Raw genomic sequence first — 104,504 nt, 5'->3', positions numbered from 1 at the left:
AGACTCCTAATGGAATCAAAATTAGCTCTGATATTCTGCAGTGGAGAGAGGAGGAAGTGCAATTAGCATATAAGGCCCTCTCCCAGGAGCCCATACCACCAAGTATTAATACTTGTCCCCAGCCTCTCTCAATTCACAGAGTTTTAAAACCCATGACCCTTGCCTAGCGAGTGCTACTTAGTTGATGGTGAGTCCCTCCATCATAACAAAAGGCCAAGTACAGTTCCAAGCACAGTTCCCATAATCAGGGTAATAACAATTTATTCTTCCTGCCCCAATAACAGAGACACTGGGGATCCCACAGCAGCCAAGGTGACCATTTGGGCAGCTATGGCCTCATTCTAGGTGGGGTGGGTGTGCCTATGCAAATGAGATCAGCCACTGAAGTTCTTTTCCACAACTTGCCACACCTCACCACTAGATGTCAGGGTGGAGCTCATCCTGACACTGCTTACAACTGTAACTATGTTATAGATACTTTTCAAAGCCTTCAGGAGGACAGTCCTTGCTTTGGGGAGATTCCACTCTAAGCTTGTAGTTGGAGCCAAAGAAGTTCTGATGAACAGAACTGTATCTTTTCAGAAATATTTTCCATTTCACCTATCTTTTTAATTTGTTGATGCTCTAAGACCCTGCTGTTATAATGGCCTGCTCTCTGAGAAGGAGGGCTTGATGTGGATCTTCCATGACTGGTGATCACAATTCTGAGCTTCACATCTAAAAAGGCACTCTTGCACCTCCCATAACACACAGTGTGTGTTTTGCCCATCTTTGGACACTGTGCTGGAAGACATGTTACTGCACAACCGTATTATGTTATGAAATTGATGCATTATTTTTAAGGCAGAATATCAGTAGCATTTACTAAACAAGGTTATTGATAAAGGGCACATATACACCAGCACTGTAGCCTTAATTCTCCTATAAAGCAGCTGTAAAGGAGGAAGTGGGTTGCTGACGACCCCAAATAGTTTATTTTTTCAGTATTAGAATGTCTCTTTAACTCTACAGCAATTTACCACAAAAAGCTCCATGACATTAGCTGAGCTATATTTAAAAACAATTTATGGTGATTATAAAGGAGTGTACTGAAGTGGGCATATCTGACATTTCAAATAGTCAAGGCCAATTTTTCTTCAAACAAATATGAAACTGTTAGATACAGTTAGATACAGTCTCTCTCTAATCTGCTCCATATAAGGGGCTGATATTTTTATTAGCTGCTGCCATACAATGCAATATAAAAGAAATGAAGTTCACAAAGACAAATCAGATTGAAAAAGAAGCCTAATGTAGCCTCTTCCATTGGATTTGCCTGAAACTCTCAGTACTTTAATTAGAACGAAAACATGTTTCTATAAATAGAGAAGTAACATTTAAAAGAATGCTATAGCTTGGAACAATATGAAGAAAACATAGCATGAAACAGTGTGTGCACGCAGCAGTTTAGCTGAACCAGGCATTTTATCAGAATAAGGAAAAATTACAGTATATTTTGCAGTCTTAATTCAGAAAGAGAGAGGCTAAGGCATTAAGAACCAATAAATAGAGTATTGAAGAATTCTGCTGTTTTTATGGGGGGGAAACAGTATCAGATGAATATGTGCCTTCTCCTAACCTCTTTCCTCTCCACTCATTGTAGCAGCATTCACTATTTTAATTCAACTTTGCCACCATAGAAATTAGAGAAGAAAGGTATATATAGAGTTATCAAACCCCCTCCACATGGCATAGTAAGATTATCTCTATCTATCCCCATATTTATATGGCTCCCATTATGTTAAAATCAGAGTATCTCCAATGTCTTTAAAAATAGGAATAACTTCTCTTCTTCCTTCTTTCATAATCTGTTGGAGAAGTAGCTTGATCAGTTTACAGGCTTCTTATTTATTTTTCTGTTGGGCTGGGTGTGAGAAAAATTTATTGAGGAAAAAATTAGCCACAATGAGTTTTACATTTCTTCTGAACAGGATATGTCCTTCATTTTTCATGATTTCCTTTCAGGTGACTTTGTGCAAGTAAAATTTCACCTGTGGGTGAAATTTCATAAAATAGGGTTTTCACATTAAAAAAAAAAGCTAAAATTCAAATTATGACAACATTAAAGTTTAAAATTTTGAAATCTTGATGCCTTTCCCCCGCCCGAGGAGTGAAAGAGCTGCTAAGCCCTCCAGTTTCAGAAAGACCAGGGCACCAGAGATGCACCCGCATAGATTCCAGTAATTGGGCTCCTTTCTGTCACAAGTAAATGTGGCAGTAAGTTATTTCCCTCTTCATTTTTCTGTCTCCATCTAATCTGCCCCACTCCCACTCCAAGCACAACAGATTAGGATGTCTTTGAGTTTAGAGCACACTAGCAAAGGAACAACTGAATGAGGAGGGTGACTGCATCAGTCACTGGAAGCAGAGCATCACCAGAACTCACAAGAGGGAGCGGGGCACCAGCTTCATTGAAGGGAAGGCACATAAAATCACAAAATCTTAGGGAAGCTTGGGTGGACAGGAATTAGAGGTAGAGAGGCTGGAGATAAGTAAAGGAAGGCAGAGAGTCTAGAAGGCTTGGGGGATGGAGACTGGAAATGTGATGGCAGAAATTAGGGGGTCAGTCATAGCACTGGAAAAATAGAATGGCTAAAACAGGCCTCAACTTCCCTTCTATTCACTTTCCTGCAGATGTAACCCTTTCAGTACTCGTGTTAATATATTGGCACCACCTTCCCATTTACTTCTTAATGATCCATGCACACTTTTTAAAATAAGGAAATATCCAATACATTCAGAACAGTCACTTATTCTGTACTTATAAAAAGCAACTGAGAATAGTTACAAAATTAAACTTGCAAAACTTTTGAAATTCTATTAATTAGTAAAAAAATAATTCTTAACTTACTGGTAAATTTACTATCAAACTCTTTTAAACTATCCAGATCTTGGTCTTTCTCTGTTTCAAAACTATAGTACCATTGTAGTTTTATGGATACAAAGGACTTCTGTAGGTTCCAATTCAGTTAATGTTATCACTTTTTGCATTATTGACTAATGTAAAGTGTTTGAGTTAGATTGTAGACTTTTCTAAGCAAGGAGCTTGTCTTTTTATTTGCTGTATAAAGTTCATTTCAAATTGTTGACAACCATTTGGATCTTTGCCTTCCCAGGCACTTTATTTGAAAAAAAAAAAAAAGCTGTTCTAATGTTACATGTCCTTTCAAAATGTTACACATTTCTCAGAATAAAACACTTGCCATAGATAAACATAACATCTTCCATAAGTTACAGAATAGTTTAAAGCCTGACATCTGTGATCCACTAACCAAGCATGAAAGTTCTGAAGTGTACACCAGTAACTTGGACAGGTAGTATGTATTTACAAAGACAATGATGTATTCCTGTTAAGTGAACTTTTATCTAGGAAATAAAAAAAACAAAAACTACTTTTTCATTTACCATACATGTAGTTAAAGACAAGTTGTAAGGGCAAAATTCTGCTTTTGGATCTGCACTGTGGCTTAATAGCAGTGTGGATCTCTATTATGTAATTTTCAACTGGACTCTTGTGCAAATCTCCCGCTGATGTCAATAAGAGTTCCATACAAGAATGGCTAGGCAGGTGGTGAGCTTAGACTACTGCTACTAATCAGAAGTATTTGTTTCCATTAACTAAAAAGACCCCAACCACTTGTTCACCTGGAAAATGTGCACACTATCCAATGCAAAAATACACTTCCCCTCACTCATTTTTCAACCGTTACCTTGTCTTTTTTACTAAGATTGTAAACATATAATAAAATATCCATGCCCAAGTAAAAAGATCTATAACATGACCTGTAAGGGGAGTTTTGCCTAGCTGATTCACAAGGGCAGCATCTTACAACACTATGTAAATGACCAACAGAATACTCAGATGTTTGTGTAAGATTTTAAGAGTTTTCTAACATGTATGGCAAAGCAAGTATGCAGCCTGACTCAGTATATATTTGTGCACACATTCCATCAGCAAACTATGCACCTGTGTCCATAACCAGAATGAGTTCTAGAACTGTAAGATTTTTGAAAATAATTGCTTGAATCGAAGTTCACTATACCAGGATTTCAATACATATAATTGACATTTTATATATAAAGCTTTTGTGCAAATACAAGACAAGGGATTTTTAACAGTGAAACTCCTAGTTAAATATAGGCCTTGCATCCTCCAGGAGATGGGTAGTATTGCCTTGAGTGTTTCCCTACTTTGCTCAGCCAGAGCAGCACGACTTTAATCTGCAGGAACTACTTTTCTCAAAAGCTGGACTCGCTGGCCAACTTCCTCGTGTGTTTAGTCTTGAATAGAGCATTGCCCTAGATTACATAATGTGTGTTTGAAAAAAATACTTTTCCTCTTCAGGTCTAGCAGAAGGCACAGAATCCATTTTTCTGGTAGATGTTTGTGCTTGTGGAACTTAAGCATTAATAGAACAGGAAATGGAAGTTTCTGGTTGATAGTCCAAGCAGTCCATAATGTAAGCTTCCTTAAAACAACTTTCTTATATTCAAGGCACTGACACATATCTTGACATGGAAGACCCAGCTCAAGAGAGGTTAACTACAGTTAGGCCACGGACAAGTTAGCTCCTCGGTAGGCCTCTCTTAAGAATAGATGGTCAGATATGCCAAGTATGTTATTTTATCATGTGACAATATTTCTGATTCTGCTTTTCAATGGGAGCTAAAAGACCAGAGATTTTACTCAGTAGTTTTCCTCCTCCAAAAATCTACATTTTAAAACTAGAAAAGAACAAAGGAATGATGTCCAACGTCTCTCTCCTTTTAAACAGGCTTTTATCTATTTCTTGACATCATTACTGAAGCACTATTATATATAGATGAAACCGTATACTTTTTTTTTTTAAAACTCAGCCATTAGTCCATGCCACAAACCTACCTAGTGGCATGCTTACATTTTTAGATCAAGTTATATCTAAGATTTTCTAAACCAGCTCCTCTTTCCAACCTCATACCATGATTTCCTGTATACCATCTCACAGAAGTATGGTTTGTTTAAAATGTATTTAAAATCCATGAACTATCCCTATTTCCTCTTGCAGCACCCTATACATAATATTTTTTCCTTTTGTTATACTTAAATATAAAACTGCAAATTAAAAGTAAAATTGAGAAGCTAAAAGCTTTATTTACAAACAAAAATACTCTTAACAGTTTTCAAAAGAACAGAATTTGTTCCTGATTTATTTTTAAAGTTGCGATACTTATAGTCACAAAGTCAATGGTGGTTCTGCATGGAGCTCCGAGGCAAATACGTGGTCCCTAACTTGCAAATTTCGATATGACACATGGGCAAGGTAGGGACTTGGAATCAGACTCTACCTTATTTTACAGCTGTAGGTGTGCAGACCCATGCACACAGCTGTGCCATATACTGTGGCTATTTAGCCTTCACATTGGACATAGAAGAGTTTCAGCTTATGTATATGTTTCAAACTCACAGGATGGCCTTCTTAGGCTACATCTACACTTATGGTGGTGTACAGAGTACACGCTGCCTAGCATGAGTATAAATAGCAGTGTAGAAGGTGAGGCACTGATTGGGCGAGGACAACACCCCATTGAAATGTGTAACTAGAAATGCTACTGATTATTGCCCTGATTCTTATTTTCAAAGCACCAATATTACAATAACTTGATCATGTATATACTGCAACACTTTGTAGTAGAGGATGCAACATTTCATAGCACATGACAGGCCACAAAGCAGCAAAAAGGGGGTGTCTACTATACGGTTCACTTTACTGAGAGATCTGCCACAAACAGCTACAGCCTCCTTACACATTTTGCATTCTGTGGACCAAATTCTGGCCCATTATGTTAATGGTTAGACACAAAATAAGAATCCTGCATACAGTTAGTAATGGGCATAGCACTTACTACTGGAAGCCGTCTCACTGACTTCAGTGGGACTGTTCATGATCGTAGTGCTATGCCAAGCAGTCAGTGTTCAGCAAGGTACTTAAGCATGTATTCAGTATTAAGCATGAGAATAGTCCCACTGACTTCAATAGAACTACTCACACGCTTTAAGTCAGTACATACTCAAATACCTTGCTGAATCAGGACATAGGTGCCTAATAGCAGCTCTTGCAAGAGAAACACAGAATTTTGAACTCAATTAGTGAATAGCAAAATACTTAGTTTTCTTTTAAAATGAATCTGTACTTTAAGGCTACTCACAATTTTTTAGAACCTCATCCTGCAGAGGGAGGTGCCCACATATATCACGGACTTCTGTGCAGCCTTTCATAGGGCTCTTAATGATTGGATTTTAAAGAGTGTATAAAGAAGCAATTCAAGTTCATCTTTTAGCATATTTTCTACTCCCTGAACTTTTTTCTTTTTGAAAAATTTTATAAAGGTAATTAAAAACAAAACATCAGCTAAATACATATTCAGGCAATTGTAAGATCTATCCAGAAAAAGTAGTGTTTTAGTATGAAGGCTAATTTTGACACTATAGATTGCTGATGTGTGGTTAATCCCTGCAGCCTTACGGAAGTTAACCTCTCAGAGCCCTTATTATGCATTGGACAAATACGAAATACAGGCCCTGAATTAACCAATAGTACATTTGTATGGCTTGGAACTAGACATATTTCTCTAGAATCAAGCCCATATACAGGCACTTTAAGAAGTTGAGTTTCCACCCTACAATAGTGACTGTGCATTATATCTAGCTTTACAATATTTTAATTTACTGAAAACAAACCAGATAGTGACTGACCCTGTGCAAGTGAATAAGGGAAGGGGAGGGGGTTCAACGACCCTCCACTACACAGAGACTCTGTACAGTGGCTGGAAAGTGCACCTGGGAGCACACTGACTGTACAGGGTTAGTAGGAACACTTATCCCAAAAGTGAAGTGAAAAGCATGTCAGCTGTGGAGGTGAACATGTGCTGCACCTTCTCCTAGGTTGGTATGCCAGGCTAGCATGTACTGAATCAAACAGTCAGCTAAAATTCCTCCTGGGGGTTCTGGGTGCAGTGGCTTACGCTGTGTCCTCAACTGTAGGCACAAGTTAGCCCAAAGCACGCATCCACTGAAGATGGCTATAAAAATCGTGTATATGATTCATGTGGATTTTAAGTGTTCCCACTGAAAGCAAATTCAGCCATCTCCCACCCAAAGGCACTTTAAATCCACATTAAGCGTGGCTCACAAAAGCTTATGCTCAAATAAATTTGATAGTCTCTAAGGTGCCACAAGTCCTCCTTTTCTTTTTGCAGATACAGACTAATACGGCTGCTACTCTGAAACCTGACATTAGAAGCCAACAGCCTCAACCTTTGAGCTTAAAAATGAAGCAGAGGGATTTTTCTGGCAGGGGAGGAGAGGTTGTTATAAGAGATTAATAAACATTTACTGTAATATAACATCTAACTTAAACAGAACTCCCCCCCCCCCCCGCCCCTGCCCTCAGGGCCATCCTTAGGATTTATGGGACCCTATGCAGTACTATTAAACTGGTGCCCCTTATGCCTGATGGCAGCCTGGGCTCGCATGTGGATTTTAGTAAGGGTGGTCTTTTGAAGGATTTATTTAAAAAACTATACGTCTGAAGATCCAAGCATTTAAAGCTAAAGATGAATACTCAGATTGTGCATCTAAAAATCTATGCAAGGATTTTTTAGAGATATGATTTTATAATCTTCAGCAACACACTAGTGAAATATTTTTAAAGCAAATTTTAAATTAAGGTTCTGTAGACTAATATGTTCTGAGTAAATATTACAGTAGTGCACAACTATTTGTCAGTAAATTCAGAAACTGGCAGATACCTGGGAGTTGGCAAATGCCTGTTAAATGGCTTCATGACCACTTGAAGAAAAGGAGTACTTGTGGCACCTTAGAGACTAACCAATTTATTTGAGCTCATGAAAGCTCATGCTCAGATAAATTGGTTAGTCTCTAAGGTGCCACAAGTACTCCTTTTCTTTTTGTGAATACAGACTAACACAGCTGCTACTCTGAAACCTGACCACTTGAATGGCTCTTTAACAGTTTCAATGTTGTGCTAGGTCTGGCAGGCTTCTTCACTTTTAAGTACTAGATCCCCTCTGGAGGAAGACTCACCAGGGTGCAGCAGTCAGCTGTGGTGGGAGCCTGCAGGAAAGGTCAGAACAGGGATAGGAAGAGGCAGAAGGGTGGACACTAAGACCCAGGGGTGCCCCAAATTTTCAGGTGCCCTACACAGCCTTGTATGCCTAAGGATGGCTCTAACCCCACCCCACCCTGACACACTTTTGTTGAAATATTTGCACTTAGCCTGAAACCCTCACTTGCTACATTTCAGCCTGGCATGAAGTTAACTCAGGAGCTTTTGAGCCAAAGTGCTAATGCACCCTTAGAATAGAAGCACACAAGTATAGAAGCACAAACAGTGTTTCTGTAAGGTGCTGCTCTGTTATATGGTGCTGTTAATGGCAGTTTGAAAAGGAGCAGTTAGTGTGTGAAATAAAGATTTTAAATTATATTAAAACTTGATTAAAACCTGCAAGCTTATCCAAATACAATTATAACTTAGAATAGCATACACTGTATATATAATATCTTATAGCAGAAACTATTGAAAAAACATTTCACAGTATAATACATATAGATGTAAAACTGAACAATAAGGCACTTAACACGTTAAAATAGTATATTTGTAAAAATACAAAACTGGCTACCTTTGAACCACTAATACACTTTCTGCAACACACTCTCATGTTATGTAGCATTAACAATTACATAGGAACATTGATTTAATTTGTGTTTATGGTTTCTTCTAGTCTTTCTTTTTGGAAGTCAGCAATACAATCATCACATGCTATACTAAAGGTTTACTCTTTATTCCCTGGATTCATTTCTAACCGTGATGGATGCTATACAGCTAACCGAAGCTGACAGACTATATAAGCAATTTGTAAGGATGTGTGGAAGTGTATATTTGCATGAAATACAAGACTAGATTATTTTGACTTTGTTCTCAATGGTTGTTAAAAAATTCTGCATCACCACTTTGCAGCATCCCATATTACTGGCATTTAAGAACATAATTTTATAACAATGAAATGGCATTAATACTGTGCTGGGAAGTTATTCTCAGATGCAATTAAACAGCAATATTGATTTGGCTATCAAATTCAGCCACTGAAAAAGGTGGCTTAAAAGCTGGTTTTACAGTGGTTTTTACAGTGCCTGGTGCAGCCATGTAAGGACTTGTCTACACTGGCAATTTACAGTGCTGTAACTTTCTCGCTCCGGGGCGGGTGAAAAAAACACCCTCCTGAGCGTAGCAAGTTTCAGTGCTCTAAAGCACTAGTGTAGACAGTGCACCAGTGCTGGGAGCTACGACCCTTGTGGAGGTGGTGGGTTTTTGGGTTTTTTTGTTTTGTTTTTTTAAGAGCACTGGGAGAGCTAAAAAAAAAAAAAAAAAAAAAAAAAAAGAGCCACACAAGCCACGTTAAAGCGCTGCCATGGCAGCACTTTAGCGTTACCAGTGTAGACTCATCCTAACTCTCAAAACATACCTCACATGACTTAGTGTTAAAGGAGTGGTTTACAATAAATAAAATATTTGCACTTTTATAGCACCTTCCATCCAATCATCTAGAAATTCTTTGCAAACACTAAGCCTCAGTAGGGTTATAAGATAGGAAAGCAGTCTCTCTCTTTTACAGATGGTGAAACTGAGACACAGAATTTTCAGCGGTATTGAGCTCTCAATTCCTAGCAAAAACAAATGGAACTGTGGTGGCTCTGATAATCAGGAAGAAAAGGTTATGGCTTCCCATATTCACACAACGAGTCAGTAGCAGAGCAGAATCAGAATCTGCAGTTTCCCAGGTCTTTCCTGAAGGGCTCATCCTTTGCAATAAATGGGAAGACTCCCCACTTCAGTGAGAGATGGATCAGATTGTTAAGCACTAGACCATGTTTCATATCCAGCATAGTAAGAAACAGATCTTGATTGGCACTGTGTGTACTTTAAACAAACAGGACAAGCCATCTGGCAATGAAAACACTAGCAATGGGTGAAACTCAAAGTTTGGAGGATTGATTCGATTTGAGATGATGATCCCACAGTATCCAAATATCTTGTCTGCAAGTCTCATGACTTTTTTTTTCCTGCCACTTCTTAGTTCTAGCTGAGTTGCTGATAATGCAAGAACACCACCACTTCATATTAGCATATGTTACTTCTGGGTCCTGGCCAAAACTAGGTAATGCAGAAACATGTACAAATGAATAAAAACAGTCAACCTAACCACATTCATTGGAATATTAAAAAAAATAAATCTGTTCTAGTGTTGGGGAATGTTTTATTTTCTCTGGACTGGCTGCCCAACGCATAATAATTACCCTAAAAATACCATTTTTACAAGTCAGTGAGTGATATTGAACACATACCATTTATAGTCACAAGAGGGCATTAAGGACACACCATGGAGATAAAATCTAAAGTGGTTGAACAAGGCCAAGTTTATTTGCTAATGTGACAGATCTGTTGCAAACCAGCAGTACACTGAGCATAACACTATCATATTACCCTTTTAAGTAATGACCATGGCTGAGATTTTTTTTAATAGGGTGCCCAATTTAGGCTTCTAAATCCAGTTAGACACATAGATGAGAGACCTGGATTTCAGAAGTGCCAAGGACCCAGCAGCTCCTGTGTCTTCAGTGATGTGGCAGATGCACACATGGAACTTCCACTGATTTCAGAAGGGCCCATCCAGGCTCTCTTCAAAGGACAGAAATTGCAGCTCAACTATGTCTCATGGCATGTCAGCAGATACAGACAGTATTTAAATCAAAGAAAAGTTTCAGGAAAAATTACATAAAATGAAAGGTATATAAAAAGGCATCAGAAACAGGGTGACCAGACAGCAAGTATGAAAAATCGGGACGGGGGTTGGGAGGTGGGGGAGTAATAGGCGCCTATTTAAGACAAAGCCCCAAATATTGGGACAGTCCCTATAAAATTGGGACATCTGGTCACCCTAATAAGGAATAAAATCCTGCACTCAACCCCGTGAAGGTTTATGAACGAATTCCAGATAAGCTTTTTTACTTTTGGATTATATCCACTTTACTCCATTTCTTCCCATCTTGAAATTTTGTAGAACTACTTTATATTCCAACATTTATTACAATTGCTGTCAATTCTTTGAGCTCATTTTCATACATACTGACTGTAGCCTATACCTGATTTGTTAGTACAGTGTGGTAATAAAGAATAGGCTAGAATTATATTGTGAAAATGTAACACCGAAATTCTACATTCTTGCATACATTTAAGCTTAAAATGTTTCTGAATGAGATGAGCACTTTTTAAAAAAATTGATACAATAAAGTTTACTACTTTCTTTGTATCAATAAGAAGAACTTTTGAGATACTCCGTCTATTGTTTAAAGGCCAAAGTATGCAAGCAACTTGAGTACCCACAATTTCGGTTGATATATATGGGAATGGAGGGAATTTGAGCACTTAGCGGGCCTAAAACAAAACTATAACTGATTTTGTTTTGTTTTGTTTTTTTAAAAAACAACCAACACTACTCACTCAATTTTAATTCTCTCCCCTCTAAACAAAATGGGACCTAAAAAAAATTGTACTGAATAAGGATATTGGTTTTGAGCAAAGCACTTGATATATTCTATAGGTCAGTCATTAGCTAAATACCCTTCTAAATATCTCAGTGGAACTTTGTTGTAATCTATTTAGGCTATCAATGGATGTGTTATTCAGTAACCTAACAGGCTGCCAAGTGAAAAGCATAGTTTCTGATCCTTCCTAGAATGCTCAGTCCACAGTTTTACAGTGCTTATCTTGAAGCAGGTTTACTAATGAAATTCACCCACATTTCCCTCCATAGACTTTGCTATTAGAAGTGGTTCAACTAAAAATAACTAACATGTCAGTTAGGAGATTAACCACAGTAGTCTGGTTTGTCTCCAAAGACATTGTGGTCCATGTAGATGAACTCAAACAAGAAATAAAACAACAACTTTGGGGATCTGCAAAGGCTGATATTGTACTAATAGGATTGGTTAGCTAATAATTGAAGGAACAGTTCTTCAAATGTATGTCCTTGGTTTCAGTTTGTGAGCCACTAAAGTTCTGCCAGGAACAAAACATTAGCCTTGTATCCATGTGCACAACATCAGACTCCCCAGTCAGTGAGGAGAATTTTTTATTTTTATTTTTATTTAAAGAGCTTGGATATCATTACTTTGCTATGTTTTACCAGGATGTCCTGTAAGAAATGCAGTTTGTTGTATTATGCTTTGATAATGCACAAAAATCTTCTGAAATGCAAGTTAAAATATTTTTCTGGAGTACAATTTTGTAGTCATTGACTCTGTGAACTGAAAAAGAAATCAGATCTGGGTACTGTATATTGCATTTTATTTGTACTAATTTTTCTAACTGGATATTTTAAAAATGAGAATGTCATTATTTAATTCTCTTTTTAGTGTTTACACTTGTCAAGACATTCTAAAAATAAGAGCGTTTTTTCACTCAAGTTACAGGTTAATTTAACTATTAGTGCAATTATTTCCTCTGCGATCAGCTTTTACTGAAGGTTTCGAAATAAAATACTTGAGTAGCTGAGGAAATGAATACAGAACAAATAAACTGTTAAACTCTGGGCTGCCCAGTATCCACTTAGGTTCCCCAAGAACAACATGAAAAGTAATGTTGACCAGGTAAGCTGCTAATCTGCAGTTCTGTTGTACACTAACAAAGTTGTGTATTCCCACATACTAAACCAACATACTTGTTTGTCCAACCAAAGTATCTACACAACTCCTGATAGAAAGGAATAGCAGTTCAGTCATATGACAGTAACATTTAATAATAAATATGGTTAGGTAACAGTGGAAGAAGTGTTGCTGTTGGAGTGTATTCACCTTGCACCTGTTTATGAGTCACTGAGATTTGTGCCAACGATTTCTAAGGAAAAAAAAAACAACCCAAAACCTCTAAATGCATAACATCAGGCTCTCAAGCACAATGCTTATAGTGTCATCAAGATATAGTAACTAAAAATTTAAAATGTTTGATTTTTACATTTCCCATTTGGGGACTGACTTTGCAATCCTGAAGCAGGTGAATGAAATCAGTGGGAGTTTTGCTTACAATAACATATTATACACAGCTTTCTTTTCATTTATCTAATATTGGTTAATGTGTGTGAATACACAAAAGTATGTATATATAGCTATGTAATGCATATAGGTATATATACATAATACATACAGACCCAGGCTAACTTGCCATTAAATGTTTAGACTTTGAAATAATTTTCTTCTTGTTACATAGATATAGGTTTTAAAAATAAAAATACTTCCATGCTTGTAGAGCTCCAATGGTGTTAGCAGGTATTATTTCTAATTTGCAGTGTCATCATATCACAACAGCTTTCCTTTTCCTTTTTTTAAGTTTTTTTTTTTTTAAATATAAAATTACCAATACAAAATGTAAAAACTGGTATATCAGAGTACATGGGTGGTAGGAGTACTTCAGGGTCATAGTAAATTCATTCCCATAGAGCATAAAATGTCAAGGCTCACTTCCGGCTTCACCAGTCATATATCATAAGTCTTACCTTCATTAGCAAGAAGAATACAGTAAACCACTTCCCACCATTGTAGACAGATATTGTAACTTTAAATTTTAGTATGCTTTTGCCCTCAAACTCCAGAACTCTAAAGATGATATTTTGTGGATGAGTGATAATTAATAAACAAAAGGTGTGGTGTGTTCTTTGGCACCTCAATCTCATAAGTAAACCAAACTACTGCTTCTTTTCTTTCTCAGGGATAAATCCTATCTGTGGTGGACTCCTAGTACTAATGAATAGAATAGCTCTGTAAAATGTGATGAATAGAAAACATATCAAGGGGTGTTATATTTTGTCTACAATTGTCTTGTACAATTGCACAAGAATTTGGTCCACTTATTCCCTTACAGTTTAGTCCTTTTAAGAACTTTGGTTATCGCATTAATGTTTTGGTAAAATAAAGAGCAGATGCTTTCTTTCCTTTCTTCATCTTTCTTTCAGGTGGATTTTTCATTGTCCTCTCCTGTCTTCTGAACCCGTGAATATTTTTTGCATGAAGACTTGAAGCAGCTGGGAGGCCAAGATATTGGCCATGAGAAGCAGCAAGGAACTGAGCCTTGAATATTCTTCTCAAAGAAATAAAATATCGGATACCACCATGCTCGAGAGAGAAAATTAGTCTGGGAAGAGACCTTCAAATTCTATATTGGGGAGAAAAAGGAGAATAGAAGAAACAATTTAACAAGTTTAGACAGTAGAACCAATCGCATTAGCTGAATCATAAAGAAGTGACAATTACAGTATATTTGAATGAAATTCTGCAAATAGTAAGTTTATTTAACCTGGAAAGGAAAACAGTTTGATGTGACTTGGGTATTCCATATGACAAATGGCACAGTGAGAACTGAACACTTCTTTCTAACGTGTCACACAATAGAAGAATAAAGAGGAGACTCAAATTGAAAAGAAATATATTTAAAGCCAACAGAAGATAAAACAACAAAAACAAACACACACACACAGAGGATATAGCCAACCTTTGTCCAATGTACTGTAGGAAATGTAACTGGAAATTTTAAAAAGGCTGGGTAATTTAAGGTCTCTAATAACGTTAGTAGCTACTATCAATCAATTAAGATATGGTGTAGTCTATCCTAGCTACCTAAAACAGTGATAAAGTATTCATGTTTCGAAAGAAGATAGGTTTTAAAAACATATGCATGCCAGAAATGACAGACTACTTCTTAACATGGGCCCCTGTTCAGGAAAGCACATAAGCACCTGCTTAACTTTATACTTGTGCTTCAATTTCTGTGGAAAAATTATATTTTTGCCCCAGATCTAATCTACTAATTTTAAGGCCATTATGACCTTTTTTGTGGAATTTGCAAGGAGAGGCCATTATTGGGTTTATAGCGGTTTACATATACATACATATTACATATACATACATACCCTTTGCACTTACCTTTTCATTAGCCATTGAGTGGTACCACCAGAAGAGCCTTGTGGTGATATAATAAGCAACAATAACATCCACAGTGTAGTGTTCATGGGCGACAAGAATGCAGATTATACCAGCGGCACTCATCAACCAGCAGATCAAATGATACCACCAAAAATGACGAGGTGAGTCTGTCAAAAGGAGAGAATTATATGTTTCTATAAATATCCAAGATTAACTTTAGCAGTTTAATTTGAATCTGTGTGATGTGTGTGGATATTTTATACATATATATTAATGGAGAGAGAGAAAAAATCTCTACTGTAGTAAAAATTCTCTTTGAACAACTAAGAAAGCTTACTGATGCAGAGGTATCATCTGCTGAAATATGGCCATTAGGGTCTGTAGATCTTCAGCTGAGGGACCTATGAAGGTTAAGAGTAATCTAAGTTTTCATTTTCAAAATGGTTTTTAGTTTATATTACCAAAGAAAGGACAAGAGTTGACCACTAAGACTCAAAAGTTTGTCACTGTAATTTTCCCTAAAAATCATGGTCTAATTCAGAGTCCTTCCACCATTTGTGGACAGAGGACCAAGACCAATTCACAGCTCAGGGTGGGTGGTGGTGTCCAAGCTCCTGTTTTGGATGTTAATTGCAAGATGCCTCCCAGCCAGCTACCTTTAACTGAAACTGCTCTTTTGCTGAACATCCAGAATGGCTTCTGGCCACAAGAGGAGTAAGCTCAGTAGGAGTAAGAGGCAATCTATTCTAATGGGTTAGACATGGAACTGGGAGCAAGGAACTCCAGGCTTCTAATTCCAGCTCTGACACTATCTGTGGTTTTAGTCAAGTCACATAACCTTTCTTCTAATTTAGTATCCTGGTCTGTGAAATGGGGCTTGTATGCCACATATCAGAGTACATTGTGATAATTAATTTGTTAATGTTTGTGAAGCAGTATGCAAGTGCTAAAGTCATCCAGAATGCCCACAACCCTCCAGCAGCTGGCAGTCTTGCAGTTTAGCTGGAAATTTTTCCTTGAAAAATGTTTTTGATGTTGTCAACTACGGACATCATGACAGGCAGCTGGGCTCCACTTCCCCTGCAGTCGGAGGCTGGTGGTGGACCCCCTAAGAGTCCCACCCCACTTTTTATGTAAAATGAGTCCATTAGGTTTGGGATACCGTAAATACTGTACCAGTGATCTTACCCAAAGAGGCTGGCCCTGTGCATAGTGTTATCTAGTTACTGTAGTCAGGACTCAGTTATGTTTTGGAGGAAGGTGGGGGGAACTGAAAGACTACATCATAGAATCCCCCCAAAAATGCTAAGGCTGAGTCCATTCCACTGATTTGTGGACCAGGATTTGGAGTCCTATCCTGTTATCTAGTTGAGGAAGCAGGCTCCAGACAGAAGTGATATTCCACACTAGTATAATCTTCCCCTGTTCTGAGAGAGAGAAAGAAGCATGGGGAAAGCCCCTGAGTAAAATGCACCGACAATACCCAAAAGATACGAGGGTAGGGAGCAGCGGGGGGGAACTACACAAAGGGTATGTCTACACTATGAAACTAGGTTGATTTTATAAAAGTCAATTTTTTGGAAGCGGTTTTATACAGTCGATTGCGTGCGTCCCCACTAAGTGCAGTAAGTCGGCAGAGTGCATCCACAGTACCCTGGTTCGCGTCGACTTTCTGAGTTAGTAGCTATCCCAGTCTCCACCGCCCACTGGAATTCTGGGTTGAGCTCCCAATGCCTGATGGGGCAAAAACATTGTCATGGGTGGTTCTGAGTACATGACATCAGTCGCCCCTCCCTCCCTCTGTGAAAGCAATGGCAGACAATCGTTTTGCAGCTTTTTTCCTGGGTTAACCGCACAGACGCCATAGCACTGCAAGCGGGAGCCCGCTCAGCTCACTGTCACCACTGCTGTTGCAGGCAAGTCTACTGTGGGGGCTGCTGTGATCCAAATAGCCAATGCAATCATTGACATTCTGTTACCAAGAGTAGTGACTCTGGGAAATGTGCAAGCCTTTTTAGATTTTAGGTGCATCATATTCCTGTCCTTTGTCACTGGTGAAGAAATCTTGCAGCCGTATAGTCCACATGTAACAGCTCTAGGGCTCTTACTCTTTTGCCTTGGCCACACAGTAGCAGCTCCTGGGTGCCTTTGCATCAATGGTGAATGGCTCAATCTGCTTCTGCTGTAACTCTGCTATCCTGATCTGGGCAACTCTGCAGCAGACGGTGCAGTAGGACTGCTAGCCGTCCTCACCAATGGTGTTTTGCTCGCTCTACCACTTCTGCTGCAATTCTGCTATCCTGATCTCCTGCGAGCTGGAGGCTTCTGCCTCAGGCTGCTCTCCCAGCTGGCTGCACAGCGTGGTTACACCTACCGCAGCCTACCCCTTGCTCCCATGGCTCATGAAGCCTGGACAGTTGTAAGGAGCAGTTCAACTATAGGCTGAGCAAGTGCAGAATGGTGGTAGAATTTGCCTTTGGACGTTTAAAAGCTCGCTGGCGCTGTTAGTCAGACCTCAGCGCAAGCAATATTCCCATTGTTATTGCTGCTTGCTGTGTGCTCCACAATATCTGAGAGAGTAAGGGGGAGACATTTATGGCGGGGTGGGAGGTTGAGGCAAATTGCCTGGTGTCCGATTTTAAGCAGCCAGACACCGATTAGAAGAGCACAGCAAGGCACGCTATGCATCACAGAGACTTTGAAAACTGGTTTCATGACTGGCCAGGCTACGGTGTGACCGTTGTGTGAGTTTGTCCTTGATGCAAACCCGCCCCCTTTGTTGATTTTAATTTCCTTTAAGCCAACCACCCTCCCCCCTTCAAAATAAAGTAACTATTGTTTTGAAACCATGCATTCTTTCTTTATTAATTAAAAAAAATTGAGAACGGACAAAGTAGCCGCGGGTGGTTTTGGGTACATGTCGTCAGTGACCATTCCCTCCCTTCCTCCTTCTATGAGAGCAACGGTAGACAATCATTTCTCACCCTTTTTCCTGGATTGCCTGCGCATACGCCACAGCACTGCAAGCGGGAGCCCGTTTTTTCCTGCCTTCTAATCTGCGATAACCTCAGGGACGGAGATGATAGGGGGAGCATAGAAACATTCTATGCTCTACGATTCTGGGGGGACTGCATGGTCACCTGTGCTGATGAGCTCGCCATGCAGGCCAAACATAAAATGAAATTCAAAAGCTCCCGGGGCTTTTCCTGTGTACCTGACTAGTGCATCTGAGTTGAAAGTGCTGTCCACAGTGGTCACAATGGAGCACTCTGGGATAGCTCCCGGAGGCCAATACTATCGAATTGTGTCCACACTACCCCAAATTCGACCCAGCGATGTTGATTTTAGCGCTAATCCCCTTGTCGGGGAGGAGTACAAAAATAGATTTTAAGAGTCCTTTAAGTTGACAAAAATGGCTTTGTCATGTGGACGAGTGCAGGGTTAAATCAACCTAACGCTGCTAAATTTGACCTAAACTCGTAGTGTAGACCAGGGCCTAGAAATAAACAAATGTCTCTCACACAAGAAACATGCCTGATCAAAGAGACCAGCAGAGCATATTTCAAGTAACCTCTAATTCAAAACAATGATATACTATATGCTCTTGCTTAGAAAACTACATTTTCCTAATTACACAGGAAATAGAAATGGGTAAATTATGCACTTCTGATGTACACAGCACTTTGACTACAAAGCAGAAGAATTCAGATGGGATACACTGCCAATCCTTAGGCAGCATTTACAAAGCTTATTATATGTACAGTCTGGTTGTTATTCTCCCCCACCCTTACCCTGCTATTTAAAGACATCTGAATTATGCTACTGTATGGAAAAAAAATCTTTAAAAAGAAGAGTTAAATATATCTTGCCTGTGGCATATATTACAGGATAAGATTTAAATGACCACTGTTAAGCTGTGATAACAAACATACATACAAAATTAATAAAACAGAAAGCAGGAAATCCTGTTGCCACCTACTCATGGAACATTAGGCTGACTGCCATCTGTTCTTCTAGCAGGTTTGATTTATTAATTACACACAATACAATGCCAGAAAATTTCGTAGTACAAAGACTTAGACTTAATGGTCACCATGCTATACCTCTTTGTTGTTTAAAGAAATAAAAGGTCTTATGTCCACATGGAAGTTCTCTGTCTCTCTTTAGACTGTCAAGTAACATTGTTTGCCTCACCAAGTAATGGGACATTCTTTTGTTACAAAAAAGAATGTTTTACGTTATCCTGTGTGCTGAAGTTAGATAAATAATTTAATGAAGTCCAATGCCTCAGTCAAAGTGCTCAGGAAATCAGCAATGAAACAGGGACAGATTCTAATTTTAGATACATGCCATGCCGTGAATTTAAAAGAAAAATGCTGCTGCACTGACATATGGCCAAACAAGCAGCCAAATTATTGAGGTCCGAGTGGTGCATGCTGCATATTACATCTTACTGTCTGGTCCTCAGTTACATAATCTTGAAACTCATACTGTGAGACTCCAGAAGCCACAGAGTTCCCTACTGCCCTCAGGAGCTGGATTTTTGACAGACCATTGCAAAATGAGGTTATAAAAAAGTATCCTCCATTGTGCAAGCCAAACTCAGCACCAAATACAGCACTGGTATAAGCGGGCATAATTCCCATTGATGCAAGGGGAGTCATTTCTCTTTCTCGCTCTCTCAAATCATTAACTAGAGGATTATTTGCTGATTACCTCAAACAGAAGTGATAAGACAGATAATCATTTTGTGCACTGAGCTGATTCAGCCCCTCTCTCAACCTTACCACACACCCCTCCCACATCAGTCTCACAAAACACACAGATGTTTTCTAAAAACTCTGAAGCTCCACACCATGTACTAGGATATTATTGTACTTGCATACTATGTACAAGCATGGCAGACTCATTCCAGAAGCCACCCACTAGGAGGGTCAAGTGCATTTTGTCAAACTGTGTATTGCAATTTTGCCATTTATTTTAGGTTGTAAAATGCAACAATGTGGTTTTAGCTTAAGTGCTCTTCTTGTAACACAGGCATCAGCAACACAACTATATTTAAATACTGTAACTTACATTCCTTGATAAACAGGTAGGTGAGTGTTAGCACTACTGTGTGACCGCTAAACAGGAAGTCTCCACATAGGATGTGTGATCCAGTTATGGACAGACCACCACCAGAAATCAATCGTAGGATCCTCTGCACCTTAGCCTGAGAATCTCCATTCAACTGCAAAATGAGAAAAAATTCAAGATGATGAAGAATATATGTTTGGACAAGAAGTTTAAGTTAACTTGTGCTTAAAAAATAATAATGAAAAGCTCTATTTCCTAAACATCTGAATCTTCTTTGTCTATTGTCTATGTATTTCTCAAAGATAATAGCATATTTACCAGAAAAATTTCATAAAAATAACCGCAAAGCTTTCTGTATGCATTATATATTGATCAGGATGAGGTACAGTATATTTCAAAAGGATGGACACATTAAGAATTGTGTAAGTTCATAGTACATATTTGTCACTTGTGGCACGTACCCCAGAACTCTCTTTCAATAATGGTGTGACAGATATGACAGTATCCTGGGCCAGCCTTATGGAGTTAAGTTAAACCTTATTGAATGTTTAGGAGGAACAAAGAGATAATATGAACTTCAAAAGACTATGTTAAACAATATAGCAGACGCGGCAAAGAGTCCTGTGGCACCTTATAGACTAACAGACGTATTGGAGCATGAACTTTCGTGGGTGAATAACCACTTTGTCGGATGCAGATCCAGACTAACACGGCTACCCCTCTGAATATAGCAGACATGATAGATCTTTTGGGACAATGTGCGTGAAGTAGAGTTTTGAGGATGGGGTGGGCAAACTTTTTGGCCTGAGGGACGCATCGGGTTTCTGAAATTGTATGGAGGGCCACTTAAGGGAGGCTGTGCCTCCACAAACAGCCAGGCATGGCATGGTCCCCTATCTCACCCCACCTGCTTCTCACCCCCTGAGAGCCCCCGCCGGGACCCCTGCCCCATCCACCCCCCGCTCTGTCGCCCCAGACCCCCCACCCTATTCAACCCCCCCCGCTCTGTCTCCCCTGACTGCCCCTGGACCCCCTGCCCCTCACTGCTCCCCGCTGCCCCATCCAACCCCCTCTCTCCTTCCTGATGCCCCCCCGCCACATCCAACCACCCCTTCTCCCTGTCCCCAGACCGCCCCTGGAACTCCTGCCTGCTCCCTGCCGCCCCATCCAACCCCCCTTCTCCTTCCAGACTGCCCCCCCCCGGGACCTCTGTCCCCATTCAATCACCCTGTTCCCTGCCCTCTGACTGCCCCGCTACCTATCCACACCCCCGCCCCCGATCACCACCTCCGAACTCCCCTGCCTGCTATCTAATCCCCCAGCTCCCTGCCTCCTTACTGCGCTGCCTGAAGCGCTGGTGGCTGGCGGCGCAGCTGCACCAGGACAGGCAGCTGTGCCACGCAGCACAGAGCGCCCCAGGTCAGGCTCACTGCTCTGCTGCCCCAGGAGCTCCCTGCTCTGCTGCCCAGAGCATTGCGCCAGCAGTGGAGCGAGCTGAGGCTGTGGAGGAGGAGGGGGCTAGCCTCCCAGGCTAGGAGCTCAGGAGCTGGGCAAGACGGTCCCGTGGGCCGGATGTGGCCCGCGAGCTGTAGTTTGCCCACATCTGTTCTGGGAACTACCTATGAACTCAGCCTTTGAAGCTTCATCCTGAGCAGGAGACTTTGTCTGCTGTTCACCTGTTGCTCTGAGGACAGTTCAAAGACCCAGTTTGGATTCTCCAGGGAGCAACAAAGAAAGGACTTTTGAATAACTAGCCTGAGTTTAAGCTGGCTCAGGGCTTTCTTCCTGATCCAGCAAACAAGACAGGAACTCTGGTCCATGGAGGGCCCAAATCCTTAGGGAAGGGCTTGGACTACTCAGGCCTCATAAGACTGGGTACTAGTTCTGAGCTGAAGCGGTTATGAACTTGCGACCATAAAAGAGAACCCTTTGGGAGGTTTGAAGGACTGACCTGCCAGAGTCCATGTTGGAGGCAGCTGGAGTGATCTCTGGTAAGCTTATTAGCATGTGTGTAGGTTCTTTTATTATTTTAATAGGTTTTCTCTGTAATGCTTTTACCATAAGAATAAAATGCTTTCATAGGAAGTGTTATGTGGTAACTTACAACTGTTGGCAATTACTCTGTTAGTAGTCTCTGAAGAGAAAGCAGGAGAAGCCTGCTTAGGCAGCTTATCTTTTGCTGGGGATATCACAGTATAGTCAAGGGACTGTGCAGCCTGGAAATGCCCTGGTCAGGACAGAGAGAGACTCAGGTCTCTACCCAAGAGATGCAATGGCTAGGGGTCTGGAAGCATGAGAGCAGGGGCTCTTGCTGGACCACTATGGGGAAACACAAGTACAGTTGCCCTGAACTGTGAGAAATGGTTCTAATAGAACCAATATAAAAATTGTGTGAGGTGTTACATGCAAGTCACTCACTCTTTGTCCAGAGCCAAGTAAAACGTTCACAAATCAAGACTGAAAACTACATGAAATTTGCCTAATTTGGGGCTTAGTTAAATGGTCAGAAGTCAGCCTAGGTTTGTTGACATGTTTGTAGACTTTTCAAATACACTTGGGCTGATTTAAAATTTCTTACTGATACTGTGCAAACGCTCAGTCAGTTTCATATCAGTTTTCACTAAGTTAACTTGTTGGGGGTTTGGGGGAGGGGGAGACAAGTTCATCCCTGGTTTAACTCCAAGTAAGATAAAGCAATTACATCAAGAATGAATATGCCCCCATCTCTAGAGTAGTCCTGAAATATTAATTCATTGAACCGAGTTGCTAGGGAGAAATTCTGTTCCTCCAAAGCTGTCCCCTGAGTGGCTCCAATGTTTGTTCTGTGATACCTGGTAGGTAAAGTCTGTTTTTAATTCCCATATATCCCATTTTAATTGCAGCATTGAGGGATGGGATGAATATTGAAAGCAAAAATCAGAAATATGCAATTTAAAATACAAAGTCTACTGTAGGTGCTGCAACGTGCCAATGTTAGGACTAGAAAAACTTCCAAAAAGCAATAATTCAACAGTCCTTAACATGTCAGTAAAGAAATCTTTTTAAGGTGGCTATGGAATCTTAGTTTGGCGACCTGGAGTAATCATAACAGAAACCTAAGCCAGTTCTTCACCATCACCACACACATACACACAATTGGTCTAACATTTAGAGCACTCTATCATTTAGTTCTGCAGTACCATTGGCAAACACAATCAAATTTCCACAAGTATTTGCTCACATTTTTTTTTGGAGAATTTGCTTTTCCTATGTTTACATACCTTTTGCCATGAGTGTCAGCTGCCCAAACTGGATTTAAAAGCCCCAGACAGCCCTGGCCAAAACAGCATCATTGGCAAACGTGCTTACAGCAGGCCACCATTGCCTCTCAAAAATCTGACTGCAATGCAAGGTTTCACTAGCTTGTCCTCCAAGTAGCTGGTTTGTATGTCAGCTGACAAACTACAGTAAGGTATATTTATTATGTACGTCTCAGCTGAAAAAAAAAATCTCTGAAGATATGAATCTAGATGGCTTTTAAAAAAAATAAAAAAAAATAAATAAAAATAAATATGTCTAGTCTGGCATAATCCTAACGTATCTAGATGTACATAAAACCTAGAACAAAATGGGCAAACAATCAATCTGCTGTAGTACTACTCCCTTGTACTCTCTACTCCTAAAAGATGCTCAGTGTTCACAAAATCCTGCCTTACTAACAGCAATATACCAAAATAAAATGAAAAACCTAGCAATCACCAAAATAATCACCTGCCAGGAGCCACACTTATCTCTGAAGAGTATCATATAGTATGTGGAGAAAACATTAACTTTATTAAAATAAATGAATGTACCAAGATGTCTTTTTCAGATACTGTATTTGATGTAATACTTTGGCCAATACCAAGATTTCTTACCTTTGGAGCACACTGAAAATGCATTCCAGGCACAGGTAGGGTGGTAACATACATGGTAATACAGCGATACAGGTACAAAGTTCCAATTATAAAAAAGAACCTGCGTCCCACTATTGATCTGAAAACAAGGAGGGAGGGAGAGAAAAGAAAGTAAGCATAAACTGAAAGGCAGGATATATTTACTTGTCACGAGGAGAGAGGGTCGTACGGTGCCTCCAGCGTAGCTGTAGCCTCATTAAATGGTTAATATCCTAAATTTTAAAAAGTTATTAGAGCTTTTAAATTGTGATCTAACCAATATGAAAACAAAGTTTCAATGGTACTACTTCCATGTGAGATTTGAGAGAGAGAGATACACAATATTTGATGTCTGGACACATCTTGCTGGGTCACGTCACAGACGGAGAGATAGGGTCACAGACCGAAATTGAAACATGAATGTGCTGCAGTTAAGAGAGATAAAGAAATTGCTGCAAATGTAATGGTTTTATTTCATTTAACCACTAGATGGTAAGTAAAAATTCAGGCCTATTTAATAGCACTAGTGTTCTCCTAGTGTTTTTATTTTGCTTGTAATTATTTTGTAATTTCCTTTTCATTTTCAGTCCCATGTCAAATAAAGTTGGTTTTCCTTTAAAGTATCTGTAGAGATTGTTTCTTGAGGAAACAGGAGATGATCTGGAGGGAAAGATGGGCTGATGTTCTCAGAGATGTGACTAGCTTGAGCATCCAGTCTAATGTTAGTGAACTGTCTAGTGCCTTGTCAGAAATTAAAAAAAAAAGTTTAATTGAAAATGTTTCAATAAGCTCTACTTAGGGCAGACTAAGGTCTCACAGCACTTTCTGTCAAAAAGAGTGCAGTTTAGTCAAAACTGAACTGTTTTGGGGAATGGTATCACTTTAATGAAAATTTCATCTGTAAGGTCTCAGTTCCACAATGGAATTTCTAGCCAGAGATTTAATCTCAGAATAGACAATCGCCTGGTGGTTAAATTGCTCTGTGGGGATGAGAGAGACTGAGGTTCAGGTCCTGCTCTGAAAAGGTCTTGTTTTTATTCTGCATCAGAATAAAAACAAATTTTGAAACCTCAAATTTTTCATGAAATGTAATTGTGGTTTTCAAGCCAACTCTACTCCAATGTATGGGTGCAGAGTCTAGCTGCAAATTTCCTTTAAACATTAAACCTGAACTCATTTTGGGAAATCACTGTAACTCCTCATGGAGAAAAGTGCTACTCAACATGAATAAGGGTGGTAGAAGCAAATTCTGTTACTAAGTAGAAGCAGAGATAAATATAGCTACTTACTTGTATCTGAGAAATAACCACTGGATTAGCCATAATCCAACTAGTATCATTCCATTTATTTCTGATACAGAAAAAGCCCATTTCACGCGATCAATATAATCAAAAAATTTATCTGGCAATGGAGGACTGAGCTCCTTGGGAGGTACCCTCTCATGAACAACGGTGATCATGACAGTCGTTAGAATTAAATTGAAGAGAGCATACACAAAGGCAATGCCTGTTTTCCACCATTCCAAAGGAAATTTGTTCCTAGATTCAGCAGGCATAGAAATCTGAATATAGTCCGGATATTTCTTTGTGCCTTTTCGCAAACCATTAGGTAAACCCTTAGGTTTGCCATTGCCATTTTCGCTCTCTTCGCTGACAGATAGGGTAGGTCGAACGTAACCATTTGAGGTGTCATTGTTTTGACTTTCTATGTGCTCTTCAAGCTTTGCAGTCTCAATGGTATCCATTATCCCAAGACCTTGAGCCAAACCAGGGAATTACCAATTTCTGGCTGCTTTTTAAAATTCTTTACTCCTCTAAGTCCACCTTATATGTTTCCAATTGATTTTTGTTCTCTAATACAATTTTCAGAAGTTGTCCATTCTGCTTTCTCTTTTCAGTTGTTCTGCAACAGATCTTTGACACAAATCTCAGTTTCTTTCCCCAAAAGCTCTTACTGTATCATCTGTAAAACAACAAAATCATATTCAGAAACTGTACAGTTGGCAACATCATACACAAATGAAATACCAAAATAGCTTAGGGAAATCTGCATTCTAAATATCACCACAGTTTGCTTCACGTGGAAGTTGTGGAAACACAGCAGACAAGTATTAGGCAGTATTTAAAAATGCTCACTAGTTTAATCCAAGTAGATGGTGTTTAATTTAAAAGTTAAGTGGAATAACTTTGTTTTGATCTTGACTCAATCAGTTTAGTGGGTGGTATCAACCTTGGCCTTAAAAAAAAAAAAAGGCCAGTATTAAAAGGCTTCAACAGCAGCTGACATTATAGTGTTGATTTTCTGAATTGTCAATAGCGGAATTACAATGAGTCAAGATTTTCTCAGGCATTGATCATATTAAATCTAAAACACTCTGAACAGAATTCCATACTGGCTTACACCCCACAGCAACCCTACTAAATTCAACACAACTGCAAGGAGATTACACGAGGAATTAGTCAGTTATGCCCACAAAATTGAAAAGTGGCCTATTTAGCCCTGGGGATGGGCCAGAAACTCAGAGCAAAACATCCACTATTTGGGCATGATCCTGCAAGGTGCTGACCATACAGCACGAATCTAGCAAACACATAAAGCCAAGTGTAAGTTTAAGCATGTCAGTAGTCTCATTTACAGTTTGATTTTGCATTTAAAATCATAGGTATAGTTTGATTTCTATATTTGGGGGGGAAGGCAGCTCCAGTGAGGACAACTGGGCCACATGTTGCGGGGGAGCGGCAAATTCTGCACTTGCCCAAGGCTTGCAGTTTGTAGAGGACACCCCCCCACAATCCCATCTGCTGCCCCCCAAATATGCCCATGCTTAAAATGGGAATTCAACCTGTGTTTTTTATATGAAAAAATACAGTGTAGCTACACCAATTTTTCAGCAGCAAATCTGTTAATTCGCTTCTGACGTGTTCACATTTTGAGAATTTCCTCAGCAGAGCAGAAGCAGGCATTGACTCTGTATTGAGGAAATACCAAAGGAGTTCAATATTTATGCCTATGTTTATGCAAGCTTTTTGATAGTATGATTGTAACGTAAGTATAGGAAGCATATTTTGGTACTATTGTAAAAATGTTTCAGGCTGCATTTAAAAAAATACTTCAGTAAAACTCCTACCTTTTATATCTTCATTACACAAGTATGGGCTTTTATAAGGAACTTTTACAAAAGAAAAAAAGAAATGCTACTCACATCTATAGAACAGAAACGGCTAGTCTATCTCCAGGACAGTAGTGCTCAAACAGCTGAAAATTTCCTATGGATTTGAAAATCCTATGCTACTGTACACTCGTATCATAGCTATGGCACATAAATTTGTATGACTCTTAATTTGGCTCAGATGAAGCTATGAATAATAGTCCACCTATCTGAAAAATGTTTACCGTCAACTAACAGTGTGAGTATGTCATAATGCTCACCCTTTCTGGCTTCTTTATGGGCAGAGGCACAGCACTCATCACCTCATGTTCCATCATACTGAGATAGTAGCCACAGCTTGGATGGGTAGCATACTTTTCGTATTATATCATGATGGAAGTAAAGTTGCCAGTTTGTCCCACTGCTATAATAATATCACCTGCCTCTTCTATAGCACTTTACATCAGTAGATCACATATGCCAGAGTTCTGTCAGAGTTTGATATAAAGAAAAACTACTTAAAAATAACTTCAGTGGAATTATTGAGCTTTTGAAATATGATGAAAGACTTCAAGAAGTCCAACACATTCAAGGACTGAAGAGTTCCCAACACCTCATATAAGGATTAAAGCCTCTTAACCTGGGAGAAACCTATGCTGCCATATCCCCAAAGCTACCCTCCCCCCAAAGTCATACCCATTTAATTATACTGTCACATCTTAACTCCCCACCAAAAACAAACATCTCTGACAGATTGTCTCCCTCCAATAAATCCATTTAACCAATTAATTCTGGCTACCACTGCTACCCCAGTCGACTCAATTAATGATTCCCCACATCAAACCAACAACAGATGCTGGTTCCCACCACACTGCAGAGCTCCTCTGCAACTACTGCCCATACTGCTCTTTTGGATGCACAGAAGGGCCTTGGCTTTCCATCCAGTTGGGTCCTCTGCTCCTTCTCATTCCCTCTTAAAGGAACAGTTCTTAGAGGCAACACTGCTCCTTTCATTCTCCCTCCCTTAGAAAGACCCACCTAGTCCTAATTTCCTCTAGTCAAGTTGCTGAGTGTATGGACGGAACAACTGGGCATATTCATTGCCTATCTACGGGCCTCATCTCTGAGTTAATGAATGCCTCCTCAGAGATACTTGGCATATGGACTCTCGAGATTGGGCTCTAGATAATTTTCATGATACAATCTTGTAGTATTTGTAGCAAGGCCCAAAATCATTTTGCACAATTTCATTACAAACCTAAAACCTGGGATAGGTGTGTTTATGTAGTCTGAGGAACAGTGTTTGTAAGTTAGCAAAATAAAAGTGTGCTTTACTTATGTCAAAACAACATTTCTATTTTTCTTCCTGCTTCACTGACAGAATGGTGGTTAAAAAGAAGTCCTACCATGAATCTCCAGTCTAAAAATTTTATAAATACAGCAAATTTTATGGACAAGCAAAGCATCTGTTTTTTAAAAATGAACCAATTAAATTTTCCTTCTTTTGAAAACAGGCTCACAGGGGAATATTTAACATAGGCAGTTTTAAGTCCCATCTTCCACCCACCACTTTCTCTTGTCAGAGCTGGGTCTGAGAAGTGGGCAGGGCCTCCAAAACACACAGCGGACTGAGATCCGTGAGAACAAACACAAAATACATCATGAAAATCTACTCTACTTGATGCTCCCATCTAGGCCTCTCACAGTAACTGCAGGACATCTAGCAAACTTGGCATGCTGCCATTGCCTGGCTTTCCCCCCCAGTATTCCTCTGGCAATGTCTGAAAGCCACAGAGGAGGATTTAATGAGGGCAGCAGTAACTTCTGAGGCTTTATTTTGAATTGTAAGTTCTGTTGCTGTAAGAAGCTTCACAGAGCAGCTGCTCATCTGACTTCTCTCAGCTATGCCTCCTACAGCAGATGAGAATGCATCTGCATAGCAGCTGCAAAAGGGAGAGGATGAGCTATGCAGTAGTGTTATAAGAACATTCCTCTTCTCACCCCAAGTACTTCTCTGTGGGACTTGGACTGTTCTGCCCCTCTTCATGTCATAATAATGGAGGCGAGTCTATGGCCTTAAATTTAGAAGGCAAATGAACACGCATACAAATGCTTCTGATTTAACTTACATTAAAAATAACAGACTAAGGAAAAAGGAGAAAGATCTAAAATTATGTCAGTATAATAACTGGGTGAAGTTTAATCAAGAAAAAAAAATTACACTCTGTACTATTAGATTATTCTCTTAAGTTTGAAGACTGCTTACTTTCTCATAAATTTAATTGAATTACTAGCAATGAACAATATTATAGGTGGGGCTGATAGTAAGTTTTCCCTCCACTTCTCATAATAAGACCCTGTTTTCAGTTGCTTATAACTAAGGCTAAGATTTTGTCACAGTTATTTTTAGTTAAAAAAAGTCACAGATGGGCACTGTGAATTTTTGTTTATTCCTAGTGACCTATGACCTGTCCGTGGCTTTACTCAGAATAACTGGGGCCAGGGCTAAGTAAGCGAGGGCATGGAGTCCCATGGGGAGGAGGGGACTGACAGGCAGAGACAGCTCTGGGAAGCTACAAAGGGGGCACATGGCTCCCACTGCAGCCACCGGGCAGGGAAATGCGGCCCCACCGTAGTCCCCATTCTGGAGCTGGCCACAGCTATGGGACAGGGGTGCACAGCCTGGCTGCAGCCCCGGCCTCAGCTGCTGACAGCTGAAGTGGAAGAAGTCACTGAGGTCCAGTAAAGTCACGGAATCCGTGACTGCGGTGACTAAATCATAACCTTACTTATAACTTTGCAAAACTAACCGTTTGGGCCACAACTGCATCTGCCTCAGGCTGTTCTGGGTTTTTTTGGGGGGAGAAAGGACTTTTCAGCCAAAACGAGTTAAGTCGTTTCCAAGAATGAGGCAAAGGGCAAAATATATTTTTCCATGTTAAAAAATTCTTGAGACTTTTTCTTTGAAATGCTTTAGCTCCCATATGCTTTGAAGGAGGGACTTGAAGTTTGGCAGAGGGTGGACTTGGTGTCCAGTGATACGCTTTTTGCCTTCACCATGAAAATCCGCCCAAGAATTGGCCAACCAATAAGGTTTTTAAAAAAGACTCACCTATGTACAGGAGAGACCTCTTTTATTTTAACAGCTAAAATCTCCAGATAATCCCTCCTCAAGAAGCATGCTCCAGCCCCTCACAGTTTCTATGTGTGACTTAACTGTGCATGGGGAATCAGAAAGACTTTCCTTGTAATTACTGCTCCCAGCTGCTCTGGGTCGGACACTGGAACCGAAAACAGGAAGCCTGTCTCTTTTATGACCCTCCTGCTGGCATGCAGCAGCCAGGGAGGAAGAAGCCATCCAATTTGAATACAGAAGAGATAAAAGTTGAATTAAGGGTGAGGGGAGGGAAAGGAGCAGTTTGGCACAAGAGGTTTGGGGAGACTTGGAGTAGGTGAGGAGGGGAGACTGGAGAAATAGAAAAAGCCAGTGAGGGAAATGGGAGGTGGGGGAGGGAGAAGTAAAAAAACCCTGGAATAACACATTGAACAACGGAGGAGAAGAGAAAATATTAAATAGCAGGTCCTTAAGTGAGCACCATTTTTCCTGTGCTCTGAAGGAGACAGGGGTCCTGTAGAAAAAAGATAATTTATGATCATGAAATTAAGGTCTATACCATAATGCATAAACACAAGGGGGCTAAATTAACACTGCACAGGCAAGCTTAATTCTTGCCTTTTCTAAGGCTATGTCTACATTACCACGGTAAGTCGACCTATGCTACACAACTAACTCGATGTACCTTAGGTCGAGTTACCGCAGGGTCTACACCGCGGGGGGTGGGTGTCGATGGGAAAAACTCTCCTGTTGACTTGTCTTACTCTTCTGGTTGGGGGTAGAGTACACGGGTCAACTGGAGAGTGATCTGCTGTTGATTTGGCGGGTCTTCCCTACACCTGTTAAATCGACCACTGGTGGATTGATCTCAGAGCGTCGATCCCGGATGTAGCATAGATGTAGCCTAAGGTTTGAATGCTTGACTTTGCAACCCTAATAATGCTTTTTTAATGAATTAATTTTTTTAATTCATATGTATAATGATATTCAGGTTAGGGCAGTAATAGGCTCTTTGTGGTAGTCCATAGCTCCCTACTAGCACCAAACATTAGCAAACTTCTTGTGTATGTTCTCTAAAAATTCACAAGAACACTCTATATATAACGTATTTGCACAGGTCCTTCCTGAACAAACTATCACCATAACACAGAAACTAGTCATACAGCATTACTCAGTGTTTTTTTGTTTGTTTTTTTAAAAAAAAAAACCACGCAAGGGACACTTCCACCTTTTAACTTTTGATCCAGTTAAGACCCAATCCTGAACACATAGTAGTCATCAATAGAGTCTTAGCATTGAAATCAGTGTGAGCAGGATCAAGCCTTTATTGTTTTAAGGCTTTCTTACTAATGCCATTGCATATTTCAGGAGTATTATTAATAATCTGATTTGATGTGTTTTAAAAATCAAAACCTAGTTTTCAAGAAAGATTTTATTGTTCCACGTTTTGTACACTCCCAGTATCATGTGAGAAATTCTAAGTTCCAGTAGAAAATGTCAAACGTGTCATCATATAGTAGATTCATTTATGCCATTCCTATGTACTAGTCTGACTCACAGGACACCTTTGTTGGCGGTAGTTTAGGTAGAACACACAGTGTTAAATTTCCTATGGCAAGTATCCACAGATTAGCAATGGAAAGCAAATTGTTTAACAAACTAATGTTAACACTGCTCCTCCAAGAATAAATCCAAGGAAGAACCAGTCTCTAAACAAAATGCAACAACAGAAAACAGACATTGTATGACAGCCTGGATGTTTGCTATTAGCTGCCACTTACAGCAGATGAATCCAGAAACAGGTTATATTTAATATATATTAATTATTCTCTATTAAAAACTATAGGTCAGATTGTACTTTCCCCCACCCCTGATGCAGATACCAAGAGAAGAGAAGTATGCAGTTATTACACCACCAGACCAGAGTGTTATTTTAAACTAAAGAATTTTATTAAAACTTGTCAGAATCCAACACGTCACAGCTTATATGAGTCCTATTACTGGAGAGCTTTCCAGGAACACCCAACTCTTTTGTCCACATCTTGCTCCCCAGACTTTTCCCCCCTTGAATCTTGTTAGCACAGTTCCAAACGTTAAAAGGGACAGGGCACTGGAAGATATAGCCTTGGCTGACATTCCACTAAGTTCTTACATCAAAAGAGTTACACTTAAATTACAAAATGTATGTTAGTGTGGGTGCTACACTCAAAGCATTATTGCTTCTCAGTGGGGTCTCTGTAAGAGCCAGACAACTCAAGGAAGCAGTGAGACTACATATTACCCAGAGGTGCACAGTGTCCCTACAAAGGCAGAGGCATGGACTTGCTCCATCCCCCAAGCTGCTGAGTGAGCCTGCAGATTGCAGAGCAAGAACAATATGGAGGTAGAGTAGGTTGGAATGTGATGCACTCTATAAAAGGCTACAGCAACAGATGTCCTCCTACCATGCACCAAAGAGCTAAGGGAGGAATTCCTTACTATGGACTATGCCTAAATGGTGTGACTGAACCATTGATAGGGCACAATACTGTACTAACAGGAAAATGCATTAGATGGTCTGTAACAGGATGGCTTGTTCTTCAGTAACTGCTGGAGGGCCTGGAGTTAGCCAACCCAGATTATTAAAGTGGCAGAGACTGCACAGAGAGTGTGGAAAGGCTTCTGCAGGGAAGACCTTGAGACCAGGGAGATTCAAATCCTAGCTAGGAGGACTGTGAATAACCTAAGCCAAGCCAGGAGAATTTGGAAGTCAGAGTCTGAAGACTGAGGTCCAGTCATGTAAAGAACTGAGAACAGGTGAACCAAGACCCTGCTCCAGGCAGGAAGGTTGTGGACTCCCTACCTAGGGGAGAGAGAGACACTGAATGGGGCCTGGAGGGCCAGTGTGTGTAAAGATTAAATAAATTGGACCCCAGAAGGGGAGAGAGTTTTAATTACGTTTTGGATGGTGATGTGGAGTTACTGAGCAGCCAAGAGGGGAAATTGAGGTAGGGGCTATAGCATGACCTCTAGCCATGAGGCAGTGATCAGTTGGAGGACAACCCTGTTACATGGCCCTATAATAGAGCTGGTGAAGAATTTTTCAACAAAATGGCGTTATCTCAAAAAATTACGATGTGTCAAAATGAAATTTTTCTCAGAAAAGATTTCTCAGGTGCAGGATGGAATTTCTGGTGATGGCCACAGAACAAGACCCACTCCAGAAGAGCTACTAGCTCACTGAGTAAGGTACTCACCTGCAACGTGGGAGATGCAGGTTCAAGTCTGAATCAGGCAGAACAGGGACTAGAACCTGGGTCCACACATCCAAAGTGAGTGCCCTACCCCCTAGTTTATTGGTTATTCTCTTTGTTTTTGGTTCCCTCCTCAAAAAAGTGCCAAAAGGCCTCAGGTTCATCCCAGAGCAGAACACGAAAATTTTCAAATCTTAAAAATTTTCACAGGGTGGGAAAATAATTTCCTGTCCAACTCTACCTAATACATTTCTAGATCTGTGAACCTATAAACCTATGAAAACTAAATGTTTCTCTACATTCCAACTCCCAAAAGTAGAACACATCTTTTAAAGTGAATTTGGTGTTAGGAAAGGTACCATGCGACCAACCATGCTTATTTACAGAACAGATACTGAACAAACAGCAGCAAGGCAAGCTTCCTACATGTTGCCCCACTAGAGTGACCAGACTTTTAGGGACTTTGTCTTATATATTCAATTATACCCCTTTCCCCCATAAAAAAGTGTCCTAATTTTTCCCCACTTGCTATCTGGTCACTCTATGCCCCACTAACTCATCCGTGTTCTGCAGAAACCAGTCAAGACCTACCGGGACTGCCAACTGGTTTTATGATACACTTTTATTTATCTTAGCTATTTATATGATCCACCATTACTGTTGCATCTGAGTACCTCAAAATTTTTAATGTGTTGATCCTGACAATACTCCTGTGAGGAAGGGAAGTGCTATTATTCCCATTCTACAGATAAGGAACCGAAGTACAGAGATACTGATCTGCACAGGCTCATATGGTATATGGCAAAGTAAGGTTTTGCACCTGAATAAGAGTCATCAGCCCAGGCTAGCACTCTAAACACTAGACTGTCCCTCTCCTTTAAGAGCATCACCAAACAACAATCATAATGACATGGACACATATCCAATGACAACTACATTACGATGACAACAACTCATTTGATATAGGATGAACAGCTATCTGAGGCCAATGACTTGAAGGCATTTTTGACCAGGGATGGATTCAAACCATTAACTTTGGGAGTAAAGGTTTTCACATTCATCATCAAGCTTCTGAGCCATCCTAATTTCACATATTTGTTTGATGTCTGGTTTAAGAAGCAAAAAAAATAAAATAAAATATTTGTAGCAGTCTGAGAACAAAGGTTACAATTATGCCCCAAAGTAGACAGATCAGAATCACTTACTGGTTTCCCCTATTGAATGATCTGTGACTCAGGTACTCACTGTATGATCTAATCACTAAATACATTTGCTCTGGCTCGCCTTTGTTTTCACATTTCTGTGATCAGTGGATAGAACTGCTCCCTTCGATTGGAAACTCTACTGAAGTAGAACAATGATGTTATACATGTCAAAATGAAAATATTACTGTTGTCAAAACACAAAAAGCTGATGCCTAAATACTGTACTATGGATTATAAAAGTATTAGAGATAAACAGAGATATATATATTACATAACTTCTGAATAAATAAAGTCCAAACCCTGCCTCTATGCTATTGAAACATTGCTTTAAAGCAGCTAACCCAGAACTTGCAGTTAGTATATTTTTAAGGAAGCATGTTGAATGAGCAAAGAACTCAGTACCATGTTGAGTGGTCGTGTTGTATGTGTGTAGATTACAGCTACAGGATCAAATACATCACATATCCTTTTATTCTACCCTAAAAACGTAGGCCACATTTATTTCTATCATAAGAAAACAAAATTCCACTGAATTGTGCCCAGTTCTGTCAGTGGTAAATTCAGCCCACTGTGTTCAAGGATTTGATTTTCTCCTAGGCTTTTGTTCCAAATTTTCTGAATAGAAATTGGGGACTTCTATGCTTAGCTAAATGTATAACCATGATTTTGTTCTTGGGGGTGAGGGGAAGGGAAGTCGTTCTTACACTACAGTGTTATTTTGACAAATACAACCTGCACTTAGTCTTAATTCTCTAAAAAGTAATAAAAAAATATGCAGGAATTCACTTTTTAAAATCCAAAAATACAATACTAACGTGAAAAAAAACCTCCCCCATAACTAAATTTAAGCTGTCTGGCTCCAGTTTCTGCCACCAGAATTTAAATGCAACTCCAAATTATGTTAATGGAACGTTATACTAATGCAACATTTGTAAATAAAGCCACTCATTTTTCTGTTTCCCATCATTTAATCCTCATTTTCTGTATATATTTCAGGGATCACTTTCTACAAACAAACCTACTTAGCAAGAAGATTCACACTCCCTCTGGTCACTATAGATGAAAAAATATAATCTCCTGAACTCAACATACTGGAGAAAAAGCAAAAAGGATAAAATATCTTGTAGAACTATTAAAAAGAGAGTAACTCCATAGATAAAGTTTATAGTCTCATTGAAATTTTTTTTTCCTACTTGGTTTTCATATTTACATAATATGTGCACACAAAATGGAACAATTTACATAGCTGAATTTCTTAAAATGAGGCAAAAGCCTTGTCTGTTTTAATATAGACTCTTCCTTAGAAAAATTTGTTCCAAGATACATAAAACTACACTTTAGCCACCTCCTTCTTCACGCACACACTCTCAAAATGTTTAGTTACCAATGATTGTTATGAAAAGCAGAAAAGTATAAATATAATTGTGTACAAATCACAGCAGAAAAACATATGTAAACATTTCCTATGAAATTAGGATTCATCAGTTGTAAAATACCATGAAACTAAAGGAATTCTAAACTTTCTACCAATGCTTCCTTTGAAAGCTGGCAAGAAAATAAGTAGGACCTAAATATTATAAGTTATTAAGTTGCCTTTTACTTTTTCTTTAATGATATCTGCATTGACAATTTAATGAAGAACAGTGTAACAGTGAATTTACATCTATACAAGGACAGGGTATTTAATATTTGTAATATTATCTGGTACTTATTATCAGGTACTCTTATTACTGCCACGAGTACCTCATTTTAAATGAATGGTCATTGTCATAATCACTAAGGATCTGAGCTGAAGTCCACTGAAATCAACACAGACATCCATTCACTTTAATGAGCTTTGGATCAGATTCTAGGCCCCTAAATTTGCAGGTCAATATTTATTAAGTAAATATTTTAATATATCTTAAATATTTTGGACAAAGATTTTTTCCAGTATGTATTGCGTTATTTTGTTTTTGATTTGTTAATCTAGATATTGACAGGTAAAAACCTGATTAAGAGATATATATTTGTCATGCAACTAAAGGGTGGATAACATCTCATTTGGAAGAGTTCCTGCCCTTTCTCTTTCTGATTAATTATAATAAAGATTACTGGGTTTGAAACTAATCCCAAACATGTTAGGGTATACAAAAAACTTGATACGTTGGAGATAGGCTTAATAGACATGGATACAGGAAACGCGAACGAGAGCCAGTACGTTAGACTGGTTTCCTTCTGAGTTTTACCAATCTCTTATGAATTGGCACCTGCTCTATACTTCAAGCCAACAAAGCTGGCTGCCCTCAAGGCCTGGGCTGAAAACCAGCACTTGTTCCACCTCCCTGACCTTGTGGCACTTTTCTACAAGCTGCCTAGGACCTATTCACAAAATTACACCCAAACTCAGGAAAAAAGCAACCACAGACTTCTACTTACGCACAGTTGGCTGCTGTGTCTTTCATGCACAGAAAGGCTGGCTTCTATTTTGTGTACCAAATGGAACTTTGTGAAATATTTAACGTAATAATGAACACGTGGCAAAAAGAAACTGCTTTTAGGGTCATCTTACCAACTTGAAACTCAGGCCAACACTGTAAGGTGTTCAGCGAATCTGACCAGTTACCATTTTGAATTGAAACTGTGAAAAGCTAGGCCGTCTCACATGATGTTTACTCCAAACTAGGTAAAAGTTGGTGGTTTTGTTTGAGTTTTGATTTCTGTTTTTAGCTTCAATAATTAGTACCACAAAAGACAGAGTGAAAATCAGGGAATATAAAACCACATGAACAGAAAACAGAAAAAAAAAAAGTCTGTACAAATTTCTATGACCCAAAACTGCCAAGTTTCAGAGTTCCAATACTTAGTCTCACTGTTACCAAGAGATGTAATCGTCAATAAACTTCTGAAAGTGTTCTAATCAGTCTCAAAAAATAGCAATAAAGCACCGAGATCAGAAAAGGGAGGAGACTCTGAAATAGGGTCATCGCCCTGGACATTTATCCTGTTGGAAGTGGGAGATAAAAATCTTATGTCATAAGGTTAGTGGTGATCCAGCAGCATTGTGTCACAATGCCACAAAAGATGCTTTAGGATTTTCTTACCCAAATTCAAATTTGTGATTTTTATGTCTGTGGGATGCGGGACAGACCGAGGCTGTAGTATGCTTGAAGGATACAATTAAGTACCATATCTACATTGCCTGATGCAACGGTGTTTTTACCATGACAGGGGACAACTATGTTTTAACCAAGTCCCCTGACATGGTTGTTTTTACAGTGCATATAAACACAACTAAGACTGGTTAATGAATTAAGAGCAGGTTGATTGAAGGAAACACAGTAGATCTGAGTAAAATCTCCCTATGAAGAGGAAGCTGCAGAGCCCTCCAAAGCAACTAGTCCCACGTTCTGCACACAGTATCCCCTTTCACACTCCCTCCCTTCTGTTTAATTATGTACAAAGTACATAGATTAAACAATATACCATATTTCTAACAGTTTAAAATCCTCCTTCCCTTTAAAAAAATGCAATAGTGTTTCTTACTGTGGGAAGCAGAGATTTTGAGCAGAAGATTTGTACAACAGCAGAAGCAACAGTTCCCCAACAACATAAAACTATAGCACTGTGAAATTTATTACACCCAGCCTCTGAGGCTGTTGAAGAGATTCACCTCTTTTTGGAAAGCAGTTAGTGAAAGAAATTTGGAACAATAAAAAGGTACTCTCTTGGGTAAAATACTGCTTTCCTAAATGAAATACTAGCCATCTGAATGGCTCATGCCTACAAGTGATTGCTCTTCTGTAACAGTAGTGAAAAGATGCATAGTTTTGTCCTTCCAAAAAAAAAAAAATCCATATTTTCTTTTAAAAGGAGACTCAAATTAGGGTACAAACTGAATCTACGTGGCCCATTTTCCCTGCCAAAAGTGCTGTATAATTCCACTGAAATCATGGGATGTACATCAGCAAAGAATCATGCATCTGTCTTACAGTGGTTTACAGTGTGATGGGGAATATCTGTAATTATCAAATCAAAGTCTGTCCTTCCCAAATACATTATAACAGCTACTGAGATTACAAAAGAGCTTTTCCATACATCTCAAAAGGGTTTATATATATTTAAAAAAAAAAAGGAAAGAACCATTACTCCATTTTACCAATGGGGAAATGGAGGCACAGTGCTTTAGAAAATTCATTTGAAGCAGAATTATACCAAAGCTGAGCACTTCTGAAAATTCCACACAGACAGGTGAAGCGACTTACTCAAGGTGATACAGCAGGTTAACGGCAGAGCCATGATTAGAACCTAGGTGTCCTGACTCCCAGGACAATACTCAAGCCACTGAACCACAGTGTTTCTCCCACTCCTTTATAGATAAACAAATCCAAAAATAGAACTTTTTTGAAACAATCCTCTCTTGTTCCCCTTGTATGGATTCTCTATCCAACAAGCACTGCTCCCAGAGCTGTACATATTCCTGATGGACATCACTAAGGATGACAGCCTTTTTTTTTTTAAATGTATACAAAATGCAGCAGAAGCACTCTGTTATTTATGGTGATACTGTATATGTATATTAATAAAGACCAGCATAAATAACAGAGTGAGCTGCTGCTGCTGCAGCATTAGAAACAAAGGGAAAAGACCAATAGAACAAGGACAATTGTCAGTGAATGGGATTGTTCTATTAACCTTCTAAAAGGCATGTAGAGTAAAAAAAGATGCACAGACATTATTTAAGTAGCTGACAGTATAGTTCAAGATGGCGTATTAAAAAGGGCACTGCCAGGTTGTTTAGGCACACATTTTACATTTGTGTATCATGTCAGTCAAGGTTCCACTTCCATCTCTTTTAACTTGATCTCTGAGACACTGATTATATCAAAAAAGCAAAATGTACTTATTACATAAAGGCAATTGCTCCTACCATGATAATGTATAGCACAAAATGGAAGAGCTATTGCTGCACAGACAGTAGACTGATATCATGCCATCGATGAAGAGAAAATTGTAATGGTGATTTTTCACCTCTAACTCTCCATTTTGTAACACTGAGAAAAGTCCGGTTTCAGAGTAGCAGTCATGTTAGTCTATATTCGCAAAAACAAAAGGAGGACTTGTGGCATTTACTTAGGAGTACTTAGTGACTAACAAATTTATTTAAGCATAAGCTTTCGTGAGCTACAGCTCACTAAGATTAGCTGTCAAAAGTAGCAATTTTCCTCAAAATGTGAAGGAAATTGAAAAAAAAAACATTTTTTCAGTTCTAGAATGACTATTCTGAAATTTGTGAAGTTTCTACCATTTTCTTGTTATCAAGCTAAAGATTTAGGCCTTGAACTTGCATTGTGTGGGGGCATAGGGATCTGCTCACGAAGAATAGATTGCAGGATCAAGGCCTTACTTACTAAATAATCTTCCTCATAACCTTGTACACAGGATTGCTTTCAAACAATAAATAAATAAGCAGTATTTTTAGCAGTATATTTTTCTCTCCAGTCCACTTCAATGAAGCGACTCAAGTAGTTAGAATTTTCATATCTACAATTTTAAGAAAAACTATGAACTGTAAGGGTATTGCAATATTTATCCTTGTTTCCTTAATTGATCATTTCCATACTTTTTATTCCATAGGTCCCATTAACAGGTTTCTGGTATGTATTTTTTGCAAGGTGTATATTACTGTAGCAACTGTGACTAATTTAATAATTTTTTTTTGTCTGGAAATGTGTGGCACCTAAGTGTATTGGTTTTAATTTATTTTTAAATATAAAACCAAAAGGCAACCAGCAGCAGCACATATATATATATTCCCTAAATTTTTCATATTTGTATTTTATGTTACAAGATTATTTGTTTACAAATGGTTACATTCAATCACATACTGAAATAAATAATGGTGCCTGGAAATTACTCCAGAAGAGTCAAATGGATCAGTGGAATACAGCTCAGAAACTGCCATTATATTACCATCTCACATAAAATATTTTGGAATCATAGAAACGCTGGGCTGTAAGGAACCTCAAGAAGTCATCTAGCCCAGCCCTCTTCACTGAGGCAGGACCAATAAACCTAGATCATCCCTGGCAGGTGTTTTGTTGTCCATCCAACCGGTGCTTAAAAACCACCCATGATGGGGATTCCACAACCTCCCTGGGAGCCCTATTCCAGAGCTCAACTACTCTTATAGTTAGAAAGCCTTTCCTAATATCTAACCTAAATCTCCCTTGATGCAGCCCATTACTTCTTGTCCTACCTTCTGTGGCCATGGAAAACAATAGATCACCATCCTTTTTATAACAGCCCATAACATATTTGAAGACTTATCAGTTTATTCTGATCTTCTAAATCTGATCTTCTAAATTTGTAGATCCTACAAACATTTAAGCATGTGCATAACTTTTAGGAGTATTTCTATTGACTTGAACAAGATTTCTCATACACATAAAAGTTAAGCATGTATGTAAGTATTAGCAGGATTGGGGCATAAGTGGGTATATGTATAAAATGCACATTCACCTATATCATCAACCACCTAAGCTCTGTTTGTGCTGTACTCAAATTGTACACAGATAATAAAAGATTAACTCTGTTCTCTACAGAAGCCATTCAGGACATGGCTGCTGAGGCTCCAGAAGCAAAGCAAGACTGTACTCTAACACAGTCGGAAATTATACTCAGACTTTGATACGTTAGCAAGATTAAAAAATATGACTGCTTGAAAGGTTTACTGTCCTACTCAAGAAAAATACTACCAAATTTAACAATAAGGAGAATATCTTTATGTCATTTTAGCCTTAGGAAATTATCTTTATGTCATTTTAGCCTCTAGTCTGACCTCCTGCACAACGCAGGCCACAGAATCTCACCCATCCACTCCTGCGAAAAACCTCTCACCTATGTCTGAGCTACAGAAGTCCTCAAATCGTGGTTTAAACGCTTCAAGGAGCAGAGAATCCTCCAGCAAGTGACCCATGCCCCATGCTACAGAGGAAGGTGAAAAACCTCCAGGGCCTCTTCCAATCTGCCCTGGAGGAAAATTCCTTCCCGACCCCAAATATGGTGATCATATAAGAAGAGGAAAGATGGTTCAGTGGTGAGGACACTAGCTTAGGTAATGGGAGACTGTAGTTTGTCAGATAATGTAATGAGAAATTGTGCTACTGCAGAGTGACAACTCTCCCTGAGTCCCAAATTGATCTTGGGTGGGTCAGATTTGTGGACCTGCTGATTTGAAGAAAAACAATTTTAGGTAAAAAAAGAATTTTCCATTCTTCATGATAAGAAAGTCCACAGATTTTCACTGCAGGATTTTTAGGAGGAGATGTGTACAACTGAGGAAGGAAAAATTGAAATAATTTTTGATCAAAGTACACAGTTTAAAAAATAATTCCTCAGCCATGTAATATCCTTCACCCAAATGAACCATTTGCTCAGGACTTCCTTGGTATACAGTTTTCACAAAATACTGCATACCAAGGATCACCTTGTCACTTAACATATTTCTCTCTTGAATCACCCTCATCCTGTTTCATTGACTTTCTCCTCTTTTCATATTTCCTTGAGGAATTAATATGGTCAAAAAGATTACTTAATTTTGTAATATCATTATATTATTCTTGGTATTACCAAGTGGGTAGGAGAAATCTTTTAGTTTCTTAGCCTTGTCTAATGGATCCTCAAAAAGTTCTCCTAATAATTTTGAAGTATCCAACAGCTGCTTTCCACTTCCAGAGCCACATGTGCTTGCATGAGAAGTTATTGACCAGACAGGAATGTAGTGTATCCAGGGAATGTGTCAAAAATAAAGAAGCTCAGAGATCTCTAAATTTGCCCCTAGGCTTGTGTTTTCTTGATTTTACATGGCAGGGATACTGATGAGGTCACCTCTCCATGTCAGAATAGCTCTTGCAAAACAAGTTGGAGTTGCTGAAGGCATTTTATAGTTTTACTGGGGAGTCCCATTCTGACTTAGTTACATAATTTCTTAAGCATAAAGCTATACGCCATATAGCATAGAGCCCAGGGGAAAATATTTTTGCATGATTTCTCTGCCTTTCCTTTCTTCCTACTTCTAACTCTTGAGTGATTTATCAGGGAAAAGAAAGAGTCAAGAGCAGCTACTGCCCTTAATAGTTTCAAAATATTCCTATGGAAGAAGCCGGTCTTGTCTGGATTGAGCGTGTAAAGAATCCTATTTATCTTAATAATTTTGGTCGTTTCCTTGTGTGATTTTGCTTCTATATTCTGGAGTTGACAAAGAAAGAGGAAGCAAAAAGAGAAGGGCTCTTCCGGTTTTTGCTGGGCTTCCCTTTCTTTGATAAGGCCTTGTGCAAAAACTATTTATAAATCCTCTTTTATTCAAGGTTTTGAGCTATACAGAGCTCTTCTTCAGGTCTGGGTCCTTTCCCATTTTGTTTTATATTGTACATATTTAGGCACGCATTATATTAACCTATGTGGACAAGATATGTAAGTAAACTTTTAAAAGTTCTATCTAAATATGCTCCTGTGACTGAGATCCAAGCAAAATGCAACAATCTGAAGAAACCTCTAAGCAGTCAGTTCACTTTAACATGGATACATAATGGGTATTTTTATCAGGAAGCTACATGAGTAGCTCTATACTTAATTTCATTTGTATTAACCGAAACACTCATACTAAGGAAGGAGGCACATAAAGATTGCTGTGTTATCTAATATTGGACCTAAAATCTATTTTTTCCCAGGATTTAACTGCCTCTTTCCCTGTTAGTGACATTTTAAGAATGTATTCCACATCGTGCATTGTTAACACACAGCAGTACCACCTCAGATTACCAGACATATGGTGACAAACTCACCCTCAACTGAAGTTTTTTTTATGTCCTCTGGTATTGTTTTGGAGGAGATTGTACATGGTCCTTTCAAGCTAGCTAGACAACTAAAATGCACTCTGGGTGGAGGACCCTGAGAGTAGCCTTCTCAAATCCCTTTTCCATCCTTCAGAAAGTCTTATATGTCCTTTTGATAATACTCTGAAGAGCAAAGGTCCTAATCTTTTAAGTCGTCTGCACAGAGAACACCCACTGACTTCAAAGGTGGCCAAGCAGGACTGAATTTAGATGACAGATTTCATTAACCAGAAAAAGTATCTTAGAAGGGAAGACATATCTCCCCTCCTCCCCCCCAAGCTAAATCCAACTCCTAATTAAGAAGAGGAGTTTCTGATTACCAGATCAGATTGGGGCCAGATAGCTAATGGGCTGATTAATCCCTTAACTAGGAGACTGGACAAAAGAGCACAGGAAGGAAGTGCAAGGGGAGAGAAGCAGAAGAGACAGAAGCTAGCAGGGCCTGACAAAACGGCATTCTCTGGGAGGAGACACATTTTCTCCCCACCCTTTGGAGAAGAGATAGTAAAACTAAAAGACATCATAAATACTGTGACTGCACTCCTATGTAGAAGGTGGTAGAATGCAACACTGTAAATAAACTGCATGGTGGAATCTACACAAAAGAAGGTCTCTGAGCAGTCTGTGCAAGGCAAAGAGAAAGGGAACTGAAAGTGCCCCATCACAGAGCCATGCACTTTACTTCAGTGGGATTGCAGTAATGCAACTGAGGAAATTGCTTTGCACAGGTATGATGGAGGGTAAAATTTAGTTCATATGTAGGATATATTTAAATAAAAGAAAATACAAGGAAGGCCTGAATGCATTCCTAGGAAATTATAATTTTACTACCAGTAAAATGACTATTTAAACTAGTTCTTCTGGACCAGTCCAAGACATTTATGATTAACCTGGTCAACCAGTAGATAAAAAGTGTACTTGAAAACAGCACCTATATCTCCTCCTCACATTGTCTATCAAGGTCATCTATAAACTTGTTGGTAGCCCAGTCCCCTTTTTCCAGAGCATACAGTTCAGACACTTCATATACCTAAATGCCAAGAAGATCTAACTCACCCTTTGAAAGCTCTCCCTTCATCTTTCATCCCTGCCAATGTTTGAATGCAAAAACAGGGACATTTGCTGGAAAAATATAGGCACATACTTTTTAAATCTTAAAATATGTTAGGTGTTTTTGATGGACAGTATGACAAAATAGTAAATTTTTGCTTACGAAATATCAGGATTGTTCCTCCTATATTAGGACAATTTACATGCATTAAAAATATTTATTCTTAAAGACACAGTCAACTATGGGCTCCAATCTGTAGTTTGAGAGTTCAATAGACTACTTACATAATACATCCCCATACTTAATAGCTTTGGGCATTGTCCTATATAAAAAACCAAACAAACTGGTCAATGGCTAACCCAGAGACCCCCCAAAATCAAAATTCTTTCTCAAATATATCTATCCCTTATGATACTACATGCATTCTACAAGGATTAGAGGACGATATCTGACCTGATGAACACATCTAGTGGAGCTATCCAAGAGCTCCATTTTCTAGGTCTTCATATGAGGCAATATAAGGAAAATTACCAGCTTTAACCTGCCCTTGATTTCCAAAAATATTTTCACTTAGAATCTACCTACATATTCACCTGAGAGGATATTATAAAGACCTCTATTCACATCAAATTATGTCCACAAGATTTGGAGGGGGGGGGGGGAAAAGCTCTCTTCTATGCCCAGAATGGTCCCAGAGAAGCGGAGAAGTTTTAGTTATGAAAAATTACAAAAGTGAATGACCATCATATACTAGAAGGGCCAGACAGCAGTTTTTCCTTTCTTCCCTCACCTCCACATTACAATTTAATTAAAAAAAAAAAAAGAGAACAGTCATCAATACACAATGATATGACGACGATGCTTTGGCCCCAATGATATTTGATTTTTCAGGACACTTGATGACTTTGAAGTGTAGCTTCCAGGACATAGAAGATCACCATCAAAATAAAGGATAACCCTAACTCAAACCAAACTTATGGGACAGTCAGGCACATTTATTAACTGTGTATTTAAAACAAAAGTTATTCATAAAGTTTATGGGAGAAGTGCTTGTTTCTTGAAACTTTACTGAGGAAGTTAAAGTATATTGATCTTCCATTTCTCATGCTTCATGTATAGCAAGATCATGTGAAGCAAAGCATGCTTTGTGGTCAAGGTTTAATTTAAAGCAACAGCCACTTTAGGTAGACTGATAATGGTAAGGGCTCAAGAACTCCAATTATCTTGTTTCAAATCTCCTTCAACTCTCTTCTTTGCCCTATTTCATGCCATTATCATGGTCGCAGAGTCTGCTGCCCAGTATCTGTAGCCCATACAAAAATCCTGAGATTTTGGAGGCAGTTTTGATGGCCTAAGAAATACCAAACCCTGTATTTATGCAAGTATGGCAATATTGCTTTTTAACTAGTTGTTATCTCAGATGTGCAAAATAGAGGAAAAGATTATAAATTTCACATTTCTATTAATATCACACTGGACTATTTCAGCTATAACATCACAAGATTTAGACAAAGTCTTTATATTTTTTAAATCTATAGACTATTAATGGAAACCATGAGAAATGCACTTTGCGCTCCCCAATACTCACCATAGGGCAAACTCAACTAATGACAATGACAGCTTTAGATTTATACCGCAGGGATGCTTGCGCCTTCTAAGAGACAGGTGAATGGAACAGTGAATCAGTAAGCAGTTACTCTGTATATTTAGTACTGTTGAAGATTAATTGACAGCTGACAATCCATTACAGAATATAAACTATCACATTCTTTCAGAATTGCTTCCTTTCAGAATTTCAGCTTGCTTCTTAGAACAATACAAATATTTTTCCAGTCATGTGAAGGATCGGTATAATGTCTGTATCAAACTAACTTTGAATTGCTAGTTGCACCATTTTTAAGAATGTGACCTACATTATAATTACCTACCTGTCAAGGACAGACCAATGACAGCTTACTATAATGCCTAACAATGCTCTGAACGGCTACACAAGAGTGATCAACTTTGATTGTTTTCCAATCAAAGGGGTCCACCCCTAGAACAATGGTTTTGCTACAGAAAGTGGCCAGACCAAAGGAAACTGGTCTTCCCAGTTTGGAGTTGGGAGAAGGGGGCCTGGCACTTACCACTTAGCCACCTGACTGGGGTTCTGAAGCTGATCAGGTGGTCACATGAGAGAGGTAACTAAGACCTTATTTAAGAGCAGAATCTGCTCCAGGCTCTCTCTGTCTGGCTGACCATTCCCAGACAACAGAAGGACTCAAGAAAGAGGTCTATTCACCTAACCAAGGACGCACACGAAGAGGTCAGCATAGCCCCAGGGAAAGAGTATATAGGTTTTCATTGTCTTTCCTCAAATATCTGTAACTTCCATATGCTTTAAAAGGTAAAAGTTAAAGGTTTTGCCTGTATTCCTTACCATGTAGTTCCCAAGAGTCAAACTATAAACAAAAGTACTCCTTGGTGAGGTGAAACTCTGGGCAAGTGTTTATAAATAACTGGGGAGATTTAGGAAGTCTCAAAATTGGTTTCAGGGTCTTGGGCAGTTGGAATGCAAAGTCCCACATCCCAACAGAGGGCAGCAGACAGGTAATCTACACCTGGGACAGTTCCTTAGAAATCCAAAGCTAGAAACAGAGTCTGGACTCTGCCCTGACCAGCTGCCTTGAAAGCATGTGGGATACAAATGTTGAGTCCAATTACAACAGACTGAGGACTAAGGGGATGCAGCCAGGTCATAACAAATGGTCTTTAGGTTTATATGAATGCTGATTAACAAATTGCACTACTGGGATAAGGCGACCCCCACCTGATGTGCATTTCTGCTTCAAGCTGCAGCATGACAGGTTCACCTGCCTCAGTTTCCCACCTCCTTCTGCCCATGAAAGGGATAGTCTCTCAGCATTTGACAAAGCCCACCTGTGGGTATAATATATTCACATACACCAGTGCAGTATTCTCCCCAAACCCTGTAGCAAAATTTTCCAATTTCCACAATTAAACATACTGCAGGTGTTTCCCATTCCCCTTTCCAGGGACATCAACAGCAAGTCACCCACCCAAGAGTCAATAGCAGCACTTTGGTCTCGGTTCCTTTGGCCCCTGAGCCAGGCATCTGCCTTCTCAAGCCTGAGAGTGACCAGTCTTCCCACACCCCTTCACTCAGGTCTTTATCCTGACAGCTTCCCCATCTTGCAGAGTTCCATTCCTCCCTCCCTCCACTGTGTAGAGGATCTACCCTTCTGCAGCAACCCTCTTGTTTCTGTGTTCAGCTTCCCCTGACCAAGCCAGATCTTCTCCTTTTCCTAGGGGCCACTGTCTATGCCTTTTGCTTCTCAGGGGACCCCAGCTTCAGTCAGCTCTCACCCAACAGCTCTCTTCCAAGCTCCTCAATGGCAACTCACAGTTACTGCTTTCCTTCCAAACTCAGCTCTCCTCCAAGCAACTCCTGCCACCATTTCCTTGCTAATTCTCTCTCGACTGGGTCTCGGGCAGCTCTCACCTGCCCCTTCCTGCCTCTCTCAGGCAGCCTCACCTGCCTCTTCCTGACCCCTCTCAGGCTCTGACTCACCAAATCTTTTCCCCTCTAGGGCTCAGTGTCCTCTTTTAAGCCCAATTGAGTCACACGTGCACTGGCCCAACTGTTCCCTCTTAAAAGGAACCAGTCAGCCTGTGACAACTACCCACTAAAGTTATCTAGTTGGCCAAACTATTAATAGACTGCACTGCAGGAAGACTGAAATGGAAAGGTTCCATTGTATCTATAGTAACATTGGAAGAAGCCCAAGAAAAAAGCAGAACTATATCATCTTTACATCATTTTGGGATCCAGTCCTTCAGACTTATGCTTCGTAGCCATAAGAACATATCACTGTGGTACGTTGCCTTCTACAGTATGGCTGATGAGATTTTAGTTTCCCCAAATGAGCCACTTAGGATTGAGCTGCAAAGACTGAGGTAAACAGAAAGACATTTCTGTTAAAAATTAAAAAAAAAAATCATCCTTTTCAAGAAGCAGAGTTGCTTAGCCAGTGATGTTGTCTTAAGAATAGGAATTACTAATGTAATAAACGTGTTTCAAAGATGACAAATTTGGAGAAAAAAAGCAAGTATAAAACAAAAAGGTAAATGGCTGTAATAAACTACAAGCAGTTTCTAAATGTGTGGTAGCAGAATGTTCTTACCATTCTTGGCAAGTAGTCCTCTCTTGACTGTTACAGGCAAGAAATCTTCTCTGGGTTGTATAACCAATCAATTATTTTATTTTCAGCAACGTTGTTATTTTAAGAAAGCTTTGGTGTGAAGAGGTAAGTGCATAAGACCATATGCAATTTATTCAACTTCTTTGTCAATCTCAAGATTTTCATGCAAGGTTCATTCTTTCTTTGTGCTAGTTATTTCCAAGATTTGAAACATTTACACTGATTTTTAAACATTTAACCAACATGCATTTCTTAAAATACACAAATTTTAGGATTATTGCATGTATCAGATTCTTTACTGCAGAAGCTTGGAACACCTGCACAGAATTTCTGAATTTACAAATTTCTTTTCAATTTTTAATTATGATACTGTAAGCTAGGATAATCAGGTATTCCTGTTACAATGATAAAAATGCCCTTGGAGAGGATTTTAAAACAAATATTACTATTATGGGCATCTTTTCATTAGTTTCCATGTTAAATATGTGCTGTTCTATACATTTAGATTAAAATTTAAATCAGTTTCCCAATAATTTTATTTTCAAAGCAAAATTGCTTTATTAGGGCATGTGCATAATCATGAAAACAATTCTAAATAGTATTTGTGTGTGTTTTATATTTGGTGGTTGAGGTGTATTGAAAGGAATGCCAGAGACAGATCAGTATATGTACTGTTTGGAGAGAGTTAAGAAATAGCTAAGCTACTTACTCTGAGAGATCAGGTATAGCACCAATAACTATCTTTTACGTAATTTTCCTGATCTTCGATCATACAAAACATAGGTCAATAAACTGCTAGTTTCTCAAAATGTTTACTTATCACATACATTATAAATCATACTTTCCTACAATGAATACGATCTAGGATGCAGCTGGGATCAGAACACAAAGAGGTACTCCGTGCCCCCCACTCCCACTGAAGGCAATGGAAGAGGACACTGCTCAGCACATTGCTGGACAGGGCCCTTGAAATCTTTCAGATCTGCAGTGCTGCCATTCATGTCTAGTCTAGAACTCATATCTGTGAAAATAAAAAACTGTCAGACTTGACTTGAGCCAAGATCATAACAAAACATTAAGTGTGAACAAATTTGTTTACAAAATTCTCAAATATTTTCATAGATTTACTTATTACATAAAATATTTTCCAACAGTGAATATGCTCATCTGTACTTCACTTTAAAACTTTAAGAACTGCAGTACTGATGCTCGTACCCACACCTGTATAAACATATGTCTATGAGAATAAACTGATGTCTTAAGAGAACTGTTTAGGAATTGAGAGAAATTCCTTGATACCCTGCCTGTTCAGCTGTTGCACCCAAACTAAAGCTCAATAGGAGACTTAAGATTGGATTGCAATGGTACAGTTTCCCTGGAATGAAACAATGGTTTTCTTCAGAATAGAGAATTGGTTTTTCAGTGCTCCTTTCCTTAATGAAGGCCCAGTCCAGCAGCTACTGAAGTCAATGGAAAGATTCCTGTTGATTTTTGTGGGAGTGGGACCGAGCTCTTATGAAGCCAGAACAGCACTATCCATAAATGGATATAGTCTTTGAACTTGACCCTGCATTTATTGTGCATTTCAGAATAATGAGAAGTTCTGACATGCACACAGATGCAGAACCTCATTATCATGGGTACATTCTTAAAGAGTTATTTCACTGTGAAACATGACTTTGCAAAAAAGGCAGTTAGAATTCTACATTTGTCCCTCAAGGATTCCCTGAACAAATGCTGTCAGTTTATAGAAGTTGGATAATTTCTTTCCCTGCTCCCTTCCCTCGGCTCCCATCTAGTTTTATACTCTCAATCTGGGATTCAGTCTAGCTGGGTTCTTTCGTTCTTATGCATCATCACTAGTAGTAGCTCTGCAGCACTGGGAAGTGTCTTGCAACTTGGGTGACCCTGTTATTTGGCAGCCACATCGTGCTTGCCCATGTTCCAGCTGTGATCTTCCTTCTTACATTGGGTTGTGGATAGATACTGTACCTGCTCCTCCTGCCTACCATGGAACTCGGAGGCCCCTGTCTTCAAGCAACCAGGAGGCCTTTATGCCTCTCCCTTGTGGAGCCACTAGAGAGAAAGGGAGCAACAGGGGACAGGAACCCCTCTCCTCCCCCCAACACCAAATATCAAAAGACTCAGTCCTTGGCAGTGGGGTTTGCACTTCTGTAGACCCCACTGGGGAAGAGGCAACAGGGCTGGAAGTAATGATCACCTGCGTTCTTACATGAGCTCTGATAGTTGCAAAGGGAATAACTGTTTGGTCTCTGCCTAGTTTCCTTGTCTATAAAATAGGGACAGATCTCTACCGCCCTGCTAATGCTTCTACAGCTCTCTGAAGATGAGCAGCACTATCAATGGTAACTGTTACCTCTCCTCATCCTTTCAGACAATGGAAAAAAAAAAAAAGGTTAGCTTCCACAATTTGGCCAAAATCATAGGTTTATTTATAATATCTTTTTGCATACAGAGCATTGTCTTAGAGCTTGCCAGATATTGGTAACTTTGTACCAGGGACTTTAAGGATAATAACTATGCCCTCAAAACTGCTATTAACAAAAATTTTGCACTTTTGTTATCTAGCCACAAATTCCGTGGGTCATATAAAAGCTACTAAAAGCATTTAATCCCACATCCTAAAGCATCTATCCTTTACTGGGGTCAAAGGAATTTCAGTATGGTTAGATCTAAACAGAAAAATGCAATAAGTTAAATTTAAAAACTGCAGAGGCAAAGTTATGACTCAGAAACACTCAATTAACCTCTTAATCCAGACAACTTTCAATCAACGCAAAAATAAATAAGGATTCTACTGCTGTATATTCAGTAACACTACAGAGAAATATTACAGTTATCTTGCCACTCACAGAAGTGTAGATCTTCTTCGCAACTAACTTTATAGACTTATGGTGGTGAGGTAGTTTTACTCTGCCTGAAAAGATTTTAAAAGGTCAAGCAGAACAAGGAATTACAGCCACAAGAAAATCCAGTAATCTTGATTTGAAATGGCTTTTGTTTTGAGGTACTGAAGAAAGTTTGTACATAATATATGTATTTTGACTAAACTTCTTCCATGGATGGTACTGAGAATGGCTTTATAGGGGCTTTTCCCCCCCTCCCTTTTCTGAAAAAACGTGTGGCGGCTGAAGTTTGCACATGGGCAAGGTTTATCTCTAGGGGTATCCAGCTAGCTGGCAAGCCTCCCTGGCATGAACTGCTGAGGAGGAATATCTGGCATAATGAGAAGAGAAAAAAAATCACTATTTTTTTAAATAAAAGGAAAAATCTCTATATGACCAGTCCAATGGGTCACACTTTTTATGGGGGTCTGCTGTTTCATCAACATAGTCATGTTCTTTGACTCAGATTTTCTACTGCTGCTGCACTGGCCAGTGTCAGTGCAGTACTATATAACAAAAGATTATCCTGTGAAAAACAGAATAGTTGTCACGGTTTCTTGGCAACCCCGGCACCACAAACGCTTGCCCAAATGCCCAATCTCTCCCTGAGCAAATAAAAAGAAGAAAAACAGTGATCCAGGGGAGAAGAAATTCCATGTAAAAGGGACTGAACATTAATAAGAATATAAAACGGCCATACTGAGTGAGACCAAAGGTCCAATAAAGCCCAGTATCCTGTCCTCTGACAATGACCAATGGCAGGTGCCCCAAAGGGAATGAACAGACAGGTTATCATCAAGTAATCCATGCCCTGTCACCCAATCCCAGCTTCTGGCAAACAGAGGCTAGGGATACCATTCCTGCCCATCCTGGTTAATAGCCATTGATGGATCTATCTAGCTCCCTTTTGAACCCCATTATAGTATTGGCCTTCACAACACCCTTTGGCAAAGAGTTCCAGAGGTTGACAGTGCATTGCCTGAAAACAAAAAAACAACAAAAAACTTACTTGTGTTTGTTTTAAACCTGCTACCTATTAATTTCATTGGTGGCCCCTTGTTCTTGTATTATGAGAAGGAGTAAATAACACTTCTTTATTTACTTCCTCTATACCACTCATGATTTTATATACCTCTATCATATCCCCCCTTAGTTGCCTCTTTTCCAAGCTGAAAAGTCAGTCTTATTAATCTCTCCTCATATGGAAGCCGTTCTATACCCCTAATAATTTTTGTTGCCCCTTTCTGAACCTTTTCCAATTCCAATCCATCTTTTTTGAGATGGGGTGACCACATCTGCACGCAGTATTCAAGGTGTGGGTGTACCACGGATTTATATAGAGGCAATATGATATTTTCTGTCTTATTATCTATCCCTTTCTTGATGCTTCCCAACATTCTGTTCGCTTTTTTGACCGCCGTTGCACATTGAGTGGATGATTTCAGAGAACTATCCACAATTCATAGATACTAAGGTCAGAAGGGACCATTATGATCATCTAGTCTGACCTCCTGCACAACGCAGGCCACAGAATCTCACCCACCCACCCCTGCGAAAAACCTCTCACCTATGTCTGAGCTATTGAAGTCCTCAAATCGTGGTTTAAAGTCTTCAAGGAGCAGAGAATCCTCCAGCAAGTGACCCGTGCCCCATGCTACAGAGGAAGGCGAAAAACCTCCAGGGCTTCTTCCAATCTGCCCTGGAGGAAAATTCCTTCCTGACCCCAAATATGGCGATCAGCTAAACCCTGAGCATATGGGCAAGATACACCAGCCAGATACTACAGAAAATTCTTTCCTGGGTAACTCAGATCTCACCCCATCTAACATCCCATCACAGGCCATTAGGCCTATTTACCATGAATATTTAAAGATCAATTACCAAAATCATGTTATCCCATCATACCATCTCCTCCATAAACTTATCGAGTTTAATCTTAAAGCCAGATAGATCTTTTGCCCCCACTGCTTCCCCTGGAAGGCTATTCTAAAACTTCACTCCTCTGATGGTTAGAAACCTTCATCTAATATCAAGTCTAAACTTCCTGGTGGCCAGTTTATATCCATTTGTTCTTGTGTCCACATTGGTACTGAACTTAAATAATTCCTCTCCCTCTCCAGTATTTATCCCTCTGATATATTTATAGAGAGCAATCATATCTCCCCTCAGCCTTCTTTTAGTTAGGCTAAACAAGCCAAGCTCCTTGAGTCTCCTTTCATAAGACAAGTTTTCCATTCCTCGGATCATCCTAGTAGCCCTTCTCTGTACCTGTTCCAGTTTGAATTCATCCTTCTTAAACATGGGAGACCAGAACTGCACACAGTATTCCAGGCGAGGTCTCACCAGTGCCTTGTATAACGGTACTAAAACCTCCTTATCCCTACTGGAAATACCTCTCCTGATGCATCCCAAGACCGCATTAGCTTTTTTCACAGCCATATCACGCTGGCGGCTCATAGTCATCCTATGATCAACCAATACTCCAAGGTCCTTCTCTTCCTCCGTTACTTCTAATTGATGCGTCCCCAGTTTATAACTAAAATTCTTGTTATTAATCCCTAAATGCATAACCTTACACTTCTCACTATTAAATTTCATCCTATTACAATTACTCCAGTTTACAAGGTCATCCAGATCCTCCTGTGTGATATCCTGGTCCTTCTCTAACTTGGCAATACCTCCTAGCTTTGTATCATCCGCAAACTTTATTAGCACACTCCCACTTTTTGTGCCGAGGTCAGTAATAAAAAGATTAAATAAGATTGGTCCCAAAACTGATCCTTGAGGAATGCCACTGGTAACCTCCCCCTCCAGCCTGACAGTTCACCTTTCAGTAGGACCTGTTGTAGTCTCCCCTTCAACCAATTCCTTATCCACCTTTCAATTTTCATATTGATCCCAATCTTTTCCAATTTAACTAATAATTCCCATGTGGCACGGTATCAAACGCCTTACTGAAATCTAGGTAAATTAGATCCACTGCGTTTCCTTTGTCTAAAAAAATCTGTTACTTTCTCAAAGAAGGCGATCAGGTTGGTTTGGCATGATCTACCTTTTGTAAAACCATGTTGTATTTTGTCCAATTTACTTTTTTTCCCTTTCTTAAAAATAGGAACTATGTTAGCAATTCTCCAATCATATGGTACAACCCCTGAGTTTACAGATTCATTAAAAATTCTTGCTAATGGGCTTGCAATTTCGGGTGCCAATTCCTTTAATATCCTCGGATGAAGATTACCTGGGCCCCCCGATCTAGTCCCATTAAGCTGTTTGAGTTTCGCTTCTACCTCAGATTTGGGAATATCTACCTCCATATCCTCATTCCCATTTGTCATGCTACCATTATCCCTAAGATCCTCTTTAGCCTTATTAAAGGCTGAGGCAAAGTATTTGTTTAGATATTGGGCCATGCCTAGATTATCCTTGACCTCCACTCCATCCTCAGTGTTTAGCGGTCCCACTTCTTCTTTCTTTGTTTTCTTCTTATTTATATGGCAATAGAACCTTTTACTATTGGTTTTAATTCCCTTTGCAAAGTCCAACTCTACTTGACTTTTAGCCTGTCTCATTTTATCCCTACATGTTCTGACCTCAATAAGGTAGCTTTCCTTGCTGATCCCTCCCATCTTCCACTCCCTGTATGCTTTCTGCTTTTTCTTAATCACCTCTCTGAGATGCTTGCTCATCCAGCTTGGTCTACAACTCCTGCCTATGAATTTTTTCCCCTTTCTTGGGATGCAGGCTTCCGACAACTTCTGCAGCTTTGATTTAAAGTAATCCCAGGCCTCCTCTACCTTTAGATCCATAAATTCTTCAGTCCAATCCACTTCCCTAACTAATTTCCTTAATTTGTGAAAGTCAGCCCTTTTGAAATAAAAACCCTAGTTGCAGATTTATTTTTGTTAATCCTTCTGTTCAGTTTGAACTGAATTAGCTCATGATCACTTGAACCAAGATTATCCCCTACAACCATTTCTTCTATGAGGTCCTCATTACTCACCAAAACCAAATCTAAAATGGCATCCCTTCTAGTCAGTTCAGCAACTACTTGATGAAGGAATCCATCAGCTATCGCATCTAGGAAAATCTGAGCCCTATTATTACTAGCACTCGTCCGCCAGTCTATATCTGGGAAGTTAAAGTCTCCCATGATCATGCAGTTTCCATTAGTATTTACTTTATTAAAAAGGGCTCTATCCATATCCAAATTAGATCCCAGCAGTCTATAGCACACCCCAAGCACTATCCCAGGAGAGGCTCTAATAGTTTTCTTCCCCAGTGTAATTTTTGCCCAGACGGACTCTGTCTTCTCCATTCCATCGCTTCTTATTTCTTTGCATTCTACCTCATCATTGATATACAATGCTACTCCACCACCTTTGCCTTTATTTTGGTCTTTCCTAAACAGCACATACCCTTCAATACCTGTAGTCCAGTCATGACGACTATTCCACCATGTTTCTGTATCCCTATAACGTCTGGTTTCACTTCCTGCACCAGTAGCTCTAGTTCCTCCATTTTGTTACCGAGGCTCCTCGCATTGATGTACAAACATCTTAATTTTTGCTGTTTGGCCTCGCTCACATTCTGTACCCTATTAGGCACGGTCATTCTACAGCCAGTATAACCTATTAGACTGGTATCCACACTGCCCTTCCTCCTTATATACATTCTCCTACCCATGGCTGTATCCTTTCTTACTTCATTTTCTTCCCTCTCAATGCTAAAATCTGGCGTGGAGATTACCTGGACATCTCCCAACCATCCCCCAAATTCCTAGTTTAAAGCTCTCTTAATCTGTTGTGCCAGCCTCCATCCTAGAAGTCTATTTCCTTCACAATGACGCCAAGATCTCTTTCTTGAGTGGTAACAACTTATTTAGACCCCATCATTGTATATGTATAGTTAGGATTATGTTTTCCAATGTGCATTACTTTGCATTTATCAACATTAAATTTCATTTGCCATTTTGTTGCCCAGTCACCCAGTTTTGTGAGATCCTTTTGTAGCTCTTCGCAGTCTGCCTGGGACTTAACTATCTTGAGTAGTTTTGTATCATCTGCAAATTTTGCCATCTCACTGTTTATCCCTTTTTCCAGATCATTTATGAATGTGTTAAATAGGACTGGGCCCAGTACAGATCCCTGGGGGACACCACTATTTACCTCTCTCCATTCTGAAAACTGACCATTTATTCCTACCCTTTGTTTCCTATCTTTTAACCAGTTACCAATCCATAAGAGAACCTTCCCTTTTATCTCATGACTGCTTATTTTGCCTAAAAGCCTTTGGTGAGGGACCTCGTCAAAGGCTTTCTGAGACTCTAAATACACTATATCCACTGGATCTCCTTTGTGCGCATGCTTGTTGACCCTGTCAAAGAATTCTAGTAGATTGGTGAGGCATGGTTTCCCTTTACAAAAAAGCATGTTGACTATTTTCCAACAAATTATGTGTCTGACAATTTTATTCTTTACAATGGTTTCAATTTTATTCTTTACAATGGTTTCAACCAATTTGCCTGGTACTGAAGTGAGGCTTACTGGCCTGTAGTTGCCAGGGTCACATCTGGAGCCCTTTTTAAAAATTAGCTTCACATTAGCTATCCTTCAGTCATTTGGTACAGAAGCTGATATAAATGATAGGTTACAGATGACAGTTAGTAGTCCTGCAATTTCACATTTGAGTTCCTTCAGAACTCTTGGGTGAATACCATCAGGTCCTGGAGACTTATTACTGTTTAGTTTATCAATTTATTCCAAAACCTCCTCTAATGACACCTCAATTTGAGACAGTTCCTTAGATCTGTCACCCAAAAAGAATGGCTCAGGTTTGGGAATCTCCCTCACATCCTCAACAGTGAACACTGATGCAAAGAATTCATTTAGTTTCTCCACAATGGCCTTATCGTCTTTGAGTGCCCCTTTAGCATCTCGATTGTCCAGTGGCCCCACTGGTTGTTTAGCAGGCTTCCTGCTTCTGATGTATTTAAAAATATTTTGCTATTATTGGAGCATTTGGCTAGCTGTTCTTCAAATTCTTTTTTGGTCTTTCTAATGATATTTTTACACTTCATTTGCCAGAGTTTATGCTCTTTTCTATTTTCCTCATTAGGATTTATCTTCCACTTTTTAAAAGGATGCCTTTTTGCCTCTCACTGCTTCTTTTACTTTGTTGTTTAACCACAGTGGCTCTTTTTTGGCTCTCTTACTATGTTTTTTAAATTGGGGTATACGTTTAAGTTGAGCCTCTATTATGGTGTCTTTAAAAAGTTTCCACGCAGCTTGCAGGGATTTTACTTCCACATTAAAATTGTCACATATGACACTTGCTCTCTTCTTTCCAATTCAAAATCTTTTCCCTAGTTGCAGAGGGGTAAAGGTTGAAACAGAGAGCCTCAGAATGTAAAGAGAGAGTAAGAGTTTAGTCACCGTGTCTAAAGGATGGAGACTGCATTGAGTAAAGTGCCTCTGCTATAGGGTGTGTCAATGGGCAGTTAATTAAAAAAAAAAAAAAAGGAAGTCATGCACTTCCTGATAACAGTTCACTCTGTGCATGAGACATCCTGAAAATATGCAGTGTCGTTATAGCTGTGTTGGTCCCAGGATAGAAGAGAGATAAGGTGGGTGAGGTAACACTCTGTATTTAGCTGTATGCTCAGAGTACTTTTACCAGACCTGAACAAGAGTTCCGTGTAGCTCGAAAGCTTGCCTCTCTCACCAACAGAAACTGGCCCAATAAAATATATTACCTCACCCACTGTGTCTCATCCTGAAAATATTTCAGTAAAAAATATTTCAATAAAAGCTACTCACCTAAAACTTCAAGAGTGATGGACAAAGAATGAATATGTAGCCTCTTTGATCCCAAAAGAGTCCAAAGTGCTTCAACAGCAGGGTCCATCTTTTGCACCACTGGAATCACTTTGCCTACCACTTGACGCACACTTCACCTCTGAGGTTGAATGTGACAGCTCCAACAGTTCACAGCAACAATATACGAGGTAGGGCAAACGTAATAAATTCAACATGGAATTTGATCAGAATATCAGGAACAAAATCCATAATCTTTCAAAAAGTGTTTTTAATAGTCAAAGCCACAAATAACCAGGACCTCCATTTCATATTTTACCTGCAAGTCAGAATCTCCAACTGCACCTCTTAGCACTATACTAAGGGCTTGTATACTAAGGTGCAAATTTAAAGTGAATCAGTTACAGCAAATTAAACCCGCTGTCTGAACCCTCTCTTTCAGAAGTAAAATGGCTTAGTTTGTTTTAGCTTATTCAGTGAATTAACAGATATAGAATTGAATTCATTGGATAAAATTAAACCAAACTCGGGCCATTTCACTTCTGAACAATAGTATCCACACAAAGGTTTAAATGTGCTTTCATTAACACACTTTAAATTCACACCTTTAGTTGATTTGGCATATCCTTCCTGAGCATTACCTTAAAAGAGAAGCCCGAAAGATTCCTGTTCATTATTTATTTGGAAGAGCTCCATTTACTGAGGGCAAGTCTACACTACAGCACTACATCGGCATTGATGCAACTGTGCCACTGTAGGGCATCTGGTTAAGACGCGCTATGCTGATGGGAGAGCGCTCTTCCATTGGCATAATTACACCACCTTGTCGAGAAACAGAATCTGAGTCGGTGGGAGAGCATCTCCTGCCAATGTAGCGAGGGTGCTTACAGCATGAAACTTGTGTTGCTCGGGGGAGGGGCGGCTTTTTCACAATCCTGAGTGAAAAATTATGTCGACTTAGGCTGTTGTGTACACCTGCCCCGAATCATTAAGTCCATTCTCCATTACTAAAGAGTACAGCAGTAGGAATATACTACCGACTACCTGACAAGGATGGCGGTGGTGATTGTGAAATGCTCAGAGAGACTGGAGAGGCTACAAAGGCAAAAAATGCAATAATAATGGGGATTTATACTATCCTCCTATTGAGTAGGTATGTGTCACCTCAGGAAGGGATGCAGAGATAAAATTTGTAAACAACTGCTTCTTGGACCAGCTTTTCCTGAAACCCACAAGGGGAGAGACAATTCGTACATTCTTAGGAAAATTTTTGGAGGTTTTTCATCCAAGTACTAAGTCATCACATGCGACTTAGTTAGTAAGATTTAAGGCATCACTGCTGATCTCAATCAAGAGAATGAAGGGCTGGATACTTGAGAATGCCACATTCAAATGGCCCTGACACAGGAAAATAAGTTTCCCTCCTCTCAAAAGCCACCCTGTAGCTACTACTGCCACTCCCCACTATGTCTGACCTGCTACCAATGCATGTTACTTCACTCCACATCTTTTTGAAAGTGATGCCAGAGCTTCATGAAGCAGTGTGCAGAAGTGACAGACTTATGAGCAATCTTAACTACCATCTAATCCATGTTCTTCCTATATACATGCCTGAGTGGGAAGTAAAAACAAAACAAAACAAAACTTACATACAATGAATGAACTCAAAGGCAATATAAAAGGATTCCAATAACATGCTGGTAACCATGAGAGCAAAGCTGGAGGGGTTTGTGACATCACCAGATCTTGTATGAAAACCCTTATTCAGAGTTCTTTTGTTGTGTTTCATAGATTTGGTGGGTGGTATTTTACATGAAAAAACAATTTTTTAAATTATCATAGTCAAATAGTTCTGTAACTTCCTACTTGTTTGATTTTGGTAAGATTGCAAGTTCAAGTTTTGCTATTAACAGGAGAACAGTCTTCTCCTTTCTCTCAACTAGGTGTGAGGAATTCATTTCCCCTTTTCATTCGAACCTGTAACAATATTTCCTCCTCTCTACTGCTGCATTCCATGAAGGTGATGTTCTGGGTTTTTAAAAAAATATTTTCTTTCCCCCTTGAATGTTGGCCCTCCAATGCTGCTTCAGAGTGTGATAAAGAAACTGTGCTTAGGCAGTACAACAGAAAAGTTTCCGTTTAATCAGGACTGTTCCTGCCCTTGAATAAGGTGGGCTTATTATCTCCCCTGTCACTCAGGGAGGGGGTCATTCTGGGTCTCTCAAAGAGTGGGATGTGATTCAAGAATGGACTCTCCACAAGACTGATGAATCTGCATTTCCCCCTGAAGGCGTTACCCTGGAACATCAACAGAAAAGCCCTGGAAGACTTGTTATAGTAGTGATAGGGCTTGATGACCTTTTAATGCACTTAACTAGCAGTGTCCATGCTGCATTCAGTACCCTTCAACTGTGCCCTGACTAGGGGAAGTGGCTGAGCTCTGTAACCAGGAGCATGGCTGCTGCTATGGGTTCTAGGGATTTAGATGCAACCTTCTACCGGGCATGCTGCCATTCTGGACTTGCCCCCTTCATGGGGATGGGGAGCCACTTGTCCCTGCAGCAGCTTTTCCACTCCTGCCTGCTTGCCTTGTTTTCTGCCTAGGATAAGGGGAGTTTGAGGACAGCAAGCAAGGTGACCCTACTGGGACTGGGCTGCTGAGATAGCGCCTGCATCTCCCATAGCAGAGTTGGTCTCTCCAAACCTGCCCAGCGTCTTTCCTGCCTGGCTGGTGAGGGGGCACTGTCCAGGCTTGGGCTCTGAGGAGGAGGATGTCCACAGAGATGGTCAAGCTTCCTAACAAGACACTTGATAAGAGGGAGGTGGAGCTGAAGACACAGACCTTTCCTTTACCCTTTTGCTAATTAACACAGTTGTCAGCATGGTCCATTGAACCAACAAAGAAGTGCTTTTAAAAATCCCTTCCCAAGTTTAATCTTGCCACACAATACAGAATTGATAACAGCAGTTACAAAAAAGATGCAGTACAGTTGTCTATCTAAGAATTAGCTGATCTGTGACAAACGGAGTTTGGAAAGAAAACAAGAGAAATGAAAAGAATATCTGTAATATTGATGAAACATATTAGTCATGACTGACATGAAAAGGAGATGACTGGTGTACACAAGTAAAATTTCTGTCCACAACTAAAAGCAAAATTATAGGTCTCAATTTACGGAGCCACATCATTACACAGAGGCATCACCACAAATACAGTCCCCTGCCATTTACAAGATGTTGGCCTTTTTGATGAAATAACAAATGAACAAACTTCTGGAATGACATTTTACTTGAAGAGGGACTGTCACACTGACAGTTTCTATATCTTAAGAAATATCGTAAGTACTCATCTTCTGTACTCTACTTACAGCGTCACAACTGTGTTAACAATTGCAAGAGCTCCCTAGCTGGTAGGTCAACTTTTCCTTCAGCTTGATACCCCAGTGAAGTCAAACTTGTGTTTATGTCTTCATAAGACAGTCTGTTGTTCTGGAAAGACTTGTGATACCAAAAGACCAGCTTTATGACTCGAGTGTAGGATGAAATAAGATTAGGATGAATCTCTGGAAAACACACTACTGTTTAATCTGTTGACCCCAGATGGGTACAGCTATGTAAACAGAGGAGTGCAGCACATGGCCCTCATTCCCCTCAAGAACTTCCCGCCCAACTCCCAGATTCACCCTGAACATGAGCAATAATTCAAATATATTCAGTGGCGAAGGAGTAAAATACAAAATTAGTTTCCAACTAACCAATATATTAAAAAATGTCATGTATAACGACAGCATTTGAAAGGCAGGTGGATTTTTGTATGCTTAAATGTTCCCTTTAGCATGAGAGAACTATGATATTTTAGTATGTCCATATATTCAAATTGAAAGACTACAGAAACCTGTTACAAAAAATATCCATGCTGCAATGCAAGTTAATTTCCTAAAATTACTGATTACTCTATGCTTATTTATAAAGTCTTACAACCAGAGTAGTATAAACCAGCTGTAATCTGACAGATTACTCTATTCCTTGCAAAACATCTTCTCAACATTGGGAAGGGCCTAAATGTTAGAGGAAAATTTTCCTACGGAATTTTCAAATGTGTTCATTTCATAACTACTACTACTACTGTAGCTGAAAGGGATAAGCAAACAACAAAAGTTTCTCTATTTAATCTTGTTTATTTAGTTTGTACATTTGACAGCACTTTGCGTGAAATCTACGTATAGTACCACATCAAAAACTAAATGGTTCTTAGTATGCCATCTTAATTTTAATTAGTGTAATTTAAACCAATTCTTATTCTGATTCTAGATTTTAGTAATACTGATTGCAGCTTACAAGCAAGAGTTTAAGAACTGCTGATATAGTCAGTCTGACAGTTCATTTCCTTTGTTCAGAAGGGTCTTTCATACAAAAGGGAGGTGAAAAAAACACTGAGCAGGAAAAAGTTACTGTAAAACCACAATCACTGGCATGAGAATCAAGGCAAGTGTGTGTATCTGAATCTACTTTTAACTCATTTAAAAAAATTGAGTAGATTTCAAGCTAATGTTCTCTCTTTAATATTAAAACTAATTACCAGTTTTAAAGGTAACCATGATTGTAACTCAGAACAGTGTGCTTGCAGGTCAAAGATATTTGACATGAAACCTCAACTGAAGTTGAATAAATTGACTTTTTTTTAAGTTGGATGCACCTTATAAAATAGCAGCAGAAATGGAAAGACTAATTATTGAGCACAACTGCCTACAAATATAGGATATAATCTCAACAGAGGACATCATCTTTGAAAAACACATCATACATTTTGTCAATGATTCTTCAGTAAATGGTCTTGTGACATAATATCTAAGAGTGTCTGAGAAGCTTGAAGGAAGAAATTCCTTGAAGCAATTCATTATATTTCAAAAGGTAAGGGACTTACTTTGGGTTTGTTTGTTGTTGAGACTGCAGGTTAATATGAAAGCCCAAAATCCTTCTAAAATGACCTGGAAAAATATATTTTTTATTGTTCCAAGTAATCCTGCATTAAAAACAGAAAAGCAAGCTTCAAAACAATGCGTCAGCCTTAGGCTCTTTTTCAGGCTGTGAAAAAAAGAACTGACTATTTTCCTAGCTGTGTTCTAATTTCTATCTTATTTTGAAGAAAAATACCAACATGGTAGTTACGACATCTTATTTTTCATTTGAAATCTTTTCTTAATTTTGCATCACATTGCAAAATAGTGTAATTGATTTTACTTTCCAAATCACACCTCAAAGCTCCATGCAAAGCATACATACACATAAAAACAAAACCACTCTGTGCGGACTGCAGACTCTACAGCATCTGCACTTCAGTAACTTTAACAGCGCAACCGCATCTTTATTTGGCCTTGTTACCTAATAAGCTTGTGAGAGCCAAATTCAATCCTCATATACAACCCCTGTTAAAGTCAACAGAAGTTGCATGGGTATGCTGGAGGACAGGAATGGGGTCTTATGGTCACATTATGCTGTTGGATTTGAGTGCAAGCTCCTAGTGAAGTCACCAGGAACCATGCTCATGCTTCCAAAAATGGAATTTAACTTTACTCATCCACTGTCATTTACATAGCATTCTTAGGGTATGTCTACACAGCAACAGGACACCCGTGACTGGCCCGAGCCCCGTGAGCCAGAATTGGTTGGCATGGGACAAGTTTGTAGTTGCTGTGTTGAAATAGCCTTAGAGTCTGATCCAATTCCCATTGAAGTCAATGGAAAGACTCCAGTGGGAACTGGATCAGGTCCTTAATACACAGCACCACAAAAGAAAAATTATATGGGCACCCTTTTAAAAGTTGAAGTAGTTGGTTAGAAGTAAAATCTAAATCATCAACATCCCTCAAAATGAGCCCTACAACGCTAACAAATTATCAGCAAATCTGAATATATAAGTATGAATTAAGCCAATTAAAACTGTAGCACTTCGTGTTTCTAGATGTTAAATTTAGAACTAGAAAACTTGTATCTTTTAAAGTTATTTTTAATTCTTTAGAATTAAATATTTGTATGGTATAGAAATTTAAATGGGAATAATGAGAAGAGATCAAATTGCATAATTGGACAATATTACATTCAGCATGTTTTTTTAGCACTGCCAAGGCAAGAATGTGACATTCCAATTTTAACATGTTCTTTTGAGGCTGTGGTGATGGGAACACTTTGCTTCAATACAGCCTGTGTTCAGATTCAAACGGACACTGGCTGCAGCATTTGGCATCCTAATAAAGCATCTTCAAATAGCAAGTGCTGTTTCCCCATTTATGAGGTGGATGTGGGGGAGGGACAAAAGCAGCAGAAGCAAGCTAGAATTGCTGTGACAGGAAATATACAGAGCCACCTACCAGGTGTTTGACTTTTATTGTGCCCTACCTAAGTAAAAAAAAAATTACCATGGGAGCATGACCTTTGTCCCTGTTGTCATTCCACTTTAACAGCTATTATGTTCCTTAAGATAATACAGGAGGTCTGTACAATTGCTCCACTACTCAGCACCATTGAACTTCAATGTGTCAATGTAAGAAGGATCTTGGGGTGTGGGTAAGCAAACAATTTGTCACTGGTTTATGTAAATTAAATGTAACTGAAACTGTGAGAAACAATTCAATATTCCTTGCTCTCTCTGTTAATTAATTGGTTGGCAGTTCAAGATACTTTGAGTCTTAACAAAATAAATAAGTTAAGCTTTCTAAAAGCACTCAACACCTGAAAATCTGGATAAACATTTCATGTGGGAAACATACAGGAAGAGCAGGTGAACAATAAATAAAGAAAAGTATTGGCTTGATGCAAATAACTCTACCTGTATTGAAATATAGGGAAGGATGATCTTATACTTAGGTCACTAAACTGGGAGTCAGGAAATCTCAGTTCTATATTGTTCCTCCTGCCAGAGATCTCCTGTTTGACCTTGGACTAATCACTTAAACTTGTCTATCCCTAATAATACCTCCCTGATGTTGTCAGGATAAATTAGTGGTTTTGTGGTGTTCAGATACAATGGTGATATATACCAAAGAAATGTATATAAAAACAAACAAAACACAAATAACCTTAAATAATATTTTGGGTATGCAAATGGCTTTTAGTTCTGAGGGAACACAGCTTCACACAATGGCCTAAAATGTATTCTACTTTAAGGCTTTCTATACCTAGTTAGTTCCGCAATAGCAGAAAAATCAGACATCAACACCAAGATGATGATGTATGTAGATACGTTTACAAATTACCAATTTTGGAAAGCAAAGGGGTCAAATTTAAAGTGTTCCAATAGCAACAAGATGTTATATCTTACCTGGAAATAAGGTATCACTGAACTACACTGGATGAAAGGAGTTTTTTCCACTTGAAAATTACTAGAATTTGTAAAATAACCTTTTACCATTTTCAGCAGCGATACATTGGCACATTGATGGGAATGATAACTGACCCATTAACTTGGAGTTAGCTACCTTTGTCTAGGCAAGTTCCTTCTGACATCTATCACTCATTCAGTTAATCAGAAAATAATTCTGAACTGTTTCAGGCAGTTTTGCACAGATGCAATGAAAATGGAGTGATCTGAGATTAGATCATGGATTGAGAAATAAATTTACTTTGGCTATGTCTACACTGCCATATAAGCCCAAGGTTAATGGAACTCGAGTCAGCTGACCCTTGTTAGGGAATCCTGGGGCTTGAGCATCTACATTGTATTTTAACCCTATGTTAAGAGACTTTTCTAATCTATGCTCAAACCTAGGGCTCTGGTGTCCACTCTGCAGTGCACAAACCTGAGTCAAAGTAACCATATCCCAGAGTCCATAGCACCCCCTACCACTGAAATGTGGATGCTCTAGCACTAGGACCATGGTGGTCCTTTGGTCCTTTTCCATGTGGAAAAACTTTGCTGCGCACCATGCGCATTACCAGGAAGCAGCTCATTTTGCAAAATGCTTGATCAGTTTGCTCTCCATTGGAAACCCAGGAGGATCTCCAACAGTGTGCTTGCAGATTGGTATCAGAAGAAAATGGGTTAGTCCTGAACTGAGCTGCTCACAGAAGTGCCCTTAATCAGAATAAGTCTGAACATATGAGGATCTGATTATGTGGAGACTGAAAGACTGATGAGGACTTGAGTGGAGAGGGAGATTGACTTAGTGATACATGGGTAAAACAGGGTAGCAATATTTTGTTATTTGTGTTACACTAGTGTCCAGAGGCCTCATTCAGGGTTGAGGTTCCATTATGTGGGGCACTGTACGAACATAATATTAAAAAACAATTCCATGCCACAAAGAGATTACAATCTTAATAGGTACAAGATGCAACAGGTGCATAGCGGGGGAGTAGGTAGAAACAAGGGCAACAGTTCCAGGAATGCAAAGCTCCACATATTAGTTACGTGCACATTTTGGAAGTTTTATAGTTCACCTGAGAGGGATTCATTAACTTCTCTTGTTTACCAATTTTTTTAAAAAAATATCCTAGTTGGGAGGTCCTTGACATTCACATGTGCTTTAAGACAGCCTCTTGTCAATTTCAATGGCTCAGCTGGCCAGAGTGAAGATTATGTAGACACCTGAACAATCACTTTTTTTTAATAAAGTGCCTGGGACAGGCCCTGAGAACTGTGACATCTCCCATGTTCATGGCCACATGGGTCACCATACCTGGTAAAGGCCGTTTCACTAAAACTAGATTGAAATAATTACTGTAATAGCAAGAAAGCATGGCAGCAGCTCTATCGTATCTTGCCTGGTGATAAAAAAGGGGCATGTAGTGATCATACCTACACTTTTGCAAAAGGGAAAATCAAATACAAGGAAGCCCCAAAACTCAAAATTGTGATGGGTCCTAAAATTGTTGCGCTAAAAACAAAAAAACAAACAAACAAAACTCCTTGCAAACAAAATGTAGCATTTTCAGGATTTCTCTAAGAAAACCGCCCTTTGGGAATTTTTAAAAACTGAATATATTTTCATCATTGATACTGGGGGACTGTTCTGCAAGCCAACAGCACATACTATAAAAACTACGGAGAGGATCTATACATTACTTTGTATCTAGTGTGAGGGGGCAGGGCGGGGCAGGAATCTGTCAAGACCACAGGCATCCCCAGGGTGAGAAGCCATAATGAATGACTGCATGGCCATCCACCCCTAGAGGCTCAGAAGTACTTTGAGCATCCTAGAACCTTTGGCAATACAAATATCCATCTTCCAACAAAATAAATACAAAAGGACTTACTAATGAACTTGGGTAAAGGACATTATATTTCACTACAATGAGGCTTAGTTCCACTGAGCTTTGTAACAGTGACCATAAGTATTTGTTAATATAGGTATTTCCCCCCCACCCCATCCCCACCCATTAGCTACGCTATTTTCTATTAGTGTGAATGTTACACATACTAACAATCTGTAACAGTGATAGTGCAAACAAAGATATGCTGGGACAGTGGGACCTGTTGTCATTAAAATATCATAGCATCTGCTGGAACAGTAATGCCCAGTATGGTTAAGCAGTTCTCTCAGCAGATACAGATCCGAGAAGACAGTAGCATCTGTGTTACATAAACTTTCCCATCAATGCCTGGTTTAGCTCCTAAAGTCTCACAGCATCTTCTGGGACAGTAGTGTCCATGGTACAATAATTCTCCCAGCAGACACAGATCTATGAAGACAGTAGTGTCTGTTATATTAATCTTCCCAGCATCTGTTAGGAGTACTGTAGTATTGTATCCATGCTAAATAAAGTGTCATACCATCTGCATTGTCTATCCTGTTTTAATATTGTGAAACTATCTTGTGAGCTGATAGCCTATAGAAGTATAAATTAAACAAAAATATGTATTGGTTACTAATAATTTCAGCTTCACAGTAAAGTCTTGTATTAGATAAGAAAATTTAGAAGAATAATACTCCAGAACACTGTTCCTTAAGAAAAATCCTGACTTGGGTCAATAAATAGGAAGAATCTAAAAATATAATTGTTTCCTACTTTTTTCTGTTTGTGTACTTTATGTATGTTTCACAGCACAGATAATGAAAACAGATTAGTCACTTCCTTTGTACAGAAATTACTTGGCAAAATAGAATAAAGTTCTAGGAATAAAAATTAGGTTTGTATTTGTGGACCCAATCCTGCACTTCCTTCTCAGGTAACTCAACTTGACTTTTGTCCAAGTAATAAGTTTATACTAGCCAAGACAACAGGCTCCTTACAAGGTGTGACTATATAGTTTTAATGCCCAAAGGTGTCAATTGCCTCATAATAACTATAGCCTATTAACATGTCTTTCTATTGTAAAAGAACTTTATTGACGGGGAAATGGTTTTATGTTCACAGATATCAAAGCTGAGAGTTTAGGTATTGTTTAACCTTTGCACTTTGAGGAGGCAAATAGCTGGTGATATGGTAGATTATCATCTGTGATATATCAGTGTACATTGTCAAAGCAAACTCCTCCTAAAAACTCATAAGATCTGCAAACCTAAGTGTAAGCGTGTGGCCTCACAGATTGCCTCTCAATAGATCTATTTAGACAAAAAATGTTACAAATTACAGTGTTTCTGGTGTATAATTTGGGTCTCCAGAGAAATATTCTATTCTGTGACTGACAAGAGAACAGTCTTGCAGGAAACTGTGTTCATGAAAGCTCATGCTCAAATAAATTGGATAGTCTCTAAGGTGCCACTAGTACTCCTTTTATTTTGTGAATACAGACTAACATGGCTGCTACTCTGAAACCTGTGTTCACATGATTGTCTGTTGTTAAATTTTACTTAATACAGGCACTTTTAAAATCTGAGGCATCTGGCAAAATTCAGAAAAGAAATAATTTCTGTGAAAGTATATTGATACGTAATTACTGTGCCCAATCAGCAATCATTTTGCACCCAGAACTCCCCTTGAAGTCAATGGAAAATTTCAGTCAGTGGGGATTGATAACAGGGTGAGTCCTAAAATGGTGCATAAGTGATTTTATATAAATTATTGTTTTTTCAGGAGAGCAAACAAAATGACAGGAGATGCTGTTGGAGAACGCAGTGTATGCAGAAATCCAAACTGGCAATGCAGAATGTAATTTCAAAGTCTTGTAATGAGGGCCACAGTAGAATTACATTGTTGAATCTAAATACCTGGGTTGACATTCCATTCTCAGTAGTGCTGGTGGAAACAAGGAATAACTCCATTGTAGACAATTGTTATCAGTGCAACCTAAACCAGCATTTGGCCCTTAATTGTGAGAACTAGCCTTGTTTGTAAGGTTAAAAAAAATGTTAATCAGAAGGAGGTTTTATGGCCTGGAAAGGGACATTTGCAAGTCAACTCCTCAATCAAAGCTCAAAAATAGGAGTTCTTTCAGAAAGCTTGTGAAAACTCAAGTTGCGTATAAACTAACTCTAACATTTTTATTTTGAAATGTTACTGAGTGTCTGGTCCTGTTTTCCAGTCATACTTTCTCCTCTCATTCATTCTGTACCCTAAATACTGTCCTCTCTGCTCTGTGAGCTCATTTGGAAGATTGGTTTTCTTAGTTGGTTACTAAATAACTAGTATCACTATCTAGAGACCATCATACTCCCTAGATGCCCACCAGGACAAGTCTGGAAGACTTGGTTGTTTCTTCATTCTGCAATTCTTGGGCCAACATCATAAAACTTACTGAATACAGTTGGGAAAAGCCCCATCTCCATTAAAATGTTATGGGTTTTTCCAAATGTCACCGCTTACTGAGCCTACTTTGTATGAACATTTTTAAAATGTCCTTGGGAAGAACACAAACATCTCCATATATTTCTTAGGTATCAAGGGTCTTGCCCAACAGCACTAAGGACCCTATACCATGCCTGCTGTAACCAATGGAAAGGAAAGACTCCTATTGACTTCAATGGGCAATGGATCAGGTTCTAGATCAGCTTTTATTTAACTTACATATCTAAACCCTATCCTAATTTTATAAAGGTAAATGAAATTAAAAATTACACAGGTAACATAATTTATTCCTAAAAAAATACACTAAAATAATCTCTCAAATAACAGCACCTCTAAACACCATAACTACACTATAATGCCTAATACCTAGCTCTTATACAGAACTACCATCTTCTATAAATACAAGATCCAAAGAGGGAGAATGAAAACACATAATACTTTCTATCACGACAATGTATCATTCTTTAATTTAACTCAAATACGAGGACTACATTTTAATTTAAATGCGACCACTAATGCTACTGTAGGTCCCAATCCAGCAAATTTTAAGCACTTGGTTAACTTTACACCGGTAGTAGTCCCGCTGAGATATCATTACAATATTAACATTTCAGATTTATAAATAACTATTTATAGGGTTATTATCTGATAGGAAACTTTCATTCAAACAAAACTTGACAGACATTTTTAGAATAGAATTTTCTTTCCAATATCAAAAACAAACTGTTCACTGGTTCTTGAGTCCTGAATATAAAAAAAGTTGGCTGGCTTGAGAAGTTTGGGTTGTTTTATTTGATTTTATAAAGCTCAAAGCATTAAGACAGACAGTTTCATTTGCAAAAAAAAGTTGAAAAGCAACAAGTTCATAGTACGATCTAATCACCTGGGTTTTGGGGAAAAAAAAAAAGTTACCAAGATTCTGCATTTCAATCAGTTTCTCCTGTGCTGTAACTACATTTCATAAGGATTTTTAAGTTTTATTTTACTCTGCAAAAGGTGCATCTTAAGTATGCATTAATCTAATTAATCTAGAAGGTAAATTCATAAAGATTTATAGCCAGACTCTGCTCCCACTGAAGCCAATGGCAAGACTCCCATCAGCATCAATAGGAGCAAGAAGCTGACTTTTACAAAGCCACTGTGGTCTAGAATGTACAAACATTTTAAAAAGTTCAAACATTTAAAAGTTCTTACACACCATTGCTCAAATATGCACGTAGCACAGCTCCAGAGGGTCCCATTATAACTCTTGGGTAACGAATGTCCATTTTAAAAGATACATAAATATGTTCCCCACATTAAATAGATATTTACAAGACAAACAAAGCAGCCTATGCATCTGATGAAGTGAGCTGTAGCTCACGTAAGCTTATGCTCAAATAAATTTGTTAGTCTCTAAGGTGCCACAAGTACTCCTGTTCTTTTTGCGGATACAGACTAACACGGCTGCTACTCTGAAAGCAGCCTATAGTATCACTCATACACTTTCTTTGACAGGGGGAAAAATAATGTAACAGTTTTTTTTTTAAAGTAAAAATTATTTGGCAGAGGCAAAAGCAGGGAAGTGAACAGTCTGTAAAAGAAATTAATAAATCATGTTAGAAATGGAAGAGACCTATTAGATTACCTTGCCAATGCAGGATTGCTCTCTACAGTTGCATTTCTAGTACTCTGCCCATCTAGTTTTGGACATCTTACGTGAAATACTCAGGCTGTCGTGGTACACGTCGGTAACAAGCCACATTCCATCATTCCCATCCTTACTCTGCAGAATACAAAGTTGTATTGATTTGTGTCATTCAACATACCCACTTAGTTGTATATGGAAACAGTGGAGCTGAAGGTAGTTCCTCCTCCAAAGGCAGCAGAGAAGTCTCCTTTGCAGCCTCAGGACTCTTTGACATTTGGGCTTTGCAGCTCTTTATGGCCAAAGACACACAGACACTCCCACTTCTGGGGTGGTAGCTGAAGCAAAAAGCAGCTAGAAAAGTTTGCCCACACCTTTATCTTCCCCTGCAATTCTCTTCTCCTTCCTGGCAACAGGGACTGGCCTTAAGGGCGATGGGGAAGGCGACACTTCTTAGTAAGGTTTCCTTGAAATGATTGCCAGATCCGTATGCACCGTTACCTCAGCAATGCTACAGCTGGAGAAGCTCTCCTGATAGAGGGCGGCTCCAGGCAGAAGGGAGGGCGGGGGTAAACTCGAGGCAGCTTTCTCTGCGTGCTGCTGCTGTGTTTACACTCCGTTTCATGCTCTTTGCTTCCCCCCCGCGAGCCTGGATCTTGCCTGACATCATTAATTCTCTTACACACTGACACACGCCCGCCCACTCCATTTCCAAACACTGACTCACCCCAGTGCTGCTGCTATTCAAAGGCAAGGCTAGAAAAACTGGTAACACCGGTAAAGAAACCCCCCGCCCCCTAAAGGTGGAGAGAGAGCTTGGCACTGAAATAAAGAATGAGTTTGCTCAGTGCCTGCCTGCTTACTTGCTACTGTTGTTACAAGCACTTGAGCTAGAGAGCTGTCAGGCAGGGACAATGGGAATGGGTGAAATTGCATTTGTCTGACTCAAAACGCACCGCAAAGCTCTTCCGAACGGGTATAAGCTGCCTTAAAATTAATACCCAAACAAATGAGCTCAGTGTGTGAGCTTTTGGCAGACCTCCTTGCTTTCTCCCTGTGCTGAAGTCCACTCCCTATCCTAACCCTCCATGCCCACATCCTCTCCTGATTAAAACAGTTTTCTTCCAGGAGACATCTAAACCCTCCCCCTCAAAGCCATATTCAACTGGCTGACAAAAATACATATATATTTAAAAAAATCCAAACCACAGAATATCCAAGATTACAGAACCGTAACAAGATGTGTGTTAAACTTCATTGCTCAGTCACATTGGCCCTGATCCTACAGAGGTGCTTAACTTTAGGCATGTGATAAGTTCCACTGACCTCCAAGAGACTGTTCATGTGTGCAAAGTTAAGCTCATGCCTGTTTGCAAAATTGAAGCCACAGACTCTTTGGAAGAGGCACCTGAGGATAAAATTTCAAAAGTGCTAACGTGACTAATGAACCTAAATCCCGTTTTCCAAAGGGAGTCCAACACTCACTTAAAGTCATTGGGACTTTGGCACTTTTTAAAGTTTCACCTGGGGCAGCTTTATCTTGGGTCCATGCTGTGGGTGCAACTGTACCCACAGAAATCAGGCCTGGATTAACAATGTGCACTTGTACAGGGCCCCTAGCTCAGGTTTAGCCCATGTCTTCTTACTATTTGTGGTCTTATCTACAGTAGCATTTTTTTTAAAATGTCCTGTGATTGCACTAGCAGTAGTAGCAACAGTGGAAATGCTAGTATACACAGGTTGCTGGTGGCCATCAAAGTTGTAAGTACTGCATCTTCTAGAGTCAGAGCTAGCATGGGCAGCACGGGATGAGAATGCTTTATGCAATGGCAACTGATCTATACTAATGCTCCTCTTGGCGCTATCACTAATAGATATGCAGAAATATTCCAGCAACAGTGAGAAATACGTCTATACTTCCATCTGTAAAGTGCAAAATGGTCTTTTGGTGCTGTAAAAATGATCTATTATTTTTACAGCATCCAAAAGTATGTTAGTTTCTTTACAGGAATGGAACAATAAAAACAAATGAGATTCAAATGTAACAAATTGAGGTTACAGGGACAAACCATCCGGATGTGTAGAAAGAATAGTAAATATGGCAGGCGACCAGCTTGGCTGAACAGTGAAATCCTTGCTGATCTTAAACACAAAAAAGAAGCTTACAAGAAGTGGAAGATTGGACAAATGACCAGGGAAGAGTATAAAAATATTGCTCGGGCATGCAGGAGTGAAATCAGGAAGGCCAAATCACACTTGGAGTTGCAACTAGCAAGAGATGTAAAGAGTAACAAGAAGGGTTTCTTCAGGTATGTTAGCAACAGGAAGAAAGTCAAGGAAAGTGTGGGCCCCTTACTGAATGAGGGAGGCAACCTAGTGACAGAGGATGCGGAAAAAGCTAATGTACTCAAAACTTTTTTTGCCTCTGTCTTCACGAACTAGGTCAGCTCCCAGACTACTGCACTGGACAGCACAGCATGGGGAGGAGGTGACCAGCCCTCTGTGGAGAAAGAAGTGGTTCGGGACTATTTAGAAAAGCTGGACGAGCACAAGTCCATGGGGCTGGATGCGCTGCATCCAAGAGTGCTAAAGGAGTTGGCGGATGTGATTGCAGAGCCATTGGCCATTATCTTTGAAAACTCATGGCAATCGGGGGAGATCCGGGATGACTGGAAAAAGGCTAATGTAGTGCCCATCTTTAAAAAAGGGAAGGAGGAGGATCCTGGGAACTACAGGTCAGTCAACCTCACCTCAGTCCCTGGAAAAATCATGGAGCAGGTCCTCAAGAAATCAATTCTGAAGCACTTAGAGGAGGGGAAAGTGATCAGAAACAGTCAGCATGGATTCACCAAGGGCAAGTCATGCCTGACTAATCTAATTGCCTTCTATCATGAGATAACTGGCTCTGTGGATGAGGGGAAAGCAGTGGACGTGTTGTTCCTTGACTTTAGCAAAGCTTTTGACACAGTCTCTCACAGTATTCTTGCCAGCAAGTTAAAGAAGTATGGGCTGGATGAGCGGACTATAAGGTGGACAGAAAGCTGGCTAGATTGTCAGGCTCAATGGGTAGTGATCAATGGCTCCATGTCTAGTTGGCAGCCGGTATCAAGTGGAGTGCCCCAAGGGTCGGTCCTCAGGCCGGTTTTGTTCAATATCTTCATTAATGATCTGGAGGATGGCGTGGATTGCACCCTCAGCAAGTTTGCAGATGACACTAAACTGGGAGGATAGGTAGATACGCTGGAGGGTAGGGATAGGATACAGAGGGACCTAGACAAATTAGAGGATTGGGCCAAAAGAAATCTGATGAGGTTCAACAAGGACAAGTGCAGAGTCCTGCACTTAGGACGGAAGAATCCCATGCACCGCTACAGACTAGGGACCGAATGGCTAGGCAGCAGCTCTGCAGAAAAGGACCTAGGGGTTACAGTGGAAGAGAAGCTGGATATGAGTCAACAGTGTGCCGTTTTTGCCAAGAAGACCAATGGCATTTGGGATGTATAAGTAGGGGCATTGCCAGCAGATCGAGGGATGTGATCGTTCCCCTCTATTTGACATTGGTGAGGCCTCATCTGGAGTACAGTGTCCAGTTTTGGGCCCCACATAGGGGCCACTACAAGAAGGATGTGGAAAAATTGGAAAACGTCCAGCAGAGGGCAACAAAAATTATTAGGGGACTGGAACACATGGCTTATGAGGAGAGGCTGAGGGAACTGCGATTGTTTAGTCTGCGGAAGAGAAGAATGAGGGGGGATTTGATAGCTGCTTTCAACTACCTGAAAGGGTGTTCCAAAGACTGTTCTCAGTGGTAGCAGATGTCAGAACAAGGAGTAATGGTCTCAAGTTGCAGTGGGGGAGGTTTAGGTTGGATATTAGGAAAAACTTTTTCACTAGGAGGGTGGTGAAACACTGGAATGCGTTACCTAGGGAGGTGGTGGAATCTCTTTCCTTAGAAGTTTTTAAGGTCAGGCTTGACAAAGCCCTGGCTGGGATGATTTAGTTGGGGATTGGTCCTGCTTTGAGCAGGGGGGTTGGACTAGATGACCTCCTGAGGTCCCTTCCAACCCTGATATTCTATGATTCTATGATTCTTATGAAGGACTTAAAGCCTAAAGTCCTGATCTTACTTATGTTCAAATGTACAGGATTGGATCTTAGCTGAAGATGCGATATAATGAGAGGATAACAAAGAATGGGTAGAGGAATGTGCCAGGAAAATAAGGGCTACAGTAGTAAGAGTTTCTTACAGTGGGCATAGACGTACATTTAGCTTAACAAATCTGTCAAATTTTTCTTTTTAAAACTCATTTGTCTCTGATACATTTTATTATGTAAAGGAAACAAGGTGAACAGTTAATAGCCAATTTTTTTTTTTTTTGAAAATGTTACATTTACTTTGGTTACATGTAATACCTTAGACTACTATAGTTGAAAGAGATCATCTGAGGGGAAAAAAATGTGTATCCTCTGTTTTCATTTATTTATTGTGTCCATGACAGCACTTCGCTTATACCAAATTAGCGCTGAGCCATGTAGGCGGACATTTGTGTCAGTGTGGAACCCCTGAAATCACTGAGGCTCCGTGTGAGCACAAAGATCCATCCGTGCAGATCAGCTTGCAGGATCTGGGCCAGAGTTGCTTTTCTCTATTTTTTGCAGGAGTCTTTCACACAACAAGAAAGGAGAGGAAAAACATTTTAAAAATAAGTAAATAACTGTGAAGTCACAAAAATTGGCAGGGGGACTCAGGGATAGTATAGTTCTGAAACGACCATAAATTCATTACTTGAAACTAATTAGATTTTAAGCTGAGACTGTCCCTTTAAAATAACTATAGGAGAATGTGGCCCTTTAAGATCTTCAAAGGATATTATCATTTTAAGGAAAAAAATCTGTTCTCCAAAATGTGGCTCTCTCCAACATGGGCAGATCAGAGTATATCATTTTTCCCTAAGCATTTTTGAGGGTGGGGAGGAGAGAAAAAGAAAGATCAGAGAGAACTTACTGTTCATGTCAGCTGAAGCAAACCCAAGCATCTTTTTCATTACTGTTTTTTCTTCCATGAGATCATCAGGGATATTATTGGAAACCGTAATACTATAAATGGACAAAGCCAGCTTGTGCATTAAAATTGTAATTACAGTGTTTCCAAAAAGATGCCAGGCAATTTTCAAAAGCAACACTGCAGCTAGAATGCTGTACATGGCCCATGGGACAGAACTAAAGCTGTATTTGTGATGAGGGGGTGTGGGGGGGGGGGAAGCATCAGAATACTGAATAAGTTCATAGGAATTTCTCATTCAAATTGATCTTACAGTTTATAGTCAAGGTAAACAGGGGTACAAACTATGGCCTAATTGTGCAATAAGATACAGGCAGGAAGACTTTGGCAGGTATGTGGAAGTCAATGGGGCTCTGCATGGACACAGGGGGCCACCCTTTCAGAGAATATTTCAGGATGCAGACCTAATGGGTAGATCCTGCAAACATGCATGAACATGCTTAACTTTACCTATTTGTTCAGTCCCATTGAAGTTTTACAACCATTGGCCTCCCAAGCTCCACACATGCTACACTCCTGCTGTGCAGCTGCACCAGTGGGAGATATAAAGACAAGGGTTTTTTTGTAGCATAAACCCATCCTTAGAGCAGAGCTCCTCTTTCATCTGACAATCTCTAGGTGCTTTGAAAACCAAGATCCTGATCCAGCAAAGTGCCCACACAGTTCCAGTTGGAAAACTGGAGTCTAGTTCTCACAACAGCCCTATGTACAGTAGGTACACATTATTTGTTATTCCCAATTTAAATATGGGTAAACTGAGTCAAAGGGAAGTTAATTTTCTCTGGTCATGAAGCAAAGATTTAAGAATGGAATTGAAGTGTACTAGACAATATTTATATAGAAAACCAGCACATTAGTAGATTCCAGCTCAAGTTGGTATGTGTGAAATGCCCATTTTCTACAAACCTAAGTAAATGGCAAAATTTTAGAATCAGATATATAATGAACAGGAATGCTATTTATTCAACACAATTTCAGCTCCATCTTCCTAACTGTTTTCCCTTCCATAGACCAAGGCTCTTATAGCTTCTTCACACTCTAGATATCTCAAAACATTTTACAAAAAAGACAGCCTAATTGATTTACCAGTAAATGAAATCTTATCCTCTAAAAAGGGCTAGAGTAGCCTAATGAATATAGCATTTAAGAAAAGGTACTCAGAACAAACATTTTAATTCAATCAAATGGTTCACTATCAGTCTGTAAACTGTAGTTGTGATTTGCACTATACAAACATTGCATTGCTATACTGATTGGAAAAACTGTAAGAAACAGAGACGCTTATCTGCTATAGTAATCAGTACAGGTCCTGGCTTGTCTAAACTGTTTTGATGGAAAGCCTGACTTTGCATTTCCAGAAGGCTGGGACACAAACAAACATTCAATAAATCATTGTTACTGCATGGCAACATATTAAGAGAATGGCTAGGATGGGTTGTGCAAAAAGGAAGTATGTAGAGAATAAAGATGAACTATTTGTTCAGAATTCAGAGTAACAGCCGTGTTAGTCTGTACTCCTTTTCTATTTGTTCAGAAGAGTTCATTCAGACACAGTTGTGATGTTGCACCCCATAATGCTTTATGGGAATATGCTTATGAATGTATATATGACATAACCGGAACATGTTTTATGCAACACATGCCATGTAACATATCTCTGTAAAGGTTATGATCTACTGAATACATTCCTCCTATTTGTATGCATGTATCATTTTTGTACTTGAAGTTATGAATATTGGCTGCATACTTGTTTGATTTTAAGTAGGTTTTAGTAAGGTATTCGGTCAGCTTCTTTAGACAGGAATGTGCAAGTTAAGTGCCCAATCAAGAAACACTTAATGGACAACGGATCTTGGAAGGCTCCAATCCACATAAGAAGTCTACCTGAGGACGTTCAAGGTAGAATGTGAACAATGAATGCTGCCTGTAAAAACTGAGTGATGCATGGACATTTGACTTTCCCAGCTGACTGCAAAACTTCATCTTGTTGAGGGGATTTTACACAGGAGAGGAGCTGAGTTCCACCCACAAGAGAAAGACCACATAAGCCCCTGGAAACCCCTCAATTTTCTCTTCAGCTGGCTCAAGAGATAACCTCTCCACCCTAAAGAGATGTGGAAAGAAACTGGAACAAAGGACAGTACCTATGGGGGTGAGAGTGATTTCTGGACCCAGGCTAGGAAGGAGTATAGTCTGTCAAAGAAGCCTATTGGAACATCTCTGAGGGTGAGATTTACCTGCATTTAATTTCCTACTGTATTAAGCTTAGACTTGCATGTTTTTGTTTTATTTTGTTTGGTAATTTACTTTGTTCTGTCTGCTATAACTTGGAACCACTTAAATCCTACTTTCTGTATTTAATGAAATCACTTTTTACTTATTATTTAACCCAGAGTATGTATTAATACCTGGGGGTCAGGGGGGGCAAACAGCTGTGCATATATCTCTATCAGTGTTAGAGTGGGCAAACAATTTATGAGTTTACCCTGTATAACCTTTATACTGGGTAAAATGGATTTATTTGGGGTTTGGACCCCATTGGGAGTTGGGCACCTGAGAGTTAAAGACAGGAACACTTCGTAAGCTGCTTTCAGTTAAGCCTGCAGTTTGTGGGACGTGGTTCAGACCTGGGTCTGTGTTTGTGGTCAGCAAGCGTGTCTAGCACAACCAGGCAGGGTTCTGGAGTCCCAAGCTATCAGGGAAGGCAGGGGCAGAAGTAGCCTTGGCCCATCAGTTGGCAGCCCCAGGGGGTTTCTGTGATCCAACCCGTCACAACAGTATTTAGTTATGAAGATTTTTTTTAAACCTAACTTCACTTCTAAGACTGATAGACACAAGGAGTCTAATTCTCAAAGATGATGAACATCCAGATATTCCATCTGATGTCAGCTGGAGATGGTCGGCACTTCTGAAATTCAAGCCAAAACTAATTGCCTAAAGCCACAGGATGAGTTAATGAGTTCAATCAGAATCTGAACCCAGGTTCCTAACCATTCGATGTGCATGAAAACACTTTTGCTCTGAATTTGACAGTGTTTCTACGCAACTGTCCAAACTTCAGCTAGTAGTGATGACCCATAGCACACTTACCAATATGTAACTATTCCTGCCAGAGCCAATTCCCCTAAAACGCCAAGGGTCTAGGTACTACTAGCTCCCCGCGCGTAACTGCGTGTACTCATTCTAGTGCACGTTAGGGTTTTCTTTTTAGAAGGCTGAGAGGAGAAAAGCCCACCCCAGCAGAACAAACGGAAAGTCCTCCCCCCCACTGTTTATTTCACAAGCTACCCCTCCAGGGAAGGAAGGCACATTCCCATTCCAGCCACCAGTACTAATCTCACCTCTTTGCCTGCATTGCGCACAAACTCCTAAACTGGTCCTCTGAACTGGCTGCCTCATCTTCTGCTTACAACAGGGTGGGGAGCTGGCAGATAGCTTCCTGCAGGTTTACTATGAGGAAGGAAGCCAGCCATGGGGGACGGGGAGATTGAGTAGGTGGGAGAGGTACTGGCTGTGCTAAGAATGCAGAAGCCCAGATTCTTCTATTGCAATCAATGAAAGATAGGAACCTAAATACGTCCAAGGCTCTGGGCCACAACTGCTTGTCACACCACACATACTCCATTCAAAGTATTTCTTATGTAAGCTTTTAACCTTTTAGCTACCCCATCCTCTCTACCCCCCACCCACCCACAAAACCAGTAGACAAGAAGCTGCTAACTGTTTTCCTGGAGGTAGGGTAGAAGCAGAGTATGGAGGATAACTGTTGCCACTGTCCCAGGCCATTGGTAATAACACCAGTTCACCTAGAAAAGTAGTGAAAGCTGTCCTGGCCAAACTGGGACTGCTGGAAGTAAAGTATGGTTAACATGAGAGTTCCTTCATTTGCTTTATTAACAGAAGTGGGGTTTTTTTTCATTCATATCTGATACTTACCGGATCTGTTGTCATTCTTCCCTTTTAATAATCATAGTGTTGTATACTATATATTTGTCCATTGGATGTTCTTCAGAGATTGGGATATTAATCATTTGCATTATCAGAAGTGTCCTAACAGGGGCTATCAGAATTCTTCCAATGCCCTTAAAGTCTAAAGAGATACATGTTGAATTACTGAGGATATTCCTCTTGGATAATTACTGGTAAAAGTTGCTGAAGCTTCACTAAACCTGCATCGCTCAATACGACCCATGAATAATTGTGAAAAAATGGCCTGATGTTGACAGCTATAAAGGATTAAAACAAAAAATACAGTTCTCAAAAACAAACATCCCATTTTCTTCTTCAAATTTCAATTAGATAAGTAACAGGAGACAAAGGAAACTACAACCCACTTCAGATGGCTTTTGTATTCTCCGCCTGAAAACCCTCCTCCTCTCCACTTTTTGTGTTATACCTTTATTTGCTTAAAAATAAAAATGCTTTTCCCAAACTTCCCTTATATGGGGAGCAACACAAACTTTTTTGAAGCTTGGCTTGTTTAATCCCTGCAAATATACTCTTTTTGGTGTGTTACATTTAGCCAGATTTACAAGAATTATTGACTCGAGCTTTGTAGTGCTTTTAGGTATAGAAACATCTCTTGAAAAAATGCTTTGGCTCCACATGAGGGACCACAAGGTTTTGCAGTGCTATTAAATCTCAGCTATGACATTTTGAAAGGGAAACAAATTCTAACAGCAAGAGCCCTGGCTGAAAGGTTTGGGAATAGGAAATGAAGGGGCAACACGGGATCAATTCTAGCTTATTCTCTGCATTGAGAAGTTTAAAGATAGACATCCCCTCAGAAAACAGTTTAAAGAAAAAGGTCTAGGGAAAATGCTCACCCTCTTTGAGAAAAATAAAAAACATATTTTTGGAAATAACTAGTCAATCAAAAGGATGACATCAGGCAGCAGAAAGCAGACTATGAAGGTGATTCCACAGTACTCACAATCATCTTCTAGAAATGACATGAAATACACCAGAAACAAGAGAAGACTACTGAGCTGTGAACAAACGTGCCAACAGCTGGAGTAATTAGCTCACCTTCTCCCACTTTTATCCACTCCTTTCCACCCTTTTCTTGTCCCCATGCTCCAAGATAGTCCCCACCCAAACAGAATTCATCCTCAATTCCTTCTGAGGCCAGACCTCCCTGTGAACCCCATAGCGCTTTATAGAAATATGCTTATGAGTGTAAATATGACATAACTGGAATATGTTTTATGCTAGATATGCCATGTAACATATCTTTGCAAAGGTTATGTTCCACTGCATGTATTCATCCTTTCCATATGCATGTATCATTTTTATATCTGAAGTTATAAGCGTTGGCTCTATGCTTGTATTTAAAGTGTTTGCTGTAGGAAGCACATAAGGCAGATTTGGTCAACATAGTGTGAAGGGGTTATTCGAGTAACTGGGAGTACTCAGTGAATAATGAACCTTGAGAGACACCAATCCACATCTGAGCTTTCCTGGGAATGTTCAAACTAACATGTAAACAATAGCTTCGGCCTGCAAAAAGCTGAATCATTCATAGACATGTGACTTTCCCAGGTGACTGCAAAACTCCATCTTGTTGAGGGGATTTTACACAGGAGAGGAGTTGAGTTCCACCCACAAGATAAAGACCAAATAAGCCCCTGGAAACCACTCAATTTTGTCTTCAGCTGGCTCAAGAGATAGCCTCTCCACCCTAAAGAGACGTGGAAAGAAGCTGCCTTAGTCTAGGCATGTATCCCATGTGTAAACCTCAGTGGGACCCTCAAACTATGCATTCCCTTGTGGGACCTGATCAAGTAGGCATTCTCATTGCATACCTAAAGCTACACAAAATAGCCAGAGGAAGAGAGGTTGCTATCCATGCCCCTGTTTAGCCCAATAGTTAGAGCATTCAGCCAGGAGGGATTTTAACTTGGTCATCCTCCATTCCAGGTGTGTGTCCAAACTACTAGGCTACAGAGTATTTTGGGGCAGGTCTTTCTGTCTCTCCCATTGATTCTTAATTAAACATTCATTGGAGCAGGGTGTCTGTACCCTGAGCAGTTGATCAGCAGGGCCACCGGTGGGAGGTGAGTGCCCTAACCACTGGGGTAAAGAGTCATTCTCTCTCTCTGGTTCAATTTTGGCAAAATTTGTGATATTGGTTTAATTGTATGCAGAAATGTAACTAGGTTAAATCTTTACCTTCTCTCTTATCAAAATGGCTTAAAGAAACATCAATTTGTTTTTTTTCCCCCCAACCAGGCAAATCTTGGTTACTGTATTATACTGTAACTGATGGGTAGAGAACTCTCCACGTATGCAGTCTGCCATAAGTTTCCGAGGTTTAAATAGAAAGCTGCACAGCTAAAACCATTAATTCTGGGTGTGTTGTATATGTAATACATTTTCAGAACATGTTGCTATTTGCAGATACTAACCACTCTAGTTCTGTCATCATCCTCACATTGGGATTTTCTGGTATTAAACACATGTCATTTAGAGTAGACAGTAGACTTCAATTCAAAGCTTTATTTACACACTGATGACTCACGGTACTTATGGAACAAATTTAGATATGTTCTTCGTTCTGTTGCATATATTGATTGCTTATGTTCCCTCACTTATGTGTCTCAGCCTTAGAAAAGAACTTCTGAAACTGGCCAAATGATCTAAAACAGGACTGCATAGCCCCATTCATACTAATGCTGATTTTGGAGCCTATTTACGACAATAAAAGAGCTGATTTTATTTTTTTAAATTTGTTTTACAAACCCCCCCCAAAAAATCAAAAAAAACCCAGATGCTCCCTCAAATGCATTTACGTGCAATTACCCAAGCTGCATGTCTATCTCTGGATAGAAGGGCAAGCAAATGGATAATAGGACACCTAACTATTTGCACTAAAAATATCCAATTTTCAAATGCACTTCTGGGTATTTAGCACACAAATGTGTTGCTATGGTAATGTACATGTAAAACACCTTGCCAACCTTCATTTTGAAAAATCAGGCTCTAACTGTCAACATTGTTACCATTTCATTATTGATCTTTTAGGCAGAAACATGGAGCTCTCTAGGATTATGGGCGTAGCTAGAAAAAGTGAATGGCTCTTGTGAAGAGCATATCCATTCTTTATTTTTGTCTAATCTGAACATTGATAAGAAACATCTTTCTTCTTTCTTGTTACCTGACAGTATAATTAGTAAAAATTTATAAGAACTAACAGTCTTTATATTCACTACTAGCTCATCTGATGCATGTGTGGGTAGCCCTTTCCACAGAACTGTCATGAATTTCAGTTAGGGATTGCATAATTTAAGGAAAACAATCTGTATTAAATCCATATTATTGTTTGTAGTTCATTCTGGGAAAAGAACAGCATGACATTTTGCAATTGCTGTTGTTTACGAATTTATAATAGTTGATATATTTTATATATGCATTGATCCTTGATGGTGTTTTGTAAACACTCCATAAATTATGCATATCTAAGATAAATCAGGTACTTGAAGAGAACCTTACTGCAATCCATGTAAGAGCAACAGAACTGTAAAGTCAGCTGGCTTTTCTATAGTGATTTCTGACAACCATTCAGTTACCAATAGTACTCCACCAATTATAAGAAAAGCTATACTCAAACATTGAAAAATAAAGCTATTGATGCATAATGAGTACAACTGGCCAAGTAGTGAGAATTTTTTTCCTGAATATTTTTGTGATTTGTGAATCATTTTCCAGTTTGCCATGTTTGCACTCCTTTATGTTCACATTACCAAAAAGATTTGTGCAGGTGGATTTTTGCTCACATTAATGTTGAGGAAAGTCTGTTTGTGCAAATGCCTATATTTACATACATAGGTATTTGTGTGCATATATGGGTATTCTCTATTTGTGCCAAAAGTGCTGGCCCTCTTTCTGTCTCAGGGACCAGAAACAAAACCATGTTGGCATGTGACTTAAATAAATTAATCACATGGGGCCTGATTCTGTCACTCTTAATCACACTGAATAGTACCTCACTACGTAGCAGTCTCACTGAATGGGACTATGGGCCTAGTCAACTTTCAAGGGGAATTGGATTAGACCCTTACTTTGCAGTGTAAGTAAGGGTGGCAGAACTGAGCCAACATTGAATAACTAGTAGCAAATAGTTTCAAAAGTGACTAGTGATTTGGGGTAAGGGTGACCAGATGTCCCAATTTTATAGGGACAGTCCCAATATTTGGGGCTTTGTCTTATATAGGCACCTATTTCCCCCTCCTCCCCCCAACCCCTGTCCCGATTTTTCACACTTGCTGTCTGGTCACCCTATTTGGGGTTCCTCAGTTTTTGGGTATCCAGCTTGAGACACTTTAAAGAGCCCTGATTTTCTGAGGGTTTATGCTGAGCACTTGTTGAAAATCTGGGCTCTTTAAATTGTCTTAAACTCGGCACACAAAAATGGAGGCAGCCAAAATCACTTGTCACTTTTGCAAGTCTTGATGGAATTCAATAGTTTACATAGGTTGAATAATGCATAGGTTGAAATAAGTTTACATTGTACTAATTCCAAATATTTGTCTTTACTCACCCTTCATTTTAGTGCAGCAGGTCTGGAAAAACCTGTAAAAAGAGAGGAAACCAGTAAAATGCTGTTAACGTTTTCTTTTGCCCATTATGGAATTATCCTTTCTAATTATTTAGAATTAGAAATTGTCATCAAAAACATTATTAATTATTACCCTGCCCCTCGGATTATCACATAATTTGTCATTCATTCAAATGGGCCTCTCCACATATCAGTTCATCATGTTTGCTTATATGCATTTCTGTAAACTTCCTTTGGCAGCCTGATCCTGCAGTCACTGTGAATACAATCCCACTGTTTATTTCAGTGGGAGATTTGTACATGTGGACAACTGTTGCAGGATCAAGCTCCTCTTGGTGCTCTGGGAATGCAAGGCATGGATCCAATAATGTGTAGCAATAAAAAGTATAACGTACTCCCTATTCAGAAAATGAAGTGGATAGATATTTTTGTGATAAGTAGTGATAGCTTGAAATTGGTAGCTACAAATATATCTTGTCTTCAGGCTATTTGCTCCAGAAATCTGAGCTGAATCCTGTAATCTAAAGAGATGACAGGTAGATATAATTTGCTTTTTCCATTTTGAAAGGACGGTTATTGAGGTATTACTTAAAGTTAAAATAACTCAGTGGTAGCTGGAAAATCTCTCCTTTTAATTTACTCCAACTGGCTTTCCCTTCAATCTGCAGACACACTTAAATGTTGGCATAGGGTGGGGTTTCTTAGGAATTCTGGATTGCAGCCATTGACTTGGTGATTCTTGGGAGTGGGGGGAAGGTCAAAGCATGTGTCTTGAATATTTGTAACTGGCATAGTGTGCAGCTATGCCACTTTGTGTTATGATCGCATTGGATCTTAAGCCAAGCAGGTTTCAGGTTGGGTCAGTACTTGGAGAGGTGTTATGTGACAGTGACAAGAAATCACAGAAAAGCCACTGTCTTCAAGCATGTAACAAGGAATTTGATCAGATATGAGACAACATTGTCCCTGAAGCTATTCCTTCTTTCCCCTTAAATTGTACCAGTGCACCCTGGAATGTCTGGAGCACCTATCTATTAGCACAATGGCATACCTATCTAGCACTTGGCTTTTGGGTAATTTTTAAATTCAAGGTTCTGTATTGTGGGATGGAATTAGGAGGACTGGCTGAACAGAACCAACAACAGGCTTCTGGATTCCTGTTCACATTGGGGCAAAATTATCGTAGATTATATCACTTCATGTAGACCTGAGCTAAAGACCTCATCGAAAGCATTGTAACCCCTGGTACAATCAACAGTTATAAATAATGGTGATTACATTTGTGTGTGGACACATGCGATTGTGTAGCATCGCAGGCTCAAGGTATTTCAATCAATGGTTTGTTTCAGTTGCTTTTTACAGCATCTGAATTGGCCTTTCCACTTATGATTAAGAATCACCATATTTTCCTGAAAGGGCTCAATAAATCTTTATAACAGCATTATTTTTCATAACAGATGTAAGATGTGTGGTGGTTTGGGGTAGTAACTGTAAATTAGTTCATTTGCTAATAGGATATTTTACTATTGTGTTCCCAATAACAGTCCAATGATGTGCTGACAGTGCAATATTTTAATGAAGGGCTCCCACATAAATTTTTCCTTTTAGCTTTTGATAAACCCCATGTAGGCAGGACCACGCTGACATGAGAGGTGAATTGGGGACTCTATTCATATGTTTTCCTATGTAAATGAAAAGGCTCATATTCACCACCTGGCAAACAATTATATTAAGTGCCCTTCTGCAGCAAAAATTTCCTTTTGGTCTCAAACTGTATACATCCTGATCTTCAATGATCACTTAACATGAGTAATTCTTATACATTCAAATACTCCCATGAACATCACTAGGACAAGCTGCATGAGTAAAGTTTACTTGTGAATGAGTATTTCAGGATCTGACTCACATATACCAGAGGTTCTCAAACTTTTGTACTGACCCCTTTCACATAGCAAGCCTCTGAGTGTGACCCTCACTTATAAATTAAAAACACTTTTTAATATATTTAACACCATTATAAATGCTGGAGGCAAAGTGGGGTTTGGGGTGGAGGCTGACAGCTCACAACCCCCTCATGTAATAACCTTGTTACCCCCTCAGGGGTCCCGACCCCCAGTTTGAGAACCCCTGATATATAGTAAGTGTATTGATAGCACTGTATAGTTACACACTATTCAACTTGTGTATTGTAAAGTGAGGGGTACAGATTGGGGCAGGGTGATGACCTTATAAAGGAATGGGGATTGGGTGCATTCTACAACAGAAAAAAGTTGACAGTATCTGATAGTGCAATCTGATACATTCCAAAAGTTTAAAATACTGTTTACTCTTCTGAAATATTTTTATGAGCTCCAGAACTAAAAGCTGTCTCCAGAAGGCATGATTCAGTAGAATCCAGAGCGTGGTGAATCACACCACTGGAAGGAAAATCTCCCCAGTGCACAACATTGTTTTATTACACCAATTGGTAAAATGCCCTACACCAAGTAGTGCCTTCTGTTCGAGTATAAGGAGCAAAAGATATTAACATAAGTGCACAGTATAAAATAAAATGCTGCAGGATCCATTTGCTCCGAGATTAAAGCATCCCAATATTAGCACTTTTTTTCTCTTTGAAGTGGAGACTAAGGAAATAATCTTTACATCAATCCTGTGAAGCAGGTAAATATTTCTCCCATTTAAGAGACTGGGAAAAAGTGTCAGCAAGGTTAATAAATTTGTCACAGAAGAAGACAATTGACCTTCTTGTGCTCTGGAACTTTCTGTGCTCTGACCACTAATCCCCATTGTATTTGGAACCGACCCCGGGAGATGGATCCAGGAATTGGTAATTGAAGTGCTCTAGACCTATTAATACTGATAGGATACTAATTCTAATCCAACACAGTTTGAAAGGGACCAGAATGCCATACCAACTGAGTTCTGTATTAATTTAGTTGGTGTTCACAGTCCAGTTTCCAGTGTTTATATGCTTACATCACAAAACATCACTGCGATTGTGACTATTTGCAATGGTTAAAGTAGACAAACAGGAGGGGGGAGCTCTCACTGCACCAGCCAAGGAGAAAGGGGAGCACTGCTTACCCCAGCCAAAGAGAGGAGTGGGAGCTGATCCCTTGCTTTTAGCAGGGGAAGAAGAGTGCACTCTCTATTAATTTAACCCTTGAGTATTTGGAAGAAATGTTGACTGTCTCAGAAGGCATGCCAAGTTAAAAATGGACATGGAGGCGGAGTTGCCCTCTCACCACAAACATGATCCAGGTTAGGAATGTGGCACAGTTGTGAGGCAATGTAGGGACCTTGCATTGCCACAGTGTGTGTTACAGCTGTTCTGGGACAAACAGAAGATTTGTGTCCAGGTCCATTCAGTAGCTTTCAAGAGAACTACATTCACTAAAATAAATAACATAAAGTAAATATATCTGAAGCACAGATTAAGAAATTAAATAAATGGAACATAAATAACATAGTTAAATACAATACAATGACTCTATAAAATAAATATTTTCTTAAGGCCCTTTGGAGCCTCTTTTCAGATGTAAAAAGAAAAGGAGTACTTGTGGCACCTTAGAGACTAACCAATTTATTTGAGCATGAGCTTTCATGAGCTACAGCTCACTTCATCAGATGTTTACCGTGGAAACTGCAGCAGACGTTATATACACACAGAAATCATGAAACAATACCTCCTCCCACCCCACTGTCCTGCTGGTAATAGCTTATCTAAAGGTTTCAGAGGAACAGCCGTGTTAGTCTGTATTCGCAAAAAGAAAAGGAGTACTTGTGGCACCTTAGAGACTAACCAATTTATTTGAGCATGAGCTTTCGTGAGCTACAGCTCACTTCATCAGATGTTTACCGTGGAAACTGCAGCAGACTTTATATACACACATTTCTGTGTGTATATAAAGTCTGCTGCAGTTTCCACGGTAAACATCTGATGAAGTGAGCTGTAGCTCACGAAAGCTCATGCTCAAATAAATTGGTTAGTCTCTAAGGTGCCACAAGTACTCCTTTTCTTTTAGCTTATCTAAAGTGATCAACAGGTGGGCCATTTCCAGCACAAATCCAGGTTTTCTCACCCTCCACCCCCCCACACAAATTCACTCTCCTGCTGGTGCTAGCCCATCCAAAGTGACAACTCTTTACATAATCAAGTCGGGCTATTTCCTGCATAGATCAAGGTTTTCTCACATCCCCCCCACCCCCATACACACACAAACTCACTCTCCTGCTGGTAATAGCTCATCTAAACTGACCATTCTCCAGGTTTAAATCCAAGTTAAACCAGAACATCTGGGGGGGGGGGGGGGGTAGGAAAAAACAAGAGGAAACAGGCTACCTTGCATAATGACTTAGCCACTCCCAGTCTCTATTTAAGCCTAAATTAATAGTATCCAATTTGCAAATGAATTCCAATTCAGCAGTTTCTCGCTGGAGTCTGGATTTGAAGTTTTTTTGTTTTAAGATAGCGACCTTCATGTCTGTGATTGCGTGACCAGAGAGATTGAAGTGTTTTCAGATGTAGTTATAATGTGTGGGCCCTGATTCCCTCTCTCTTATAATGGAATAATTCCATTGAAAACAGTTACACCAGGGTAAAATGGGTTCACGGCACTGTCTAGATAACAAAACTTTCATCAATGTAATTAAAAATCTATCCAGTTACACCACTGCAAGTCCCTAATACAGATGCACTTAAATCAGTTTAAACTGATTTAAGGACAATTTAAATCTGTTTAAGTGCATTTATATTATGGGCTGCACCATTGTAACTGGATCAATTTTAGGTTAGGTGAAAGTTAGGTGAAAGAAGAATCAGACCAATGAAGTTGCATCAGGGCTGTTTTCTAGCTCCTTACACTTAGTGGCTTTAGTAATATCCTCTGAATACTAGTTGTTAAAATCTTTGTATGTTAAACACCACAACACTGGGTAGTATAGCAACAGAGGAGTTCCAAATGTGATGATCCTAAATTCTGTCTCCCTATGTATTTTACTTTGTTTGTTTGTTTTGTTTTTTCCCTGTTTTTACCCTGTTGAACATCCTGGGATCCAATGTCGTTAATTTAAAGAAAAAAGTGTTCCTGTTTGAAATTATGGGTGAAAAACATTCAATGGGAGGAAAATTCCTAAGCAGATTGTTTGTACGTGTGCCTGGTGTGGGAGATCAAAAGTTGTTGTAAAGGCTTCCTTTTTCTCAAGTGAGATTAAAGCAGGGTTTGATTTATAATTCAAGTGTAAATCAAAGACATATTGTCAGTTTTAATTTACTTTCACTCTAAGTTTTTGTAATATTCTTAAGAACTTGAAAATACAGCTCCCCTTAACAATATTTTATCCTTTTCTATGTAGAAAACAATGGGTTTAAAAAAAGTTCAGTGATGGAGAGGCAGATGGTTAAGTATACACACACCAATATAAAGCCCAAAGCTCCACCAAGTTGGTCATATTAAGGGCCAGGAGAGGCAAATGTTGGGCTTGGAAACCATGACAGTATTTCAAAGTTCTAGACAGATGTCTCTTTATTACTGGTTTAGGGCATAGTTGTTCTGGAAATTGTAAACGTTGCCTTTTGCTGTTTATTTTACATCCCTCTATAAACACTGGGGCTGGGAGGGAGGAGAGAGGGAATTTTCCTATGCCTTTATAATATCCTTGCTATAAAATGTATCCCTAAATAAAAAATTTTAATCACCACCCACTATTATGAGCGCTGTTGCACTGCAGTCATCAGTCCCCCACAGGGTGACAGGTACCACTCCTAGGCAAGTGCTGTAGGGCTTTCAGCTGCTAGACGGTTGGTCACCTGGCAAGCTCCAGACAGAACTCTGCCCAGTGCCTCCAGCCACCACTCAAAGGTCCCCAGGCACCCGCCTCCTTGATCCCCGTCCTCACCAACGGCCTTCCAACTGCCATGGCAACTTCTTCTCCTGGTGACCCGTATCCCTGCTAAGCAGGAGGAAAAGAGCAGCAGCAGATTCGCCCCCAGCAGATTCACCACACTGTGCTGGGACACTAAGGCTCAGCCAGTCCATTACAGTTCGGGGCCTTATCCACAGCTGGAATCACTCACGTTGACTTCAGTAGGCTCTGGCCATTCATCCCTATTTGGTGACACCTCAGTGCTTCAAATAAAACTGGTTTAAAAAACCTAACCACTCTTAAGCCTTTTCAACATTGCAAAAGACAGGTTGCTGACCACAGCCGTCGGCAATAGGTGCAGCTGAACCAGTGCTGAACATTGCATGGTTGCAAGTGTAGACAAGGACACATTGTATTCAGCACCACTTCAGAAATGGTGATTTAAAAACTAGGGCCAAGATCTGTGCTGAACCTCCAGAAGGCACAGTACAGTGAGGCACAGCCCAGGAGGAGAGGTAGCAAAAGTGGATTTATGTTACCTTTGCACTCATCTGATTCAGGCTGCTCTGGAGACCAAAACAGTCCCCAGCATAAATCAGAGCAGCCAGGAGCTGCTCTAAATTATCCACCTTCCACCTGCTGCCTGTGGGCTGCTCCGCAGCAGTGAAGGATCTCCACAGCTACACATGTTTTGGGTAAAAAGGAAATTCCCATGACAAGCCCCCACCCCATGCCAGGACTTGCAAGGATGCCTGTGCTGGCTAAGGGTCTTTTATCGTATTATACAGGTGCAACAGTAGCAGATAGAACCCCGCCCTAAGTCTTTATCACAGTGAAGATAAACCCTTAGTTGCCCTGATGGGAGCAAAAGCATAATTGCCAAAATGGAGGGGGACACATGCACCCGCATTAGCGGCTTGGGAAAATGTCACTGTATTGACACTGTTATAACTGTTGAGAATGCTATTTATTATAGGAAAAAATAGACTCATCAGGTTCTCCAAAACTTGAAACTGAGCCCTCACAGTTGTGAAGAACAGCTTGAAAATGTGACCAAGTGTACCTGAAAGGTTCAAGAACCAGATCCCCAAATTCATTATTTTTGTTAAAATCTCATGATTTTCAGTGTGAGAGTTAGCCCTGATGGGACCTTCTAAAGCGTACAGTTACCACAGATTCCATAGCACTAATGGGTGAGAGAAACCTCTGCTTTCAACAGGATGGAGGTGTTAAATCTCTGTCTGTACATCTGTGTGTGTAGTACGAAGGCCAAAACCTCTTGACCCTTTAAATTAATTGTGATAGTTTCAGTATTGAGTCAGGCCCACCAGTTGTCCCAACAGTGCAGTTACCCCTTTAACCATCTGCTCTTGAGAAAAACAAGTTCCCTTCAGAGATCTGTCTGCTGGAAGCATAGCCCATGGATGTGGTCTTCAACGGAGGCCATTTCCCCGCCACTTGGCTTAGTAAAATAGCTCTTCCCTGAGCTGCCAGTAACTCTCTGCTGATTCTGTGAGCATCCCATTCAGCTCTTAGTTGGCTTTCTGGTTCTTCAGGGCCGCTTCCTCTAACACCCTGACCCTGAAGATTCATCTCTGTACTGGCCTCCATGTGCTTGGCGTCACAGATTGCTGGTTTTGTCACCGAATGTTGGTCATGGAATCATAGAAATGTAAGGTTGAAAGTCATCAAGTCCAGCCCCTTGTTCTGAGGGTGGACCAAGTATATCTAGTTCATCCCTGACAGGTGTTTGTCCAACCTGTTCTTAAAAGCCTGAAGAGATGGGGATTCCACAAACCTCCCTGGGAAACCTATTCCAGAAATTAATTACCCTTTTATCAAGATAGATTTTCCTAATATTTAACCTAAATCTTCCTTGCTGTAGGTTAAGTCCATTACATCTTGTCCTAACTTCAGTGGAGAACAATTGATCACTATCCTCTTTATAACAGACCTTAACTTATTTGAAGACTATTACCAGTCCTCCTCCTTTTTCCAAGACAGAACATGCCCAGTTTTTCAAACCTTTCCTCATGGGTCAGGTTTTCTAAACCTTTTATCATTTTTGTGGCTCTCCTCTGGGCTCTCGCTCTCTTTCACTCTTTGCAAAATCTTGGACTTCATCATTACTCAAGAATGGACTTTGTGCCCTATAGTTTCAAAGCATTTTAAATCTGAATGGCTAAGGCACTTCAAACATGTATTATACACTCTGAAGTATCATTAATGGGGAAGCTCCAATGTCATTACAAGATCTGAAGAAATAGCATCTGGATGCACCACATGAAATTGTCAAACATCTAATGCTCTAATGGGGCCATGAGAAATTAATGGGCTGGAAGTTATGGCTGTAGGTTGGAAGGAGGGAAGCTATAGTGGGGTCAGGGGTGACTTATCTGAACCTAAAGGAGGTTTAGATTCTATTCCGTATGGGACGCACATAGTTTTGGGCTGGTTATTGTATTTCAACAAGGGGTTGTCCGTCCCGTTTTCTAATCCAATGAGAGATGCTGATTCCCTGGGCCACCTTGGGGCAAGACCATGACTTTTCTGTACTTCAACCTAGTCTGCTATAAATTTAACCAAGCAGCAAGCCACTGAAAAGCAAATGCTGAATCTGAGCTAATTACATTTTAAAAACTCTTCTGTATTGTTTGAAAGGGAGATTGGGAGATGGGGGTAGGTGGGTGGGAAAGCCTATGAAGAAAAGCTTGTTTGTACCTTACACACTGGACGAAGTGTTCCTCTCTGTGAAAGCATGACCCATGCTGTGCTGCCAGTGGTCACCATGACTTTGGCTATCTGGTGAGTTAGTACCTGTCAAACCAGATAAAGCTGCCTTTATAATCTTAGTCTGGTTTAGATTTGTACCCTCAACTGCCCCCTCCCCAAAGTTTGAAAGAAGACTATGTATAATTTGCTTATTTTGGCTTGCTTGTCCCCCTTTTGTACTTTTCTGCCCCCTGTTTTTTGACAGGAAACCTCTTCCCTGCTTACTTACATCTCTGGGAAATGTCCCAAGAGATACTAAATTCTCAGAGGACGAATGCATTCCCTGTGCCAAGAGAGATCCATTAAAGTGTGCTTCTAAAACTTTAAATTACACAGAAAAATTATAGAGGACACAGTCATGTGTCAGATCAGAATATGTTTTATTGGCTGCTGTGTAAATAAACACAGACTGGTGCTTGATGTGGTTTCCCACAGTAATTGCACTAGGCTCTCATCTGTTGCAATTTTCACTGACTGTGTCATCTGCTGCCCTAACTACAGGTTCTAGGAAAATCCCTCTGTTCATTTTTAGCTCTTTATAAAACCAAAAAAGATTAGAATAAAGAGTCACAGTAGCCATAAAACAACCTTAAAATCAATACTTAGTAACTTCATAAGACTATATAAAGTGAGCATATGTCTTGTTTTCTCCAGGACAGTCCTATTTTTTCAGGATTTTGTCCCAGAATTTGGAGCAAGTCTCCCATTCCATGCTCAGCAGCTCCCTTTGTTCTTCTTCCATAGCACAGGTTGCTGCTGTGGGCTCTTGGAAGACATTCTTCCCAGCCACATGGGGAGATTCTCCTCAACACAGAGCCTGATCCTGCCTATATGACAAGTATCACACCTTTGCCTGCCCACCCTGTGCCTTGACTGACAGATGCCCTATGTTTTTCATTTGGAAAATTTTATCCACTTTATATTGATGAGGGAGTCTGGCCAGCTTATTCCAATGAAGTAGATTGTACTGTGGTAACAGTTCTACATTTACTATAGCACCCTTTATCTCAAAGCACTTTAAAAATTATGCCCCCAGTTTATCCTCTGTCGATCCACACCCTGAGGACTCCTTTCTTGTCTGGATTTCTGAATTTACAGAGTAGCAGGTGGAGTGCTGACTCTATGGCCCCATTTTCCCCTTCCCTGTCTCTGAGCAGATGTCCTCTACCCCCATCCAAGGATGCCCCCAGGCTCCGCGGATGGCTGGGAGCAGGAAGGATACCACCATTTCCTCCTTTTTATGTAGGTTTCCATGCAGAAATCTAAGCAAAAAGTTACTTCAACTCAGAGTTGTATTGCCTTCTTCTTGGTCCCCTCTGCAGCTGTCACTGAGCAGATTTCAGGGACCAAAGTGGACAAATGCCCAGCGTTTTTGGTGCAGGGAGATAAATTACATCCTAATTTGATAACTGTTTATATATAGAGAGAGATCCATAATGATTAGCGCTGATTATCATGAAAGACTACATAAAGAGTGTTTTGTTAAACAGAGAGTAAAATGAAAGGAGGGTGAGAGGGAGGTATGTGTTTTAGTGCATAAGGAAAGGGATATTATTCCAGGCACACAAATCAGCATGAAATGTGAGTGGAAGAAAGATGTGAGGTAATTTTATAATATCGTGCAGTTTAACCAGATCAAAGGTGTTAGACACAGATGCTTGGTATCACAGGGAGAGAAACTGTACCCAGTATAAACAATGGCTGGTGGTGAGCCAGCTGTTCAAAATAAACTCTTAAAAGCAAGATCAGCCTCAAGCCAAGCAAGGAAAAATGTCCCCAAACTTACCAAACCATAGGACAAGAAATCAGCAAGACTAGGAACAAATACAAACAAAATAGTGAATTTTATATGAAAACACTGTACCTGAATCAAGCAATTCAAAACATTAAGAGAGGGGAAAATAATATTTCACAGCAAGCAGAAATGAAATGATTGATTTGGAGAGAACTTCATGTCCCGCTCTCATGTTTTGAGTTACCTTGATTAGAGGAGTTTGGAATCTAAATTGTTTCTTGTTTGTTACCTGTTGTCTTCTTTGTCACAATGGTTCCCATAATTATTATAGTTCATCATCTTCTGGTTTTGGAATTCTACAAGGCAAGAAAAGAGTGTGGGGAAAATATCAAGGGGGAAATTTTATCTCTCTTGATATTTTACCTCACTTCATAGTCCAACAGTTCACTCCACATCCTATCCCACCCCACTGGTTCGTAAAACAGTGTTTTTAAAAGTTTAGACTTTACACAAAAAAAACCCCCAAAAAACACACCAACACAAACTGTACAGCCAGTCTCGTGATTTAGTCAGACTGCTGCTCAACACGAGCGCAAGTCAGCCCATGATAGTGTTACTACAGGAATTATAGCTTGCTACAGAATCTTCTGTGCCCGTTTGTTACACATTTAACAACATATATTAGTGTACATGCTACAAAATTTATGCATACATTTCCACTCATCATTTCGGGTGAGAGGGTGGAGTGCTTGTAGACAAGTCAATACTATTGGTTTCAACACTGCTTAAATGAGAGGCTGGCTTATATGGAAGAAATCTTATATGTGAGTGTGTATAACAGGGGTCGGCAACCTTTCAGAATTGGTGTGCCAAGTCTTCATTTATTCACTCTAATTTAAGGTTTTGCGTGCCAATAATACATTTTAATGTTTTTAGAAGGTCTCTCTCTAATATATATCTAAACGGTTGTTGTATGTAAAGTAAAATTTTTAAAATGTTTAAGAAGGTTCATTTAAAATTAAATTAAAATGCAGATCTTATCAGTTTAGTGTGATTCTTGCCCTTGCTTTTCCTTGCTGAGTTTTCCAGTGTCTGGCACATATTTGGGTCCTTTAACCTGCACACAGGCTTCTGAATGATCAGTTAACCGGCTCTGAGAGGAAGAGAGGACAGATTTCATGTGTGAAAATACCTGTTCACACAGGTATGTGGATCCAAATGCTGAAAGCATTGCAAATGCAATTTTCTTCAAACTGTTAAATTTCACTGGCAGGGACATCCAGCAGATCAGAATAGCTTCAAGTGCACTCTGCAAATCTCTCTGGGTAGCTTCAAGTGCACTCTGCAAATCTCCAAACTTTGATGCCCACAATTCTGAGATTTTTAACTGAATGAGCTGCATTTCGAAATCTTCAGCACCCATCCACTGAAATACAGACAAATCCAAGCCACTTTCATTGAACTTTTCAGGTTTAATTAGAAAAGAAAACATTGGGCCAAATTGCTGGAAATCTTTAAATCTGTCAGAGAATTCTGATTTCAGTTCTTCCATGTACATTTCAATCTCATCGACACTGACAGCGCAACATGCCGATAGCTCTTTTATGTGTTGGAAGTAGCGGAAAGTCGAAGTTCGAATATCCCGAGAAAAAACTGCTAGTTTTACAACAAATGCCTTCCAGGTTTCATAAAGATCCAGAACCGTTTGCCCTGCACCCTGGAGACAGAGGTTGAGTTCGTTTAGGTGAGCGGTGATGTCAATTAGAAACATGAGCTTACACAGCCATTTGTCATCATCCAGTTTGGGGTAGTTTTGTCCTTTTTCTGACAAAAAGGCCTTGATTGCATCAAAGCAGTTGACAAGGCGCACCAAAACCTTGCCACGACTTAGCCACTGAATGCTGCTGTGAAGTGGAATGTCGTTATAAGCATTGTCAATCTCTTCTAGCAGTGCTTGAAACTGTCTGCGAGTCAATGTAGATTGAGCAACAAGGAAATTCACAATTTGCACCACTGAATTCATCACATTATTAAGCTCTGAATTAGAAATTTTAGCACACAGGTTTTCTTGATAGATGATACAGTGAAATTTGACTGTCGGGTGACCAATTTGATCTTCAAATAACTTTACAAATCCCTTCTGTTTTCTGACCACGGCAGGAGCACCATCTGTTGTCACACAAAATATTTTTCTGATGTCAACTCCTCGATCTTCAAAATGGTTTACAAAACTTTCCACTATATCTTCCCCCTTTGTTGTGCCATGCAGGGGTTTTAGGCAACAAAGTTCCTCTTCGATTTCATTAGAAGCACAATATCTTGCAACAACTGCCAAATATGGAACATCATTTATATCCACTCTCTCATCAACTGCTAAGCACTGCTGCGTCTTTTAATGCAGTTGTCTGCTTTTCGTTAATGTTTTCTGCCATTTCGCTTACACATCTCTCAACTGTTCTGGCAGAGACAGGCAGTTCTTTTATTCTAGATACACATCTTTATTTGGCAAATGATTGAACAAAACCTCCAAACTGCTGAGAAAAACTTCTTTTATATATTCCCCATCCGTAAATGGCTTTCTGTTTTTTGCAGTGCACTGTGCAATCTTGTAACTTCCTTCTGTGGCTTGATTTTTACTTACACTTCAGCATTTAAAAACACTGCTTTGCCTCTCATATCCTGCTACTGCCTTTTTGATCAATTCAGTCTTGTCTGCTTCATCAACAAAGGTTTTCTTGTGCTTCGTTTGAAAATATCGTCGAACACTTGATGTGCGACAAACAACACTCACAACAGAAAGCACAAACAGAACGGTCCTTCTTTTGAAAAATTCAAATGTGTCTGTCCAAGAAGGATGAAATGAATGGACATCTAACTTTGCTTTCTTAGGAGCTGACATTTTGTCAAATGTACCCCTCCACTTACAGTGGAAAAAAAATCACGACAGACAGCACGCACAATGTCAAACACAATGCGCTGTTCCACGTGACGTGATAGTGATGTAAGCAGAAAATCAGGACTTAAAAATATCCCAGTACAGTGGCGCTGGAATAATTTTTAAGGTGGGGGTGCTGAGCTGTGCCCACTCTTGCCCCGTCTCCATCCCTCACTGCCCCAGGCTGGGGCCAGTGGGCCACAGCTCGGAATGGCTGCAGAGCCCCGGGCTGAGGCCAAGAGCAGAGCCCTGGATTGGCGGCCGGGACCCCAGGATAGCAACAGAGCCCCTGGGAACAGTGGTCGGGACCCAGGCAGTGAGCACCACTCAAAATCATCTCGCGTGCCGCCTTTAGTATGTGTGCCATAGGTTGCTGACCCCTGGTGTATAACTTCTTGCCCATCCCCATTTCTATAGCACCTTGCCTCTAAGGATCTCAAAGTGATTTACAAACTTTATTTAAATAATATTTATATTATGAAATACAAGTACTAGCTGTGGCCTTACCCATTATGTTGGAAACACACACTTATTATCTGTTCTCTTGTCAGAAATAATAGAAAGTAGGGAATCAGCTGCTAAAGGCGACATGCAAAAGATTTTGTAATAGATACAGCTGCTGTGTGCTGTGGTACACTAAACCTCTTATGCTTCTCCAAAGCACCTGCTGTACCACAGCTTGGAGGAAGGTGCTGAAGGTGCTTCAGCTGCTAGGCCGTATAGCCGCTAGCCCTGGTAACTCCCAGCAAGCACTGAGACACGTGGATAAAGGGATATTTTTACTTGGGTTGGCAGGAAAGGGAAAGGTTGCAAATTCCCTAGGTACAGTGGCTCAACCAATTATAATTCAAGGTAACACTATAGTGGTTCCTAGCTTGGCTTCTGGGGATAGTCCAATAGAGGATTATGGCTCCTCAGCCCTAGTACCTTGGGTGCCTTTTCCAATATTAAAGGGAAGTAGGTAACTTGCAGGTTTCCTTGCAGGGACCAGTCCGTGGTGTTTGTCTTTGGGGCCCCTCTGCATTGTTTCGCTGCTGGTAAAGCAGCAGTTCCCCTCCCACAGCTGCTGAAAATGGGCTGCTCCAGCGGCAGTGGTGGCGAGGCTAGATGGCCCCCCAGTGCCTGGCTGTATACAAGGATAGTATTCCCTTTTGTTGGGTCCAACCCCTAATCAGAGCACACTGACCACTTCCCAGTCTAGTCACCAATGTATAGGGCACGTTACCTGCAATAGCCTTCTTCAGGCTCCTGCCCCTTTAGCAACCTGATCTAGCTGCTGGCTCTATGTCCCCAGAAGTTCTCTTCAAACCCCTCTCTGCTCTATTTCTGCTGCTCCCCACAAGTTCTGTGCAGCCCTGTGTCCAGCTTCAATGTCTGCCATCACAGCCTGCTCCACACGCAACTCTTCATCTTCTGCTCCCTTGTTTGGCTTCTCCGCAGCCTGCTTCCCTGCTCTGCTCCCAGCTTGCCACTCCATGCCTTTCTCAGTTGACCATACAGCTCCTCCAGCTCCAGCATATAGGGCTAACTTAGCTGACATGAGCAGACCCAAGTTAATACAAGATATGCCTGACCAAGTAACTGCGGAACAAACCCAAACAAGTAATTGCTGAAACAACTAACTATTGTGAATTTGTTTATAGCTTTTTGTTGCCCTTACTTACAAACTGTTGTGGGAATGTGTGTAGTAATCAAAGTAGGCAGGAACACCCTGAACTAATAAGCTTGCTTTACACAATCCGCAAAGTGGTTGGTCCTTACATGCAAGAAGTATAGATGTTAATAGCTCAGAAAGGTGTATATAAACTGTGTAGTGTGTGATATCAATTGGAATTGTGGTATCACCCTGAACCTAACCCCTGCATCTTGGCCTGGTCTTTGTGGGCAAAGAACTGTTACTTGCCTAATAAAGCAACCTGACTGATGAGCTGGAGTTGAACTGAGTTTTGGATCCCAGAAAACTGGATGAGGTATTCTGGATAAGCCAAGTGAGACCAGGTCTACAAGGGAATCCCAACACAGCTTTCCAGCTCTGCTCTCAGCTTGCCATGCAGCCTCTTCAGCTTGTCCTGGTCTTTTTTCCCAGAGAGAGGTTGCTTCTTGGGTGAAGTTCTTTCAGAGTTTCTGCCCCCTGTCTCTATTGGCTAGAGGAAGGAGATATACCTCTGTGTGTCCATCCTGGAGAATCACAGGTCAATGGTCAGGGAATTTGAGTGCTTTATATCAATTTAGGTAAGGAATCAAGGCAGAAGATCTAAACTAAAACTCAAAAATTAGTGATGGAATGGATAAAACAGAATTTGTTTGGGTCAAAATCACTTTGGGAAAGAATGGTAACAAAGACTCCGTCTAGTGCTTGGAGTCTGCTACAGACCGCTCAGGATCCAATTTGGATATGGATAGAGACCTCTTTAATATTTTTAATGAAATAAGTACTACTGGGAATTGTGTGATTATGGGAGACTGATTTCCCAGATATAAATGGGAGGCCAAATGCTACTAATAATGGTAGGGTCCAGATATTTCTGGATGTGATAGCCAACAGATTTCTTCACCAAATAGTCATCAAACCAACAAGAGATGATGCCATTTTAGATTTAGTATTGGTAAATAGTGAGGACCTCAGAAGAACTGATTGTAAAGCACAACTTTTGTTTGAGTGATCATGAGTTAATTCCATTTAAACTAAATGGAAAGGTAAACAAAATATTATGGGAATTAGTTAAGGAAGTAGACTGGACTGAAGAACTCAAAGATCTGAATGTGGAGGAGGCTTGAAATTACTTTAAGTCATAGTTGCAGAACTATCTGGAGCCTGCATCCCAAGCAAGGAAAAAGATTCCGAAGGAACTGGATGAACAAGCATCTTAAATAGGCTATTAAGAGAAAGCCAAAAGCCTACAAAGAATGGAAGAAGGGATGGATCAGCAAGGAAAGCTACTTCTTGGAGGTCAAAAAGTGTAGGAAAAAAAGTGAGAACTGCCAAAAGACAAGCGGAGCAGGACTTTGCAAAGGAAATTAAAACCAATAGTAAAAGATTCTTTAGCCATATAAATAAAAAGAAAACAAGGAAAGAAAAAGTTTAACTGCTTAGCACTAAGGATGGGGTGGAGATTTAGAATAATCATGATGTGGTCTAAACAAATACTTTGCCTCAGTTTTTAGTAAGAGTATTGAGAAACTTCTGGGCAATGGCAGAGTGGCTTATGTGAATTAGGGTGACCAGACAGCAAGTGTGAGAAATCAGGACAGGCGGTGGGGGGCAATCGCCGCCTATAGAAGAAAATGCCCCATATATCAGGACTGTCCCTTTAAAATAGGGACCTCTGATCACCCGAATGTGAATAAGGATATGAAAGAAGAAATTACCACATCCATGGTGGAAACCAAATTCAGAGTTTAATGGGATCAAATCATGGGGCCTGACAATCTCCATTCAAGAATATTAAAGGGACTGACACATGAAATTGCAAGCCCAATAGCAAGGAGTACTGGAAATACAGTACCTGTATTTAAGTTAAAAAAAAAGTGATTTGGGAAGCTACAGGCCCACTAATTTGACCTCAATTGTATGCAAGGTCTTAGAACAAATTTTGAAGAAGAGAATAACAAGAATTTTAGTTATAAGCTGGGGACACATCAATTAGAAGTAACGGAGGAGGAGAAGGACCTTGGAGTATTGGTTGATCATAGGATGACTATGAGCTACCAATGTGATATTGCTGTGAAAAAAGCTAATGCGATCTTGGGATGCATCAGGAGAGGTATTTCCAGTAGGGATAAGGAGGTTTTAGTACCGTTATACAAGGCACTGGTGAGACCTCACCTGGAATACTGTGTGCAGTTCTGGTCTCCTATGTTTAAGAAGGATGAATTCAAACTGGAACAGGTACAGAGAAGGGCTACTAGGATGATCCGAGGAATGGAAAACTTGTCTTATGAAAGGAGACTCAAGGAGCTTGGCTTGTTTAGCCTAACTAAGAGAAGGCTGAGGGGAGATATGATTGCACTCTATAAATATATCAGAGGGATAAATACCGGAGAGGGAGAGGAATTATTTAAGCTCAGTACCAATGTGGACACAAGAACAAATGGATATGAACTGGCCACCAGGAAGTTTAGACTTGAAATTAGACGAAGGTTTCTAACCAACAGAGGAATGAAGTTTTGGAATAGCCGTCCAAGGGAAGCAGTGGGGGCAATGATCTATCTGGCTTTAAGATTAAGCTCGATAAGTTTATGGAGGAGATGGTATGATGGGATAACATGGTTTTGGTAATTAAATATTCATGGTAAATAGGCCCAATGGCCTGTGATGGGATATTAGATGGGGTGGGATCTGAGTTACCCAGGAAAGAATTTTCTGTAGTATCTGGCTGGTGAATCTTGCCCATATGCTCAGGTTTAGCTGATCGCCATATTTGGGGTCAGGAAGGAGTTTTCCTCCAGGGCAGATTGGAAAAGGCCCTGGAGGTTTTTCGCCTTCCTCTGTAGCATGGGGCACGGGTCACTTGCTGGAGGATTCTCTGCTCCTTGAAGTCTTTAAACCATGATTTGAGGACTTCAATAGCTCAGACATAGGTGAGAGGTTTTTCGCAGGAGTGGGTGGGTGAAATTCTGTGGCCTGCATTGTGCAGGTTGTCAGACTAGATGATCATAATGGTCCCTTCTGACCTTAGTATCTATGAATCTATAAAGACATAGAGGTAAACAATAATTGGAATAACATACAACATGGTTTTACTGAAGGTAGATTATCCCAGATCCCTTTTTTTGAGAAGACAGTTCCTTTTCTGGACAAAGGAAATGCCATAGATCTAATCTACCTGGATTTCAGGAAAGTATGGCATATACACAGTTCCACCTGGGAAATTTTGTTAAACTGGAGAAAATGGGGATTAATACGAGAAACAAAAGGTGGGTAAGGAACTGGTTAAAAAGGACACTACAAGGGGTCAAGCTGAAAGGTGAACTGTCAATGTGGAGGGAGGTTACTAGTGAAGTTCCTCAAGAATCAATCTTGAGATCAATTTTTATTTGACATTTTCATTAATGACCTTGGCACAAAAAGTGGGAATGTGCTAATAAAATCTGTAGATGACACAAAGTTGGGGATTTTGCCAATAGAGAGGAAGACTAGAATATCATACAAGAAGATTTGGATGATCTTGAAAATTGGAGTAATAGAAATGGGATGAAATTTAATGGTGCAAAGTGCAAGGTCATTCACTTAAGCTGGGGACTCATCAGCTGGAAATGACAGAGGAGGAGAAAGACCTGGCTTTATTGGTTGATCACAGGATGACTATGAGCCATTCATGGGATGCGGACAGGAAAAAGACCAATGCAATCCTAGAAAGCATCAGGCGAGGTATTTCCAGTAGAGATAGAGAAGTGTTACTTCCATTGTACCAGGCACTGGTGAGACCTCATCTGGAATAGTGTGTGGAGTTCTGGTCTCCCATGTTTAAGAAAAATGAATTCAACTGGAACAAGTGCAGATATGATCAGAGGGATGGAGATCCTACCTTGCAAGATGGGACTTGAGGAACTTGGCTTGTTTAGCCTGAGCAATGCTGGCACAAGAACAAATGGATATAAGCTGGTCATTAAGCTTAG

At 39.8% G+C, this 104,504-nt stretch overlaps 1 protein-coding gene across 3 annotated transcripts; it reads right to left on the bottom strand.

Moving 5' to 3' along the window:
• Nucleotides 1–12,414: 12,414 nt before the first annotated feature.
• SGMS2 (sphingomyelin synthase 2) lies at nt 12,415–72,592 on the bottom strand. 3 transcript variants are annotated; one of them, XM_073340045.2, is made up of 6 exons: nt 71,960–72,592; nt 25,350–26,022; nt 24,043–24,160; nt 20,147–20,300; nt 15,071–15,237; nt 12,415–14,303 (listed from the first exon to the last, which is right to left on the bottom strand). In XM_073340045.2, the coding sequence occupies exons 2-6, from the start codon at nt 25,802–25,804 to the stop codon at nt 14,100–14,102; spliced, it is 1,098 nt and encodes a 365-aa protein (XP_073196146.1). In that variant the 5' UTR covers nt 25,805–26,022; nt 71,960–72,592; the 3' UTR covers nt 12,415–14,099. The 3 variants fall into 3 exon arrangements, with proteins under 3 accessions (XP_073196146.1, XP_073196145.1, XP_073196147.1); XM_073340044.2 differs by having other exon boundaries at nt 72,141–72,592; XM_073340046.2 differs by having other exon boundaries at nt 72,145–72,592.
• Nucleotides 72,593–104,504: the final 31,912 nt, after the last annotated feature.

The sequence above is a fragment of the Lepidochelys kempii genome, chromosome 4 (assembly GCF_965140285.1).
Source record: "Lepidochelys kempii isolate rLepKem1 chromosome 4, rLepKem1.hap1, whole genome shotgun sequence".
Taxonomy (NCBI): domain Eukaryota; kingdom Metazoa; phylum Chordata; order Testudines; family Cheloniidae; genus Lepidochelys; species Lepidochelys kempii.
The sequence above is the reverse complement of the archived record's forward strand: the minus strand, read 5'-3'. Positions and strand labels throughout refer to the sequence as shown.

Bases quoted from the DNA above. Each gene is read 5' to 3' on its own strand.
- SGMS2 (XM_073340045.2), bottom strand. From the start codon at position 25,804: ATGGATACCATTGAGACTGCAAAGCTTGAAGAGCACATAGAAAGTCAA. The intron at 15,238-20,146 runs GTAAGTTACAGT...TCCTTTTGACAG, and splicing joins CTACCTGTTTATCAAGGAAT to ACTCACCTCGTCATTTTTGG. The intron at 14,304-15,070 runs GTAAGTGCAAAG...TCCCCAATATAG, and splicing joins ACTCAATGGCTAATGAAAAG to AATTTGAAGGTCTCTTCCCA.